The sequence below is a fragment of the Chenopodium album genome, chromosome 16 (assembly GCF_948465745.1).
Source record: "Chenopodium album chromosome 16, dcCheAlbu1.1, whole genome shotgun sequence".
Classification (NCBI taxonomy): domain Eukaryota; kingdom Viridiplantae; phylum Streptophyta; class Magnoliopsida; order Caryophyllales; family Amaranthaceae; genus Chenopodium; species Chenopodium album.
Genome location: NC_137849.1, coordinates 36,992,109 through 37,126,953, shown reverse-complemented (window position 1 = coordinate 37,126,953; position 134,845 = coordinate 36,992,109). Strand labels below are relative to the sequence as shown.

Below are 134,845 nucleotides of genomic sequence, written 5' to 3'. Positions count from 1 at the left end.
CAGCTCGTGTCGTCAAGCCTCTAGAAATGGAGTGGCGAAACTTAACCGTTTCGTCAGTTCGACCGGTATCATGCATGTACGTGGAGGAAGAAGGCTATGGTTGCGTGAGGAAATTCAGAAATAGCCAGACAAAGAAGGAATGTTGGTTCCTAGTGCTCAGGTGAAGAAGAATTGGGGATCGGATGTGGGCGAAATTCCCGCCAATGGCTGAGATGTTCAGTCGACTCCCTCCCCTTTTAGATCTGTTTCAGTGCTTATCAAATAAAAATAGAAGGAACAGCGCGCGCATCATCCAATTAATCGGCGCGGGCGTGCTGGCAAAAAATTATGAGCGCCGGAACGTCACTCGGCGAGCTGGGGTCCCCGCCAGCTTTGGGAAAGGGTCATACTACAGATGAATGTTACAGATTTCAAAATCTCATTCAAGACCTCATAGAAGCAAATAAAATCCCATTGCCTCTAGCTAGCAAGAAGACCGGGTGATGATCAAGCAAAAGACACAAGACGAGCTTCAACAACAAGATCTTGTGACCTCTTTTTCTATCTTTTTTGTTCCTCCTTTCCCCAAATAAGTCTAGTATAGGCACCTTTTATTTTCCTTAGATCTTATTTTGTAGGTTTTTCCTTTTGATAAAATGAGCATTTCTTTCCTTGCATATGATTATCGCATTGCATTGCATAAAAAAAATAATAAAATAAAATAAAATTAAATTAAAAAAAAAAACCATGTCGAACTAAGCACAAGGAATACTTATGATTATGGCACCCCTTGTAGCCATATCATATCACCTTTCACCCTTCAAATATATAATCCTTTCTTGACAAACCACTTTGAGTCTTGTCTAATGACAGATCTTTCTTTCATCGACCCACATCTACCTAACCTTAGGATAGGATGGTGTGCAACTTATGCAATTTTAAAAGAACAAAAGCTAGAGTTATTAAAAATAGCAAAAAATAGAAATAATAAAAAGTGTACAAAAAGGGCAAGTGTTCCAATGTCTTTGATACGAATATATCTTTGATAAGAACACATCTCAGATTGCATCTCTTATCGAGTGCTCAGTACCGTGCCTGAGAAACATGAATGCCAAGTGAGTGATAGACCGCATGATCGGGATTTCCCACACTTATCAAAATAAAAATGATAAAGCAAAAAAAAGAGAGAGAGCAAAAATAAAAAAAAGAAAGAGCTCAAAAGTGAGAAACCTCAAGCATAATAATATAAAGATTCAAAAGCAAGGTTGCACACCTTGGGGGTTTATCTAGGGTCTTGACCCTTTATCCCCTTCTTCTTCAACCTTTAGCCTAACCACGTTACAACCCTTCAAAGAACTCTTTGGGGTATACAAATACTTATGCGAGGTTCGGCTATAGCTACGTTCGGCCTGATTCCTAACGGATACGTAGGCAACCTCACATTGAGGTGCGGACGTAATAAAAATGCATTCATATTTACATTCATAATATGTCAAGAGCTCTCCTATGCTCATCCCTTTCCATTTAGAGCTAGACTTGGGGGCTTGATCCTTACATCGTTAGCTTACCCAGCGTGAGAGTCACCATCATTTGACTCTTCTCAAAATACTTTTTCCATATACTTAGCCTTTGCAGCCTAGCTTTAGTGTCACTTTCACACACATCACAGATACATAGACAAATAATCCTCCCCATAGGAACCCTTTGTCATGAAATCTTAACACAACGATGAAGCATGCCTTGTCATATCAAAATCGCTCATCAGTCATCATTGCATCACAAAGCATGAAGTACTTAGCCTCCGTGTCTAAGTTACCCAAATACTTTCATCATCGAGTCAACAATTGAGATATCCTAGGATGAACTAATCTTTGCACTATGAGATACAACGTCAACGCATGCATTTGACTAAACTCATTCAACATGCACCTCAAACACTTCACTTCTTCCCTTTTGCGTCTTTCTTTTTCGGGAGAAAGTCGGTACCCTCCACAAAAATGACGGAAATTTTTTGTTTTTCTGCATTTTGAGTCAAACACATCACAACACAATGCACACACGAGTCATGTTCACATTGAGTCATATCGTGTTATCTCATTGAGTTAAGTCTACGCACACGAGTCGATTTGAGTACATCGAGTTACACGTCGAGTCAGGTAATAGCATTAAGTCACACAAAGTCAACCCTAATTACATGAGCAAAGTCCTATAGTCCAAAATAATAAATGCAGGAACACTAAGTCCCAGAGGGATAGGTGATCTTTACAAAAATTTTGAAGCAAAAGGACGCAAATAACTTAGCAAATCAATTACAGTCAAATGGTCATATTGATTGATTGGGTTCCTTGGTACGCTAGTTAGCCCCTATAAGCAATTTGACATGATTAAGTAATCTGCTCGATTCACAGTAAGTGATCGACCTGACAAATGATTGTCTCACTTAGCTTAAAGCACCTAAGTATTGGCTGAAGCACCAAAGTAATGGTTCACAAAGAAGCACATCGCCAAAACCACAATATTTCTAAGAGTGAATTGTTGAGCATCATTCCTCAACGACAAATTTTCCAAGATTGGATTGTCCCCTTCAGCAATGTTTCCAAGCATGGATTGTCGTACTCCTTCTCTATTTGGCAAGTTTTTCCAAGTTCGGATTGTCATACGTGCATCAAATCTTTGACAATTTTTCCAAGATTGGATTGTCCCCTTCGGCAATGTTTCCAAGCATGGATTGTCGTACTCCTCTATTTGGCAAGTTTTTCCAAGTTCGGATTGTCATACGTGCATAAAATCTTCGACAATTTTTCCAAGATTGGATTGTCATATCAAACTGGCAATGTTTTCTAGCATGGATTATCGTGCTCCTTCTCTATTTGGCAAGTTTTTCCAAGTTCGGATTGTCATACATTCATCAAATCCTTGGCAATATTTCCGAGATTGGATTGTCATGCATTAAGTTCCCTATGGCAAAATTCCCAAAGGATTGTCGCAGGTCTCTATTCATCTTAACGTTTCGGCGAAGGTTCCCCAACGTGGATTGTCATTCATTTCAGTAGTGGAAAATTTTCCAAAAGGGATTGCCGATCGACTCTTTTTTTGCAAATGTTCCAAACGCGGATTGTCAATTGTGGCAATAAAAGGATTGTCGCATAATATTGGCAAATTTCCAAGGCGGATTGCTTTCAAGAGTTATATTCCAAGACGTGGATTGTCGACCGTAGCAAGGTTCTTATGACAGATTGTTACGAAGCATTGGCAACTTTTCCCAAATTGGATTTTGGCAAAATTTTCGAGATACGGATTGTCGCTTCATCGTGGCAACATTTCCTAGGATGGATTGTTACGTGGCATTGACAACTTTCCCTGAATCGGATTTTCGTACATCGATCAAGAGTTGTGTTGGCAACTATTCCTAAAGAAGAGAGGATTGTCATCACCCCCAAGGCATCAACACAGCAAATATCACAAGCAGCAAAATGCGCCGACATACTGGCACCGTGGTAATTTCAGCAAATATCATAGCAGCAAAGTTCAAGGGAGCTTTAAGGATCGACAAGCGTTGGTCTTCGATAATTTTCTTCGGAATATTATCGCAATAACTAAGGATGATTTGAAGCGTAGTTATTTTCGAAGGCGTTCCGTAGGATGTGGAAGGTTGTCAGAAACAGGAGGTGACTTCAAGCGAAGTTATCTTCGATCATATTCACTAGGATGTGGAAGATGGTCATAAAACAGCGGAAATTGAAGGCAGCTGCAAGCGGAGCAGTCTTTAGACGGTATCCCCTAGCTTGAGAAAGATCGTCAAACAAGGTCTGTTACTCTAGAGACGTGTGCTTGACGGTGCAAGATACGCGTTTCTTGACTCTTTTATCTATTTAACTAACGCTAGTTTGCAGGTATCGGCGTTACAAGAATGATTTAGGATCGCAGAACGTTCTGAATTATTCTCAGTCCCTATCGCTATTTTGACTTTCGTTTTCGAAACTTGCGTTTCTCCAAACTCAGTCAAAGTGGGGGCTTCTGTAGACACCCAAATATGTCTCCCCAAAACCAAACCCGGTAATGAATACCTTTCACGTCATTTGATTATCGAACGAAGTGAAAGTATGGAAAGTCTAGTGATGAGGATGTTTTTATTAAAATATTTCTCTTTTTGTGTTCAAAAATATTTCTTTTCTTAGTCTATTTATATAAAAATAGCCAGTCCAACTTGGTTTGGTCCATGATAGGGGTCCAATAATAGTGTAGTTGGATTGGGCTTGGAAATAGCTTTCTAATGATATATTATAAGCCCAATTCCGATGAATTATGAGGAAGTTATGGATTAAATTAAATTAGGCCCAATGATTTTAAAATGTGGCCCAATGATCAAGATGAGGGTCTATTAATTATTATTCCTAAAGTAATTAGGATTGATTTTGATCTTCTAGGAATATCTAGAAGGTTCTCTTTAATTCTAATAAGATTAGGATTGATAATTATATTTTTAAAAAGATGTTTTATTTTGAGTAAAATATATTGAATCTGATTTTAAATCTGCTTGGACGCAGAATTATCTGCAACCGGTTTAAAAAGTGATTTCACGTGTAAAAGCGCATTGTACTTTTGAACCAGCGCGAGACGACAGAGTCGTCGCCTGGCGCTGACCTTCGTCGCCTAGCGACGAGCTTGTCGTCTGGCGCTGAATCCTGTCGTTGGCGACAGGAGGTATTTTATTCCGAATATGATTTTCTTTGACCCCGTGCTATTTTTCCTATAAATAGGGGTCGAATTTTCCTATTTTCAATCAACAATCATCTATAATTCACCATCAATCTCTCTCTCTATTCTCTCTAAAAGCTAGAAGCCTTCTCTCTCTCTTCTTTTTCTAAACCTTTCCCTCTTACAAAATTCCACATTCACAAGTTCTAGACACACCTAGCCAAGTTCGGAGTTGCCTTCGCCCTAGACGTGAAAGGTTATAATTTCTGAGGGTTTGGTCCCAAATCTCTATTTCAATTATTTAATTTAATTGTTTTGTTTTATTATTTTCCTTGAAGTTACTAACGCGTGTATTTTGTTATTAGAAAGAGATACCAGGCATCGAAGTAAGTAATTTAATTGCTTTATTGTTCTTTTGATATAGAAATCATGCTTTGATTATTTTGATTCCTAGTATCATGTTAAGATGTTTTATTGCTTCCTAGTATCATGTTTAGGGTTAATTTAAATTTCTAATATCATGTATATTATTATGATGCTTTCTATTTCCTTCCTAATATCATGTTAGTGTCATGTTAGGGCTCATTGATCTTTAATGTTTAGTGACATGCTAGGGTTTGTTATTAATCTTGTTAGTATCATGCCTAGGATCTTGCTAATATTATTATTATTATTATTATGCTTTGATTATGATGATTATTGTCATTATTATGTTGCTTGATATATATTATTGTTATTGCTTGATCACGCCCTTTCTTGCAGGTTTAAAGGGAATTTGTACTTGTAATCACGCTTAATAAGATAATTAATAATCTTGTTTAGGTTAATTTGATTATAATTCAAGTGATCGCCAATAATAGATTTGCTTGTGCATTAATATTCAACCAACATAGATAAACAGGTTTAGGGTTAATCTATTGGTTGTATGTTAGTCAGAAAGCGCACATGAATACGAGAAGAATAAAGTAGAGGCCTATTTAGGGCAGGTTCAATCTCTTTTAGGTTGGATTTGTACCTTCATCCCCGAACTTCCAGTCATGGTTCCAGACCTATTGGAGTTAGCGATCTCCTGGATGGTTAAGGGGTGTAACCTTCACCCTGTTAACGGTTTACAAGTTCCTAAAACTTGTTAGCGACTCTTTTCCTCTAGCTTCCTTCCCTTTGGACACCACCATGCTTAAGTGTATGATCACAGTGAGGCTCAAGTGTAGGATTCTTGAAATATTCCTTACATCAGTGAAAACGCGTGGAGCCTCAAGCAAAATCTCCACGTCCTCATCCTCGTCCCCTCCCTCGGCCAGGGGTCTCAGCTTCTCAGATTCGACCTGAATTTCAGCTGAGAAAGAATTCGCGGCATGCCGAGGGGAAGGCACAATATTTGAACCTTCCCGAGCTTCAATAATTTTCCCAGGAGTTCACTGAGTAACTTTCTCCTCCCAAATTTCGTTTCGGGGAGGAGTCTTCTCGGCCCCACCTCTTTCGGCGAGAGTCTTAGGAGTTGGAGGGATGACCACCTGCGGGTCAGATGTGGCCACCTCCTTTGTTCGAGATTTCTTCGGCACGGGGGCTTCCTAGAATTGCCCAGGATTAATCACCGTTCTCTTTCGGTTCAGCATCAACCCTTCCGCGTCTGAAGGGAATTCCTTGTCAGACTGTTCTTTCTCCTCTTCTTCTTCCTCATCCTACATCAGAAGAGAACAAGGGGCAAAAAAATGGCATGAGACGAGCCAAAAAAAAAAATTCTAAGTCAATGTCTGAAGGGCTTACCGAGGTCTTCAACAAGTGTTCAACACTTCTGTCACAAAGGGGTGCAGGGGGAACCGAAGTCCGTATTGCAGTTGCCGAGTGTACACCCCCACATAGCCAAGGGGTGGACGATGTATTCTATCGGCTGCGGTGGGCATTCGGCACCAGTACCCATCTTCCTCCAGAATGCCGTAAAATAATTCAATTTGTTCGGCGAAGAGATAGGCTTCCCCATTCTTCACCCACCAAGAGTAGGGCATACAAGTCATCAGCCCCCAATTCTCATCGACGTTCACCCATTCAGTGGCCACAGGGGGCAAGTCCCATGGTGCAGTGGCCAAGTTCTCCTTCTAACCAGAAGTACTGGCCTCTCCTGTCCCTCGGGGAGGCACTGTAGATAGCGGTACAGCAGGAATTCCCTCCTCTTGAGCAGGTCGAGGATGTTCCTTGTTCCTAATTCTATCCCTAGGATGTCGAGTTCGGCCTCGAGCCATGGTTCAATAGCTTGAGAGTTCGAGAATAAAAATCGAAAAAGAGGGGTACTTTGAAACTCAAAGAAAACCGAAGAAGATTCGAAAAAAGTTACCTTTATCTGGAGCGAAATTTGCCGATTTACAAGTTCGGAGCAACAAATTCTGATTTCGGAGCCTTACTCTCGGGGAATAAGCGAAGTTTTAAATTGAAAATAAGGGTTTTGCACGAGTTTGAAATGTGAATTGGTAAAGAAATGAGGAGAAAGAGAGGAAGGACGGTTTAAATCTTTCAAGAAATGGGAATTGTGGGAGTCCGTGCCTTTAACTTCCCATTAACTCCTTGTTATATAGACGTTAAACACTCTCTCCAAATTAGCCATCCACTAATCTGCCTAGCACTTTTGAAATATGAGAATAAATATATATTACAACTTTGGTGAAGTTGTACATGCTACATACTATGACTATATGAGAATAAATGTAATGCGTGTATATATATATATATATATATATATATATATATATATATATATATATATATATATATATATATATATATATAAAAGCTATTAATGGTCAAAGCTGTATGTCTTTATTTTAACTTTTGCACTATTTACTTATTCTATTTTGACCAATATTGGTGCTTTATAGATAAGATTCAACATTTTTATATGAGTATTTGTTAGAATTGTTGCAATCTCATTCTTTTCATTTTAAGAATCCTAAAAAAGGTACATACTTAAGTAGCCGATTCATCAGAAGAGAACACATAAAATCTAAGTGAAGAGTTTTTTTTTTTTCTACAAAAATAACTAGACGAACCATGCTCCTTTTCAATCGATTTTAGTTTAAATATAGTCTGATATCTAAAGGTCTGGAATCTATGATTTGTAATTTGTTCTCTATGGGATTTTATCACATTGCTGAGCCCTGAGCATATGAGCCTGAACAAAATGATTCTCGTCCTTTCATCGTATTAACTTACGAATTGATTGAAATTTACACTTTGCAAAAAAATTTAGAAACTTACACTTAACCTACCAACTGAATTGGATCATCACATTTTATTAAGTAAGACTTGATGCCCAATAGCCCAAGTAATATACAATCCTACTTTAAATCTTGGATCTTACTTTGGTCATTTGGGCTTGTGAATGAATAGTGTCCTTGAAGCAGAGTTTAATTGGGGTAGTATGTTGGGTTAAAGCTAGATAGTTGCAAACATTATTCAAAAATTTTATAATTTTATTTCAAAAGCAAAACAATACTTATTTCAAACGATAATTTAAAGCTTTAAAATAGATTTTGAAACCATCTCTAATGGTGAGACTCAAGTTTTAGTATTGAAATACAAAATGAGTTGTTTTTTTACCTCAAATGGTGATACCATACCTACTTCTCAATTTATCAACTCATGTGAAGTCTAATTTCCCAATAGTGAGACTCTCTAAAAGTATACAAATATCACTTTTAATTTATAGCCCATCAAATCCATATCAAATATTATAAGATTTTAAAAAAAGGGTAAAACTTAAATTAATTACAAATTATATTAGAATATTGACAAGGGTCCCACACTTTTTGTCAAATGAGACTCAAAGTTGAGTATCTAAACTTAACAAATTTCTTTTGGAGTTGCTAAGTTTAGATACCAACTTATTGGTATACATTATAACAAAATACTCTCTCTCTCCTAAAAATACTCACTTGAGACTCACCATTGGAGAAGATCTGACATTCAACTAGTCAATTCTTTCAAAATAATCAGTAAAAACTTTGATAAATGCGGAGATTACATAGTGGGTCATTTAGATAAATTAAAATATTACGGAGTATTGATTTTGTTTCAATTTTTATAGCATGTCAAATTTTCAAAAATAATTGGAAAAAAGTGTCAATATTGCAAAACAGAGGGAGTAGAAAATATGAAGTATAATTAATGATTATTAGTAGTTGTAATAATTATTTATACTTTCCCATTTTACTTTTAATTGCAATACTTTTTGAAAGATTCAAATACTCTTACATCAACTGTGTTAACTAATTAATAAGTTGTTTATAAATGATAGAGTATATAACATATTTTGGGCCTAAACCATTAGCTTAGGGCTTGTTTGGCATTGTTTTTTTGTTTTCAATTTTCAGTTTTTTTTAAAAACAAGAAACAAGAAAAAGGTGTTTTCACTTTTTAGTTGTCAGTTTACAAAATTATCATGATTTAATAAGTTTGACTAATTTTGATTCATTATATGACATATATCATATGATTTTAAAAATTAAAAAACAGAAAACCACAGTGATGCCAAACGAACCCTTAAGTTTTTGGTTGAGTTGATCCTTTAACATGGTATCAAAGCTAACGTGACATAGAAGTCACAGGTTCGAATCTCATCTACCCTCTTTTCAAAAGTTGAATTTTTTACAATAAATTAGAAACAAACATTATTATATGCATTTAAGATACACAAATTGGTCTCTAATCTTCCAATACAGTTTTTTTGCAATGTAAACTTTTTAGAATTTTTGGTTGACAAAAATGAAAGTGCAATACAACTAGAAATGAAAGTATAATACAACTAGAAATTAATAAATTAAAGTGAAGGAAGTATAATCTTCACAAGTTAAAACCATTCCATACTTGAATTGGCAAAAGTCTTTAACAGTCTACCGACTCTTCTAGCTAGTAATCAATCATTATTCATTCAACACATCAAAGTATGATTGACCTGTTAAAGTATGATTCAACGCATACTTTCATCACCATCAAAACCAGAAATTTAACATCAACATAATATGCTAAACTCCACACAAATTACATGAACTCTGATCAATAAGACCGCCTTCTGGCTTCTTCGGTTCTTCATCAACAAGTATGAAGTAGATACATCTCAACCTCAGCAAAGTCCGAATTCGTAGTGAGATCAATGTGATCATACGTGACTGATCTTAGAAAAGTATTGTCTGTTTCCACGGACGATGATGATGTGATCAGACTAGAACTCCTTGTTGTCCAATCTTCGGATTCATCATTAGTTTCAAAAGGTGGCGTACAAGACGAATTTGGATGCCTTAGCCTTTCTAGTACCATTGTAACTTCTTTCATCGTCGGCCTTTCTAGTCCTTTAGGATTCAAGCATTGTGTTGCCAGATTAGCAAATTCCAAAACATCCTCTTTTTTACTACCCTTTAATACCAAAGGATCAACAATTTCGAACAGAGTGTTATCGTTCATTGATGAGACAAAATACTTAGCCAAGCTTGTTTCTTTTTCATGTTCTATTTCTTCATCTTCATCTATTGGTCTTAGTGCACGTATTGGTTTTTGTCCTGTTAGAAGCTCGACCAAAATTACTCCAAAGCTGTAAACATCACTCTTTTCAGAATATTGGTCCTTAAAGAAATATTCGGGATCCAAATAACCAAACGTTCCATGGACACGAGTAGTGACAAATTAATATCGGAAAATATATGTGTGATATATTTTCCGTATTGATCTTATTAGGAGAATAATATATTTTAGGTTTATTATATGTTAAGATATTATTTAAATATATCTTTTAGGAAAATTGTTTCCTATCTTATGTTCTTAGGTTTTGTATAAATACTCAACCTATTGATGAATAATAAACAAGCAATACAAAAGCCATTCTATTCACTCGTCTCTATTAATTTGTCATGGTATCAAGAGCAGGTTAGATCTTGGGATACTTCACAAAAATTCCCCCTGCCAGTGGGTTAGAAAATTAAACTCACCGGCGAGATTCATAAATTTTACCCAAAAATTCCGCTGTGCAATTTTTTTCTTTTTAGTGAGTTTATTCGAGCATGATTTTGCTCCTTTGGATATTTTGCTCCTTTGGATACGAGTTTGGTTTTACTCTAAAAAACCAATAAGAGATTTGAGTGTGGTTTACTCTGAAAGACCAATAAGAGATTTGAGTGTGGTTTACTCTGAAAAACCAATAAGAGATTTGAGTGTGGTTTACTCTAAAAGACCAATAAGAAATTTGAGTGTGGTTTACTCTGAAAAACCAATATTTGATTGGAGCTCGGTTTTGCTCTAGAAAAACCAAAAATTGTTATATTTGCAGGTTCGAAAAGAATGACGTTCCTGTTTGATTGATGACAGATGAGTTCGAAAAGATGAACGTTCTCATCATTGAAGAAGAAAAAAAATTGAAGGCGACATCACAAGAGTGTGCATCTCGGCTTCAACAATTTGAAGAATTTCCAATCGCAACGTTCGTGTTACTGCCGTTACGATTGCGGGAGGGTGTAAGGAGAAGATAATACCAAATAATATCAAACTAGGAAACTAACAATAATTTCCTAAGATAAGATAATACTACCATAAGATAATTAATTAGAGATTCTATCATATCTTTCCTAATACCCCCCCTCAAGTTGGAGCACTTGGGTCAAAGATGCCCAACTTGCTAAGAAGATAATCAAATTGTTGTTTACCCAAGGCCTTTGTAAAAACATCCGCTAGTTGCTCATTAGTACGCACATGAATAGGAGTAATTAGACCTTCTTGAATTGCATCCCGAACAAAATGACAATCAACTTCAATGTGTTTTGTTCGTTCATGGAACACCGGGTTTTGAGCTATATGAATCGCGGCTTGACTATCACAAAATATTGGAATAGCTTTAGGATGTTGAACCCCAAGGCTTAGAAGTAGACCCTTCAACCATTTCATTTCCATTGTTATAGCACACATTGAACGATACTCGGACTCACCAGACGAAGTGGCCACCGTGGGCTGCTTTTTACACTTCCAAGCAATCGGACTATGGCCAAGGAAAACCAGCCAGCCCGAGACTGACCTCCTCGTTAAAGGGCACGCGGCCCAGTCCGCATCACACCATCCTTCAAGAGTAAGATCTCTATCCGTCCTTAGCAATATACCATGACCCGGGGTACTCTTCAAATACCGTACTACACGTAAGGCTGCCTCCATATGAGCCTGTAGAGGGGCTTGCAGGAATTGAGAAAGAACATGCACAGAGTAGGTTAGATCGGGCCGAGTCACAGCTAAGTACACAAGACGGCCCACCAGCCTGCGGTACGGCTCTGGGTCAGCAAGAATAGGCCCAGTTGCACGGCCTAGGTGATGGTTTTGTTCCATAGGAGTCATTGCCGGCTTTGACCCCAAAAGACCTGTTTCGGAGATAATGTCAAGTGCATATTTTCGTTGACACAAAAACAACCCCGTACTGCTTCTTGCTACTTCAATGCCAAGAAAATATTTTAGAACGCCCAAGTCCTTCATATGAAAGCAAGTGTTCAAATAATTTTTGAACAATTTTAAAGCTGTAGAATTGTTCCCTGCAACAATCAAATCATCAACATACACAAGCACATTTAATTGAATTGATCCCTGTGTGTAAGTAAACAAGGAATAATCCGAATATGATTGTATAAAACCATATTTCTTCAAGGCCGTAGTCAACTTGGCAAACCAACATCTAGGAGCTTGCTTGAGCCCATATAAAGATTTTCGAAGGCGACAAACAAGGCCTGGTTCATCAGTGGTAAAACCCGGAGGAAGTTTCATGTACACTTCTTCTTCTAAATCACCATGAAGAAACGCATTGTGAACATCCATTTGATGCAACTCCCAATTTTTAGAAGCGGCAATGGCAAGAAAAGCACGAACTGTAGTCATCTTCACAACCGGGGCAAAAGTCTCATCATAATCAATGCCTTCGGTTTGATGGTTACCATAGACAACTAACCTTGCCTTCAATCTTTCAATACTTCCATCAGAGTTGTATTTGATTTTATACAACCATTGACTCCCAAGGGCTTTCTTCCCGGGAGGAAGCTTCTCTAAAGTCCACGTGCCATTGGCTTCTAAGGCACGCATTTCTTCTTTCATGGCCATCTTCCAACCATGGTCTTGCATTGCCTCTTTGAAGGATCGTGGTTCCTTCCCACCTGTAATTGCTGCAACAAAATTGCGGTGTTTCGCAGAAAACTTATCACAACTAACATAATGTGCTATAGGATACGGCATACCTGAGGGAGGTGTAGCAATTGGATTAGGTGAAGCTTTAGATGGACTATTTCGAGCCACATGAGTGTGAGTAATATAATCATCTTTATATCTAGTAGAAGGAATTTTAGTACGATGACCACGCCCCATTAAGGTAGGTGGCGTGGCCTCGTCCGTTTCATCCTCCCTTCCTGCTGCCGTGACTGTAGCTTCGGGTGGAGCTGTACGGGCCGGACTATGGTGGTCAGCTGCCACCTGTGGTGTCGGCACTGCCACAGGTGGTGGCTGCCGGGGCTGCACCTCATCACTTTGATCAAGGGTGTGAAAGTAATCCGTACTTTCACCCAAATTAATAGTGGCATTCATACCATCGGTAGTAACATCAATGTTTGTACTTTCGGCATTCAAATAAGGGTAAACATCCTCAAAAAATCGTACATCACGAGACACAAAAAATTCCCTTTTATCAAGATCAAATAAATACCATCCCTTCTTCCCAAAAGGGTACCCAACAAATATACATTTACGACTACGACTTGCAAATTTATCACCTTTTGCCCTTTGATTATGAGCAAAACATAATGACCCAAACACACGTAGTTCACTAAAAAGAGGCGGGGAGCCAAATAACATCTCATAAGGTGTTTTATTGTTTAGAAGGACAGAAGGAGTACGATTGATAATGTGAGCCGCCGCTAAAGCACATTCTCCCCAAAAATAAATTGGTAACCCCCCGGAAACGAAGGGCACGGGCAACATTAAGTATGTGTTGGTGTTTTCTCTCTACCCTCCCATTTTGTTGTGGGGTTCCAACACAAGAGGTTTGAAATAAAATCCCTTGGGCAAGGAAATAATTTTTTAAACAAAAAAACTCGGTGCCATTGTCACTCCGTACAATTTTTATTTTCTGAGAAAATTGCCTATCAATCATTGCAATAAAAGACATAAATATCTTAAAAACTTCTGTTTTATCAATTAATAAATAAACCCAAACTGCACGAGAGTAATCATCTACTAAAGTCAAAAAATAATGAGCACCACAAGAAGAGGGTTCGGCATATGGCCCCCATAAATCACAATGTACTATCTCAAAAATACGGGAAGCTTTATTTTCACTTAAAGGAAATTTGTCTCTAGTGTGCTTAGAACGATGACACACTTCACAATTTTTATTTAAATGACCACTAGTACTACTAAGAAAAGGAAGTAATTTTACGACCTTCTCGGAAGGATGCCCCAACCTCCTATGCCATAGTTTCAAGGTGTCTTCAACGGAAATAGCCGCAATTGATGCCTCCTCCCGAAGATAATATAGTCCATCCTTGAGATCACCCGTTCCAATCACCTCCCTCGTGCGTTGGTCCTGTATAGTACATATTGTAGAGTTAGTTATGACTTCACAATTATTAGTAGAGCACAATTGTGAAACCGAAATCAAGTTACAATTTAATTTAGGAACAAAAAGAACATTATGAAGAGTTATTTTGTCCGTTAAATTCACGACCCCTTCTTTCATAGCAATTACAGTTTGGCCATCCGGGAGGCCTACATTGCAAGATGCAACATCACGCACTTCCAACAAACAAGATAGATCGCCGGTTACATGATGGGAGCAACCGGTATCGATAATCCACTTACCATTCACACGATGGGGTGGTGGTGGTGGTGGGGTGTCCCCCATTGTTTAAGGTATGATTGTAAAAAAAATAAAAAATTTAGATAACCCGCTCTGATACCATGTTAAGATTGATACTCAATTGCTTACCCTTCTCATTGATTATGATCAAATATTTATACAAGAGGACTCCTTGGGCTACAAGGAGAAGATAATACCAAATAATATCAAACTAGGAAACTAACAATAATTTCCTAAGATAAGATAATACTACCATAAGATAATTAATTAGAGATTCTATCATATCTTTCCTAATAAGTAGTCAAATGAGTCTGTTCCACAGAAACTGCTCTAGAAATCCCAAAATCCGATAATTTTGCTCCAAACTTATCATCCGAAAGAACGTTGCTAGATGTAATGTCTCTATGGTAAATTGGTGTTGAAAACTCTGAATGCAAATAAGTGATTGCAGTAGCAGTTTCAAAAGCAATTCTCAAGCGCATTTCCCATGTGAATATGAACTCGTCAATGGACTTTTGGATGTGTTCTGAAAGAGTCCCATTAGATATGAATTCGTACACTAAAAGAGGTACGTTATCTTCCAAACAACACCCAAGAATCTTCACTACATGTCTATGTTTGATTTGAGATAATAAAATTACCTCGTTGATGAATTCTTTCCATTGGCTTTCATTGAGGGCCGTTGATCTTTTAACTGCAATAACTTGACCGTCTTTTAACATTCCTTTGTAGACAGTACCCTGACCTCCTTGTCCAAGCACGCGATCATTGCTAAAGTTGTCTGTGAATCTCTTTAATTCGGTTAATGAGAAGAGTTTAATTTTCTTACTAGCATCTATATTGGAAGACCCTTGTACTATAAGTTTTTTCTCGATGTACTTTTGTCTAAGTTTGATCTCCTTTCTTCTTTTTCTAGTTTTGCATCGCCAACACACCCAAGAGCCTCCAAAAATTACAAGAGCTGCGCCAACTGTATCCATTGTAACACTGAACATTAGATCATGGATTGCATTTGTGTACTGTTGACTACAATTTTTATATTTACTTTTATTTTATATTCGTCTTATTTTTTGCTAACAAAAACTGTCATTAATGTATGTAGATAATTATTTATACTCCTTCAACTGGTTACAAAAATGTATATTCCTTCCATTCCTAAATAAATGTATAACTTTTAACATACATTGACTAGCCAATCATTCCCATAAGCATTGTCTTTACTTTGAATCTCTTTTAATTGTTGACATCTTATTTGGGTCCTCCTCTTTGGGCAAAATAAAATCTTTTTTCATCAATTCAATGTGTATGACATTTTTCATTTTAACAAAGGAAAATTTGCAAATTGCAGCCATTTAAAGTTCGTATTTTGCAAATTGCAGCCATTTAAAAAAAAATTGCAAATTACAGCCCAAAAATTCGTAAAAATTGTAATTTGCAGCCCAATTCAACTTTTTCATCAGTTTACATGTCGAAAAACCTTCGGTTAAAGTTTTAGGAGTCATTTTAGTTCTTAGGGGTTCGAATTGAGCTCGTAATTAGCAAAAAACTAACGTAAGTGCCTCGTTTTGCGTAACAAAAATGTATCAATTTGTGGGAAACTATAAAAATGAGACACTTATGTTAATTTTTTGCTAATTCCGAGCTCAAAACGGTTCCTTAAGCCCAAAAATGGCCCCTAAAACCTTAATCGAAGATTTTTTGACATGTAAACCGATGAAAAAATTGAATCGGGCTGTAATTTACAATTTATATGAACTTTTGGGCTGCAATTCGCAAAATACGAACGTTAAATGGCTACAATTGGAAAATTTTCCTTTAACAAAGGTTGGGTTTAAAGTTGGTCTCATAGGTTAATATGTGACAAAACCCACCTTATTGTTGTTTGTAGTCAAGGCAGGCTTATTGTTGTGTGTGTTTTGAATTTTCCTTTTTCTTTTTCTTTTTTTTTTTTTCAAATTATGAAGTGTGATGTGAGAAATCTTTAGAGCTCCTACATAGATCCTTTATGTATTTGACAGATACAATGGGACGGAATGCAACCACTCTTAAGAGTGCTCTTTTGGTATGGGACTTGTTTCTCTAATATTTTTCCTAATATATGTATAGTTTAATGGTTTTTTGAAATGTTTGGAATTGAATTGGAGCAAGTCCCAGTTTCTCGGCTACAGAAATGTCGAATGTTTCTCTAGTGGCAAAAATATAATAGCAAAATGATTACGGATGATGTAATATTTTTGTGTTTTTTTTTTTTTTTTTTTTATTGCTAACAGGCCTAACACAACTTTCTCCTTCTGTCATCTCCTGTTTTCTTCAACCTTCCATCTTCCTCACTTATTCCTTTCTCATCAACAATGGGGAATTCACCCCTCCAAGTCCCCAACAATAAAACAAACATCATCATTTACACCACAACAAACCCAAATCCGAACACTACCATTTTTGGCGGCTTCGGTGCTAAATCAAAATAAAAACGCTAAGAAAAATATAGATTTTAAAGGCATTATTAACATTAAATGATATGGTAGGTATTTGCATTGTCGGATGTTTGTGAGCTTTCACTCCTTTGCTTTCCTCAACCTCCATTGTTGTAGTTCAATTGTTGAGGAAAGAGAGACTGATGGTTTAACGACCCCACCCGTTTAGTGACATTTACCTTCTGTTTATTTCTATTAGCCATCAAATGACAAAAATAACTCCAGCTTTTTCTTCAATATGACCAGTGTATCCCCTTCATAAACAATTAAACATACAACAATGTCTCTGAGGTTGAGAAACTTGTATTTTATCATTTTTATTGTGTTTTTATGTTAGTGAAAAGGAGCAATTATTAGAATAATGTATCATAGTTTTGATTTATTAACCACTTTTTTTTCAAATTTTTATTTTAATTATGCAAGTGCAAAATTGTATTTATTGTTTATTTCACTCGATTTATCAATCAATCCACCCAGTTCATCCATGGAGGATGAGTAGATTAGATATGGATGAAGGTAAAGTATAGGTAAAAGTAGAATCGAGTGACAGATAAATCGTTGGTGGATGGAGGCGGATGAAGCATCACTTGACCCACCTTCGATCCATTGCCACCCCTACAGCAAATTAAAGGCGTAAATGAAAGACATCAAATAAATTCCTGACAAATAATATTACCCAAAATAATAGCTAATTGTAGAAGTATCCCTAGCACTCTTAGGCCGATACCTGTAAAAAAAAAAAAAAAAAAAAAAAAATCAATATTGATTGATATCTATATACTCCCTCCTGTTTTTATTTTTTTATTTTTTATTTAATGCATTGTTTGGGTTGGACACAAATTAAGGTTTAAGAAAGAAATTAAAAAAATGTCCATGTGACTACAAACAAAGGAAAGAGAGTAAAAGTGAGGTAACAAGTATAAATATCAAATGCAATAATTACTAAGGGTAAAATAGAAATTTGGTATATGTGAATACAAACTAAAGTGTATAAAAGCATACCAATTATGGTAACCGTGCAATTAATATGCAGCTTTCCTAAAAGAAAAATAGTGAATTAAAAAAACACTAAGGAAATACTTTTTTTTTTGTTTTTTTTTTTTTGAAACCACACTAAGGAAATACTTGTCAGATAATATAAACTCCTCAATTAAAGTGATTTTCACTAATCAATATTTATAAGGTTGAGAAATCTAATCATATTAGATAACTATAAGATATGTAAAGATATCATTAAGATAATCTTATACAAAATATATCCTAAACCTAGATGAGAATATTCTATAAATATTCCACCCCTGCAGCCGGAGCGGGAGGAAATCAGATGCTCAGACTGGATCTGAATCATGCATCGAATGGTAAGATAGTATGGTAACCCATGATCAAAAGAGAAGTAGTAGACGTGTGTCGGTGATGACGATGAGAAGCAACAACCAAGATCTACGTACATAGAGATAAGCGATGTTAGGCCGGAGGAGAAGGAGAAGAGTCGCGCATAGACTTTGGTCAAGTTGCACATCCAGAGAAAAAGAAGCTAAGGGATCAAACCATCATCTGGGAGAAGACACTTATCTACTATGGGAAATCACAGTTGAAGAAAAACAAATAAAATTGCTCAAGAAGCTACTAAACCCCACCTTTAACCACTTGATACATTTACCTCTAAAAAATAACCCGCAAAAGGAGATAAATCCCACCAAAAATAACCAAAGTTGCGGCTATGCACTTGTGACAAAAATAGAAATAAATCTTTTTTAAAAAAAAAATTGTTGCTAGTGCAAAAATAATCCAACACATCCTCTTTAAATTGTTGTACTGTAGTTGAATAAGGCTCTAACCAAAGAATACGACCTCCGCTGGGGAAGGGGGCTCGGAGTGAGCGAGACGACAACTAATTAAGGTGGTGGAGGGCGACTTTGTTGGTGGTGTTGTTGTTGCTGAGGAAGATCCTGCCACTACAAGAAAATAATCTTTTCATAGCGATTATTTGAACCTTTAGTATCGATTGTAATTGCAACAAAAAGCTTTCCCAACGAATGGTCATTCGATACAATATACGCTGTTGCCTTAGCCTTTAGTAGTGGTTTTCAATATCGCTGGGGTTGGCCTCAATAATCGATATGAAAAACTACATCCTATCGTGGTGTTTATTGTAGGGATTATAATTGCTATAAATATTGAACTCATTTTCTTCAAAAAAAAAAAAAAAAAATCATACATATGATCTTTACGTGATTCGAACATGCAACCTCAAACTCTTTATTAAATGTTTTACCAATAAGCTATGACATATTTTATGTATTCTTTGTCAAACAATATTTATACATCTAGTGTAGAAAAGGCTTTTCGTATCGATTTTTGGGATTTAGTAGCGATTGTAAATGATACGATTTCTCATAATTTTATAAATGTGCAAAAATAGTGTGGATATGTATTATTATGATGTTTTTTGTATCGATTTATATGGGAAAACCATGGCGATCGTAAAAAGATACGATTTCCTTAATTACTTCACAAACATACTTGCATATTGTAGCGAATGTACAATCGCTACAAAATAATCGCTATGAGAAGATAATTTTCTTGTAGTGTGCCAACAATGACATCGAGAAAAAGACTAATAAAAGGGTGGTTCGTGAGTCTGGTTCAACCAAGACTACTATAAGTCATTGGAGACGGTAATACGTTATGCAAGCTTGCAATTCACTCACAGATTAGGCTACAGAATGAGGACTATGAGTGAGCAAGGTGGCGTATCAGGTGGAGAACCAAGAGGTAGATCGAGGTGGACAAATCTTTTGTGTGTGGCGGGAAGTCGGAGCACAAGAGAGGTTGCTAGGCTGGTCAACCATCGTACTCCATAATTAAATCGCAGAAGCAAAAAAAATATGTTTTGTATAATTGTTTGTGAATCCCGCCGGTGGGTTAGGTGGGTTTCATTTTTCTAACCCACCGGCAGGGGAAGAGAAATTTTTATATCTAAACAATCCCAAGATCTAACCTAAGCTATGATACCATGTCAGATAATATAAACTTTTCAATCAGAGTGATTTTCATTGATCAATATTTATAAGGTTGAGAAACCTAATCATATTAGATAACTATAAGATATGTAAAGATATCATTAAGAGAATCTTATACAAAATATATCCTAAACCTAGAGGAAAATATTCTATGAATATTCTTTATCAATACTTAGTATAGAATTATATGTTACGGAATAAAAAAAAATTATGTTTAAGTAATGTGACATTCTCTTCGCTTGCAATTGCTCATTTTTCATGCCAACTTACGAATTTAAAATTAAATATTGGCATTATTATTACAAGGTATCGAACATGTAATCCTTATGAAAAATGATATTTTACCACCGATCCCAACATTATATCAATATTCAATTGCTCAAAATGAAAATAACAAATTCTTATAAGGAAAATTCATTAAAAAAAAAACAAAAACAAAAATAAAGAAACCTTTGTGTGATTAGTTTAAAATAAGCAAACCTTTTAATTAACAAATGATAAGTCGATTTTTAATTATGGGGGTACTTCTCAAAATGAGTCATGACTTGTTGGTTTTAAGGGTAGCCAGTTGTTTGAGTCAATGATGCCATGCCTCATAATATATTATTGGAAAAATATATATGGGAGATTCTCTTTTAAAATTAATTAAAAATAAATTGTTAATGGACCAATTCAACCAAAAATTTTTAAATTGATGGTTGAATCCCAGAAATATGTTTTATACTATATCACGCACCTCACACGAGAGCCCATTGGACATGAAGTGAGGATGCAACATGGGTCATCTTCATACTTGACGCTTAATATTCCAATTTGAAAGGAGGAGTGGATGAGGTTCGAACCCGTAACCTTTGTTGTCATTACAAAATATTAGTTTGAAATTTTTCAGAGACCCGCACTAGAAATTGGAAGGGGGGAAATAAAATATTATTTTTAACGATGACAATGTCATTGCAAAATATACTTTTTGCAACCAAGAAATTGTCGTTGCTAAAACTTCGTTGCTAAAAATGAGTTTTCTTGTAGTGAAGGGGTGTATGAAAGGCTAGGGGTGTTGTGATCAAGGACGAGATGGGTGTTGTGAGGCTGGTTACAGCTTGGCGAGTGGAGTATGGATGGGATCCTAGTAGAATAGCTGAGGCTAAGGATCTTCTATGGGGTCTAAAAGCTAGTGTAGACTTCTGGTATCAGAGATTGGTCGTGGAGAGTGACTGCCTCAGACTTAGGGTTCAGCAAAACTATCCACTTATTCGAACCCATTTGAATAGATAATTTAGGATATCCGATTCAAATATTTAGGATGTCTAATAGGATATCAATTTTCGGATATCTAATATCTGAAAAATATCCAAAAGATTTTAGATTTCGGATATCAAATAACATATATTGTATCCAAATATAAAAAAAATTGGGAGTTATTTGGTATGTCCAATCCGAAAAATGTCGGATATCAAATATCAAAAACCCTTCGGATGGGATATCTCAAATTCGGATATCAAATATCCATCACCCTTCAAATCGGATTCGGATATCGGATATTCCAAATGTCGGACATTGGATCCAATTTGAAATCCATTTTGAATTGGACCTCCGATCCGTGCTCAATACCCCAAATAATTGGACCAGTGAATGTACTCAAATCACGAGATGGGATGTTATAGCTTTCACATTATTAATAATAAAAAGGGCAACATTTTCAGTGTCTCAGTAATACAAGACCATCACTGAGAATTTCCTTTCATTATATTGATCAAATTTAGGAAACTATTCAAAGCAAAATAAGATAATAATATCAGCATAATCCCAACGAAATTTGTGGTGTAAATAAATTCTATTTCAGATGAGGTAGATTATTGACCAAATTAAATAAGCAAAATTGAGATAATTTTACCTAAGTTCGGGTTTGATTCATTGTAGTATCCCCATTGAAGCACAACAGGTACGGCAGTTATCCCAGTTGACAACGGTGCATCAGCTTCTAAATAGTCCTTGCTAATCAAGAAGGCAGCCCTGCAATTTCCTGAGACATTGTTGGTGCCCACACTTGTACTGTATTGCTTCATCTATGTCTTAGGTTCATCATCAATGGATGGGGATGCCAATTGAGCCAGACAACAGCGGTAGCCATTGCATTTGTTTTCTCTTAAAACTGATGCAGGTGGATTCAGGGTACAAACAGAGGCGCATCCTGCAATGATTCCACCCGTCTCATTCAACAATAAAGCGTATCTATTGCATCCCACAAAAGCTAAAACATTATCGGAAACTGAATATCTGAAGGAGGAGTTGGTGAGGTTGTGGCTCCTCTCAGTAAGGCCATCACGACGGCAAGTTTTTGATGACGGAATTCTTACAGTCACCATACCCCATACTCCGCTGGGGACATAGAGATTAATTACTAGAATCTCAAGGTTGAGTTTTTTAAGAAATGGTTTTGGTGGTGATGAAGAGGATTGATATTAAAGGTCGGATTATTAAAAAATAATCAAAAGGTGGGATTATTTTGGGCGGATGAGGTAAAAGTGGGATTATTTTAGACAATTTTTCCTATGATGTAAGCGGTAATTACTTTACTATTAGTTATAGATTTTTTATTTATTTTTTCTTTACATGACACATGGCGCAAATTTATAGGTTAGAAAAAATTTAAAACAAAAAAAATAAAAAATCACTAGCCAAATCCTACGCCCAACCCAATCAACCACCAGAGCTTAGACGCCAGCCGGCCGACTGCCCCTACCCCTCTCTTTCCCTACGGCGCCACACTTTCCCTTCCCCTGAGTCGGATTCCCCTCTCCCTCAGCGCCCGTGATGCGGTCCCTCGATTTCCGACTCTCCCCCACCATTTAAAACCCCAAAGTTGCTTTCAGGTTACTCGGAAAATCTTCTCGCTGGAGATGTCGAAGACGGAAGTGTTGATGCAAGTGTTCCGCCGCTCTATTGGGGTGAGAATTGAGGCTGTTGCGGTTGCTGGGGTTCTTGAGATTGAGGGTGAGGATCTTGAGATTCAAGAAGACCGTCTTGCGGTTGCTGGGGCGGCATCAAAGACGGGAAATTGACGTTGAAGACGAAGGTTGAAGACGCCGGATATGAAGTTTCAGAGATGGGGAAATCGACAACTAAAGGGATGGAGGAGGGAGGCAAAATGGATAGGCAATTTAATTGACTTAAATAAAATTAGAGTTAAGTGGGGTACTTGAAGTATTAAAAAATTGTAAAATAAAGATAGTGGGGTTAATATATTATTGAAAAGTAATGAGTGTGAGAGGAAAGATATAATAAAAAATACAAATTTTTGTATGCGGCTGGCTACATGGAGCGACAGGAGTTACTTGTAGAGTGTTACTGGTTTTCTTAGAAGTTACTTGTATTTTGGGGTTACTTGTATGGGTATTACTGGTTTTGATCAGGGGTTACTTGTAGGGTGTTATTGGTTTTGTCAAGGGTTACTTGTAGGTGTTAATTGTATTCTGGGGTTACTTATATGGGTGTTACTGGTTTTGGTCAGGGGTTACTGGTTTGGTATGGAGTTTTGGTCTGGAGTTATTTGTAGGAGTTACTCAGAATACAAGTAACACCTACAAGTAACCCCACGATACAAGTAGCCCATACAAGTAACCTCATAATACAAGTAACATCTTACAAGTAACCCATACAAGTAACCCTAGAATACAAGTAACACTCTACAAGTAACCCCTGACGCACCATGTGGCTAGCCGCACTGAAAAACCTCTGAATAAAAAATGTAGTAGTGGGTTTGGGTGGGGACCATGGGAGAAGAGAGAAATAATATTTTAATGTAGCTTTTTACCAAAAAAGAAAGTGTAACACTTATTAAACACACGGAGGGAGTACTTGTAAAAGTTTACATAAGCTTATCTAATTAGTTCCTTATTAATTAAACAAATCTTCAACCTAGTTTTTTTTTTTTTTTTTTTTTTTTTTTTTTTTTTTTTTTGGTTTAGGCAAAGGCTAACGAGTGTCCCTTGGGTGTTAGATAAGAGAACTAAATATAAAAATATTAAAGAAAAATTAACATTAATTACACCGATCAACACGTGATTTTGTCATACATTTTGAACTTAATATTTTTTTAATTAAGTAATTATGTAACGTCAATGTCAAAATATAATTTTATTGAGCTCCCTCTTATTAAGTAATATATTAGGAAGATCCTTCCTATTAAGCTCTTTGATTATTGTGATTTGTTGTGCCAATAATTGTCAATGTCAAAATATAATTTAACTGGTGCCAAGGAGGAGAAACATAGAGATATGAACAATTTCATTGCCGGGCGCCGTCATATATATTGATGACGGTAGGAAGTTTAGAGAAAGGTTAAACAAGTAGTTGAGAAAAAATTAATGGCTATTTCACCAAATGGTACTGAGCACTTTAAAAATTCACCAAATGCCATCGAACTTTTCAGAATTCACCAAATGTCACCGAGTTTTTAAAAAATTAACAGAGTGCCATTAATGACTAACGGCAGTTAACTCCGTTAGTCATTAAGGCTAATTATGCCACGTGATGGCTTATAATTGGTTGCTTATTAAATTAGTAAATTAATTACTTAATAAAAAACTTAAAAAAAAAACCACCCACCGTGACCTAGCCCCGACCACTGCCTGTCACTGCCACCACCATATCCCCACCTCCAGCCAGTCCCCACCGCGGCGACGACCCAACCCTGAACAACCACGCTGGTGACCCAGCCTAGCCAGCCCGCGCCGACAACGCAACCCAGCTACCCTTCTTGTGATTCGCAAACTCTCTTTATCCCTCAAAAATCCCTCCCCCCCCCCCCACCGCTGAAGACCAAAGCCCCCCTCCCCACGCCACAGAACCAAAATCAATTCATCCCCTCCGAGCTCCGCCCTTTCAACCACCACGTCGGAACCCTAAATTAAAATCCCCAAAAATCGAAGAGGATGTTGGTCGCCGGTGGGGGTGGGGGCAAGGGGTTGGGCTGGCGTAGGGGCGGTGGGAAGAGTGGGAAGAGTGGTTGGGGTTTAGTTTTTTTTTATATTAATTTTTTTGATAAATAAAATAATAATAAAATGAACCAATTAGAATATGCCACGTGGCATAATTAGCCTTAATGACTAATAAAGTTAACTGCCGTTAGTCATTAATGACACTCGGTGAATTTTTTAAAAACTTGGTGGCATTTGGTGAATTCTGAAAAGTTCGATGGCATTTGGTGAATTTTTAAAGTGTTCAGTGGCATTTGGTGAAATAGTCGAAAAATTAAAGTGGAGATGCTTTTAATCTTGGAAGTAGCCAAGTTAATTAGGTTGAATTTTGTTTATATGAGCCTTCCGCAATTTCTAACATAATCCTGAGAAAATCCATGTTCATATCTGATATCAAGTTATAAGTATGTCATAATATTAACATTCCTTGTTGATATATGATATGAATGGGGATTGGCTCCATAATCCTAGAGTACCCATGTATCAAAACAACACCGTTTTCTAAAGGCCAAAATGAACCAAAACCTTAATAGACATTTTTCAACATTAAAAAATAAAAAAAAAAAAGGATTATTTGACTTTTATCACAAAAAAAAAATCAAAAAATTGTTTTTTTACCTCCAAAACTTCTAAAAATTTTATTTTACCATCAAATTAAAAATTAAAAATTATTTTTTACCACCTGTCGTAAAAAACCTAAGGGATTTTTTTAAATTCTTCGATTTTCGTGTCAAATACATTATCGTTAGGGGTTTTGGGGGGCATTTCGACTCTTTGGGTCCAATTTGAGGTCAAAATTGACAAAAAAAGATCAAAAATGCCTCGTTTGTGTGTTTCAAACACAAAACGAGGCATTTCAGATCATTTTTTGTCAATTCTGACCTTAAATTTGACCCAAAGCTTCAACATGCCCCCCTAAACCTATGAAGAACATGTGTTTGCGTATGAAATTCATAGAAATTTTTTTTAAACCGTTAGATTTAACAGTTTTCTTGACGTTAGATGGTTAAAAAAAATTCCAGAATTTTTTTGGTGGTAAAATAAAAGTTTTAGAAGTTTTGGTAAAAATAATTTTTTTGATTTTTTTTTTTGGTGATAAAAGTCAAAATTTCCTAAAAAATAGTTGGCTAGTAATGACACCCTAATGAAAAATGTTACGTAGTAACAAGATTTATTTTTTGGGTTCATTTTGGAAGTATAATAAAATAAAATTTTATATAAAAAATAAAAATCAAAGCGGTGTTTTTTTAGTGGTAATAAAAATTAACATTTTCAAATAATAATAAGGCAAAATTAGAAATAATAATCCCAACTTTCACGTATTTTGTTTTAATAATCTCAACTTTAGATTATTTTGAAATAATCCAAACTTTCTTCCATTAACCAGTCAACAAACAAAAGTCACAAAACCACCACTCAGCCTCCACTTCACCCACCGACCCACCCTAACCTCTACCACACTGCCAACCTGCCGCCCCTCGGCTTCGCCGTTTTCCTCTCTCCTCGAAACACCTTCCCATTCCCCCAGGAATTGAAACCACCAGTGAAATCCCTCCTTATTGCCAAAAACCCCTAATCTTTTCTCCCACCACCCCAAAACCATAGAGCCTAGAGTTTTCGATGGTGGTGGAGGGGTTTTTGAAGGTTTTCGGGATTGGGGGAGGTGGTTTTAAGGGATTTTCGAGTGGAGGGAGAGGTTGCAAGGGAGGTTGGGGGTTTTTGATTGAGAAATGTCGCTGGAAAACAGGAAAAGGAAATAAGGAGGGAAGGTGAGGGTTCGCAGCACATGCGTGGGGAGGGAGAAATTGGCGCAAAGGAAGGAGTTTTAGCGGTGTAGGGGGAAGGGGAATAGTAGCAGCTGAAAATTTGAGGTTAGGCTAGTGGTTTTGTGGTTTTGGGTGGTGGTTTTTGGGGTTTGGTTGGTGGCCGGAATTTGGGGTTATACTGGTGGTCGTAATTAGGTGTTAGGCTAGTGATTTTTTTTAAAAAAAAAATATTGTTTGTTTTTTTGTTTTTCCTTTTTTTAACCAATTAACTTGTGACGTGTCACTTAAAAATTGCCCTATTCAACTGGTAACCAATTGTTGGGACTGAAGAAAATCAATAGCCCCCAAAATTTGGATTATTCAAGAATAATCCAAAGTTGAGCTCAACAAGAAATGAGCCGAATACTGATGGTCAAAAACCATCTGTAAACATACCAAAAACCATCGGTATCAAGTTTGGATTGTTGTTTCTAAGTTTTCTTAAAAATAATTGAATTCAAATTCAAATTCAAATTCAAATCTACTTGCTTATTTTGATTCAATCTTCCTCATTGTGCATGATTTATTCCTTTTTTTCTAGGAAAAAATGATATTAATAAACCTAACTTTGCTTTATTATCTTTTAATAATTTCAAATTTGAATTATTCTAGAATAATCCAAACTTTGGAGGCTATTAGCTTTCTTTAATCCCAGTTACCGGTGATTGCTTTTTTTTTTATCACAAAATAATTGGTTAAAAAAATTAAAAACAAATAAAATTAAAAAAAAAAAAAAAAAGCATTAAGCCAAACCCGTGACTTTGGCTAGCTTGATCTGCCACCCCCTTAACGTCGTCTAGTAGCCCAAGTGCATCAATTTCCCCCCTCCTCCCTAAGTCGATACTACAACCTGCCCTTCTTATCTCCTTTTCTGACTATCTTTCTTGACCGAAAACCCCCAACCTCCCTCCTTATCTCCTTTTTCCCGTTTTTTTCTAGCTCTCTCAATCAAAAGCCCCTCAAAACTATCTCCCTCACACCTAAAAACCCGCAAATACCCACCCTCACCATCGAAAACCCTAGCCGCTAGGGTTTTAGGGTGGGTTGCGAGGAGTTTGGGGTTTTTAGGAGTGAGGGCAAGAGGGGTTTCCTTGGTGGTTTCGTGGAGGAATGTGAGGGTGTTTCAGGGGAGGGATGAAAACGGCGACACTAGGGGGTGGGGGAGGCACGGTGAGCCGGCGAGAGAGGGGCGGTAGGCTGGGCCGCAATAGGGTGGAGGTTAATTATGGTGGGGTGGCAGGGGAAGTGAGGTTGGCTGGTGTTTTGTGGGTTTTTTTGTATTTTTCGTTTTAAATTTTTGTAAATTTTTTGGACCAACAGAACTTGACACGTGTCAATAATATGGTATAATAGGTCAATGACTTTTGTTGATTAGTATAGGATTGAAGAAAGTAAATAGCCTTCAAAGTTGAGATTATTCCAAAATAATCCAAAGTTGGGTTTATTAAAAGAAAAAGGAGCAAACTTGAGATTATTAATATCAATTTTTCTTTTTTTTCAATAAATTTATAAATCAATCCAGTTTGATGTTGTGAAAGTTGAAATTGCAAATTCAATTGAATAGTTTTATGCTTGTTTGTAGTAATTAATGCAAATTTGAAAGAATTTTACTACTCCCTCCGTCCCCATTTGATAGTCACTTTTGGGTAATTTTCACGGGAATTAATAAACATATATAAGAAGTAGCAAAAGTACATTGAAAAAGTAAATTTACATTGGATATGCAAAAAAGTAGAGAGAGAAAGTAATTAAAGTACATGGGAAAGCAAAATTTACATGGAAAAGTTAAATTTGCACAAATATTTTTGCAAATTAAAGAGAATTTTGGTAAAAAATTAATATTAATTGTACTTGAAAAAAGCAAATGTGACTAACATTTTGCGGCACCAAAAATGGAATAACTGACTATCAAATAGGGACAGAGGGAGTAATAGTTTTTGTTGAAAAATTGACGGTTTCAAAATTTCAATGAAGTTATGATGAATGTTTAGAAAATTTGAGAAAGAGAAAAGGTGGAGAGAGAAATGAATTTAAAATTCTAATTTTCCGGGGTTTAATTTTATGACATAATCTCACTTGTTTATATTATTTTATTTTAAACATGTGTTATTTCACTTTGTTTTGTAATAAGAGCATGGTAGTATTATGGTACCCAAGGGGTACTTAAAACTAATGTTCAACCTTCAAATATAAAATATAAGGGATAACTCTATTTGAAGTAGCAGTTTTACCTTATATTTGAAACCTAGTAAATTTATTTTGTTTATTAGCCTTATCAACTTATATTTTCCCTTAATCTTGATTTAGATATCCTAGATCTAAGGGTTAAGGTTTCTTTTCAACCCTGCTCACGTAAGTTGTTATGTCATTATATCTCTATGATCCATCTTATTAGCTTGAGTTATGTATACTTTTGGAAAATTAATAGTAAGAGTATGCTATAAATTGTATGGTTATATTTGCAAGTAACTAAATTTCATGTGATTGACAGATAAAACAGCGACTATTAAAGTTTTCGTGTTCATCTTTTCATCAGGTAAGTTTTCCTTTTCTGTAATATACAAAGTTTAAGATGACATACAAAGTATTCAATCCCTGTCAGGTTGATTGAAACAATAAAAAGTGACATACATGTTTGTGCATTAGCTTGACTTTAGATTTAAACAATAAAATATTAGTTAAAAAATATAAAAAGGTTATTATATATGTAATTGACACAATATATGTAATTGTGTTAGTTGGTGATGTATTATATGATTTATACGACCTTGAAATATGCAGTTGTAGGTTCAATTACTTTGATGTGCTACTGTGTTGGGCAATGTTGGTGGTGCAAAACAAAAAGAAGAAGAAAGGAAACAAAGCTTAGAAAGAAATACTTCAAGGGAAGATTAGAAGAACAAAGGATAAACCAAGAAGAAGCTGAGAAAACAAAACTCTTTACAGAGAATGAGTTAAAGAAAGCAACAGACAACTTCAATGAAAATCGTGTAATTGGTAAAGGGGGGCAAGGTACTGTGTACAAAGGAATGTTAAACGACGGTAAACTTATTGCTGTCAAAAAATCAATCTCATTGAATGAAAGCCATTGGAAGGAGTTTATAAATGAGGTAATTATTCTTTCACAAATCAATCATAGAAATGTAGTCAAGTTTCTTGGAAGTTGCTTAGAAACTAAAGTTTTACATTTAGTTTACGAGTTCATCCCTAATGGAACTCTTTCGGAATTCATTCATAGTCCTAACAAAGAGTTTCAAGTAACTTGGGAATTCGACTAAGAATTGCATCTGAAGTTGCCGTGGCTATTGCTTATCTACATTCAACGAACCAGAACCGGAACCTACAGGTTCCTAAAATTTGGGAACCAGAACCGGAACCTACAGGTTTCAGTTCCCGAACAGAGTACCCTGTCTTTCAAAGTAAGCTTAATAGTTACTTGATAAATTGTTACAAATTTTTTTAAAAAAATGAATGTTCACAATAAAAGCTTAAAACATTAATATAGTACTACAAATATAACAAACCAACACTGGTTGTCTAGAATATTTAATACCCTATAGGTTTCGATTTCATGTACCCTATAGGAAACCTAAACTAACAGGTTACCCTACGTCCCTACAGGTTCCAGGTTCAAAATTTTATTATCCGGAACTGGAACCTATTGCAACAGGTTCCTAATTTTATCAATCAAATTCGAAACCTGATCTACATGTTTCGGGTTTGGAACCTGCGATTTCGAACAGATTTGGATTTCAGGTCGGAGTACCTTGAATTTTTGCTCACCCCTAGATTTAAGTCTAAGAGTTTTTTTTCCTACAAAAACACAACTTGACGAACCATGCTCCTTTTGAATTGATTTTAGTTTAAAGATAGTCTGATATCTAAAGGTGTGGAACCAATGAATTTATAATTTATAATTTGTAATTTGTTCTCTGTGGCTTTTTATCACATTGCTCAGCAGTGCCTGCACAATTTGATTCTCGTATTTTCATCGCATTAACTTACAAATTGAGTGGAAATTACACTTTGCAATACGAGTAAAAATTTTAGAAGCTTATTTTTAACCTACCAACTCAATTGGCATCATGACATTTTATAAAATAAGATTTGATGCCCAACAGCCCAAGTTTTTACAATCCTACTTGGATCATACTTTGGTCATTTGGGCTTATGAATTGAATAGTGTCTTTTGAAACAGAGTTAATTTAGGCTAGTATGTTGGGTTAAGGTTGATGGTTGCAAATATTATTTAAAAATTTTATTTATTTATTTATTATTTGACAAAGAGATAAATTTATTTTTTATGCTAAACAATACTTATTTCAAACGACAATTCTAAGCTTTAAAATAGATTTTGATATTGAATTAGTCAATTCTTTCAAAATAATTAGTAAAAAATTTGATAAAATACGGAGGTTACATTGTGCGTCATTTAGATAGATTAAAATATTATTAATTTTGTTTTATTTTTAAATGCGTTTAAAATTTTCAAAAATAAATGAAAAAAGTGTCTTTTTTCAAAAAAAAAAAAAAAAAAAAAAGTGTGTCAAGTATTGTGAAAATGGAGGGAGTTGAAAATACGAAGTATAATTAAAATTATATGTAGCTATAATAACTGTTTATACTTTCTTTGTTTACTTTTAATTGCATTTTTCTTTGAAATATTCACATACTCTTACATCAAACGTGTTGACTAATGACTTCAAAAATTAGAAACAAACATTACTATATGCATGTATGATATTCAAATTTGTCTCAAATCTCCCAATATAAGTTTATAGAAATTTAAACTTTTTAGAATTTTTGGTTGACAAAAATAAAAGTATAATACAACTAGAAATGAAAGTATAATACAAGTAGGAATAAATTAAAGTAAAAGAAGTATCATCATAAGTTAAAACTATTCCATAGCTGGATTGGCAAAAATCTTTATAAATAGTCTACTGAGTCTGCTAGTAATCAATACAACAAGAAACATACATAGTTTAATAGGGCAATCATTCAACACATCAAAGTATTATTAAAAAGATACATACATACCAAATTTCATCACCATCAAATCCAGAAATGTAACAACATTAAAATATTCCAAATTCCACAAAAATTACATAAAATAATAACAAGACCGCCTTCTTCAGTTCTTCATCAGCAAGTATGAAGTAAATGCATCTCAACCTCAGCAGAGTCCGAATTTGTAGTGAGATCAATATGGTCATAAGTGACCGATCTTGGAAAAGCATTGTCTGTTTCCGTGGATGATGTGATCATACTAGAACTCCTTGTTGTCCAATCTTCGGATTCATCATTAGGTTCAAAAGGTGGCTTACAAGATGAATTTGGATGACTTAGCCCTTGTAGACATTGTAATACCTTTGTAACTTCTTTTATCGCCGGCCTTTCTAATCCTGTAGGATTTAAGCATTGTGTTGCCAGATTAGCAAGTTCCATAATATCCTCTTTTTTACTACCCTTCAAAACCAAAGGATCAACAATTTCAAACAGAGTGTTATCGTTCATTGATGAGACAAAATACTTAGCCAAGCTTGTTTCTTTTTCATGTTCCATTTCTTCATCTTCGTCTATTGGTCCTTGTGCACGTATTGGTTTTTGTCCTGTTAAAAGCTCGACCAAAATTACTCCGAAGCTATAAACATCACTCTTTTCGGAGTAATGGCCCTTATAGATATATTCAGGATCCAAATAGCCAAACGTTCCTTGGACACAAGTTGTCAAATGAGTTTGCTCCACAGAAACTGCTCTAGAAATCCCAAAATCCGACAATTTTGCTCCAAACTTATCATCCAAGAGTATGTTGCTAGATTTAATGTCTTTGTGGTAAATTGGTGTTGAAAACTCTGAATGCAAATAAGCGATTGCAGTAGCAGTTTCAAAAGCAATTCTCAAGCGTGTTTCCCATGTGAATATGAACCCATCAATGGAATTTTGGATGTGCTCTGAAAGAGTCCCATTACAAATGAATTCGTACACTAAAAGAGGTATGCTATCTTCCAAACAACACCCAAGAATCTTCACTACATGTCTATGTTTGATTTGAGATAATAGAATTACCTTGTTGATGAATTCTTTCCATTGGCTTTCATTGAGGGCCGTTGATCTTTTAACTGCAATAACTTGACCGTCTTTTAACATTCCTTTGTAGACAGTACCTTGACCTCCTTGTCCAAGCACGCGATCATTGCTAAAGTTGTCTGTGAATCTCTTTAATTCTGTTAATGAGAAGAGTTTAATTTTCTTACTAGCATCTATATTGGAAGACCCTTGTACTATAAGTTTTTTCTCGATGTACTTTTGTCTAAGTTTGATCTCCTTTCTTCTTTTTCTAGTTTTGCATCGCCAACACACCCATGAGCCTCCAAAAATTACAAGAGCTGCGCCAACTGTATCCATTGTAACATTGAACGTTAGATCATGAATTGCATTTGTGTACTGTTGACTACAATTTTTTATATTTACTTTTATTTTATATTTATCTAATGTTTTGGATTTTTTAACAATTACCACCTACAATTATTGTTGTTTTAGTAATTACCACCCACGGTTTTTTTTTTTTTGAATTTTACCACTAACTATTTTTCAAAACATTAAAACTTCCCACCTACTTGGCTTTAAACTGAAATGTGATGTCATGTGGGGCCCATGAACTACCTTCTCACCATATTTCTTTCATTTTCTTTCTTTCTCTCTCAATTTCTCATTCCCCTATATTATACTCCTCTCAAAATAGGGGAAAAACTTCAAATTAAATCGAATAAGAAAGAAAAAAAGAAAGGGAGGGAAAAGGTGGTTAGTGCGCCCCACATGACGTCACATCTGAATTGAGAGCCAAGTAGATGGTAAGTTTTGATGTTTTAAAAAGTAGTTGGTGGTAAAATGCAAAAAATAAAAAAAAAAAATAAAAGTATAGGTGGCGGTAATTATTAAATTTTCTTATTTTTTTGCTAACAAAAACTGTCATTAATGAATGTAGATAATTATTTATACTCCTTCAATTGGTTACAAAAATGGATATTCCTTCAGTTCCTAAATAAATGTGTAACTCTTATCATATATTGACTAACCAATCATTCCCAACTTTGAATCTCTTTAATTATTGACATCTTATTTGGGTCCTCTTCTTTGGTAGGCAGGGGTGAGCATAGATCGGATATTTGATCCAAAAATTCTTACTCCGTATATTTGATATCCGTATCCGATTATCGCTAAATTTCGGATCGAGTAGCTCGGATATCCAATATTCTACCATTTTAATTTAAAAACATCATTTAAATATTAATTTAGTGGCAAAATTAATTTTTTGCTAATGCAAATTGATGTACGGGAGTACTTGTATATTGCAATTGAGATAAAAATTAATTCACTACAACAACAGAACAACCAGTAAACAAGGAGTAGATCAAATAGACAAGAAAATTTTAAGATCCAACAAGAGAAGTCCTCGCTGGTGAGAAGGCGCCTGTTGGTGGATGATATGCAATGATGGAATGACGATGGTGTTCCGGGTAAAGTAAGAAGCTGGAGGGAAGTCGTCGTTATTGCGAATGTTGATGGCGGTGGCTGGAGGAGGAGGGAGTGATGCCGCTGCTGTTTGCGTGGGTTGCTGGTGAAGTAGTGGTGAAGATCAAGGGCGAAAGCCGGGCAAGCCATTGGTGGTTGGTTGGTTACGGATGTTGATGGAGGTGAAGTGAAGGATCTGAAAGGATGAAATAGGTTATGAGATTCTAAGAGAGGAGAGAGGGAGGCGACGAACATGAGAGAGATTTTGTGGGAATATTAGGGTTTTCTGATTTGGGCCTTTTTGGCCTTCGTGAAGTATTCAAAGTAAGTCGTCAATAACAAAAGACTATAACTTAATTGTTTTTTTCAGATATCGGATATCCGAAATTCAAAATTTCGATATCCAAATTTTCGGACCGGACGATCTGATAATGTTTTCGGATCGGATAATTCGAAAATGTTTTCAGATCGATTATCCTAAATTTTCGGATTGGATGCGGATCGAATTTTCAGATTATCAGATAGTTTTGCGCAGCCTTACTCTTTAGGTAAAATAAAACCGTTTTTCATCAATGTGTATGACATTTTTCATTTTTACAAAGGTTGGATTTAAAGTTGGTCTCATAGGTTAATATGTGACAAAACCCACCGTATTGTTGTTTGAAGTCAAGGCCTTATTGTTGTTTGTAGCCAAGGCAGGCTTATTGTTGTGTGTGCTTTGAGTTTTTCTTTTTTTTTTTTCAAATTGTGAAGTGTGACATGAAATCTTTAGAGCTCCTACATAAATCCTTTATATATTTTAGAGATACAATGGGACTAATTGCAAACACTCTTAAGAGTGCTTTTTTGGTATGGGACTTGTTTCTCTAATATTTTGCCTAATATATGTATAGTTTAATGTTTTTTTGACATGTTTGGAATTGAATTAGAGCAAGTCCCAGTTTCTCATGTAGAGAAATGTTGAATGTTTCTCTAGTGGAAAAAATATAATAGCAAAAATAGGTTAGGTTCCGTGCCATGCACGATTATTTAAATAACTACTTTTCAAATTGATACTATTTCAAATTTTTTAACCTTCATACGGTATATTTATATCAATTGAATGCTGAAGAACGACCACAAAAATAGTTGGAAAAAGTTTTTTAATCAACATGTGTCGTTCTTGGCAATAGAATCCATAGAGTATTACTGGATTGAAATAATAATCATAAATTATTATTCATAAAATAACAAAAGCATCATTTGTTGATTTGATATTTGCATTTCATTATTTAAGTTTGTAGCTTCTATTACATAATTAAGAATAAATCTTGTTGTAATTAACGTATGTTGTACATAATAAGTTTTTCCTTAAAAAATAGTCCATATGTCATAAATTATGTTAAGAATATTATTTTTAATTTTTTTGCTTAAGTTTATAGTTGTCAATATGTTATTTTATGGAAAAATACACTGAATCTTCTATTATACTTTTTACGTAATTAGTACTTTATATATGTAAAATATTGTTTTTTGAATTTATTTTTTTTTCAAAAAAAAAAAAAAAAAAAAAAAACTAAGGACACACCAGGAGATGACACGTGTTATTGTTGGTGTGTCTTTTAATATATAGTTATTGATTGATGATTATTGATTATTACGGAGTATTATTTTTTTATTTGTTTTTTTATTGCTAACAGGCCTAACACAACTTTCTTCTTCTGTCACCCCCTGTTTACTTGAATCTTCCATCTTCCTCACTTACTCCTTTCTCATCAACAATGGGGAATTCACCCCTCCAAGTCCCCAACAATAAAACAAACATCATCACCAACACCACAACAAACCCCAATCCAAACACTACCATTTTTGGCAGCTTTGGCGATAAATCAAAATTAAAACCCTAAGAAAAATATAGATTTCAAGGGCATGGTTAACCCTAAATGATATAGTAGGTATTTGCATTGTCGTATGTTTGGGAGCTTTCACTTCTTTGATTTCCTCAACCTCCATTGTTGCAGTTCAATTGTTGAGGAAAGAGAGAATGATGGTTTAACTAGGGGTGTTCGTTCAGTTTTCGGTTTGGATTTACCCCAAATCCGATCCAATCCGAAATATAATTCGGTTTTTAATTTTCCGATCCGATCCGAATTTCTCTCAATCCAATCCGAATTAAAATTCGGTTATTTGGATCCGATCCGAAAATCTGATTTATAATACAACATTTTTTAGTGCCTAATACGATTATAAAAATAAAGCTTTAATATAAATACAAGTCTTCAAAATCATTATTAAAATAAATAGTTCAACATCAAGTCATTAATTAATCAATACAAACTCTCCCTAATATTTTATGTAGTAGTAAGTATTAGAGCTAAACTTCAAAAATTAAAGAAATACATATTTATACAAGCTTAATTCTACAATTCGGTTTTCGGTTTGGATTAGATCCAATTAGGGTCAATCCGATCCAATCCAAAAATCCAAATTTTCAAAAAAATTCATTCCGATCCGATCCGATTTAAATTTCGGATCCAATCCGAATTGATAATTCGGTTTGGATATCAATTCGGATTGGATCGGATTGGATTTCGGTTTTAATCCGAATAATGGACACCCCTAGGTTTAACTACCCCCACCCGTTTAGTGACATTTACCTTCTGTTTGTTTCCATTGGTCATCAAATGACAAAAATAACCCCAACTTTTTCTTCAATATGACCAGTGTGCCCCCTTCATAAACAATTAAACATACAACAATGTTTCTTGTATTTTATCATTTCTATTGTGTTTATATGTTAGTGGAAAGGAACAATTATTAAAATGATGTATCGTTTTGATTTATTAACCAGTAGGGGTGTTCTAAATTGGTCTGAACCGGACAATGGACCGGACCGGACCAAACTAATCGGTCCGATCTTTAGGTCGAGAAATTTATTTTCCCGTTTTTCGGTCCGGTCTGGTCCAAAACCCTATAAAAACCGGTCTTGGATCGGACTGATTTTTTGCTTAAAATTATATATAAAAATTTTAATAATAATTAAGATTATCCTTAATAAGTTTGAAAAAATTTGGTCGTATGAGATTTTTTGTACTAAATATAAAAAAAAGATGTTAAAATATTGTTTTTCCTTTTTTTTTCGAATTTTCCAAAAATTGTTTAAAATTTAGAAATATTTGTATAAAAATTCCAAAATCGGTCCAACCCGGTCCGGTCCGGGTTTTGGACCAAATTTTTTGGTCCGATCCGGGTTCGGTCCTAGCTTAATCGCTCCGATTTTCGATTCTTGAAATTCAATTTTTCGGTCTTCAGTCTGGTTCGGGTTGGTCCGGTCTGGTCTTGGACCAATGAACAGCTCCTATTAACCACTATTTTTTTAAATCTTTATTTTAATTATGCAAATGCAAAATTGTATTTATTAGTTTATTTCACTCGATTTATCAATCGATCCACCCAATTCATCCATGAATGATGAGTAGATCAGATGTGGATGAAGGTAAAGTATAGGTGATGGAAGAATCGGGTGACATATAGATCGTTGGTGGATGCAGGCAGATGAAGCATCACTTGACCCACCTTCAATCCATTGCCACCCCTATTGCAAATTAAAGGCGTAAACGAAGACATCAAATAAATTCCCGACAAATAGTCTTACCCAAAATAATAGCTAATTGTAGAAGTATCCGTAGCACGTTTTGGGCGCTGATACCTGTAAAAAAAAATTTTCATTGATATCTATATACTCCCTCCATTTTTTTAATTGCATTATTTGGGTTGGACACAAATTAAAGTTCAAGAACAAAATAAAAAAATTGTTCATGTGACTACAAACAAACAAAGGAAAAAGAGTAAAAGTGAGGTAACAAGTATATATATCAAATGCAAATATTAAGGGTAAAATAGAAATTTGGTATATGTGAATACAAACAAAAAGTGTATAAAAGTATACCAATTAGGCAATTATAGTAATGGTGCAATTAATATGTAGCTTTTCTAAAAGAAAAATAGTGATTAAAAGAACACTAAGGAAATTCTTAGTATAGAATTATATGTTACAGAATAAAAAAAAAAATATATGTTTAAGTTATCTGACATTCTCTTCTCTTGCAAATGCTCTTTTTTCATGCCAACTTACGAATTTAAAATTAAGTATTGGCATTATCATTACAAGGTATCGAACATGTAATCCTTATGGAAAATGATATTTTACCACCGATCCAACACTTATATCGTTATTGTGTAAAAAAAAAGAAAAAAGAAAAAAAAACACATTTATATCATTATTCAATTGCTCAAAATGAAAATAACAAATTCTTGTAAGGAAAATTCCACAAAAAAAAAAAAAAAAAAAAAAAAAGTAAATAAATCTTTGTGCGATTAGTTCAAAATAAGCAAACCTTTTAATTAACAAACGATAAGTCGATTTTTATGGGATACTTCTGAAAATGAATCATGACGTGTTGGTTTTAGGGGTAGCCAGTTGTTTGAGTCAATGATGCAACGCCTCATAATATGGGAGATTCACTTTTAAAATTAATTAAAAATAAATTGTTAATGGACCAACTCAACTAAAAACTTAAGCTGGTGGTTGAATCCCAGCCCATAACTATGTTCTATACTCTATCGCGCCCCTCACACGAGAGCCCATTGGACTTGAAGTGAGGATGCAACATGGGCCATCTTCATACCCGACGCTTTATATTCCAATTTGAAAGGAGGGGTGGATGAGATTAGAACATGTGACCTTTGTTGTCATTACAAAATACTTCGTATTAGTTTGAAATTTTCGAAGACCCACGCTAGGAATTGGAAGGAGGGAAATAAATAATTTTTAACAGTGACAATGTCATTGCAAAATATACTTTTTGTAACCAAAAAATTGTCGTTGCTAATACTTTGTTGCTAAAAATGAGTTTCCTTGTAGTGAAGGGGTGTATGAAAGGCTAGGGGTGTTAACTGGTGCTGTGATCAGGGACAAGATGGGTGGTTCGGGTTGCAGTTTGGCGAGTGGAGTATGGATGGGATCCTAGTAGAATAGCTGAGGCTAAGGCTCTTCTATGTGGTCTAAAAGTTGTTGTAGACTTCTGGTATCAATGATTGGTCGTGGAGAGTGATTATTGCCTCAGACTTAGGGTTCAGCAAAACTATCCGATAAGTCGAATATTCGAAAATTCGATCCCATTTGATTTGATAATTAGGATATCCGATTCAAATATTTAGGATATCTAATAGGATATCAATTTTCGGATATCTAATATCTTAAAAATATCCAAAAGATTTTAAATTTTGGATATTGAATAGCATATATTCTATCCAAGTATAAAAAAATTGGGAGTTATTTGGTATGTCCAATCCGAAAAATATCGGATATCAAATATCCAAAACCCTTCGGATGGAATATCCCAAATTCGGATATCAAATATCCAAAACCCTTCATTCCAAATGTCGGATATTGGATATTCGATTTGAAATCCAATTTGGAGTGGACATCCAATCCGTGCTCACCCCTAGTTGGACCAATGAATGCACTTAAATCACGAGATGGGGTGTAATAGCTTTCACATTAATAATAAAAAGGGCAACATTTTCAGTGTATCTGTAATACAAGACCATCATTGAGAATTTCCTTTCATTATATTGATCAAATTAAAAAAGCTGTGATTATATGTTAAGATTAACACAATAAGATCATATATCAACAAATCCTATAATTTAGGAAACTATTCAAAGCAAAATAAGATAATGATATCAGCATAATCCCAACGAAATCTGTGGTGTAAATAAAATCAATTTCAGATGAGGTAGAATATTGACCAAATTAAATAAGCAAAATTGAGATAATTTTACCTAACAGGTTTGATTCATTGTAGTCTCCCCATAATAGCACAACAGGTACGGCAGTTATCCCAGTTGACAATGGTGCATTATCACTTAAATAGTCCTTGCTAATCAAGAAGGCAGCCCTGCAATTTCCAGAGACATTGCTGGTGCTCACACTTGTACTGTATTGCTTGATATCTGTCTTTGGTTCATCATCAATGGATGCAGATGCCAATTTAGCCTGACAACAGCGATAGCCATTGCACCTGTTTCCTCTTAAGACTGATGCAGGTGGATTCAGGGTACAAACAGAGGCACATCCTGCGATGATTCCACCCGTCTCATTCAACAATAAAGCGTATCCATCGCATCCCAGTCTTGTGTGTGGCTGGTCATATTGTGTGAACACTTATTAAAAGAACAAAGTTATCCCAATAACACGGATCAAATAACCCCTTTAATACTGAACGAGTAACTCATATAACACTGATCGAGTAACCCTTATAATATTGACGAAGTAATCCCTTTAACAATGACCAAATAACCCCTATCACACTAACGAAGTAACTCCATAATGATTGGTCATATGGTGTGGTCAGTGTCATATAAGAATTTGTGTTATATTTAATACGGAATATGAAGTCAAGAGATTGTTAGCTCAATATTTTAATTATTGTTTAGACCATCAAGGCATCAACACTGGCCGATAAGTTAGATCAATAAAATTTTATACCATCCCTCTTTGCTTACCACTTTTTTTACAATATACATCATGTATACCACAATACAAAATATTTCTTGTATATTTTCTCTAGAAATTATCCCATTGATATTAAAAAAAATAAAGTTTAATTACTACCACGTGTTTTCATTCATGAGTTTTATCTTAAATTTACCAGTTGCCGAATGTCCAAATAGATTTGTCCAAATATATATTTTAGTATACGTAATTTTACAAATTAATTATAATTTGTGGTCACTTTTAGAGTAGCAACTAGTTGTTGGCCCGAGTGATATCTCGGGTCATCTAATGTAATATGAGATTAAAGATAAAATCACAATCATTTCAATTTCATTACAACTAATTTTGATACATTAAATATTTTGCAAAGAGTCACGTTAGCCTCTAATTAGTGATTTGGATGATCCTACAAATTTTGTAAGACGTAAGTTTAAATCTATTGGATTGACCCGACCTTGACATCTATTTTTTGGATTTTACATGTTTGAGACGATATTTTTTCATATATCATAAATGAATAATCAATTAATTAATACTAAAAGCGAACCTAAAGTGACACTTGTCACGATGTCATTAAAAATTTTCCCGCCTTTTCAATTCTTTTTTTCTTTTTTTTTTTTTTTTTGCCAAATTTGAATGACTTCTATTTCATTTTATAATCTACTCATAATACTTATTTCCATTTAGACAACACATTTAATCCAATAATACTCCATTAGTTTTTTTATTATTATTTTTTAACATATATTTATATAATAAGAATCTTTTAGTTACAAATATACTAACATAGATTAAAATCAAGTATTGAAATATATCAATATCCAAGATTATTATAATACTATCAATTTTTTTTTTCCTCCAAATTAAAATATTATAGGTTAAAATTGAAAAAATTATTTTGGTAGCCTACGTTGAAAATTATACATAATGTTTATAAGAACAACTAAACAAAATCATTTTATTATATTATACTCTTCCGTTTTTTTATAAGTTATAGTTGGATTTGTACAGTTGTTGAGACACAACTTTGACCATCAATATCTTTAACTAGAGACTATTATTTTGTTACAAATATTGTTTTTGGTTAAATTATTGTTGAATTAATACCCTTCTTTACAATTTTTGTTGTAAAATTTAATTATTACCGTGCATGGCACGGGACTTAACCTAGTTATAATCTAATTGTGTTACAATTAGTGATTGTGGTTTTTCAGCCATATTAATAATCAATTTCATACGGAGTATTAGTTACGGAGTATTACCAAAACTAAAATAATTTTTAAATTAATAGTTATGACCATTTAAAATGGGAATTGAAAAGAACATGAATCACGTTGAAACATTTTGTATAGTTTAAAAGCTAAAATTAACGTTTTCTCTCATCTTAAAGTTCTTATTTAAGCATTAACTTAAGTTGTTTTGATATTTAAGAATATAGATAGATATATGTGACTATACATATGATTTGGCGCCATGTTATTGGTTAAGAAAAGGAGACACGTGGTACAACATATACTTCCTCCGTTACATTTTAGTTGACATGTTTCTTTAGTCACGTTTGCCAATGCACAAATTAAATCATTAATATCTTTAATTATCGATAAGCAAAAATTATAAAAGTTGATATTATAAAAATATGCATTGTAACGAATCTAACAAGATCCTACTTGACTTTATTTTTCCTTACATATAAATCATAAAACATGGTCAAAGGGAGGTGTATAAATAGTGCTAAATTCAATTCAAAACGTGTCAACTAGTAAAAAACGGAGGTAGTATTGACATTGACCTATGACAACATGGTATGTATTGCCATGAGTTTTAATAATAATATAGATAGATTATATTTAAGTACTTATTGTTCGCACCCAACAAAAGACTTGGTCACGTCATGTCGGCCATACACAATGCAATTTGACTAGATTTTTCTATATTTGTTAGATATAAGATTAATTATCAAGCTACCTCTCAAATATCATCAATGATGTGGCTAAGCTTTTGGCTAAAGATTGGAGTGTTACTATTCTACATGTTAAACACTCAGCTAACCAAATTGCCCATGGGTTGGCAGAGATGGGATGACTTCAAGGACATGACGAAGATGACACTGTCTACCACTTTTACTCTCCTCCATCTTTGACGGCCACCTACACCAAAGAGCTGGCCAATGGTATGGCATGCACAATGCCTATGACTGAACGCTGCTTTGATGCTATTCTTGGGCTATCTTCATGCTCCACCCTTTACAATGCTTTTGTAGCCTTCCTTATTTTAGTCACTTTATTTCTTTTATGCTTTATGTAATTTCCTTGTTTATGGCTTTATTAAGGTTCTTGATTGCCAATTTTCTTTTCTCTGGCATCATGAACCTTGCTTTTGGGTACAAACTTTGGATTTCCTAGATGCTCTTAATCATCTAGTGCTAATATAATATGCTCTTTTCTTTGTTAAACAAAAAATTAATTATCAAGTTGTCCCAGTTAAAAAAAAAAAAAAAAGAATTATCAAGCTGAGCCACATCAAGTCAATAATTCATTAGAAAAGTAAATGAAATTAAACACGGCACTTACTAGTTGATTATTCAAAGTTCTTTTTAAAAGAAGTTGATTATTCAAAGTTTAGCTGCGTGGTTTTAAGAATATTAGTTTTAAATCCCGTTCACTTTACCTTATTTTTAATGAAATGAAATTGTTTTTATTGAATTGTAATTATTATTGCAGAACTTAAATTATTTTTACTGAGCTGAAATTAATTTAACTAATCTGAAATTATTTTTACTGATTATTTACTATATTTCTTCTTTATAATTACTGATTTTACTGAACTAAAATTATTTATACTGATTTAACTTATTTTTACTGAACTGAAATTATTCTACCGAATATTATTTTTCTTAAGGTGAAGTGAACATGACCTTAGTTTTTTTAATTAAGTCTATTGGAGGTTTGAAGTACTGGATCATATAATATATTTAGTTTAACCGAATATACAAGTTAATTATTGTGTCAAAAAAAAAAGTAAATTTATTGTAAAATAAGTTAAAGTTACCATTATATATTATAAAAGCTACTATATTTTTAACATAATTTTTACCCAAAAAACACTCATAATCTATTTGAATAATCATTTAGCATTTATAACATGTATTTATTAGAAAATACTCATTAAATAGTATACAATCAAATTTATTATAAATTAAACAACATGTCTTGTGTGCGGCTGACTATAGCATGTGAACACTTATAAAAGAACAAAGTAACCCCTATAATACTGGCAACGTAACTTTTATAACCCTAACCGAGTAATTCCTATTATATTGATGAAGTAAACCCGATAACAATAACCGATTAACCCCTATAACACTAATAAAGCAACCCTAGCCACATATAAGAATTTTTGCAAATCAAAAGTTGCCTTTAAATAAGTTAAAAATATCATAAAAATTGTTTAAGTCGCCTCAAACTGACGGTCTTTCAAAAACTTTAATAAAAGTTATTGTGATCGTATTAGAACTTATTCAGTTTATTAATGATATTCGAAAGATATTTAGGGTTATAGTAAAGTCTTAGAATGTGACTAGCAGCAAACTAGAAAAATGAAAACTCTGAACTCCTCCCCACTATTTGTTATCCTAGCATTCATATCATCTTGTTTATGTAGACCATCTGAGCTAGATTGCATACACCACTGTGGAAACATAAAAATCCCATACCCATTTGGTATTGGCCCAAACCACTGTTTCTCCGACCCCAACTTTGCCGTTTCTTGTAATTCATCCTCCTCAAACCAATCAATACCGTATCTAAAAAAACTCGACCTTGAGATTATTGAGGTGCGAAATTCAAGCAAAACAGTAATAGTTAAGCTACCATCGGCCACTGTCTGTAATGGTACTGAGATACATTGGAGCAGTCCTGATATCATTACAACTACTGGCTTTTCATTTGCAGATTCTAATGTTTTCGCATCAGTCGGGTGCCATGGATATGCAATATTCTATAGTTATTATTTTGGTGAAGTGACAATGGAAGGATGCACTTCAATTTGTGCTACTGATCATCAGAAATTGATTCCGACATCACCAGCAGATATGACCATGAAAAAATGTTATGGCTTTAATAATTGTTGTCAAGCAGTCAACCCTCTATTTTATAATGGATATGGTATAAGTGTCAGTGCCAAAGATGGGTCGGCACATTGCAGGTCGGCCTTTTTGATAAGTCGGGAATATTTTCCAACCGTTGCATCCATTGCTACACCGATGTCTACTTTTCCGGTGATGCTTCATTGGCCTATTTATGCAGGTAGTGTGAACTTTATCTATTAAGTGGTACTTTGGTTTTTTGAATTATTTAATCTTATTTTAATTTAGATTATTAAAAATAACCATTTCATACAAATTAATACTTGTATAAAGTTTACATAAGCTTATCTAATCAGTCTCTTATTAATTTAAAAGAAATTTGTAAAAAAGGACCTTTTAAGTGGTCAACTTTGTTTAAAATGACCTTTTAACTGAAAAGTTGTGAAAAAAGATTTTTTAAGGCCCTGTTCTTTAGAGCTGCTCTATTTTGCTGAAATCTGCTCTACTTAAAAAAAATACTTAATATTGAATTATTATAATAATAATTAATATTTAATAATAATAAAAATAAATAATTAATATTTAATAATAATAATAATAACTAATATGGAATTATTATTATAATAATAATATTATTAAAAATTAATATTTAATAATAAAAATAATAAATAATTAATATTTAATAATAATAATATTATTAAAAATTAATATTTAATAATAAAAACAATAAATAATTAATATTTAATAATAATAATATTATTAAAAATTAATATTTTTAATAGTAATAAATAATAAAGAATAAATAAATAAAATTTAATCATAATAATATTATTAAAAATTAATATTTAATAATAATAATAAACAATAAATATTTAATAATTGAAATAATAATTAATATTGAATAATAATAATAATAATAATAAATAATTAATATTTAAAAATAATAATATTAATAATAATAATTAATATTTAATAATAATAATAAATAAATAAATAAATCAATAATAATAATAATAGTAAAAATAATAATGATAATAATATTTTCTCAAAAAAAATAGTAATAATAATACTTATTATTATTAAAAATAATTGATTTTTTATAATAAAAATTAATAGTTAAAGATAATAAATAATATTTAAATATAATACTAATTATTAATTTTTAATAATAAAATTAAAAAAAATAATTATTAATTTTTAATAATAATAATAATAATTAAATAATTAAATAATAATTTTTAATGATAATAATAATAATTAATATTTAATAATTATAATAATAATGCGATAATATTAATAATAGTAATATTAGTAGTAGTAGTAGTAGTAGTAGTAGTAGTAGTAGTAGTAGTAGTAATAATAATAATAATAATAATAATAATAATAATAATAATAATAATAATAATAATAATAATAATAGTAATAATTATAGTAATAATAGTAATAATAATAGTAATAATAATGAAATCTTTTCTGCTCTGCTCGGCTCGGCTCTGCTCTGCTCTGCCCAAAAGCTCAAAAGAACAGGGCCTAAGTTGTATTATGTTCTGAGAGGGTACTTGGCAGAGTTTTCGGGGTGGTTAACGATGAAGCTCTAGCATTGAAACTGACATAAGAGTTACGTTACTTATTAAAAAAAAAAGGACTTTTTGTCATAAACTACCTAATACAACATAAAATTTGTGAGAAACTACCTAATAAAAAAAAATGTTGTAAGAAACTACCTTATAAAAGGTAAAATGTTGAAAAGTACTACCTTTAGCCGAATTTTCACCGTTAATCTAATTTTAAGGCGTTGACATACCTCAAAATACCCCCGAAACCACCACAGAGGTTGCTTTTCAAGGTGGTAAGGTTATTTTTGGGGTGGTTAGAAGATATTCCGAGTTGGTGATGGTAGTTTAATTTCGTGATTCGGGATGTTGATTTTTGGGATTAGAGGTGGTGGTTTTTGGATTGGAGGGTGGTTTCGGCTTGGTGAAGGCAATTTTAAGCAGGTTGTGTTGGTTTTAGGGTGAAAGCGGTGGTTTTGGGGGTGTTTTTTGGTGGGTTAATGGCGGATTTCCGACAGAGGTAGTATTTAACAACAATTAACATTTTGTTGAGTAGAGCCTTACAACATTTTACCTTTTATTATGTAGTTTTTTACAACATTTTTTTATTAGATAGTTTCTCACAAAATCTGGGCTTTATTAGGTATTTTTTTGACAAAAAATCCAAAAAAAAAAATCCCTTTTTTTCCCAATTTCCCTCCTTTTCGAACTACCCCTTTCATCTTTCCCCTTTCTCTTTCTATCGAAAAGGAGAGAAATTTGGAGAAAAGGGATTTTTTTTTTAAAAAAAGTCACGTGAAAGTCAACGTTAGAGCTCCATCGTTGACCACCCCAAAACTCAGCTAAGTACCCCCTTACAACATAATACTCCCTCCGTCCCCTTTTGTTTGTCACTATTGAAGGAAAATCACGGGAATTAAGGTGGAAAATGTGAAGTAATAAAAGTATTTGGGAAAATAAAATTTTCAATTAATAAAGTAATAAAAGTACATGAGAAAGAGACATTTCCAATAAAAAAAATAATTAAAATACATGAGAAAGATAAATTAATAGATTCAAGAGTAAAACAATTAAATTAGTAAAAGTTGGAGTGCTTTCCTTCAATAATGCTCCAATTACTTCTAATTCCATAAATACAGCTAAACTTTTACAATTACCCAATCTATTGTCCACATCACCATTTAACATATTAAATTTTTTTTTTTTAAAAAAAAAAATTTACACAAAATCGTCACTTGAGGGCTTGTTTAGTATCATTTTTGGTTTTCAATTTCCTGTTTTTTTTTAAAACCAAAAACCAAAAACAGGAAACAAGAAAAAGGTGTTTCCACTTTTTTGTCAGTTTTTAAATTTATCATGATTTTAATAAATTTAAATGATTTTTATTCATTATGGGACATATATCATATACTTTTAAAAAACAAAAAACCAAAAAACAGAACAGCAACACCAAACGAACCTTGAGTTAGCGGTTTTCAATTGGGGGAAAACCGCCAACTCGAGTGGCGGCTTCTATTTTATGTAAAAAGAAATTCTCTATAAAAATTCTACATTAATCCAGGCAAGAATTCATCGTAAAATTAATTATACACCTCCCGTTAAAAAAAAATCAAATCTTAATTTGATAGTGAAAAAAAATCAGAGTAATCTAAATTTAGAGAGAGAAGGGGAAGAACAATAGAGAGAAATTGTCATATGTTTCATTAATATGGAAAATATTACAATGAGGAATATATATAATATAGATAAGGAAAAATTGATAAAAATAATCTCAACTTTAATCCATTCGCTTTTAATAATCCCAACTTTAGATTATTATTGAATAATCCTAACTTTAGGGGGTATTCGCTTTTATTGGTCCCAACAAATCTCATAACCAATTATAATAAGTTGTTGGACATGTGTCATTACCTAAGTGGTCCAAAAAAATCAAATAAATAATACAAAAAAAATTAAAAAAAAAAAACCAATCCTAACACTCAGCCCCTACCACTGCCGGCAGCGAGCAACCCCTTTTCCCCAGTCCCTACCTTCTCCGACACCCCTTAACCCCCAACCCTACTGCCCGCAACCCACTTTCCCAGCCCCACCTTCTCCGACACTCCCTAACCCCCTCGAAACCACTACTCTACTCATCCAACCGCCCCGAAATCACCCCTACCCACCACCGCAAATTCGACTATCTCTCCTTCCTTAGCCCCGAAACATCATCCCATCACCTTCCCTAGTCCCGAAACCCCATCTTATCCCCTTCCCCAACCCTGAAACCCTCCTAAAGAGGAGTTTTGGGCCTGAAATGGGGACAATGGTGGTTTTTGTAGTGGGGGAAAAGGGAGGAGGGGGTGATTTTTAGTGTCTGGGGGTGGGAATTGGGTTGATACATGGTGGGTTGGGAAGGAGGGGCGATTTTCGGACAATTTCGGGCTTGGTCGAGGTAGGGGAGGGGTGGGGAAGGTGGAGCTACCGTAGGTGGGGAGGAGAGGAGGTGGTGCCTTTTTTTATTATTATTTTTCCTTTTTTTAAAATTTTAATTTTATAAATTTTATTTTTGAACCATTTAGGTGCTTCCACGTGTCAATTGAAATTAAAAAAAATAATAAATTAATAAACCTATTTAATCGGCTACCGGTCACTCGGGACCAATAAAAGCGAATACCCCCTAAAGTTGGGATCATTCAATAATAATCCAAAGTTAGGATTATTAAAAGCGAATGAGTTAAAGTTGGAATTATTTTTATCAATTTTTCCTATAGATAATCATAATAGAAAGAAGAAAACTAATACAATTTAATACGGAGTAGTTAGATCTAAACTACATAATTACTAAAATGACAAGTTTCATGAACCTTGCTGGCTGCTATACCTTTATGTGATGATGAAGGCAGTGATTCTAGTGGTGAAGTGGGCAAAGGAAGCAGCGCAAACTCCACACTAAACTTAACAGTATATACTTCGTATAGATCGTATATAATGATGAAAAAAATTAGGATTAAGAGAATTGCAAGATAATTCCATGAAACTACCCAGGACCAATTGAATTAAAAAAATAAATATCAAATTCCCAAACTTAATCGAAAAATCCCCTTACCAATTAAATTTGAGAATGAAAATTTGAAAAATTAATGAGAGAAGTAGAGAGATGAGATGATTGAGATTTGGAATTTGAGTGAGGTAGAATGGATGATGGGCAATGGAGAATTGGGGACTTTGTTTTTATCGAAAAAAAGTGATTAGTTTGAGAGTGAGAGAACAAAGAGAAGAGGATGGAGTTTTGATAGTGACTAATGAGTGGAAACTGCTAATTGATGTAGCGGTGTTCCCACTTAAATCGCCATATGAGATAGCAGTTTTGCTAAAAAATAGAAAAAAAAATTAAATTCATTAATAGCTGACATAGACAGTAATTTGGGAATATTTAAAAAAGTAGCAGTATATATGGAATTGTCAATCTTCCCAACAATATTAAGGGAAAGCATTCCAAAAGTTGACACAATTTTATGGCAAATGTTAAGGTAAAATAGGAATATGACTTAATAAGGACAAAAAAATGAGGGTTTAAAAGTCTTTTTATATATCTTAATAATTATGAAAATGTGAAATGTGACAAACATCTAGGGGCACCCAAAATGACAAAAGTGACAATCAAATAGGGACGGAGGGAGTACAACTTAAAAAATCCTTTTTAACAACTTTTCACTTAGAATGTCCCTTAAACAAAGTTGATCATTTATAAGGTCATTTTTCACAAATTTCTCTTAATTTAATAAATCTCCAACCTAGATTTTTTTTCCCCTATCTTATCTTATTAGGCAAAACCTAACGAGCGTCCTTGGGGCGTTAGATAAGAAAACTAAATGTGAAAATATTAAAGAAAAATTATCATTAATTACACCAATCGACGAGTGGTTTTGTCATGCATTCCGAACTTAATATTATTTTAAGTAATATATTAAGTAATTATCCAAGGTCAATGTCAAAATATAATTTTATTGAGCTCCCTCTTATTAAGTAATATGTTAGCAAGATCCCTCTCATCAAGCTCTTTAATTATTGTGATTTGTTGTGCCAATTATTGTCAATGTCAAAATATAATTTTAAGTAATATGTTAGCAAGATCCCTCTCATCAAGCTCTTTAATTATTGTGATTTGTTGTGCCAATTATTGTCAATGTCAAAATATAATTTTAAGTAATATGTTAGCCAGATCCCTCTTATTAAGCTCTTTGATTATTGTGATTTGTTGTGCCAATTATTGTCAATGTTAAAATATAATATTAACTAGGAATGAGCAAAAATTCAGCGTACCCTTACCAGGAATCAAAACTTGCTCGGAACCCAGGTTTTAGAATCGGAACCTGTAGATCAGGTTCTGGTTCCGGGTAATAAAATTTTAGACTTTGAACCTGTAGGGTACCCTGTTAGTATTCCCTGTAGGTTATACGAAATTGGAACATATCATTTAAGCCTTATATCAAAATTATATAATTAAGTAAGCCTCAAAATAAACTTGACCCTAAGCTTATACATCATTTCTCAGTTCCTACACCAGCTATCACCTACCTCTCTCCTTCCTCTTATTCATTTTTCATCTTACTCTTAAATATTTAATTAATGGTATTAATATAAGTATTTGCATCAAATATACTAGACAATTAGTGTTGGTTTGTTATATTTGTATTAAAGTTGTAAGCTTTTATTGCGAACATCTATTTTTTTTATCAAGTTACTATATATTATGCTTATTTTGAAAGATAGGGTACCCTGTTCGGGAACTGGAACCTGCAAGTTTTGGTTCCGATCTCTATTTTCAAGAACCTGTTGCAACAGGTTCCGGTTCCAGGTCTTGAGATTTTTACAAGGTATCCTGCTTCGCTCACCTTTAATTTTAACTGATGCCAAGGAGGAGAAACATAGAAATACGAACGAATTTCAATGTCAATTTCATTGCCACGGGCTGTTGTATTGATGATGGTAGGAAGTTTAGAGAAAGGATGAAGAAGTAGTTGAGAAAAAATTTAAGTGGAGATGCTTTTAATCTTGGAAGTACCCAAGTTAATTAGGCTGAATTTTGTCTATGATCCTTCCGCAATTTCTGATGAATTTCAGAGAAGCCATTGTGGCTTCAAAAATTGGTTCTGCTTCTAAAAGTTACCACCACCTTGTGACCTATAATTCTTATTCCTTCCTGAATCATGGTAAAACCTTTTGTCAGCAGCAAATGCCATTGATTCATGCTGAGAAGATAATCCTGAGATCTCCTTATGTTTTTCCTCCCGAGCAAACATCCTATAGGCCTATGTAACCTTATATAAAGATTGCATCATCAACAAATTCCCCCTAACTGCTGCAAACTGGTCAGTCAACTTCATCATAAACTGAATCACCATTTTTTGTTGATGTTGCTCAAAAACTCTCTTGGTAAGATTACATGTACAATTATTGCAAGTACAGTATGGCAATGGCTGAGCCTCATCAATTGCATCCCAAATAGACTTGATTCCAGTGAAAAACTCAGAAACAGAATGAGAACCTTGAGTAGTTTCAGCTAGCTTCTGTTCAAGTGCATAGATTTGAGCAAGAGAAGTGTATCCAAAACGTTCCTCAAGATCTAACCAGATTTCTCTAGAAGACTTCATGAACATAACACTGCTAGCTATGCTCTCTTCCAGATTAAACAAAATCCAGGAACACACCAAATCATTACACCTTTCCCAAGCCTTGTATTCATCACTAAGAACATCATTAGGTTTAGTGTAAGTTCCATTAACAAATCCTACTTTGTTCTTGGCTAAAAGAGTCAATAGCATAGCTTTTTTCCAACTGGTGAAACCATCACCACCAAACTTGAAGGATACTAACTGAATCGAGTTAGCATTTAATTTGAAGGATGAATGTAGTATATACTAGCAGGGTTTTGATTCCAAGGAAGAACAACATGTACATTGTTTTGATTTCCAGCCATAATCATCAAGAAACTAAGCAAATTTAGGTATAATTTGTGAAATCTAGGTGTATTAGATGAACAGAAACAATTTGAACGAAAAAATGCAGCAAAATTCTCAACAAAACCTCAAGAACAGAATGAATTCTCAACAGAAACACAAACAACAGTATTTGAACAAACGATCAAAATTTGAAGTAGAACTTACTTCAACAGAATCTGAAGCAAAATCAGACAAAGAATGTTGCGGAAAATCAGGAACTACTAGCAAGATCTCTGCTCTGATACCATGATGAATTTCAGAGAAGCCATTAAAATCAGCTCAAGCTTGAAAGATGAACTCAGAGCTAAATAAACTTTTAGAGAAACTTTTATTGATTTTTGTATGAGTGAATGAATAATACAATTTGGGTTAAAAACCCATATATATAACAGAAAATATGAGTTTGTTATTTGTAACAACTTTTGCCACGTCATAATCCTACATGGCAGGGATGATAACAAACTAGCTAGTTCTAGAACTTTCTAGAAACTAATCTCTGATCTGAGCCTTTTGAGGTGTGCAGCTGCTGCTTGCTTGAGTTGCTTGTATGCTAACTGCTACTGTCTCCAATAATTTCTAACATAATCCTATAGTACCCATGTATCAAAGCAACAACGTTTTCTAAAGGCCAAATGAACCAAAACCTTAACTGACATTTTTCAACACGCAATTTTAAAAAAAAAAGTAATAGTTGGCTAATAACGACACCCTAACGAAAAATGTTAAGTGGTAGCAAGATTTATTTTGGTAGTGTAATAAAATAAAATTTTATATAAAACATAAAAATCAAAGTGGTGTTTTTTAAGTGGTAATAAAAGTTAGGAAAAATACACTTTAATAATCCCAATTATTGCCGATTTACCTACCATAATTCTAACTAAGGTTTATTTTTTAATAATCCTAATTATGCACTCAGTTTTCCTAGAGCAGACCCAACCGATCATCAACCTAATATAACAGGTTGCTTTGACATGTGACATCACGTGAGTGGTTAAAAAAAATTAAAAATAAAAATAAATAAAAACTAAAAACTGAAAAAATAAAAAAAAATAAAAAAAAACCCTCTCCTCCGTACCAGCCACCCCCATCCCCCTAACCTAACCGGATCCTGCCACCACCTTGCCGGGAACCTCCCCTTTTCCCTTTCACAGCCCCACCCCCGAAACTGCCCCTTTACCTCCCCCCCCCCACCCCCGAAATTGCCTTAAACTAATCCCAGCCATCCGTTGATTATTATCTTCAAGCTCAGCAGTAGTTTATTTATTAATTCTTGTTACATATGTTGTGAATTTTTGAATTGGTAAAGTAATTTAGGGTTTATGTTTTGTAAATTTTTTGTGGGTTGATTGAAATTCGAATGAAACGATGTAGTTAACGCCAAATGCTAGAACGAAAGTTTGGCGAAATTGATACAAAGTCGTCGTTGATGCCAATGAAGGTCGCTGAGAAGAGAAGCTTGCTCAAGAAGCATCGTGAAGGTCTTCAAGCTCAGCAGTAGTTTGGGGTTGTGATGGGCTGGAGTGTGGTTTTGGGTGTATGGGTGGCAGAGGACGCCCAACTATTTTCGGTGGTTAAGGGTGGTTGGTAGGCCATTTTCCAGCGAGGTTAGGTGGTGGGGAAAGGGAAACGGCGACCTAGTGGCTAGGAATCTGGGATGGTTTTTGTAATTTTTTTATTAAGCCAATCATGTGCTGACATGTGGCGTTAAAAAAAAGTTTATCCTTTCAGCAAGTAACCGGTTTTTGGGTCTACTCTAAGAAACCTGAGTGCGTGCATAGTTAGGATTATTAAAAAATAAACCTTAGTTGAGATTATTGTAGGTAAATTGGCAATAGTTGGGATTATTAAAGTGTATTTTTCCTAAAAGTTAACATTTTCAAATAATAATAAGGAAAAATTAGAAATAATAATCCTAACTTTCATGTACTACCTCCGTTTCATATTTTTTGCAACGATTTAACATAAAGTAGACAGAAAAAATGTCTAATCGTTGCAAATAATATGAAACAGAGGTAGCATTTTGTTTCAACAATCCCAAATTTAGATTATTCTGGAATAATCTAAAATTTCTTCCATTAACCGGTCAACAAAAGTCAATGACCTATTATATCAGGTCACTTGAGACGTGTCAAGTCTTGATTGGTCCAAAAAAAATTTAAAAATAAAAAACAAAAAACAAAAAAAATCCCAAAAATCATAAAAGTCACAGAACCACCACTCAGCCTCCCCTTCACCGACCGACCCACCCTAACCTCTACCACACTTCCAAACTGCTGGCCTAGTCGCCAACCCGCCGCGCTTTCCTGAACCCCCCGGCTTCGCCATTTTCCACTCTCCCCAAAACACCTTCCCATTCCCCCACGAAACCACCAACAAAACCCCTCCTCACTGCCCGAAATCCCAAATATTTCCTCCCACCACCCCAAAACCATAGAGCGAGGCTAGAGTTTTCGATGGTGGGGGAGGGGTTTTGTGGTTTTTGGGTGTGGGGGAAGTGGTTTGAAGGGATATTCGAATGGAGGGAGAGGTTCCAAGGGAGGTTGGGGGTTTTTGATTGAGAAATGTCATCGGAAAATTGGAAAAGGAGATAACCAGGGGGGAGGGGGAAACCGATGCAAGGGGAGGGGAGTTAGCGACATAGGAGAGGGGAATAGTAGCAGCCAAAATTTGGGGTGAGGCTGGTGGTTTTTGGGGTTTGGTTGGTGGCCGGAATTTGGGGTTAGGCTGGTGGCCGGAATTAGATGCTTGGCTAGTGATTTTTTTTTTTTTTTTTTTTGTAAAAAAATTGTTTGTTTTCTTTTTTGTTTTATATTTTTGTAGCCAATTAACTTGTGACACGCGCCACTTAAAAAAATAGTCTATTCAATCGGTCACCGATTTTTGAGATTGAAGAAAATCAACAGCCCTCAAAGTTCGGATTATTCAAGAATAATCCAAAGTTGGGATTATTGAAACAAAATTCGTAAAAGTTGGGATTATTGTTTCTAAGTTTTCTTAATAATAATTTGATTTAAATTCAAATCTACTTGCTTATTTTGATTCAATCTTCTTCATTCTGCATGATTTATTCCTTTTTTTCTAGGAAAATGATATTAATAAATCTAACTTTGTTTTGTTTTCTTTTAATAATCCCAACTTTGGATTATTCTAACTTTGGATTATTCTAGAATAATCCAAACTTTGGGGGCTATTTACTTTCTTCAATTCCAGTAACCGGTGATTGGTTGAATGAGTTTTTTGTTTTTTATTTGTGAAAAACTACCTTTTAAACTCCGGATTTTGCGAAAAACTACCCTAAAAACAAAATGTTGTAATTAACTACCTTATAAAGTATAAAATGTTGTAACTGACTACCCTCTACCCTAATGACACATTTGACTTTTATTTCCTGACGTTGACCATGTCACGTGTGGGTCACGTGGCCTTTTGATGGCTTAATTCCCCCTTTTCCGCCCAAATTTTCCCACTTTACACCAATTCAGCCCATATAATTATCAAAGGGGTTGCAAATAAGCAGTATAAAATATGATTAATTGTATTGTTAAGGAAAAGATTTGGTGTAAAGCGGGAAAAGTTGGGGGAGGGGGGGGGGGATTAAGTCATGCTACAAAATTATGTCAATATAGCATCACCAAAAATTCGTTGCTATTCACCAAAAATTCATTGCCAACTCTATTTAGCAATGGGTTGGAAACGAAAATTTGTTGTTGCTAAAAGACTTGTTGCCATGGGATTTTGGCTACCAGTTGCAAATCAATTTTGTTGCAATATTGCATCCATTTAAATATAGTTTCCATGATGGTTGCTGTTTTTGGTGCATTCGTTGCCAACTTTGGCAACAGATTACCATTGGTTGTTGCTAAAATTAGCAACAAATTATTAATGTTAGTTCCTAAGATAGAAACAAATTATTAATGTTGGTTCCTAAAAATAGCAACAAATTATTAAAGTTCGGTTCAACCCGATCCCTGCCTTTACCAATCTGAAACCTCACTCGGGTCAACTCAACTTGACTTTGCATGTAAGGCTCTTTAAATCACCAGTCTCAAGAATCGCAGTTGGTAGGAGTCGAACTTGTGACCTTAAAGTCACAGGGTGAATCTCTTACCAACTATACCAAGTACTATTTGTTTAGTTCTATGCATATAATTTATAATAAGTGAACGAAATATTAGAGACGAAATTGAAAAATTTGTCTCTAAATTAGGGACGAAATCAAAAATCCGTGTCTAAATTAGAGATGAAATTGAAATCTGTCTCTATTTGATGTCATTATAGTAACATTTAAAAAGAAGAGTGTATTCCAATAATTTTATACATAATAGCAAAAACTAGCCTACATATAAACTAACAACAACATGTAACACAATTTGTTTCCAATGGCAACAAATAAAAAAATACGTTATCATCTAGAAATAATAGTTTAGACGACTTGTTTCTAATGGCAACAATTTAAAAATTCATTGTCTTTGTTTGATTCTAAATCAATACAAATAAAATATTTGTTGCCATAGTTTGTTACTATATGGCAACGAGAGAAAAATATGATGCCATCTAGTAACAACTAGTAAGACAATTTGTTTTAAATAGCAACAAATCAAAAACATGTAGCCATTAATTATTAAAAAACTAAACCATAAAATGTCGATTTTAATTAGGCAATGAAAAAATTATATTCGTTGCTATTTAGCAACGTTTTAAAAATTTGTTGCCAAACTTAGTTGCTAAAAAGCTTTTACTTTTGTAGTATCATTACATGGTCACGTGACCCTCAAGTGACATGGTCAACGCCGGAAAATAAAAGTCAAATGTGTTATTCTGGTGGGAGGTAGTCAATTACAACATTTTATACTTTCTAAGGTAGTTAATTACAACATTTTGTTTTTAAGCTAGTTTTTCGCAAAATCCGGAGTTTAAAAGGTTGTTTTTTACAAAAAATCCCATTTTGGAATAATCCCAACTTTGAGGGTTGTTTACTTTCTTCAATCCCATATTATTCAAAAAAAGTCAATAACCTGTTATTTCAGATTACTTGACACGTTTCAAGTCCTGATCGGTCCAAAACATTATAAAAAGTTAAAACGGAAAAAAAAAACAAAAGATACAAAAAAATCCCATAAAACACCAGCCCACCCTAACCTCTACCCTACTGCCCAGCCTGCGCCCCTATCTCGTCGGCTCGCGGCGCCTCCCCCATCCCCTGGTGTCGTCGTTTTCATCCTTCCCTGCGACACCCTAACATTCCTCCACGAAACCACCAAGGAAACCCCTCCTGTGCGCCTTCACTCCTAAAAACCCCAAACTCCTCGGAATCCACCCCAAACCCCTAACAACTAGGGTTTTCGATGGTGGGGGAGCGGTATTTGAGGGTTTTCAGGCGTGGGGGAGGTGGTTTTTAGAGGCTTCCAATTGAGAGAGCTATCCAGAATATGGGAAAAAGGAGATAAGGAGGGAGGTTGGGGGTTTCCGGTGGAGAAAGCTAGCCGAAAAAGGAGATAAGAAGGGCGGGTCGTGGAACCGGCGCGGGGAAAGGGGGAAATCGGCGCAGTCGGGCTACTAGAAGGCGTTAAGGGGGTGGCAGATCAAGTAGCTTAGGCCGGTGCTAAGGGTTTTGGCTTGATGCTTTTTTATTTTTTTTATTTTGTTTGTTTTTAATTTTTTTTTAAGTTTTTAACCAATTATTTTGTGATATACTTTTTTATTTTTTTTTATTTTTTTTTTTTTTTTTTGAATTTTACCACCTACTATTTTTTAAAACATCAAAACTCCCCACCTACTTGGCTCTTAACTCAAATGTGATGTCATGTGGGGCCCACTAGGGGTGAAATTTCGGTTTGCGGTGTGGTTTATAGCCCAAACCGAAACCAAACCACATTAATTCGGTTTTGGGATTTTTTAAACCACACCGCACTATATTACTATTGAAACCAAACAAAACCACATCGTTTTAAATTCATTTTTTCACACTACAAGAAAATTGTCTTTTCGTAGCAATTATTTTGTAGCGATTGTACATTCGCTACAATATGCAAGTATGTTTGTGAAATAATTAAGATAATGGTATCATTTTACAATCGCCATGGTTTTCCCATATAAAATCGATACGGAAAACAAAATAATACATATCCACACTATTTTTGCACATTTATATAATTATGAGAAATCGTATCATTTACAATCGCCACTAAATCCTAAAAATCGATACGAAAAGCCTTTTCTACAATAGATGTATAAATATTGTTTGACAAAGAATACATAAAATATGTCATAGCTTATTGGTGAAATATTTAATATAAGAGTTTGAGGTTGCATGTTCGAATCACGTAAAGATCATATGTATGATTTTTTTTTTTTTAAGAAAATGAGTTCAACATTTATAGAAATTATAATCGGTACAATAATCACCACGATTGGATGTAGTTTTTCGTATCGATTATTGAGGCCAACCCCAGCGATACTGAAAACCACTACTAAAGGTTAAGGCAAGGCGGATATTGTATCGAATGACCATTCGTTGGGAAAACTTTTTGTTGCAATTACAATTGATACAAAAGGTTAAAATAATCGCTACGAAAAGGTTATTTTTTTGTAGTGTCAAAAGAAAATCGAACCACACCGAAATTTTTCATCCTCTTCCTTCTTGCTCCATCTAATTGGTCATTCACTGTATCCGCCCACATTGGTTGACATTCTAGGTCATAAAAAAACACAAGTTATATTATTATTTTTATGTTTATGTATATGTAGGGTTAAAATTAAATTAGTATTGGGCTAGACTATAATTAAAATATGGGCCATAATACGGTTTGGATTTCGGATTTTTGTTTTTCAAATCTTAAAATCGAAACCAAACTATATTAATTCGATTTTGGGATTCCTCAAACCGCACTGAACCAAATTAGAAAAAAGACCGAACCATATTTCTAATTTAATTCGATTTTGTTTGTGGTTTGGTTCGGTTTGAAATCACATTAGTTTCACCCCTAGGGCCCACTAACTACTTCCCCCCCCCCTTTTCCTTCCCCTTCTTTCTATCTCATATTGTACTCCTCTCTATGTTAGGGAAAAACTTCAATTCGTGAAAAAATTAACATGAATATTTGTAATTTAATTTGAAATTTTTCCCCAACTTTGAGAAGAGTAAAATATAGGAGAATGAGAAATCGAAAGAGAAAGAAAAAAAAAGGAGGGGAATAGGATAAGAAGGTAGTTAGTGAGCCTAACATGACATCACACTTCAGTTCAGAGCCAAGTAGGTGGTAAAATTCAAAAAAAAAAAAAATTATAGGTGGTAATTGCTAAAACAACAACAATTGTAGGAGATAATTGTAAAAAAATCCTCCAAAATAATCCAAACTTGAGATTATTAAAAGAAAAAGGAGCAAAGTTGGAATTATTAATATTAAATTTTCCTTTTTTCTATAAATTTCTAAATCAATCCAGTTTGATGTTGTGAAAGTTGAAATTGCAAATTCAATTGAATAGTTTTATGCTTGTTTGTAGTAATTAATGCAAAATTTGAAAGAATTTTATTAGTTTTGTTGAAAAATTGAAGGTTGTAATGAAGTTAAGATGAATGTTTTGAAAATTAGAGATAAAGAAAAGGTGGAGAGAGAAATGAATTTGAAATTCTGATTTTTTTTTTTTTTTTTTTTTTTTTTTTTTTTTTTTTGGGGTTCATTTTTAATTCATAATCTCACTTGTTTATATTTCTTTATTTTAACTGTGTGTTATTTCACTTTGATTTTCAATAAGAGCATGGTAGTATTATGGTACCCAATTAAGGGGTACTTAAAACTAATGTTTAACCTTCAAATATAAGGGATAACTGCTATTTGAAGTAACGATTTTAACTTATATTTGAAAGCTAGTAAATATATTGTCCTTAAGGGATTATTAGCCTTAAAAGTATATCGCTAAATACGCTAAATACACTTTAATTGGCGATTTACTTTTACCTTTTATTAAAGTGTATTTGGTGATTTACTTTTATCTTTTATTAGCCTTATCAACTTATAATTTCCCGTAATCTCGATTGAGATATCCTGGCCTAGATCTAAGGGTTAAGGTTTCTTTTCAATTCTTACCCTGCTAATGTAAGTTGTTATGTCTTTATATCTCTATGATCCATCTTATTAGCTTGAGTAATATATGCTTTTGGAAAATTAATAGTAAGAGTATGCTATAAATTTGTATGGTTATATTTGCAAGTAACTAAATTTTGTGTGATTGACAGATAAAACGACGACTATTAGATTTTTCATATTCATCTTTTCATCAGGTAAGTTTTCCTTTTTTCTAATATACGAAGTGTAAGATAACATACCAAGTGCCTTCAAAAAAAAAAAGATAACATACCAAGTGTAAAAAACTTCACGTGTTAATTATTCTTGGACGAAAAGAGCACTAATAAATATTTAATTTATTGTATTGGAAATGAATATGAAGGGTAAAATAAAGCTAACCATCTTTTAAATAAGAACTTTAGACAAACAGATCAAACCTATTGATTTGAGTGATGACATGAAGTGTATTTTAATTAATGTTTTAGTTGGATAAGAAAGAAGGAAAGAAAGGAAGTAGATGGAAGAGAAAGACAAGCAAAAGTTGAATTCCATTTCTCCCCAAATTCTCTCCAATCATTGTTGCCTAAAGCCACCCCAAATGCTGATCCCTCACCACTCACTGGCATCCCAATTTCATCCACCAGGATTGATGAAATAAAATTGTGTGCGCCGGTGTATATCATGACTAGCACCTTCCTCTCCTTCACTTTCCACCTTAACTTCATAGTTTTGGGTTCTAGAGTCCGACCACCAACCAAAGGGAGACCTCAATGGATGCCCCTCCTGTGTCGGCCTCGTACTCCTCGGCTTCTCTCTGATCTTCCGGTTTCGTACCTTCACAACTGTTGGCCACCAAAAGCACGTTAGTTCTTTCGTCTTACACAGGTTGCTGTCTAGCCGAATGCCCCACCTCTTATCACAATGAAAGCACAAGCCTTTTGTTCTCCTCTCTTGCAGTGTCCAAACTCTATGAGCCTTTGTGTCTCTTTAATGGGCTTGTTTGACACCATATAGCTAGTTCGGGCTATGGGCAAAGCTTTAGAAATGCCTTAAACATTGGGACTTCAAATTAAGGTTTGAATTAACACACCACTGCCACATTTTCTCATTTGGACCAATTAGTTGTTGGTGTAGTGGTGATTGAGACTACACTTGGTAAGAAAAAACCTGTGTTCGATCCCCCGCAACAATGATTGGGAGGGGATTGGAACCTAGCCACTCAGAACTGATCCCGAATCCGAATTAGCCCAAAGGGTGAATCGGGTGAAACACAAAAAAAACATTTTCTCGTTTGGGTCATGTAACGAACTCTGCCGAACTGACCTAGATGCGCGTTTCTATAACCAAGGTTCGCCTCTTTGGTGTCACTGAGCGGTTCCTCTCTTCAATATATCCTACCATATCTATTGACAGAATGACAGATCTAAGTTATAAGGGTCAAGATGCCTCATTTCAGCCTTAATGTCCTCCTTAAATAATAATATTATGAAGGAAATTTTGACATTTGCTATCAGGGAAAACACCTCGCTTTACATTTGCTACCGGTTAAATTTTTTTTTTTATTTTATTTTGCTACCGCCTAAATCAGAGTTTGTTAAAAATCACTATCACTTAACGGAATCCGTTATTCAAAAAAAAAAAGCCACCATTAACAAAACCTCAGCCCCTCCCGTCAGCCACCCTCCCCCTTCCCCTGCCGGTAGCCGGCGCTGGCGACCCCACCTGAATCGAACCCCTCCCCTTCCCCCATCAAAAAACCGACACCTCTAACCTTAAACCACCAGCCCGAACCACCCTAAATGGGTTTTAGGGTTTCACTTATGGTGGTTTTGGGTGGTTGGGGAACTCCTTCGCGCGGCTGATTGGTGCTCTATTACGGTGAAGAGAGGTGCGGGTTGAAATTGTGGTGTTATGGTGGGCGTTTTGCTGCTAATTTGCGGTAGACGGTTTTTCCAACATGGTTGGGTGTCGGTTTGGGGGAAGGGAGAGAATAGGGGTGGCTGATTAGTGGGCGTGAGATTGTTGGGCGGTTCGGGTTGTCAGTTTGGTCGTTTCCGGCATGGTTGGGTGTTGATTTGGGGGAAGAGAGGGGGGGAGGGGGGTGGTGGATGTAGTGGCTGCCGGCAGCCACAAGTGGAGACGGCGTTGGGCAGCGTTGATGGGGATAAGGGAGGTGGCTGGAGGTGGCTTGGGACGAAGTGGTGGCTGGACGGTGGTTGGGAGCCACTAACGGAAATAGTAACGGTGTTAGACAATAGGTAGTGATTTTTAAAAACTCTAATTTAGGCGGTAGCAAAGTAAAAAAAAAAAAATTTAACCGGTAGCAAATGTGAAGCGAGGTGTTTTTCATGGTAGTAAAATGTCAAAATTTTTTATTATTAAATTATATTTCCCTAACATCAAACTTTTAGGGACATCCTCCTATGGAAAAGCCATCTCTATATATACTTTCGATGGTTATCGGGGTCCTTCCCTTCCGAGATTGACATTTTCAACTTTTGATGGCGTCGATCGATGACCCCCACCACCATCTCCTCTTCTTACATATGTTGGTTAATACTCCTGTTATATATCCTCCTCACTTCTGTGTTATTTTCATGCACCTGGCTGACCGAAACCTTTGTTCAGTTGAATGACTGGTGGTGGTTGACCTCCTAGCTTACTTCCCACCAACACCTTCATACTAATAATTAATTAATTATTGTCTATGTAGCGTGATACTTGATGAAAAGTTAACGCGCTAAGCGTTGCTGGCTTGTTGCCTCGTGACATAGCTAAAAATTTATATCAATTATATAATATGACATGGGCTAGCCAAAAAACAATAAAGGGTAGTGTAAACAAATAAGAAATAAGTTTTTTTTTTCCAAAGATTATCTCATATTGTGAATATATAATCGCAAACTTACAATTGAAAAAATAAGAAAAGAAATTGATGGAGTATTTGTTAATGCATTTTATATGAATATGGTGTACTATTGAGTTGGTATGTAATTTAAGCTTGTATAAAATGCATAAAATAAAACAAGGGCAACATATAAGCGTAGCATAAAATAGATTTTCTTATTTGATATTAGTTTATAAATGGATAACAAAATTACGCGCAAATGAGTGTAATTGATAAATATATTTCATTAAAACAATATATCTATGTAATTGTGTTAGTTGGCCATGTATTTATATGATGTATACGACCTTGAAATATGCAGTTGTAGGTTCAATTACTTTGATGTGCTATTGTGTTGGGCAATGTTGGTGGTGCAAAACAAAACGAAGAAGAAAGGAAACAAAGCTCAGAAAGAAATACTTCAAGGGAAGATTAGAAGAACAAAGGATAAACCAAGAAGAAGCTCAGAAAACTAAACTCTTTACAGAGAATGAGTTAAAGAAAGCAACTGACAACTTCAATGAAAATCGCGTAATTGGTAAAGGGGGACAGGGTACGGTGTATAAAGGAATGCTAAGTGACGGGAAACTAATCGCTGTCAAAACATCAATCTCATTGAGTGAAAGCCATTGGAAGGAGTTCATAAATGAGGTGATTATTCTTTCACATATCAACCATAGAAATGTAGTAAAGTTGCTTGGATGTTGCTTGGAAACTAAAACTTTACATTTAGTTTACGAGTTCATCCCAAATGGCACTCTTTCGAAACACATTCATAGTCCTCATGAAGAGTTTCGAGTAACATGGGAAATTCGTCTAAGAATTGCATCTGAAGTTGCTGGGGCTATTGCTTATCTACATTCATCGTCTTCAACTCCTATCTATCATAGAGACATTAAATCATGTAATATACTCTTGGATCACAAGTACACGGCCAAAGTTTGTGATTTTGGAATTTCGAGATCAATTAGTATGGATCAAACCCACTTAACAACTTGTGTACGTGGGACATTTGGTTATCTCGATCCTCAATACTTCCGTTCAAGGCAGTTCACCGAAAAGAGTGACGTTTATAGTTTCGGAGTGGTTTTGGTTGAAGTATTAACAGGACAGAAGCCAATACGTGTGACTTCAGACTATGCAACGAGTTTGGTGATGCAATTTGTTGAAACTAAGGATTCTTCTCTATATAATCTGTTGGATCCTATGATCTTAGAAAGTAGCAACATGACTGCAGAGATAATGGTAGTTGTAAGTCTTGCAAAGTGTTGTCTGCACCCCGAAGGAGCTTTAAGGCCAACAATGATGCAAGTCGCCATGGAACTAGCGTGTTTGAGCAAAAAGGTACATGCAAAAGTTGCTATATCATCAGAAGGAAACACATCAGATCTAAGTTAAGAGTGTTTTTCTACAAAAATACAACTAAACGAACCATGCTCCTTTTGAATCCATTACAATTAAAATGTACTCCTTCCGTTTCAAAAAACTGGCTCCACTTTTCGTTTCCGGCTATTTTTAAATACTTGCTCAATTTTCTTATTAAAAAGCTTTCACAATATTTAATTTAATTATCTCAACTAGTGGGACCCAATAGTATTATATATTATCACCTTTAGATTCTCTCTCCTCACATTTACTTTTCATTAACCGACTATCGGCATATTTTATTACTTTATCTAATTTCTCTTAAAACTCTATGAATGGAGAAATGGAGTAATAATTTAAAAACGGAGGGAGTAGTCTAATATCCAAAGGTGTGGATTGTGGAACTTTGATTTGTAATTTGTTGTCAATGGTATGTATCTCATTGTTGAGCATATGTGCTTGAATTTTTTTTTTTTTTTTTTTTTTGAAAGAATGTGCTTGAAAATTTTGATTCTCATCTTTTCGTCGTATTAACTTACAAACCGATTTCCTTTTTTAAAAAAAATAAAAAAAATAAAAAAAAAATCACAAAGTGAATGAAATTTACACTTAGCATTACCAATAGAAATAAGATTTAGAAGCTTATACTTGACAATTGGCATCATGACATTTTATAAAATAAGACTTGAAGCCCAACAACCGAAGTATTTACAATCCTACTTGGATCATACTTTCGTCGTTTACTTTTAATTGTAACACTTTTTGATATATTCATATACTCTTACATCAAGCATATTAATTAATAAGTTGTTTATAAATTATAAACAAACATAACTTACTATATGCATGTAAGATATTCAAATTGATCTCAGATCTTCCAATACAATATTTTTGAAATGCAAACTTTTTAGAATTTTTATTCGAAGCTATCTATTATTACATATTACTAAAGGCAAAACTATGAGGGACACTTGGCAGCATTACATTAAAAAAAATTTCCCTCCAAAAGTATTTGGAAAAAAGAAGAAAAAAAAACAATGAAAATAAAAGATATTCGTATTCTTTCAATGGATTGTACTTCGTATTTAAATTATTATATTTTCCTTACATAAAATTTAAACTAAACTTTCTAATATACTTGTAGTAAACTATTTATAACTATTATCAGTGGTTATTTTTTAAACATACTTCATACTCTTTAGTAATTGGTATGTTGAGTCTTTATATTTTATATTATTTTTATAATTTTATTGCCATTAAAATTATTTAACAATCATGCATCTATTGCACGGGATTTAACCTAGTATCTTTCGTTACAAAGTAAAGTATAATACAACTAGAATAAATTAAAGTACACAATGTATCATCATATCATCAATCTTCATCATACTTAAAAAACCACTTTATGCTTGTATTGGGCAAAATTCTTTAATACTCTACCGGCTCTGCTATTAATCAACACAACAAGAAACATAACTTATAAAATTAACAGGTCAATCATTCAACACTTCAAAGTATTATTGAAAAGGTACATACATATTTTCACCACCATCAAACAAGAAATGTAACATCAACTATATAATTTTAATATGCCAAATTCCACACAAATTACATAGATTTTGCTCAACAAGACCACCTTCTTCGATTCTTCACTAGCAAGAATGAAGTAAATGAATCTCAATGTCAGCAGAATCCGAATTCATAGTGACGTCAATGTGAGCATACGTGACCGGTCTTAGACTAGCATTGTCTGTTTCCATAGATGGAGTGACCATACTAGAACTCCTTTTTGTCCAATATTCGGATTCGTTGTGTTCAAACGGTTGCACACAATATAAATTTGGATGCCTTAGCCCTTCTAGTACCTTTGTAACTTCTTTCATCGTCGGCCTTTCTAGTCCAGTTGGATTCAAACATTGTTTTGCAAGATTAGCAAATTCCATAATTTCCTCTTTTTTGCTACCTTCTGTAACCAAAGGATCAAGAATTTCGAATTGGGTGTTATCATTCATTGATGAGACAAAATACATAGCCAAGCTTCTTTCTTCTTCATCTTCGATTTCTTCATCTTCGTCTATTGGTCTTAGTGCACGGATTGGTTTTTGTCCTGTTAGAAGTTCGACCAAAATTACTCCGAAGCTGTAAACATCACTCTTTTCAGAATATTGGCCCGATTAGAAATACTCAGGATCCAAATAACCAAACGTTCCTTGGACACAAGTTATCAAATGAGTTTGTTCCACAGAAACTGCTCTAGAAATCCCAAAATCCGACAATTTTGCTCCAAACTTGTCATCCAATAGAATGTTGCTAGATTTAATGTCTTTGTGGTAAATTGGTGTTGAAAACTCTGAATGCAAATAAGTAATTGCAGTAGCAGTTTCAAAAGCAATTCTCAAGCGCATTTCCCATGTGAATATGAGCTCGGCAATGGGTTTTTGGATGTGTTCCGAAAGAGTCCCATTTGTTGGAGATTTTAGAGTATTTAGTTGATTATTATTCATGTTATGTTAAGTTTAAGTCATTTGGTTAAGGTGTCATGACTTAGACAACATATGATTAAGGTGGTAGTGTTTAACTAATCAAGAGAAAGGAAAATAGTGGCTTATTCGTCACTAATTATGTTGCAACCGCTACATAAGGATTTGATATCTCTTGTATTAGTGTGGCAATTACGTTACTTAATGCATAATAGCTTATGTTTCAATTGATGACTAATGCATTGTTTAATGCATGTCTTAATACATTGTTTAAGACATGTATTGATACATTGTTTCAGTTTAATATCTCTTGATAACATTTGGAAGTCAATGCATTGTTACATTATGCATGTCTTAATGCATTACTTAATGTACTTAATACATTATTTAATGCATAACTTTATGCATTGCTACGTTTGGAAAAAGTAGTGACATACTACTATTTTATATATATGAGAAACTACTCATATGATGGATGAAGGTTGTGAGATGAAATATAATTTCTATCTTATCACTTTGGCATAGGGAGTTATTATCAGTTGTTCATTTTCACAAAATCACAAACACTTTTATACATTGAATTGCTATCATCCTACAAGTGATAGTAATTGTTCTTCGTTGTATCTCCTGAGTAATTTCCGTGATACCCGGTTGTAGTATAGGGTCGGAATTATACTTTTGGGAAAGTGATCCCGTTTACGCCTCGAAGGTTTTACCAATAATTTCATTTCCATTTCTTTGTGACCCTTGTTTATTAGAAAATCCCCAACAGTCCAAAAGTATAATCTCTACAAAGATGGCAAATGTGAAAACAATAATGACGAATTTTCAGAAATTGGACAAGTTCGAGGGTGTAGATCTTGTATGGAGATGGAAACGAAGATGGTGTTTCTTGAGGGACTACAAGAAAGAGAGTTTGATGGAAGAATTTCTCTAGTGAGTTATATCATGAAAGTCACTCCATTCAAGTAAGAGGTTTCTTATTTGTGTTTTATATATCTGATTATTTATCTCTATGGTTAATTCTTGACATGTTTATTCTAAGTTTATTGTTTGTGTCTTGATTAGTATTAGAGATAAGTTGTCATGTAATTATGCCCATTAAAGATGGTTGGTTAAAACCATGTAATTTAACATTGTTAATGAATGAACTAATTATTATATTTCATGAAATGGGTGTGAATTGAATCACTGTTTGTTTTACATTGGTATTTATAGTTTATGAAGCATAATAGTTTAGATGTTTTTCTGGGTATAGTTAATACATTTGCTAGATGGTTAATGCTTGCTATGTATGGATTGTTTAATAGCCATGATTATTTGTTATACAAAGTATGTATTATCTCATCTTGTTACATGCGCTTATAGTTGATAGCTTGTTCTTTAATTTGTACGGCCTAATTATTGATGTCGTTTCATGTATGGCGATTACTCATGTATGATGATTATGTTCCTTTAAGCGATGTGGCTATAAGGCTATTGGATGTATTATAATGTCATACTCCAATTTGTAGTACTTATCCATGAAAGGTTGAATGGCCTTGTTTTCGTTTTTGGGATTGTAAGTTTATATGCATGAATTAATTCAAGTAGTCAGTTATTTTTGACAAAGGTGTATGTGCATGTATGCCGACAGTTGTTATATGTCACTTTGTGGTTTGACGGTATTGTTTTTCATGGCAAAGTATAATCTTTTGATTAATATGTGTGTAGAATATTCAGCCTTGTTATAATTATCAGGTTTATTAATGCCTTGTTGTCTTGATATAAAGTAATGTTGACATATGTTAATGATTAATTTGATTCAATTTATTATTCTATGGTAAAATAGAATAATAAAATTGCAAGAACAAATTGTGTTGCAGTTATAGTGAATTAATTATGAATATATAATTCCTTGGTTTAGAGGTTTATGAGTTATATGTCAAGAATTGGTGTTTAATTTACAATAATGAATTTTCTACGGTTTTATAGAGTGAAGGTATGCAATGAGTGTCATGGTCTATGACATAAGGATTTTGTATTGAAATTATTATTATAATGAATTACGTCAATGTTTAATTTAATTATTGATGTTATTCTATGCCTCTTTGGTATAGTGTAATGAAGTGTTTGTTGATATTGTTCGTGAAATTTATTCAAGTTATTTGAATGTGATAATTGTGATTATGAGTTTATACTCTTGGTTATAAAAGGGTATGCATGTATTAGACAAAAGTTATGTATTCTTAAGACAAGGACTTTGTGACGTACATTTTCATGATGTAGTCTAAAGTTATACATGACAAGTTAAAGATTTAAACTTTAATGGTAGTGAGTACTATGAACCAAGAAATTTCCAATCTATAGAATTTATACATGAAATGTTTAAAGCTTGTATATGCTATGTCACAATGGTATAGCTGAAAGTTTGAAGAATAGAAATTTCTAAGAGTGGTTAAATCCATGATACTCTATTTAGGTTGAAGTAATGAATTTGGGGAAGAGTTGTTTTAACAACTTGATTTATTCTAATATAATTTCAACTAAGTTGGAATGATGACCTCATGTTTATGGTACTAAAGAAAATCAAACTTGAGTTTTCTCAAGGTTTGGGGAAGGTAAGGCAATAGTTGAAATGCCAAAACCCGATTGTGAAGTTGGGTAAAAGGGAAGTTGAATGCATCTATATAGGATATGTGGTTCATAACAAATCCTATAGGTTTTAAGCCATAAAACACAAAAGTATTGGTTGGTTGATGCAATAAGTGATGAGAATATACACTCATGAGTTTCTAGATCAAGGAATGTAACTCCAAGTACCATTGTTTGCATAATTGGTCAAAGTATATTTGATCAAGGCCTAGATGCTGAATCTCAATTAGAGAAAAGTTTTCATATCGTCACAACCTAGGAAAACTGGAGCTGGTGAACAAATGTTGGCTCGAATGATCATGTATGTTTGATTAAAGGATCAAATAACTGTATGACTGTGTTTCCACATGTGTTCACTGTGGAGGATGATTCTTTGAGTTTGATTGAGGACTTAAGTTATTAATGTGTTCCAATTGGAATGTGGAAATTTATAATAAGAAATTTATCATGCGGAAATTATTTTGGTTTATAGTTAACTTACCTCTTGAGTGTACATTAATTAAGCATGAATGAATTTTCAAGAAACTTGAAAATGGTTAATATATAGCCTGGTTAATGGCATGCACTTAATGATATAATCTCCATTATAAATTATATGTGGCTATTGTAGCTATTTATAATCTTATGATTCATGTTTTGGATGTCAAGACAACGTTCTTGAATTGAGATATAGGGGAAGAGGTTTCCATGCAACAACCGGGAGGGTTTGTTGTGAAATGTCTAGAAGAAAAAAAAAATTTGCAAGTTGATTAAATCTTTGTATGGGCTAAAACAAGCACCTAAGCAATGTCATCAAAAGTTTGATGAGGTTGTGTTGTCTAATGATTTCAAGTTGAACAACTCAGACAAGTGTATGTATAGCTTATTTTATGACAACGGTTAAGCTGTCATAATTTGTTTATATGTAGATGACATGTAGATCTTTGGATGGAATGGATTTGTCACAAGTTATAATGACAAAATCCTTCCTTAGTTCACAGTTTTCCATGAAAGACATGGGAGAATTAGATGTCATCTTGGGCTTTAGAATAAAGAAAGAAAAAGAGAAGTTCATCTTGTCACAATCTCATTATATTGAGAAAGTGCTCAAGAAGTTCAATGTTAATAAAAAGTTCGACCTTTCTTTATTCAACACCTATGGATACTAGCATAAAGTTATTACCTAGTAATGTTAATGCAGTTTTCACAACTAGAATTTGCTAGAATTATAGGATGTTTTGTTGTATGCCATGACGAGTACTAGGCCAGATATCGCTTATGTGATTGGTCAAATGAGTAGGTTTACTAGTAATCCTAGAATGCAACATTAAATGGTTCATTATTTGTACAAGTACTTGAAGGAAACCATGGGTTATGGTGTGTTTTATAGTGGGTATTCTTTGATTGTTGAAGGATATTTGGATGCAAGTTGGATCTCGAATAGAGATCATTCCTCCACAAGTAGATGTGTATTCTCACATGGGGGAGGTGCGATTTCATGGGTATCTAAGAAGAAAGTTAACTTGCATTGCGGATTCTATAAGACATTGGAGTTCATTGCATAACATTCCGCTAGTAAAAAGCAGAGTGGTTAAGGGTTTTAATGCATGATGTGATTCCTTTGTTGTAAAAGCCAATATCACTAATAATGATGAATTGGGATAACAATGTAATTTTGGCTAAGGCATATAGCCAAGTGTAAGATTGTAAGATGATGAGTTAAGGTATATTGGTGTAAGGTATAGTTACATCCAATGACTTAACAAGGATAGTGTAAATCTATTGTTTATTTTCGTACGAAGTTTGATCTCACCGGTTGCTTCAAAAGCATGGGTAAGAGAAGTTAGTAAAAGGATGGCAATCATTTAAGATTGGAGCCCTATTGTATTCACAATTAGGAGAATCTCAACTTAACGCCTAATAAGACGTTGGGTCTTAAGTTCAATGAGATCAATTCTCTTATTTGATGATTGGGAACTTGTTTAATCATCCAAGATTAAGTTTCGATTTTACTGTGATGAAAAGAGGTTTTTTTAACTTAATAAAATTTCTGATATAGTGCTCGGTCACAAGAGCATGTTATGGAAGTCTACCTATATAAGTACGAAGTTTAGCCGCTTCAAGAAGCTATTGGGGCATAGCTTTGATGTACTTATGAATAGATATGGACACATGGCTTAAGTGTTAAGTTAATATGTATTTAAGTAATTAATCTTGTGTGTGTAATATATTCAAGTATCCAATATGTATTGCTTTTGGTTCAAACGTTTTACGATACCAAATGGATACGGATTCTTGGATTGTATGTTGCACTAAGTGGAAGTTCAAGTCTTTGTACACTTTCATGTATGCATAAGATTGTTTTTGTGATGATGATGTTTTTATGCAATAAATCGTTGTTAATACTCTAAATGGGGGAGGATTGTTGGAGATTTTAGAGTATTTAGTTGATTATTATTCATGTTATGTTAAGTTTAAGTCATTTGGTTAAGGTGTCATGACTTAGACAACATATGATTAAGGTGGTAGTGTTTAACTAATCAAAAGAAAGGAAAATAGTGGCTTATTCGTCACTAATTATGTTGCAACCGCTACATAAGGATTTGATATCTCTTGTATTAGTGTGGCAATTACGTTACTTAATGCATAATAGCTTATGTTTCAATTGATGACTAATGCATTGTTTAATGCATGTCTTAATACATTGTTTAAGACATGTATTGATACATTGTTTCAGTTTAATATCTCTTGATAACATTTGGAAGTCAATGCATTGTTACATTATGCATGTCTTAATGCATTACTTAATGTACTTAATACATTGTTTAATGCATAACTTTATGCATTGCTACGTTTGGAAAAAGTAGTGACATACTACTATTTTATATATATGAGAAACTACTCATATGATGGATGAAGGTTGTGAGATGAAATATAATTTCTATCTTATCACTTTGGCATAGGGAGTTATTATCAGTTGTTCATTTTCACAAAATCACAAACACTTTTATACATTGAATTGCTATCATCCTACAAGTGATAGTAATTGTTTTTCGTTGTATCTCCTGAGTAATTTCTGTGATACCCGGTTGTAGTATAGGGTCGGAATTATACTTTTGGGAAAGTGATCCCGTTCACGCCTCGAAGGTTTTACCAATAATTTCATTTCCATTTCTTTGTGACCCTTGTTTATTAGAAAATCCCCAACACCATTACAAATGTATTCGTAAACCACAAGAGGTATGTCATCTTCTAAACAACATCCAAGAATCTTCACTACATGCCTATGTTTGATTTGAGATAATAGAATTACCTCGTTGATGAATTGTTTCCATTGGCTTTTGTCAAGGGGTTTTGATCTTTTGACTGCGATAACTTGACCATCTTTTAACATTCATTTGTAGACAGTACCTTGTCCTCCTCGTCCAAGCACACGATCCTTGCTAAAGTTGTCTGTATATCTCTTAAGTTCCGTTAGTGTGAAGAGTTTAGTCTTCTCTGTAACGTCGCTATTTGAAGATCCTTTTACCTCTACTTTGTCCTTGAAGTATTTTGCTCTAAGTCTGATCTCCTTTCTTCTCTTTTTAGTTTTAAACCGCCAGCACCCCCAACAACTTCCACATATTATTAGTGATATGCCAACAGCTGCATTCATCATAAATAATTATGTTGGGTTTATAACTAAGGCTAACAAAAAAATTATCATTTGATTACAAAAATTATGAGTGTAGACCATGAGTAATTAAGTTCGAGCTCAATCCCAAATCCGACAAAATAAAGAAATTGTATGAAGTATGAGTTATTAATTGTTCTTGAGCTTCCGCTTTGCAAACAAGTACTTTCTTCATGTTTTTTAATGTTCGACTCAATTACATACTAGTCTTGTTTCAATGAAAATTTGCAAAGAGTGAACGAATGTAATGGATAAAGTAGAGAGCAATTATCTTACCTGGACAAATGAGGAGCAGAAGGTAGCGAACTACGGGTGCTGTGACAAAAATAGCAGTCAATACAAATTAGTGAAATTATATTTTAATTAATCTTATATATTTGAGTAGCTAATACTACTCCGTATTTTTTTTTATTAAAAATTAAAATTTTTCTAGGATCAAAGAGAAGTCAATCTTTTAACTGCAATCAAATGGATGACATCTTCAAGACTGCTACATATTCATAGATATTAGATCCCTTGTTATAGAATCGAAGCCTTCTTGAAAAGAAGAATTTTATTTACTGATTCATTGTTACTCCTTTCGTATTTTAACAACTGTTACACTTTTCTCCCTTCTTTGGCAAATAATTACTCTTACGACTCCGTATGATGATACTTTACTCGATATCTATCTACTCTGTAATTCTTACACATATAACATACCTAAAACAATGTTTTCACATCCCTTACTTTTCAATAAACTAACGTTCCAATGCTGTCACATACATTTTTTTACATTTAAGATAATCACATTACCTATAATTATTACAGTAATTATGGCTGGTCAAACTGTCAAAGTGTAATACATAGTACTTAAAAAAAAAGGGAGTATGTAAATAGTTGTTAGAAAAAATAACTTACCATAGTTAAAAGTAGTATATCTAGCTTTCCATTAAAGAACAACAGGTATGTCTGCTATCCCGGACGATAACGATGCGTTAGCTTCTAAATATTCCTTGCTAATCAAGAAGGCAGACCTGCAATTTCCAGATATGTTGTTGGTGCTCGCACTTATTCTGTATTTCTTGATCTCTGGATCTGGTTCAAAAGTTGTTGTTCTTGTATATTTTCCCATATTATATGATTCTTTTACAAGAATGGATGTGGGTTCAAATTGAGCCTGGCAGCAGCGATAGCCAATGCATCTATTTTTTCTAACGAATGCTGCAGGTGGATTCAGGGTACAAACCGAGGCGCATCCAGCAATGACTCCACCCGTCTCATTCAACAATAAGGCATATCCATCGCATCCCATTGACACTAAAATATTCTTTCTAACTGAATATTTGAAGGGAGAGTTGGCGAGGTTGTAGCTTGTCACAATACGTTCATTACGACTACTACAAGTAGTAACTGATGGAATTTTAACTGTTACCGAATCCCCTAGTCCAAGGAAATTATCGGATATAACCTCAAGAATCTCGAGGTTGAGTTTCTTTAGAATTGGTTTTGGTTGTGATGAGGAGGAAGAATTACAAGAGACCTCAAAGTTGGGGTCTAAAAAACAGTGATTCGCAGTCTCAGGGCCAATACCAAACGGGTAAGGAATTTCAATATTTCCACACTGGTGTTTACAATCTGTATCTTTATGTAGCTCACATGGTCTCCATAAACAAGATGATATGATTATTGACGCGAGAAATAATGGGTACAAGGTTAATATTTTCATTTGGTCGGGCCAAATAATGTACCTTGAACCCTCACAAACTCATACAGAAGAGTAGAAGACTACTTTTTTCTTCAAAAAAATACTCTGTACTCTCTCCTTTGTCAAATATTCTTTATCACATATATTATCACCATTTATTACGTAACAGTATATATTTCTCCTAATTCTTGTTGCACATGACTCATTCTCTCCAACTCGTTTCAATTATTATGCAAATTTGAATGTAATCAATTCAAAGACACAAATTAAAGGGAGGAAATCCAGTGTAAATTGCTATCAAGATTTCAAAGGTTGATGGGTCTTTTGTCGTTTCAATTACAAGTGCGACAATTGAGTGTGAATAGCTATAAACTTGATTGTTCGACGTACTGTGAATACTAATAAACTTGAGTGTGAATAGCTATAAACTTTACTATTCAACGTAGAATTGTATCAACTTGACTATTCGACATATTGTGAATAGTTATCAACTTGACTGTTCTTCGTACAATTGATTGTGGTTAGCTATTAATTTGCCTGTTCCACAATTGATTTCCAAATACTCCGTAATAATTACATCCACGGAATCAAGCTCGACCACTAGCTGATTTATTTTGGCTTACGAACCCTAGATTGGATATATAGCGCAGCAGATAATTACCGGCCTTAAACTTTGCTGTCCTTACACGGAATCTAACAATGAACTCTAAATATCGTTACAAACCGTGTCTCATCAATGTCATTGTCAATTCGTCATCCAAGTGTAGGATAAAATGAAAGGGAAAAAAAAAAATCTTAACAGTGAATTTACATAATGAAAATCCTCAAATCAAACTCGTCATCATTTTTTCTTACATCAACAATTATATCACTATGTTGTTCATTGTGTTGTTTATATGAACAACATAGTGATATAGATTATTGTTTACATCAATGTGGGAACATTGAAATCCCTTACCCATTTGGTATTGGTCCAGAAACCGCGAACCAATGTTTCCGTGACCAAAACTTGCCGTCTCTAGTAATTCATCCTCCTCTAACCAATCAATACCATACCTAAACAAACTCAACTTCGAGATTGTTGAGATACGACTGCCAAGTAACACAATAATACTTAAGCTTCCATTAGTCACAGCCTGTAATGGAGCTGAGTTACATTGGAGTAGTCCTGAATTGGATAAGGCCGGCTTTTTTCCTACAATGTCAAATGTTTATGCATCTGTGGGGTGCCATGGATATGCTTTATTCGATAATCATATGGATGATATGGAAGGATGCACCTCAATTTGTGGTGTTGATCATCATCAAAGATCGACGTTATCAGCTGACCCGATGAATCAATGTTACGGGATTAACCACTGCCGTACAGTAAGAATAGATATAGGTCGGAGTTATAGTATAACTGTGATTGCCAAAAATGGATCTGAGCATTGCAGGTCAGCCTTTTTGGTAAGTAAAGAATATTTAGCAAATGTTTCATCCAACGTAAAGTCGATGCCTACCTTTCCGGTGAATCATTATTGGAATAACAAAGTAACCGAACATCACTCCGGTATGAGTTCCGTTTGCTTTTTCTTATTTTGTTATAATTTATCTTTAGACTTTCTCTGTTCTCTTGTAACGTTCTCGTTTACCAGACATAGCTTCAACCCTTTATATCTCTAATTATAGATAATTAAAAAATATACTTTCTCCGTCCCAAATTAACGGACATAGTTTTCATTTTCATCTGTCCTAAAATAATTAACATGCTACTAAATATAGTATGAGATAGAAGTGATTAAAAATTGGGTTGGGTTGGGCCGGGCCATAACATAATTCCTTGTGCCCAAACCCGCAAAAAAAAATAACGAACTTGTTGGGCCAAAGCGGGCTTTCGGGTTCTTTTCGGGTCGAGTTAAGATTTTTAACTAAAAACTACGCTAGGTCTCGTACCATGCACGGTAATTTTCAATAATTGTTTTTAAAATTAACACTATATTAAATTTTTTGAATTTCGTATATGTTATATTCATATCAATTGAATGCCAAATAATAACAAAAATGACATGGAAAAATTACACTAAGAATAATCAACATGTGTTGTTCTCGGAAAATCTTTTTGAAGTATGCATAGAGTATTAATTGATTGAAATTCTAATCATAAAATTATTCAAGAAAATGACAAAAGTATTACTTGTTGATTTGATATTCGCATTTCATTATTTAAACCTGTAGCTTCTATTACGTAATTTTTATTAAAAAAAAACTCAAAAAAAAATATATAATCTTGTTGTAATAAACGTATGTAGTACATATATAATATGTCTTTCCTAAAAAAATAATTCATATGTCACAAATTATGTTAAAAATATATATACTTCCTCTATTTTTTTTTAGTTGCTACACTTTTATTTTCACGGTCTCCTAAGCATTTTTTAAGAGGTGAGAGATAAAGAGAAAAATAAGAGGGACCCATGTGGGTAGGAGAGATATAGAGAGAAAGAAATGTTATATCAAATCATTTTCCTAAAAAAAATGTTGTATCGAATCTTCTATTATACTTTTTATGTAATTATTTCTTATATGTAGAAAGATTTAATTTGTTTCTTAAATTGATTTTTTCAAAAAAAAATTAAGGGCACACCAAAAGATGACACGTGTTATTGCTGGTGTGTATTTTATTATATAATATAGTTATAGTTATTGAGTGATATGTTTTATGCTTGCCCAAACCCGTCCTATTTTCGTTCCGGGCCAATGTTGATAACCTCTAATATGAGACTACTAATTAAAAACTATTTTCCTGTACTCTTCCATGACCCACTGATTTTTGGGAATAAAATTTCTATCATGTGAAAATTTCAAAACGAATCTTTTTACATTAAATAAGTGCACTAAATGGTCACACTCAATGACTCAAAGTATTCTTGAACTATTTACCCATCCTAATGTCCCAGCAAATATTCTTGGATGGAGGGAGTATTAAAATGAAATTAGGATGAAAAAATAAATTTAGACAAATCTTACAACATCGATCATGAATTCATGACTGTACTTTATTCTAGGAATAACAAAAACACACACAAATATTTATTTCTCCGTTTTTCCAAAATGCACCAATCTTTAAATCTGCCCAAAATAAGTTTAAGTTTGTATTTTTTTTCTCTCTTAGGGCTTGTTCTCTTCAGCTTAATTTCAGTTTAGTTCAGTTTAATTCAACTCCATTCAGTTTAGTTTAATACAGTTCCTAATTTTGTTCTCTCGTAAACAATTCATTTCAGCTCTATTCAGTTCATTTCAGTTCTGTTCAGCTCACTTTAGTAAATCAAAACAGACCCTTAGTAAACCCAAATGACTTGGGACTAAAACATCCGGTCATTTTTTTTTATTTCCCTTGAATTAATTTTTTAAATTAACAAAAATAAATAAAAAAAAATTAAAAAAAAAAACTTAGACCACTCCCACCCACTACTAGCCCCTTCTCCCCCCACCCACTGCCAGAGTGCCACCTACTCCCTCCTCCTTCTCCCTACCGACGGCGGCCGGCGCAAAACCCAACCCTCGGCGCCAACGACCCCACCCCTTACCTTTCCCTTCATGCGGTTGCCACCCCTCCCCTTTTCCGTTCCCGTTGCCCCCACCCCCACCCTTGCCCCCGCCCTTTCCTTGGCCCATACCGAAAACAACCCTCCTCTTCGTTCCTCAATCTTCCCCCACCCAAAATTGCTGCCTCAAGCCCTAAACCACGTACCTTAAGGAAACTACCATAAACGAGTAAAAACCAAACTCTAAAATCTATTTTGATGGTTTTTAGGGTGGTTATTTAGGTCTAGAGGCAGTGTTTTTGGATGGGGGAACGAGAGGGGGGTTGATTCACTATAAGAAAAAAATCCAATTTCCTATGGCTTAAATTCATCAGAAATTGCTTAAAATTTGTCGGAAATACCCTTGTCGGTAATCTGCACTTTTTTGATGGAAAAGCCATCGGAAATTACTTTTTCGATGGTTTTTAATGAAAATTTTGTCTTCTGATGGAAAAAATTTCATTTATCGCAAACTTTCAATGGCCAAACCGTCATCTGATGGTCAAGTAAGCCGTCGGAAAATTCCAACGACCAAGTCATCGAAAATGACTGAATAAAAAAAATAATAAAAAGTTCCCCTACTTCCGCCACTCTAACCCTAAACCACCCCTTTAGCCGCCTGACCCGCCCATATTCCTACCCCAAACTTGCAACACACTACCAAAAAACTAAACCCACCCACCCTAAACCACCACAATAACCCTACCGTACCCATCATCGTCTTGCCCCTCCATCGAGCCCGCCCATCTAACCCCCAGCCCCTCCTCTATGCCATCTAACCTACACAACCACCCTCTAGAAATACATACACACCTAAACACCCTCCCCAACACTACCTTACGGACCACCACTGAACACCAGAAAACAATCACAAAGCCCTACCCTGCTGTACACCACCACCATCGAACACCACCATTAAAAAAAAGTAAAATACCAAAAAATTAGAAATTCAGAAAACAACATAAATAGAAACAAAAACCATCCTTTGAAAACCACACCCACCATTCACTTACACCAAACCACCACCCAAAATCCTACCAAAAAACCAAGAAAAAACTAGTCAAAGGTAAAATAAAAAATAAAAAGAAAAAGAAAAACGTACCTTTGCAAATTTTAATTATCTCATAGGAATTTGACCATAAAACCAAGAATTTTGTAAATAATTGCTTAGTAGAAGTGCGAATTCCCATATTTTGATTTATTTGCTCCAAAAAAAAGTGATGAACTTCAGATTTGTTAATGAGTGACATAGAGGAGAAAGAGAAGAAGAGAGGTGAGAAGAAAAGGAGAGAGAAATTGAGAGAAGGGGGGCGCATAAAGGAAGGGTCTAGGGTTAGGAAATAAGAAGAAGAGGAAGAGGAAATGAGAGGAGAGAGAAGGGAAAATGTGCGTTACGGTAAGAAGGGAGCGGGTATCTGATAGATTTAAGTTTTTTAATTCTTTTTTTAACAGAATTTCCGACTATTTATCAATAAAAGCCATCGAAAATTTCCGATAGCTTTTAAAACCGTAGGAAATTATGTTTTTCTAATGGTTTTTCGCCATCGAAAATTTCATATGGCTTTAAAAGCCATCGAAAATTTCCTATGGCTTTAAAAACCACCAAAAATTTCCTATGGCTTTTAAATCCATCGGAAAATATGTTTTTCGATGGTCTTAATGGCCATTGAAAATTCTTTTTTGCTTTTATCATAGGAAATTGTTTAAAACTGGTAGAGGAATAATCGGTCGTTGGACAATCACCCTAAAACCAAACAATAATTCTACCTAAACCAACCTAAGAAAAGTCTAGGGTAAGTCGAGGATCGTATCCACAGGAGATGGGTCAAGAACACCAAGAGTATGAAACGGTTGTAAGCTAGTTCGGTCACAAATTGGAGGTTTTGATTAAATAACTACTATGGAGACAAACACTAGGGGGAAATGGGAACTGACACCAACAAAACCAACGGATCAAAACAATAGGCAAGCATGAACACAAATTGGGTGATAGAAAGGGCACTCAAAATTGCCTTCTTTCGAAGCCATAACACTAAGCATTTCTAAACCAAACTCAACTAACAAGATAGGCCAACCAAGTCTTAACTATGAAAAGTAGACTACTAACTCGGATTTGTCTTTCGATCGGTCCAAGAAAGCATTATGGCACAGGTAATCGGGATTTCTCACCTAATTATTGCAACTAAAACTACTACTTTATCCAAACAAGGAACCATAATCAAGAGGAATTTAGCATAATCATATAAGAAAAGTCTCACAACTAGACTCCATCTCTCAATGCAAGCATAGAAATGAATACATGAGCAATAAGTGGCCATCTAATAACACATGCAATTAACCAATCCTTTAACAATCAATCATCAACCAAAAATGAACATGCAAGCACAAACATCAATCAACCCATGGCTTGGTTAAGTCTTCACCAAACCCCTAGCTAATTAACTACTCACTAAACATGCTGAAGAATATCATAACAATAAATTCTAATTCTATTAACAATGAATTCTAATTCTAGCATTAGTGTTTTGAGAAAAGTAGTGAGAGCAAGGTAGATTGAACATGCAACAACAATTAAGCAAGATTAAGGAAGAAATTAGCAGTTCAAAGTAAATAAAAACAGAAAATAAAGAACAAGAGATAGAGGAAAGAGATTACTAATGAAGCTTCAAAGTTGAGAAAGTGTTGAATTCAAGAGAAAAATCTTCAAATAACAATTACAATGATTGAGTTTGAGAAGATCTAAGCTAATTAATGAGAGTTTAGAGAAACTAAGGGCCTAAAAACACTAAAGGGAAGAAGATCCCAAAAACTGAAGTCGAGGGTCGTATTTATACGCCCTAAAAATTACTTTGTAAAATCCGTAAAAAATCGAGCTTAAGAACAGGAGGAGCGCCCGCTCTAGTAAGTAGGAGCGCCCGCTCCAGTAAGTAGGAGCGCCCTCTCTTCTCTCAGGAGCGCTCGCTCTTGGGCTCTCTGCACGCCCGCTCCTAGTAAGGCAAGGGGTAGGCAGATTGTGGTGCTGGGATGAGGAGCGGCTGCTCCTATCAAGGTGCACGCCCGCTCCTGATTGGTAAATGCTCCCTTGAGAAAGTCTTCAAGCACATGCTACTTAATCACATTCCCATTGCATCTACAAACACGAGCACACACATAAAAAGAAACGGGGAAGCCAAAAGATGCAATTTAGCACAAAAGGAATTAGAAAAAGGGATTAAAGTAGGAGAAATAGTACAAAATTGTGTTTAAAAGGCCATGATAAGTGGACAAATAAAACACTTATCAAAAACCATCGAAAATTTCCAACGAATTATCAAACCATCGGAAAATATATGTTTTCGAAGGTTTTAGATGACCATCAGAAGATATCCATCGAAAATTGCGTGTTTTTCTTGTAGTGATTCGAGGTGGGGGAAGGGGAAGGGGCCATTTTCGATTACAGGAAAGAGGGGAGGGGTGGTGTTAGGGTAGCAGGAATGAGGAAAAGAGAGGGTTGGCCTAGGATGTCGTGGGTTGGGGGAAGGGAGAGTGCGTGGGTGAGGTCGCCGTCACCGGGGGAATGGGTTTCGGGTGCCGTTCGTCAGCATGGGATGGGGTGGATGGTGGGGGTAAAGACGGGCTAGCAGTGATGGGGAAAGGGAGGGTGTTTTTTTCTTTAATTATCAGATTTTAAAAATAAAAATAAATAAAAAAAAATTAACCAATGATGAGGACATGAGACGTAGATTGCAACCTGGTATAACATGTTAAGTTACCTTCTAGGGTTTCTACGGGAGAAAAATTACAAACTTAGGTTTATTTTGGACAGATTTAAAGGTTGTTGCATTATGGGAGAACAGAACAAAGGTTAGTGTGTTCTTGTTTAATTTTCTTTTATTCAATATATAAATAAACAGTGACCAAATAAAATAATGTGAATAAAATAAATTTCTAAATACTCCATATGTTTTAAAATAATTAACACAGTCAACTTTGCACACATGTCAATGCATTAGTTTGACTTATTTTATATAATTAAATATTAATGAAAATTGTTTTAAACATTATATTATGAAACTTTATAATAAAACCTATTTAACGAAATATTTTATAATAAAATATGTTTTTATTAAGTCAGCAAAAAATTATGGTTAAAGCTAATACCTGAACATTGAAAAAATTCCAATGGTCATTAATTATTTTTATAACTAGGATAAATAGGTAATCTTAGGTTATTTTGCGGGCGTTAATTGGAGATACGAGGGCGACGTTAAGCGTTCCACTCATATACTCCCTCCATCCCATAATAACTGTGTCGTTGAACATTTTTTTTCACTTTGCATATGCTCTCTCAGTATTTTATTACTTGGTCAATTTCTCTATGTGTGGAGTTTTAGTAGAATCAGTAAAAAGTATTAAAATATAATGGAAAAATAAAAAAACAAAAGTGAGTATAAGTAGGGAGAACAGTGAATATGAAAAATATTAAAATATGATATGAGGAGACCATTAGTGGGTAGGAAAATAGTAAAATATTGTTAAAAGTTTCCACAAAAGGAAATGAAGCAAATAATAAAATACGATCACAAAGGAAAAGTAGAGCAAGTAATAAAATACGGAAGGAGTATTAACTTTGACTAAAATTTCGTACAACATAATAAAAAGATATTTTATCATAAAAAATGTTGTTAGATAGGTATTAATATAAAGTTTCTTTATATAACTTTAATTATAATTTTCATTAGTTTTAATTATGTAAAAATAACGTCAAACTAATGCATCAGCATGTGTGCAAAGGTTGATCGTGTCAATTATTATTGGACAGATGAAGTATTTTGTTCAAATTAGGTTTCATAATTTTTACACATATATATGGAGATGTATATTTTTTAACAAGCATCTCAAAGATGGTGAATAGTTAAATAGGGAAAAAAATAGGGACAAAGGAAGTATATGTTTTGGAAACACGTAAAGAGTAAAAGTGTAATTAAATTGACATCTAAAAAAGTAATTTTTAGGATTACAATTGTATTTTATTGTATACTAATATGCTTGTATATAATATCATTAGAGTAATGGCTGTCTAATTAATTAGTACTATTATATCTCATAACATTATAATATTTGATGTACCATTTAAATATTTACTTGTACTATTAGAAAAAAAAAATATATATACCATTTAGTGGTACTATATACGTGTTTATTGGTACTTTGTACATATACGTTAATAATTACAACTTTATCATCCTTTTGTTGCAAAATATATAGGGCTTGCACATCAATAATTCTCCTAATGTTTGCATCAAATAAAAATAATTCTCCTAATGCGATTGGTTAATATATATAAGGAGAGATTTAAGTACCTAATCAGGATTCTAGCATTAATGAGCCGTGCATATCTAGGGTTTGGGCTGGGGGTAAAACTGTAAAATCCAATTTCACTTTGATATTAGGAAAATTTGTTAGAAAAAATCTTTTAAAAGCATCATTTTGCAAAAATTTTTTTGTTAAAAAGAATCACCTCCTTTATTTTTTTTTTCTGAGAGGAAACCTATCTACTTAATTAATACCCACTAATTTACTTAATTATTCTCTAACTTTCAACCATTTATTCTAATTAACCTCTAACCCACCTAATTACTTTTTTTTTAAGACAAGCAAAGCATCAATTAATTAATGACCAAAGCATCTGAAATCACATAAGGAGCAACAACATGGGGACATTGACTTTCCCATATTTGTTCCTCACCAAAAGGAATAAGCTTTGTTAAAGCATGAACTACATAATTACCATCTCTCTTAACATAGTGTCAACCTCATCAGAGTATCTCGACCTTCTTTCCAGCAGATCAACCAACAGCTTGCAATCAGATTCCAGGATAATGTCTTGCATACCGTACCTTCTGCCCAGCTTCAGAGCCATTAATATTGCTTTGGCTTCTGCGATCTCAGGCTGCCACCAGGCTCCGTATCTTCTCGTCGCTGCAAACATCACTTTCCCCTCTTTATCTCTAGCAGCTACACCCAAACCCACCCAACATTCCTCTGACAAAGAAGCATTTGAGTTCAGCTTTATAAAGTGCGCAGGAGGAGCAATCCAAGAGTAGGGGCTACGAGAGGTTCTATTTAACTTGGTATAGTGTATACGAGTAGAGTAGCTCCCATATGCATGAACAGACCTTAGAACTCGCTCAACCAAAACCTGGTTGGGTGTAGACTTGTTCTGGAAGACTTTGAGGTTTCTTTCATTCCATATGCTCCAAGCAAGAAACATTCCTCGCCGAACAACTTTTCTGTCAAGAGAACTCCAGCTAGTAATCATATCACATAGGGAGATATGCTCACCCCACCTCAACAATTTCTCACAATTGTAATCCTCCCAAAGTTATTTAACACGAGTGCAGCCCACAAAAGCATGCTCCACTGACTCCTCATCAGTGAGACACCACGGGTAGGTGGCATTATTAACCATATGGCGTCTCAGTTTCAAAGCCCGAACAGGTAGGGTACCTGTGCAAAGCCTCCAGAGGTAGTGTCTAGCTTTAGGAGAAATGTCCGCCTTCCATATTTCAACCTACGCTCTGTGAAAATTGTCAAGCTCACACCCTTTCCCTAACATGTAAGAGGACGTAACAGTATAGTCCCCTGTCTTAGAGAAAGCCCAGATTAGTTCTTCTTTCTACCCACTTTCACTCAAAGGAATGGCTAGGATGCACTTGCTATCACGGTCATTGAAGACATCTTCGATCACATCATCTCTCCACCTCCCATTTTTTGCGTCAATAAGGTCAGCTACGGTACAAAGATTGGAGCTTTCTTCACTTAAGATAAAAACGCCCCCTCTATCCGCTACCCACGGGTCGGTCCAGATATTAATCTTCGTTCCATCCCCTACTCTCCAAATAACGCCTTCGCTAATTAGAGCCTTAGAGGACCAAACACTACGCCATGAGTAACTACCACCAAGTCCTAATTGAGCATTCATGAAATCAGAATTGGGGTGATACTTTACTTAGATAACCCGACTAAGTAACGAATTTGGGTGTTTAACAAGCCTCCAAGCTTGTCTCCCAAGGAGAGCATCATTAAAGACCGATAAATTCCGAAAATCCATGCCTCCTAGAAACTTTGGAGTACATAATGTCTCCCAACTCCTCTAGTGAGGTAAACGCTCATAGACAAAGTCCACCCGGAGTTCCTTTCCCCTACGGTCTTTGATCAATTGAAATCGCCGAAGAGGTCGGGATGTATCAAGCATTAATCTGACTCTCTTATATTGCCCTTTACCCAGAACGTCCTCTTCAATGTCCAAAATCTCACCCATGCCCTGAACTATGGCCCTAACATGTTCATCGGATCTATAGTTGAAAGGGAGATTCTTGATACGAACCCAAAAGGGTGAATGAGTGAGAATTACCTTCTCTGGCTGTTCATCACCGTTAATTTCCTTCAGAATCACCAACATGTTGTCAAAACACCACGGTTTGCCCTTCAGAACCTTTTCCAAATCCTTGCAATGGAAGAATTGGAAAGCAAAGAGATTAGGGCTAAGAATCGTAATGTTTATGCCATGTACGGGCACCCATACATTCGTGATCGTTTTTTTGAACGCTTCAACATTATACGTCCTCTCCGTCAGAATTCTGCCCACCAAAATTAATTCCAAATTATTGTCATCATTGCTGGGGTTGATTGAACTTAAATCAATCACCTTTCCTTCCTCCTCATGAATTTGGAGTTGGGAATACAACTTAACAATGTCCCCAGCCATCAGAAAAAGGGGTTTGCCAATGAGGAGGATGACCGGAATCCGGTAGAAAAAACTATCTAAACGATAGGGTGCACCCTTTTTTCCGAGAGGGAGAGCCCTTTCTTTCAATGAACCCACCTAATTACTTAATAATTAAAATTAATCATTAAAAAAAAAACCACCAACCCCAACTAGGAAACCATCTCCTCCCTTCCCCCTCCCTTGGAAACAACCCTTTTCCCCATTGAACTCACCGCCCAAATCCCCCCAGCCCTGGCGACCGACCTCCTCCACCAGCTGACCCCCCCCCCCTTTCCCCCTTATCCCCACCGGCGACCACCATCTCCTTTCAAATTGGCTCTAATTTACTAAAACATGCTCAAATCAAGTTCAAATTAATTGTAATTTGCTTCTAAATCACCCTAGCATCACATACATACATAATCAAAGCCAAAACAAACATCAACTGCAAGCAAAATGCACAAAATAAAAAAAACCTCGATTTAATTTTCTAGGGTTTTTCAAAATCAAGGAGGTGGCGGTCGCCAGCGGGGACAAAAAGGAAAGGGAGGGTAGGTCGGCTAGTGCAGGTAGGTCGTCGGGGGTGGGGGATCTGGGCGTCGGGTCCAATGGGGGAGGGAATTACTGCCATAGGAGAGTGAAAGGGATGGGAAAGGATAGGGGGAGGGGGAGGGGGAGGGGATGGTATTGGCTGGTAGTTGAGGGTGGTGGTTTTTTTTTTTATAAACTAAGTTTTATTATTAAGTAATTAGGTGGGTTAAAGGTTAATTAGAAGAAATAGGAGAAAATTAGAGTATAACTAGGTTAGATCCCATGCCATGTATGGAAATATTTAATAAGTATTTTTAAATTAAACTTGTAAGTAAATTTACATAAATATTATATTAAATTTATTATAAAAGAACCTGTTTTCCAAACAAATATTTTAAAATACACATTTGACTATATATACAAGTATTTTTAAATTAAACTTGCAAGTAAATTTACATAAATATTATAACAAATTTATTATAAAAGAACCTATTTGCCAAACAAATATTTTAAAACCACATTTGACTATATACAATATTGTAGAAGGACAAATCAAATGTTTTATTTAAGTTAATAAGAAATTTTTTTTGTACATAAGTTTATAGTTGACAATATATATAAGGACATATCAAATCTTTTATTTATGTATAAATTGCATTTTTCTACTAGTGTACCAAAACAACACATGACATTTCTAGTGTGTCTTTTAGTATAAAGTTATTGTTTTAGTAATTAGTGGGTAATTAAGTAAACAGGTTTCCTCTCACACAAAAATTAAAGGTGGTGGTTTTTTTTAACCAAAAAGCTTTTAAAAGATTTTTTTCGCAAAATGGTACTTTTTAAAAGATTCTAATAAATTTCCCTTAATATTATAATCCAATTTAGTGTAATTTTTTGTGACAATAAATTGGTTCAAATTATCATATTAATATACTTCCTCCGTTTCTTTTTAATTGCTACACTTTCCTATTTTGGAAATTGTTAATTAGTTGCAACACTTTTCACTTTTTACATTCTTTTCTCTTTCTTTCTCCTACCCACATGGTCCATCTTATTTATCTCTCTATCTCTCTCCTCTTAAAAAATTGTCTAGGAAACCGTGAAAGTAAAAGTGTAGCAACTAAAAAAAAAAACAGATGAAGTATATAATAATATATCTATACTATATACTAAAGTAATCCCCATAAGTATCCCTAAAGTACACTTGGCATTACCTCATAAAAAAATTTTCCGCTAAAAAGTTTGTTACTTTTTTTTTTAAAAAAAAAGAAGTTTGTTAAGTTTAGCCTTATATTTAGGGAAGGGAATAATATACAACCATAATAATTTAAATATGAAAGTGTAGTAGTAAAGTATATAAAAAATTTTCTGTAATTATATAATACTACTTAATTGAGAATAAGATTAAGCTTCAATATGACGAATACTAAAAATCTTATTACTCCGTATTTCTTCCTTTTCACATTACTTGTATATCACAATATAATGTTTATTATAAATTTTTTTATGTTTTCTTATAGACAATGATTTCGTTTTACACGTTTTAAAATAAATGAATAATGAAAGTATTATTATACTTTAAAAACCGTGCATAGCACGGGTTCTAAACTAGTTATAAAAATAAAATAGACACCAGGAATGACACGCGTCATTTCCTAGTGCTGTTTTTTCCCTCCGAAATCCCCTCCCCGTTTTTCCTTTTTTTTTTTTTTTTTTTCCTTTTTTAAGCCAATGACACTAATTACCTATTATAAGTTATACACAATAATCACCAAATCATATAATATAATTGTGATTATATTGATTCATATACTTTTCATTTTGGTAATTAATATTTTTCATTCTATGTAATTCTAGACTACATATCTAATGTAATATTAAATAAATATATAGTTTTCAAATTTTTACTATACAAACCTAACGTAAAATTAAATTAACTTAGATAATAGAAATATACATCTAAAAGTTAAAAAATAAATTTATGCTAAGTTTAATAATAATAATAATAATAATAATAATAATAATAATAATAATAATAATAATAATAGTGATTAAAGATTTTTGTGAATACAATAGGTAAAACACGTAATTCGTATTAGATTGTAACTTTTGAAGCAGAAGGTATGACAAAAAAAATTTAGTTTTTTTCTCTACGGTAGATAGGAAATGAATGAGTCAACTTCTCTTACATGGTTATGTGGAGCAATATTCATTTATTTTTCAATTAATAAAATGAATTCATTAAAAAAATACAAATAACTTAAGATACTATTCATATTATGTTCCTTCATTTTTGTATCGACCACTAGTAAATGAGCCCTTTATTACTAATTGAATTATATTTATTTTTTTCCTACGGAATTAGTAATTTAATTTATAAACCGTGCATCGCACGGGCACTATACTAGTTGTACAATATTTTGGCCAATTTTCAAAACATAATTTAGTTATCTTAGGTGAAACTTTTTCCTTAACCAATGGGTCTCAGTGTCTCAGCACTATCTAATTATTCCATTCCACCAAGAAATCCCCTTTTCACCCAAACATGTATAATTGGTGTGGCTCGAATAATTGATCTCAAGTTTCCCACCAATTCCACCTAACAATTTAGTTAAAAACAAAACAAGTTCTTATCTTTTTCTCCCTTTGTCGCCTTATTTTTTTTATCCCAATTTCTTTTAGTCCATCCTTTACTAAGTGAATGAGCAAAGATATAATGTGCTCTAAATTCGAGAGTATACACTATGTTAACAAAACTTTCGTTTTTGATTGACAGAAGAACTACTACTTTTCATTGTCTTGCGCATACTCTTGCCAAGTAAGTTTTAATTAGTTATTATTCTTAAAAGTACGGTCCATATATAAATAGTGAATGATGAAAGTATCCGAAGATTTCTCCGCCTCTAATAATTAAATTGAGTTATGAATGACTAATAATACGGCATTGGTATTAAATTATGTTTAGATGGTATCATCTAAATACCAACAAACTAGGAATTATGATGATACCAACAAAACATTTTGGTATGCATTGGAACTACTAAATAAACATTATGCTGGTATCATAATAATATCATCTAAAGTAAAGTTTACTACCAACGTGCCTTATTAGAGTAATTCATTATTCAAATAATTATAGACAAAGAATTCCTCGAAGACATCCATATATTTTAGTGCAACATTTTGCTTTTTTGCACTTAAAAGACACTAGTACTCTTTTTTAGTAGTGTTTGGCAATTGTTATATGAGTCGTCACACAACATTGAAAATTGCAGTTGTAGGTTCAATTATACTGACGTGCTACTTTATTGGCCAATGTTGGTGGTGCAAAACCAAAAAAAATAAGAAAGGAAACAAAGCTTAAAAAGAAATACTTCAAGGGAAGATTAGAAGAACAAAGGTCAAAACATGAAGAAGCAGAGAGAACCAGACTCTTCACAAAAAATGAGTTAAAGAAAGCAACAGACAACTTCAACGAAAACCTCGTGATTGGTAAAGGAGGGCAAGGTACGGTGTACAAGGGAATGCTAAGTGACGGTAAACTTATTGCCGTCAAAAGATCAAGCTCATTGAGTGAGAGCCATTGGAAGGAGTTCATAAATGAGGTAATTATTCTCTCACAAGTCAACCATAGAAATGTAGTTAAGTTGCTTGGATGTTGCTTGGAAACTAAAATTTTACATTTAGTTTACGAGTTCATACCGAATGGTACTCTTTCGGAACTCATTCATAGTCCTCATGAAGAGTTTCGAGTAACATGGGAAATTCGACTAAGAATTGCTTCTGAAGTAGCTGGTGCGATTGCTTATCTTCATTCATCGTCTTCAACTCCTATCTATCATAGAGACATAAAATCCTGTAATATACTCTTGGATCACAAGTACACTGCCAAAGTTTGTGATTTTGGCATTTCAAGATCTATAAGTGTGGATCAAACTCACTTATCGACTAATGTACAAGGGACATTTGGCTATCTTGATCCACAATACTTCCGTTCAAAGCAGTTCACTGAAAAGAGTGATGTTTTTAGCTTTGGAGTGGTTTTATTTGAAATTTTAACAGGACGAAAGCCAGTTTGTCAGATTTCAGACTATGCAGAGAATTTGGCAATAAAATTTGCCGCAACAGAGGAATCTGCTTTGTATGAGATGATGGATCCTATAATCTTAGACAATGGCAATATGACAGAAGACATAATGGTAGCTGCAAGTCTTGCAAAGCATTGTCTGCACCCCAAAGGAGCTTTAAGGCCAACAATGATACAAGTCGCCATGGAACTAGCGTGTTTGAGCAAAAAGGTACATGCTAATGTTGCTGCTTCATGAGAAGGAAACACATCAAATCTTAGCCAAGAGTTGTTTTCTACAAAAACCCACTTAGACGAATCATGCTCCTTTTGAATGTATTCTAGCTTCCATGAAGTCTGATAGCTAAAGGAGTGGAACTTATGATTTGTTATTTGTTCTCTATGGGTGTGTGATTCAGCATATGTGCCTACAACAGTTGTTTCTTGTATCATCTTGTATTGCAACTTAAATGAGATCTATGCTTTGTAATAAAATTTAGAAGCGTAAATGCTTACTGAACCTATCAACTCAATTAACATTACCATGAACCGTTAAATTCATGAATGCTTTATAATACGTATTCGCTGTCAGACATTTATCACAGTTTGATATGCTATTATGCCTGTATAGTTGTATTGCAAAATGAGGGGATCTTATACTTTTTAAATATTGTAACAATCCGAACGTATACTGAAAGGGAACAATACTGGTTCTTACTCCATCAAACTTAATTCATTTAATTTGTTGATTAACCTAAAAACTATTCTGACTAGTAGAAAAGCAAACTACAAGAAAGTACTATGCGTAGTTTAACTCAATCAAAGTATCAAACTAATTAAACAATTATTGATCAACTAATTCCCATTACAAAATGCATAAACTAATAAATAACTTTTTGAATCTTAAACTACTTTGTTTAACAATACTAGATATGGATGGAGTATTAGAAAAATAAATAAATAAAAAATATCGTAATTTCATAATAATAATTAAACTGTTTTCACATACTTGATTAAAATATTAAAAAAAAAAAAAAAAAATTCATTGTCACATTTTGTTTTGGAATTTTTTGAAAATAATACCATAAATTTCTCAAAAAATGGACTATAACACCATGTATTTTCAAATTTTTATTATAACACTACATAAAAACCCAGAAATTGGATTTCACCACCGTTTAACGGATTCTTGGTTGAAATCCGTTAAGTGGGGGCCATGCTGCCACATATCACCATATTATTGGTTTTAAAAAAGAAAATTTTAAAAAAATAAAAATAAAAATAAAAACCCCAAAAATACACCCAGCCACCCCCATCCCCACCACCGGTACCCCTTCCACGCTAGACCCCCCCTCCGACACACCTATAACCATCGAAATCCATCACATCCATGGCCATCGAAACCCAGAGCACTTCCGACAACCACCACCACATTTTTCAGACTCCCAGAGAGTAAAACAGCAGCTAGCGGTCAAAATCGACCGGTTAGGGTCAAATTAGACCATTCAAGCCCTAAACCGACCGATTTCAACCCACTAGTGGCCGTTTTGATGGTGGACTGTGAGTCGTGTGCGATTTTGGTTGTCTAGGGTTTAGGGAATTGGGGGTTGGGGTTCGATTCTTGTAGTGGTTGGGGTTCGATTCTTGCGGTGGCTAGGGTTTAGGGAATAGGGGGTTGGGGTTCGATTCTTGCGGTGGTTAGCAACCCACAAATCAACAATTGCAGCCTCGATTAAGGGGCGAGGGAAAGGGGTGGTTTTTGAGGAGGGGGAAGGGGGGTAGGGGTAGTTAGGTTGGTTTCGTCGGTTTTTGTGGGGGAAGAGGGTGCCGGTGGTGGAGCTGGCTGGGTTAAGGTTTTGTTTTGTTTTGTTTTGTTTTTTTTTTTTAATTTTTGATTGAAATTCTTCTTAACCAATAGATTTATGACACATGTCTGTTAAAGGTCCATTAACGGATTCCATCAAAGAATCCGTTAAACGGTGGTGAAATCCAATTTCCTGGGTTTTTATGTGGTGTTATAATAAAAATTTAAAAATGTACGGTATTATAATCCATTTTTTGAGATTTTTGTGGTGTTATTTTCAAAAAATTTCTTTTTTTTTTTAATGGAAACCAGTTTATTTTTATTTAGAGTCTTCCACACACTTTTAAAATTCGACCTCTATGCTAACTTGGTGATTGTTTTATATCAAATCGAATTAATTTCAATCTCTAAGGATTTTTAAGTAACCACATCTTATCACACCAAGCTACAATCTCATATTACCTCCGTTACATATTAATTTCAACCTTGGAATATTTTATGCCTCACTAATAGTACCCAAAGTTGCAACTAATATATAACGGATCGAAGGTAGTAATTAGAACAATGTGAACATAACATAGATCAAGAGCTTCCAATATATCAAGTATTATTTTCCAATCATCGCGTGATCAATTTGGTGGATGAGGCAAACAATATGAGTTCTTATACCTTAGTTTTTCTAAAATCATTGCGACTTCTTTCATTGTTGGCCTTTCAAGTCCTTTATGATTCAAGCATTGTTTGGCAAGATTGGCAAATTCGATGATATCCTTTTTCTTGCCATCCTTTATGATCATAGGATCAACTATGTCAAACAAAGTAGAATCCTTCATTGATGAGACAAAATACATCACCAAACTTAACTCTTCATCATCTTCGGTATCTTCTTCTTTATCTACTAGTATTGGTGTACGGAATGGTTTTTCTCCCGTCAATAGCTCAACCAAAATTACGTCGAAGCTATAAACATCACTCTTTTCAGAAAATTGGCTCGAATAGCAATATTCAGGATCCAAATACCCAAACGTCCCTTGAACACAAGTTGTCAAATGAGTTTGTTTCACGGAAACTGCTCTAGAAATCCAAAAATCCGACAATTTTTCTCCAAAATTATCATGCAAAAGTACGTTGCTAGATTTAATATCTCTATGATAAATTGGTGTTGAAAACCCTGAACGCAAATAAGCAATAGCAGAAACAGTTTCGAAAGCAATTCTCAAGCGCATTTCCCATGTGAATATGGACTTTTGGATATGTTCCGAAAGAGTTCCATTACAAATGAACTCATATAGTACAAGAGGTGTGTCATCTTCCAAACAACATCCAAGAATCTTCACTACATATCTATGTTTGATTTGTGATAAAAGAATTACCTCATTGATTAATTGTTTCCATTGGCTTTCCTCGAGGTCTCTTGATCTTTTAACAGCTATAACTCGACCGTCTTTTAACATTTCTTTATAAACGGTACCCTGACCTCCTTGTCCAAGTACGCGATCCTTGTTAAAGTTGTTTGTGAATCTCTTTTGTTCTGTTAGTGCGAAGAGTTTAGTCCTCTCGGCGGTGTCTATGTTGGAAGCCCCTAGTATCTCTAGTTTATCCTTGAAATACATTGCTCTGAGTTTGATCTCCTTTCTTCTCTTTTTAATTTTAAATCGCCACTACCCCCAACATCCTCCATATATTATAATTGGTATGCCAACAACTAGAATCATGGTACAAAAATAAAAATTAATATCATAATTGCAGATAATTTTAGTTGCATATATAACCAAATTTATAATGAGAATTAAGAACAAAATACTATACAATCCATCAAAATTTAAGGGGCCGGGTATATATATAACGCACACTATTGGGTGCGTCCACCCGCACCCTACAGTTTGTGCGTCTCGACTATTTTGTCTTTTCTATATCTCTCCTTCTTTCTCTTCCCTACTATTTGCTTTCATTGATGATTGGGTTCGGTGGTTCGGTGGTTGCAAAGGAGGCTACAATAGAGGAAGAAGAAAGATTATCAAATTAAAAGAAGCAACACCAGAAATCATACTAGGAACAGCGGGATTCCCCTGTAATTTAAACTCGTTATCGAGGAATTGAAACTCAGTTATGGTGGTTCGAGAGGAAGAGGTGGCGAATCGACGGAGGAATTTTGAAGATTAGTGGGGCAATTACCACTGCCATTGAGGAAATCCTGTAAGATGAAACCCTTGTAATGGGAAGTAGTGTTGGTTGAAGTAGAGTGATGAATTGAGTGAATGTGAGAAATTGGGGTGTTTGGGAGTGAATTAATGGTGATATCTTTCCGAACTTCCTCCATCGTTTTCTGGGTTTGAGTTGTTGATTGAGAATTTTGGTGGTTGGTGGTTGATGGTGTGATGGGATCAGTGGCGTGGATTTGTGGGTTCTTTGAGACTTTGAGAAAGAAAGAGAGGAAGAAGGGGAAAGAGGAGACAGAGAGAGAAATGGTTATGGGTATGTTGTTAATATTAGCCAATAAAAGATGTATATTATGCATTAGAATGAACATATAAACCAATTAATGTCTTATATCAGTCAACATTAGGGATATATAAGACATTAGTAAAAACATATCATCTAATAAAAGATACATATAAGCCAACAAGAGGAGTATATCAGTCAACAAAAGATACATATAAGCCAACAAGAGAATTATATAAGCCAACAAATGATACATATAAGCCAACTCGAGGAGTATATCAGCTAACAAATAAAGCGTATCAGCTAACAAAACCAACAGGTAAGCCAACAAAATAAACATATCAGCCAAAAAAAATAAAACATATAAGTCAACAATTAAAATACACATATCAACCAACTAAAGAAACATATGAAGTACAATTTGTTAATTTATTAATAGTGACTTTTTTTAACTTTCTTTTTCTCGCATTTAAGTTCTAGTTTGTTCATAATGGTCACTAATGTATTAACTCATATGAAGTACAATTTGTTAATATATACGTATCTCTAATTTTTTATTTCTCTTTGAATATGTGTGCTTAAATTCTTTTTTTGTTCATTTATTAATTGAGTGGTTACCATTAATTGATTGTTCTTAACTAATAAAACACGGAGGAAATACTATTTTTACCGTCCTAACTTTACGTCATCTGCTAAACACAGTCCCACCTTTTGATTATCTAACAATGGACTCAATTTTAGAGAGACTTCATCCCAATACAGTCTTTAACCTCAAATGACTAGGTCAACTAGGGATGGCAATAGGGTAGGTCGGATGCAGATGATGGTACCTCCATATATATACCTGCCTAAAATTTTTTATAGCCATTCCCGCCCCACCATATGTGGCGGGTACAATATCCACATCCACACCCACCCCGCCGGGTAAAAGATAGGACCCATCCCCGCCCCATCACCCACTTGGATATCCATACCCACCTCATACCCGCCCAAAACCATCCCAAACCCATTGCCATGATTCTGTGTTTTTATTGTATCACATTAATGATAACTTTATCAAATTAGGTTAAAAAAATTGAGACTTTTACTATTCAAGCTTATTTGGCCTTAGGGGTACCAAGTTTCATAAATTCTAAACTATTCTACAAGAAATATGGTGTGGGTATAAGGCGGGTACGAGGCGGGGCGGATATGGGGCGGGTCTAATCTAACCAAGATTGTTTAAGTTGGAATGCAAATTAAGCTAACCATGATTAAATTACCATAACCCTGTAGGGTGCAAAGTCCTTCTCGCAACGGGGGTAGCTACCTCACCTATGGGAGAGTTACCGTCTTGCGTCTCAAGGACCCGTTCCTCAGTAGATGTCCCAGGACCATCTACATGTGACTCTGGGGATGGGGTAACTTCTGGAGAATTTTTCGTATTTGCATGGCTTGTCGATAGAAACAATTCTCTCGGGGTGGCATGTCCTAGCATCCGACGACCACCACCAACCATGACAACCTACAACAAGAAAAATATTATGAACAACATTAAAAGTCATGTTATCGCGATTTATAAGGTAATGTCACACATAACCTTGGCTTTACAAAATAACAACAATAACATATCAATAGTACACAAGAATATCAAATTAAAACCAGGATGGTCTTTTAAAATAAATTGAAATCCATTATGATTACATAATTAAAAAAGTTAAAACAAAGTTACAACGAATCTCCTAAATCTCAGTTGAATCACCCTCCCCCTCGGTACTAAGATCATCATCATCAGTATCGTCATCCCAAAATCCGTCATCCTCATCCTTACTATCAGTAGATTTGAAACTGGACTCATCTGGAGGGGCATTGGGCAGCACTTCATTATCAGTATCCGAATCTCCAAATCCATCTTCATCACCTTCATAGTCTGGAATATCATCCGGAGCACAGAGAGTTGGAATGTCAGCAGTGGTTTCTTGTAGAAAGTCTTCGCCAATTGGTGCATCAACAACAGACCTTGCCTATGTCTTGAACACTGCCCATCATTGAGCCTTATCTCTTTTCAGACTTGGGTAAGGTGCGTAGTAGACTTGGTTAGCTTGGTAAGAAAGCACAAATGGATCGTACTTGGGGTATTTTTTGGTATGATTGACTTCAACAAGCTTGTATTGATCAATGTTCATACCCCTAGTGGAATCCATCCAATTGCACTTGAAGAGAACAGTCTTATAAGTCCTTAGGGCACTAGTGAACTCCAACTCGATGATATCCTCTAAAATACCAAAATAATATCTACCATCTTCATTGGATACGCTTACTCCATAATTCATGGTTGACTTCTATTTTCCATGGCCATAAGTTTGGAATTTGTATCCGTTCATATAGAATTGGCTCTAAGTACGCACTCGCTTAGATGGGTCCATTGCCAAAGCAAACAATATTTCATCATTTGGCTTGTCTTGAATCACCTGCTCATATGGAATATATTAAATTGATATATGTCGTGAAATTATAGCAACAAAGTAAGAAAACGTGTTGATTTCAAATGCATAACACACTCACTTTCAACCTAAACCACTCGAGGAATTTAGCTTCATGTTTAATCCACACATCTTCTTTGTGAATAGTAGGTTGCATTAGAACAATGTGGTCCTCAAACCCCCTTACATATAACCAGAGGAAGAATATTAATGATGGTGGTCGACATTAGATACGTTGTAAAATTCAATGAAATCTTAGTGAGTGTGATAAAGACAAAGTTAATACCTCTCATATGGTTCCAAAATGCCGCTATTTCCCAAAACATATAAATGAGCACGTTGTAGTTCATTCTCATCCAAAAAGTGGCAACTCCACCAGTAGAAGCATGTCCATGATCAACCCTAAACAGTTTCGGAACACTATCATCCAAAGTGCTTTCAACATCATCATGAACATTACGACCTAAGTCACGTGTTTTAGTATCCACTCCTTGTTGGAAGTAGTTAGAGTAAAAGTATCCTATCTCTTCCATTAGATATGCATTGCAGATTGAACCTTCAACACGAGCCTTATTGCCAATTTTACGTTTCAAATGATTAAGGAACCTATAATTTAAATTATTGAATAAGTTATATGTTATACAAACAACTATATGTGTATAAATGAATATGGCAATTATGAGTTTGTAGGAAATAAAACCTTTCAAACGAATACATCCAAAGATATTGGACAGGACCATATAACCTAGCTTCATATGGCAGGTGAACAGGTAAGTGTTCCATAGAGTTGAAGAACGCTGGTGGAAATATCTTCTCGAGCTTACAAAGAATTTCTGCAATGTTGTGTTCCAATCTTTCCATATCACTCAATTTGATGGTGGAACAACAAAGGTCATCGAAGAAAAGACTAATCTCTGTAATAGCTTCCCAAACATGGACCGGGAGCAATTCCTTCAAAGCAACTGGCAACAATCTCTCCATGAAGACATGACAGTCGTGGCTCTTTAAACCATGAAGCTTGCATGTTTATAAATCTACACATCTAGTCAAATTAGAAGCATAACCATCGGGAAATTTCAAGTTCCTAACCCACTCGTATAACACTTTATTTTGAGCCTTGTCTAGTGAGAATGGGGCTTTAGGAAAAGTTTCTTTCCCTCTCACATCCTCCGTCACATGAAATTGTGGTCATTTGTAATATTTGGCAATGTCATTTCTAGATGCAATTGTGTCTGAAGTATGTTTTTCACATCCATCACTGTGTGAATTAGTTGGTCAAAGAAATTCTTTTCAATATGCATGACATCGAGTTTGTGGCGGAGGAGAAGAGTCTTCCAGTACGGTAGCTCCCAAAGAACGCTTTGTTTAAACCACCCTAGTTTCTTCTTTTTCAAGCTTGCGAGTGCTTTAGGTCCATCTGTTGCCTTAGCCAAGTGTTAAACTTGTTGTCATAGCTCGTCTCCAGACATTATGTGAGGCGGTGACCCATTTTAAACCTTATTCTTACAAAAAGCAAATTTGTTGTTTCGAAAAGGATGTTTGGGAGGAAAAAATTGGCGGTGACAATCAAACCATGACATTTATCACCATGTTCAAGCCAAAAAGCTTTTAATTTGTCCAAGAAATATGGACATGCTTTTTTACCCGCCGTTGCCCATCCAGAAAGCATACCATAGGCTGGGAAATATAGTCTACAAGATTGCTGCACGCAAATTGAAGTTTTTTCTTTGCGAAAGGTCGTAAGTTGTTGCACCAACATCCCACAGTTGTTTCAATTCGTCAATTAACGATTGATATACACATCCAAGTTCCCCTTCGGATTTTTAGGACCAGGAACGAGCAAAGAAAAGAACATAAATGGTTTTTTCATGCAGATCGATGGTGGCAAGTTATAAGGGGTCAGAATGACTGGCCAACATGAGTACTGACCCCCAAACTTGCCATTAGGAGAAAACCTATTGGTACACATACCAAGTCTCATATTTATAGGTTCAGATGCAAAATCGGGGAAGGATCTATCCAAGTGCTTCCAAGCTTCACTATCAATAGGATGCGCCATTGTGCCTTGGACTCTTGGATTTTTAGAATGCCAAGTCATTTCCTCCGCAACGTTCTTTGTTGCAAACAACCGTTGCAGCCTTGGAGTGATGGGAAAATAGATGAGTTCTTTTATTGGAACCAATGACCCCTTTGAAGTCCTCTTGTATCTATCCCTTTTGCACACTCTACCGTTATCCAACTCAGCATCAGCTTTCCAAAATAACATACAACTTTGGGCATGTGTGAATCTTCTCGTACGAAAGCTCAAGTTCGTTAAGAATCTTCTTTGTCCAATAGAATGTTTTCCCCATCTTATTATTGTCGGGAATCACTTCGTTCAGTAATTAAGCAAACCCATCAACACACCTATGGGGCAAATTGTATTCCGACTTCAAAGATACAATTCGAGATGCCATTTCTAGCACAGACATGGAGCTACCTTCGTACAGTGGTTGCTCGGCAGCCTTTAAAAGCTCTTGAAATGCTTTTACTTGAGCATTTGGCTCTTCATCAGAACCACTAGTACTATCGTCACCCGATGGTTCATGATTACTCCCAAGAGCATCGAGAACCATTTCACAGTAAGTATTTGGTTGCTCTACACTTGATGTAGGGAACCCTTCACCATGAGAAACCCACTCATAGTAATCAAGTATAAACCCCTTTTTGTACAAATGAAGTTTTACTGTGTTTGCATCATGAAGACGTCTATTCTTACATAACAGACAAGGGCATCTTACTTCATCTATGTCCGGGCTCTCAGGATGAGCTTCACAAAGCCGTATGCATTGTCCAACACCATCTACAAACTCTTGCCTAAGTTTACGACCATCGTATCTATCATACATCCACAAACGCTCTTTCCTTTTCATGGTGACAAATTCTACAACACTATGAAAAATAAATCACATTAATCATTCACACTGAACTTGTATTCATTACAATCATGGCATAAGATACAATTAGAATAAAAATGATATCTGAAGGTCCTTATCATGACTTGAATGGGAAAGTTGATTTCACAAGTACTATTCTTTATTAAGAGATTTAAACATATGTTGATTTCACAAGCTTCTAAGTTTTTACTCATCAAAATTAATGTTGGTCTCACAAGTAATGTTGACCATTAACTATAAAAACTAGTATTTATCCCGCTCAATGCATGGGTGAAGTTTTTACCAAATTACTTGAGAAATACTTATAATTTTTATAATGTTTTCTTAAATACTTATTATAATTTACAATATTGCTTAACTTATTTATAACTTAAACTAATAAATTATATTTTTCGTTCCAATTTAAAAGTAAATTGATGTAACATTAATAAAATTAAAAAAGCATTATGATTTGTATAGTTAACAACGATGGGAGTTTGATAACAAAAATAAAAATAAAAAAATAAAAAAAAAAACTTAATGTAACCCTTCATGAAAAAACAAAACTTATAATTTACAAATTATATTATGGAACCATAATACAAATTAATGTTCAAAAGATTATCACAACCCCTCATATAAACATACATATTTAAAAAAATTAAAAACAAAAAAAAGAACCATAAATATTAAAATATAAACGGTTCTTAATTAAATATTATGAACAAATAAAGTTATGACAAGCGGCATAAGAAGACAAAATCTTCCATTTTTTAAATATTAGTATAGATTTGTCCCCACTTCACATTTCTCCATTTTAATCAAGGTTTATCAGCATGAAATTAATTTCGATAAGCTAAAACAATTCTATAAGAATATTTTTTTTTTAAACGGAAACGAAAATTATCCTACACATGAGTTCATACCAACCAATAGGGGCAAATTCTATTCCAATCAAAACACATCCAAGTTCAAGCCTACGCAAAACAAAGCGTAAAAAATCCAACAATGAACCAAGCTATTATTAGCAAACCTCTTGATAATGGAAACAGACCATTTAAGAATCACTTTAGGAAAACCCGCTTAAAGAAGTAGCACATTCACAAAGTAAAGCAATGCTAATAAACTGAAATCAAAATGCAACTAATAAAGATGTTATTTTTCAAAATATAGATCACAACTCCATGAACAAATAACATAAATATGAATCAAATTGCATAAGTATAGGAAGTAGTTATATAAGAAGGGGAGAAAACACATAGTGGAGGAGTTGACCGGAAAAGCAGAGGCGACGACAAAGGTGGTCCTGGTATACGGTGGTGTTACACCTTTAGTTAGGGTATTTAGAAATTTAAAATTAAAAAAATAAATAACTACACACAACTTACCTGGTAGCGGCGACGGAAAAAGGAGAAGGGACGGGCAAAAGAGGAATCCGGCGACGGTGGTGCTGCAAAGGGGTTGATTTGTGACCCAAATTTAGGGTTTTCTCCCAAATTAACTAAATATAGATTGAATTCAAACATAATTGCTGAGAGAAAAGCAGACTATGACAAGAAGTTTAGAAGAAGGAAGCAAAGTGTTTTGTAAGACGTAAATGCATTAATTTAGCTCATTGAGCAAAAGCAAAGAAGTAAAATTTCTCTTTGTTTACTACTTCGTACCTTATATTAGGGTAGCAGTACAAAGTGAAAGCGAAAATGTAGAAATTGAAGAATAATAATAAAAAAATAGCAAAGACTAGAAAAAGAGAAAATACAAGTTGATCTTTGAGATTAACATTTATTGAGGAAAAAGAGAAAAATAATATAAATAATGACTTCAAAATTAAATGTGAAAAAATGTTGTCGTTAACCGAAAAAAAATTTCACCCACAATTTTAATGTGGAAAAATGCTTAACTACATACCTAAAAATCTATACTATTACTCCCTACATTCATAAATAATTAAGAAAATTATATTAGCTCTCTGGTGACTATGGAAAACGCTCTCAACATCGCTCCTTCGTCGGAAATTCGTGATCAATTTGCTAAATCAACCAAGAAAACTAAACGAAAAATAACCCATCTAATCTTCACCAATGAAGATACTACCAATAATCAGGAAGGTTCAGTCCCTATCCCACCTTCCTCAAAATCACATGTTTCGATGAAGGAAGTTAATGCAGGGGTTTTCTTCAGAGATATGGTGAATACCAATTCCAGCTTGCAGCCTCGACCCTTTCCCCCAATGCTGGATGATGATGATGATGTTTCGGATGACGATGAAGCCCCTGATAACATTCCTGATGATCCTAAATGTCTTGTCATATTACTGTTCAAGGAAGAGAAGCAGATGATCCGTAAGCCATGGAAGCATACTCTTATTATCAAAATGTTTGATAATAAAATTGGCTACATGTCGCTAATGAAACGTTTGAAGAAGAAATGGGAGCTTTCAGGTAGACTAATCCTAACAGACATAGGGCATGATTACTTTATTGCTCGATTCTCCAATCTAAGGGATTATAACCATGTTCTTACCCAAGGACCATGGATGCTCGATGACAATTATCTCACCGTTCGGAAATGGCTCCCTAATTTCATACCAGATGATAAACCATTGAGGTTTTTGACTGCTTGGGTCCGTATCCCTAATCTTGCTGTAGAATATTTTGACAAGGAGTTTCTACACAAGATTAGAAACAGAATTGGCAAGGTGGTTTGTATTTATAACAATACCGCTATGGCACAAAGGGGGCAGTTCACTAGACTAACTGTTGAACTCGATTTATCGAAACCCTTTTTATCCAAATTCTGGTTAAAAGGGAGAGTGTGGAGAATCCAATATGAAGGGTTGCGCATGATATGTTTTTATTGTGGGAAAATTGGCCATAATGGAGATGCATGTCCTCTAAAAATTCAAACTCCAATTGAAGCTGAAGGAATAATGGCTGATGATCCTATTGAACAACCCAAGGCCCCCTCCACTGTTGAAATTCAGGATTATGGCTCTTGGATGCAGGTTAAAAAACCTCCTCCAAGGAAACATCCACCACGGCCAGAAAAACCTGTTCCGGTGGCCGGAAAAGAAGGATTGAATAAAAATTCAAATAATGGCCAAGTCAAAGCAGTCATTGGTCATGGTGTTAATTCTGGAGGTTCTAGATTCAATATTTTGATGAATAAGTCAAATAAGGAGAATATCGTCCCAATTCAAAATAATCAATCAACTGTGGAGCCTGGAGAGAATGAGATATCCAAGAATAATGTGCAAATGGTTGACTTAGCTCAAGATTCTCAGGGGGCCAGTTTTGCTGCTAGTCAATTGTTATTTAATGCGGGGAAGTCAACAGCAAAGCCTATGTCTAAGGGACAATTTTTAGGAGGTTCGAAACAGTGGCAAGAAATTAGGAAACCAAATAAATCTCCTTCAAATTCTATCCTAAAAGATATAACCAACCAAGCCCCACAAAATATGCCAGCAAATCAAAAAATTCCTACCCCAAACGAAAATTATGGTAAAGAAAATAATGATAGTATTTTCCAAGCTATTCCTGATGCTAGCCTAACCAATCCATCACCAAGCTCACATATTCAACCCACATCAAGCCAAACTCAGATATCCCTTACCCATGTCTCGCCTACTCCCACACCCGATATTCCTTCAAATCCCCCCGGAGAAAATAATTTATGCAACCTCGGCCATGGAGAATCCGTACCTAGGGGAGGCAGACCCCCTGACTCACAAGATGGAGGTGGAGATACATTCATGGGTTCCGCCGATGCCGGCAACGCTGGAATTAGTGGTGACCATGAGGTTGCCATTGAAAATTAAGCATGCTTTAAGTCTTATCACTGAAGCTATCCAAGCCAATTTTCCCCCTCTGATGGATTTATGACTAGTGCTCAGAACATAGCCAATTCCTTCCCCATAACGTGTATGGTTTGGAATGTGCAAGGTGCTGGTAGTAGGGACTTCTTGAATGTGTTGCGTGAAACTATTCGAGTTAACAAGCCCTGTGTCTTTGCGTTGATTGAAACCCATATGGGTGGTGATCAAGCAGAAAGAATTGCCACTATGCTAGCTTATGGTGGTCATACTAGGGTCGATGCTCAAGGATTTAGTGGCGGAATATGGGTGTATTGGAAACCAGAACTTGTAAGCGTTGACCCTATTGAAAAATCGAGTCAATACATTACCATGACTATAACTAGAAATGGAGAGGAGCCTTGGTACTTATCCACGGTGTATGCTAGTCCTCACCCTACCAATAGGCAGGACCTTTGGAGAGATCTTTCGGAGTTTGCTCGCACTAATAACAAACCGTGGATTCTTGCGGGTGACTTTAATGAAACGATATTTGGTTGGGAAAGGAGTTCCAGTTGCAATGAAACTTTGCGAAGGAGTGCTAAGTTTAATCAATGGGTTAATGATAATCAACTCATTAAGGTGAAGTTTTCAGGTCCTGCTCATACATGGGCGTGTGGCACCACCCCTGAAACTAGACGTAGTGCAAGGCTAGATTGTTTGTTGTGTAATTCGGAATGAAGTATGCGGTTTGAACAAGCAAGCGTTAAACATCTCCCCGCTCTGCAGTCAGATCATTGCCCTTTGTTCATCTCATCTAATGGATTTGCCCTATTAGACTCCCTTGACAGACCCTTTCGTTTTCAAGCTGCTTGGCTTGCACACGAAAAATTTTCTGAATTTCTTGGTGAAAAATGGAATCCTGAAGCTCCTCTCATTCCTCTGCTCTCTTCTTTCTCTAAAGAATTCCAGGATTGGAACAAAGAAGTGTTCCATAACATATTCAGAGAGAAAAGAACTTTGATGGCTCGGATAAAGGGTATTCAATCCTCCCTTTCGACGAATAAACAGTCAGGTTTGATCAAATTGGAGGCTAAACTTCGTAGAGATCTTGATGATGTTCTTAGACAGGAGGAATTATTATGGTATCAAAAAGCGAGGGTTGATTGGATTGAGCATGGAGACCGCAACATAACGTTTTTCCACCTAAGCACAGTTATTCGAAGGTGGAGAAATAGGATTGTAGCAATCAAGAACACTGATGGGGAATGGGAACATGACAAGGCAGTGGTTAAGAATCTGGTGGTCAGTTATTTTTCATCCTTATTCAGGGATGAAAGAGGACCTACTGTTTCTAATATTTCAACAGGAGTATGCAATTCGATTTTTGTTGAAGACTAGACCAAATTGAATAGGCCGTATGTAATTAGTGATATCAATTTCGTGGTAAAAAATAAGGGTGCCTTGAAGGCCCCCGGACCAGACGGTTTCCAGGCTCTTTTTTACCAAAAAAAACTGGAGTGTGGTTGCACCAAATGTTTATGCCATGGCTCTCATTGAGTTGGAAGGGAAGGGAATTCCAGATTTGGTCAATGAGATTTTCATCGTTTTGCTTCCAAAAATTGACTGCCCTGAATCTCCCTCTCAATTCCGTCCAATAGGTTTATGTAATGTAACCTATAAAATAATCACCAAAGCTATTGTCAACTGTTTGAAACCCCTGTTACCGAAAATCATTTCTAATGCTTAATCGAGTTTTGTTTCGGGGCGTCAAATTACAGACAACATTGTTATAGTCCAAGAGGTTATTCACACGATGAAGCAGAAACAAAGTGGTAAAGGGTACATGAAGATTAAAATTGATTTTGAAAAGGCATACGATCGTCTCAAATGGTCCTTTATCCGTGACACTTTAACGGAGATGAATCTCCCGATCCGAATGATCGAGGTTATTATGGAGTGTGTTTCATCTTCATCCTTGCGTGTGTTATAGAATGGCAAAAAAACATAAGCTTTTAATCCTTCCCGTGGGATTAGACAAGGCGACCCTTTATCACCGTATTTATTTGTGTTGTGTATGGAAAGGCTCAACCAAGCAATTGAAGAAGCAATTGTTGCAAATCGTTGGAGGCCCATCTATGCAAGCCGTGGAGGGCCAATGCTATCCAATTTGCTATTCGCAGATGACTTAATTATTTTTGCCGAAGCCTCAATTCAGCAAGCAGAGGCAGTGAAGGACTGTTTGGATAGGTTCTGTTGTGCTTCTGGGCAAAAAATCAGCCTACCGAAGTCCCAGGTTTATTACTCCAAGAATGTGAGCATGGAAGAGCAATTGCAGATCAATGAAGCTTTGGGAATGGAGTCGACGGAGGATCTTGGATTATATCTTGGAATGCCAACTCTAACAAGGCGGGTGACTAGAGAAACATATGCTCATCTTTGTGAGAAGATCGATTGACGACTTACGGGTTGGAAAACCAAGTATCTTTCCTTAGCGGGAAGGATCACTCTTGCAAAATCGACACTCACTACCATGGCTAACTACTCAATGCAAACAGCCAAGATTCCCCGTATAACTTGTGATGAGATTGATAAAAAAGCCCGAAGGTTCATATGGGGAGGAAATGAGGAGAAAAACCGAATTCACCTCCTTTCTTGGGATACTTTGCAATTACCTAAGGAGAAAGAAGGGATGGGAATTCATACTGCTAGGCAACCTAATTCTGATTTCTTGGCAAAGCTAGGGTGGAGGGTTTTAGCTGAACCAAACTCACTATGGTCAAGGGTGCTAAGATTCAAATATTGCAAGGGTAGGTGTGACATAGATATGTTTGCTCCTACTAACAATATGTCGAATGTATGGAGGGGAATTACTGAGAACGCAAAGTGGATTGCTAAAGGTTCGGCTGTTGCTGTTGGTAATGGTCGAAGCACGCTGTTCTGGGATCATTGTTGGGCTACTGCCCAACCTTTGCGTGATATGGCTATTGCACCTATTCCAGATCATGTTGATGGTGCTATAATTGAAGAAATGTGTACTGTAGGGGTAGGATGGAATTGGGACCTATTTGTAAACCTCATACCTTTGAACATCCTGAAGCAGATAGCTGCACATAAAGTCATTGAAGACCCTGAAGTTGCTGATGTCTGTTACTGGAGGGGGTCTAAAACAGGCAATTTTTCTGTGAAGCAGGCTTTCAAAATTATAAAAGATGATGATCATATTCCAAAGGACCCAAAATGGGACTTAGCGTGGTCTGCTCAAGTTTAGCAAAGAGTGAAAGTCTTCTTATGGCTTATTCTTCATGATAGGGTGCTCTGCAATAGACTCAAGCGCCACTTGACAAATGACCCAAGGTGTCATAGGTGCAACATGGATGCTGATGAAAATTTATTACATATGTTGCGTGATTGTTGTGCTGCTAAAGAGATATGGAGAGAAGTGGGGAGTGCAGCTAATTACCCTTCATTTTTCACAGGTGATCTGCAATCTTGGATGACAATAAATCTAAAGGCTAATGGGCTCATTTACTCTGATAAGTGGCCTGTTTGCTTTGCTCTTACACTTTGGTAGAATTGGAAGTGGCGCAACTGTGAAGCTTTTGGTAGAAGCAATGAAATTCCTCCAAATAAGGGGGAATTTATTCGTGCCAAGGCTGATGAAACTTGGAAGGTCATGATGGGTGAGTGTGCTGATGCATTTTCAAGCACTAATAGCCTAGCAAGGAAGTATCAGGTTCTTGTTCGTTGGCTAGCACCCCCAGTTGGTTGGTTGGTATTAAATTCTGATGGGGCTGCTCGTGGTTCCCCTGGCTTAGCTGGTGGTGGTGGGGTATTAAGGGACTGTTATGGCAATTTATTCGTGGTTTTGCAGCAAACTTTGGTGTTTGTCAGGCTTATAGGGAAGAATTGATGGCTGTGGAAATAGGACTCAAGATGGCAGTGGACTTAGGGGTATCAAAACTTGAAGTTCAAATGGACAACAAAGCTTGTATCAAGGCTCTGAAAAATGAACAACTCCATGCAGGGGAAGGCATCCATATGCTCCGAATTTGTCGGGATATCATTAGTTCTTTTGGTTGTAATTTTCGTATTTTTCATTATTTTCGTGAGGGGAATAAGGTAGTTGATAGGCTAGCTAACCTTGGAGTCGTTCAAGAGCAAGGGACCCTTTATTTCGATGTTCCTCCGATCGAAATAAAGGAGCTGCTCAAGGAGGACGTCTTAGGAGTTACGACCCCTCGTTTTATTGCTTAGTCTTTTTGTTTGTGTAGGGCTTGTTAGCCTCCTTTTGCACCAAAAAAAAAAAAAACATTCATAAATAATTGACATATTTGAGTTTAATTCTCAATTTTGACCATGTTTTATTGCTATTGTATTGTTGACACCGAAATTTTGTTAATTATTAGGTGTCAGATATATGTAAATAATGAGATAATATCAAAAAATATAAGATATTTATCTTCATGATCTCGTAGAACATATGATTATTATCTTGTAAACTACTCTACGACTCTCTATATAAAGAGGGTCGAATCTAGATTTTAATGAGGCTCAGATGGAACAAGTCACAAAGACCCATCTCCTCCCTAAAACCAAACATTGTAGGTCCATAGTATGGAATAAGCCGACAAGGCCCCGTACTCTAAACATATCAAAACCCTAGCCCTTCAGAAAGAGGAATCAAAAGATCTACGAGAGTTGTATTCCCATAAATTATCAATGAAATAATTGTTCCCGTATATTTTCTACCTCTTTATTGGTATATTGCAGGTTTAAATTTTTATGGTTTACAAGAAAGTACTTTGAATCAAGAAAGTACTTTGAAGTACAACTACAAGAAAGTACTTTGCATAGTATTTTCTACTTTATCAAAGTATCAAACTAATAATTGATTAACTTCTTCCCATTACAAAATGCATAAACTAATAAAATAGCTTTTTGAATCTTAAACTACTTTGTTTAACTATACTAAATACGGATATATGGAGTATTAGAGAAAAAAATTATCATAATTTCGTAATAATAATATAGCTGTTTTCACATATATCTATATCTATCTATAAATAAAGTAAAACAACAACCGCTGACATCATCATTTTTCAAATTGTACACATTTCAAGTTGTGGTTGAAAATTTTCCCGCCTAAATTAATTGCTGACATCATATTTTTATTTTTATTTTTTACCTTAAATTATTACAATGGTATTTTTTTTTTAAAAAAAAACAATTATTACTTCCTCCGTTCTTTTTTTATTGCACCATAAGGGATTTCACGCTTGCCAATGCATTACTTTAGCTATCAATATCTTAAATTATACTTTTGTAAAAATTATAAAAATTTGATATTTGAAAAGTAGAGTTCAATACGAATCTAGATCCCACTGACTATATTTTTCCTAATGTATAAATCACAAATGATGGTCAAAGAAGATTAAGTGAATAGTGTAAAAGTCCTAATGGTGCAATAAAATAAAAACGGAGGAAGTATATTTTATTATATTATATTCCATATATTATATTATGATGAATTTGAGTTACTATTTGGCTTCAAAATATAATAACTTCCGGTTAAAGACTACTTCGTATTGTATAACTTACTTAAATTTATACTCTTCTTCAAAATTAGTTAGATCTAAATAGCATTGCAATTAATGGTTAGGTTTTTATAATTTATCTCATACGAGGGACATATGTAAAATAAATATTTATTCAAAGAAATTTTTTATGTCTTGCATCGCACGAGGTTTATCTAATATATACTAAAATAACAACCGCTGATGTCATCATTGCCTATGTGTCACCTTTTTAGTTAATTTTTTCCCTCGAAAATGCAAAAATGATGTCATATTTTTTTCCTTTTTAAACTACCCTATTTAACATAGCTTTGAAAATATATTCCATTTGAATTTTTAAATTTTAAACTTTGGGTTTTCTACAAATGCTATTTAGTTATTTACGAGTTGATAACAATAGTTAATAATATAACTTAAATGAAATTTCTTAATTAAATATGAAAATTATGCACTTTCGGGAATTGTATATTCAAATTTAATTAGAAATTAGTTAAGGAAAAGTCTATAATTCAATTCTTATTTTAAAACCGTACATTGCACGGGGTTAATCTAGTACTATACTGAAACAGGGTACACTAGCTCCATGGATGACACGTGTCCCTGTTTTAGTTTATTTTAGTGTTTTTTTTTTTTGGTTAATAAATATTTTGGTGTATATTTATAAAAAAAAATCTTATTCATATATATTATGGCATTTATAGAATATTTCTCATAATTATAAAATCTTATTTTACTAAAGTATTTAGTTTTAAGGAGTTCTATATAATCTTGGTCACCTATAAACATGTATAAAATTTTTGTCAAATAAATATACTACGTAATATTTTATGGAGTAACAAAAAGTTTTAAAGTGAAAAACATTACTTTGTTTTGTAAAGAATCTCTATGATCAATTTATATGATCTGATCTATATAAATGATTTAATTTGTATATAATATTGGTTTTTTTTTTCGATTTTTCTAATAAATATTTGTTAATGAGAAATATTTACAAGCTTGAAAAAGAAAGGTCTAATATATCATTTGGAAAATTACAAAGCCTTTATTATTTCTTCTATTACAAGATTTACCACATTTTTTTCCCAAATATCTCTCAATTTATTAAAGTAATACTTTTGAAGATTATATATATATATATATATTAGGAATTCTTTTTTTATTATGTATCCATGGACACACGTTAGAAAAACCATTTTTTTATATAAGATATAATAATGAGAAAATGATCTCAAAATTTTTACTAAATTATAATTAATTTCTTTTCTCAGTAGTTGATTACCCATAACTGATAGTTTGTAAAGTTGGCTAAGATACATATTTGCTATTTGTTTATATAATTTATATGAAAGTACAATATTGAATTTTATTATTTTCATATGACACATTCCCTTTTGAAAAAAAATACACTTAATGAAATTATATTGTCAGATAATTTCTGTAATTTTATTCGTTTAGTGGTCAGGCCACACATGCTTTTACATAAATTGTTTAAGTATGTATTTGATGTAAATGTTAGTTTTCAAATATATGAAATTGCATTACCACAATAATCGATTGCAAAATCAATAGATATATTAATACTAAAATTAAAGTCCATATATAGTTATACTGTAGTATTTTTTTATTTTTTTTTATTACATTCATTAAGTAATTTTTTGTTGTTTAGATAACCACAAGAACATGTGATGAGAATTGATCTTAGGATCCCCTGAAAATAGGAGATAAACTTAAACTAACCGAGCAGTTAAGGGTACTAATAACTATCATTTTGTGTTAATGTATTATTTTTTTATATAAAAAAACTTGAAAGCTATTGAAAAAATGTATTAAGTCCAATTCAAAAGTTGTTGATCAAATAAGGACTAAGAAGGTGATGAGATATGTATTATAAGTGGATATAATTACCTTGAAAATAAATTGTAGGGGCAAGGATTGTACAGGTATACTAGGTGATAGGCGGGTGATTGCGTATTAACTGGGTATGGATACCAGGTAAATGAGGACAAAACTATTGTACTAAATTTTAAGTTAAACACACATTTTCATATGTGGCTGATCACACGGGGTGGCCACGGTTTTTTGGTCAAGGGTTACTTGGTCGGTTAGGGGTTATTCGGTCAATTAGACGACTTGGTTAGGGTTTACTTAGCCGGTTAGGCGTAACTTGGTCATAATCGGTCATTAAAGGATTACTCGATCGATCGGTCAGAGTTTACTCAGTTGGTCAGGGGCTATTCGATAAGTCAGGGGTTACTCGGTCAGTGTTTTGGTGTGTGTCAGCTTGTCGCACGTTGTGGCTAGCCACACTAAAAAAACACTAAAAAAGCAATATAAGTTTAAGTTGTTGCATTTAATTTGAATCCTTTAAACATAAGAGTTAAAAATTGTTTTAATAAGTACTGGCCATACATCATTTAATTTTATCCTTCTGAGAGGTTCGTATCTTGATTTATTATGATTAACATTGAAAATAATTATGATTAATGTACTAATTTATAGAAATTAATTGTTATTCATTCTAATATTCAATTAATTTAAGGTTTTACGCAAGATAAAATGAAGATTATTAATAAACCGTGCATCGCACGGGTGCTATACTAGTACTAGATTAAAAAATTCAACATTTTATCCATTGTTACATTGTAATGAAAGCCAGTTTATTTTTGTTTGGAGTCTTCCTCACACTTTTAAAAATCGATCTCTGACTTGGTAATTGTTTATCAGAAATAATTTCAATCTTTAAGGATTTGTAAATAATTTCGTAACGAGAACTATGAGAACATAGATCAAGTGCTTCCAATATAGCAAGTACTATTTTCTAATCATCGCGTTATCATTTGGTGGATGAGGCAAACAAGATGAGTTCTTGTACCTTAGTCCTTCTAAAACCATTGCGACTTCTTTCATTGTTGGCCTTTCAAGTCCTTTATGGTTCAAGCATTGTTTGGCAAGATTGGCAAATTCCATGATATCCTTTTTCTTGCCATCCTTTATGATCATAGGATTAACTATGTCAAACAAAGTAGAATCCCTCATTGATGAGACAAAATACATCACCAAACTTAATTCTTCATCATCTTCGGTATCTTCTTCTTTATCTACTAGTATTGGTGTACGAATTGGTTTTTCTCCCGTCAAAAGTTCAACCAAAATTACTCCGAAGCTATAAACATCACTCTTTCAGAATATTGACTTGAATAGAAATATTCAGGATCCAAATAACCAAATGTCCCTTGAACACAGGTTGTCACGTGAGTTTGTTCCACAGATACTGCTCTAGAAATCCCAAAATCCGACAATTTTGCTCCAAACTTATCATCCAAAAGTACGTTGCTAGATTTAATATCTCTATGATAAATTGGTGTTGAAAACTCTGAATGCAAGTAAGCAATTGCAGAAGCAATTTCGAAAGCAATTCTCAGGCGCATTTCCCATGTGAATATGGACTTTTGGATATGTTCCGAAAGAGTACCATTACAAATGAATTCATACACTACAAGAGGTGTGTCGTATTCCAAACAACATCCAAGAATCTTTACTACATGTCTATGTTTGATTTGTGATAAAAGAATTACCTCGTTGATGAATTGTTTCCATTGGCTTTCCTCGAGGGCTCTTGATCTTTTAACAGCTATAACTTGACCGTCTTTTAACATTCCTTTATAAACAGTACCCTGACCTCCTTCTCCAAGTACACGATCCTTGCTAAAGTTGTTCGTGAATCTCTTTAGTTCTGTAAGTGTGAAGAGTTTAGTCCTCTCGGCTATGTCTACGTTGGAAGTCCCTAGTATCTCTAGTTTATCCTTGAAATACATTGCTCTGAGTTTGATCTCCTTTCTTCTCTTTTTAGTTTTAAATCGCCACCATCCCCAACATCCTCCATATATTATAATTGGTATGCCAACAACTATAATCATGGTACAAAAATATAAACAAACATCATTAATAACCAAATTTATAATGAGATTTAAGAATCAAATACTACACAATAATCCATAAAGTTTAGTAAAAAAAGACTATCAAAATATTGACTTTATAAACTAACAATCTTTTTAAGAAAAAGATGATTTGCTATTTAAAGTGTTTCTTTTTTCATAAATGTTCATCATCACACAACATTAAAAATAAATAAAAATAAATTGTCATGAAAATTTTGAAAAAGTGAATAATTTGGGTTTGATCTATCATTTCCATTGACATTGATTTTTATACCATAAGTTGTATGCAAATTCATTCTCCAAAATCACAATTTAAAACCAAGAATATCATGCCAACTATAGTAATTAAACTACTGCGTACATTAAACATGCGTGGCACATAAAGAAAACAATTATCTTACTTGGAATAACAGAGCTGAGAATGAGAACTTTTGAAGTAAGAGCTGTAACAGAAATTTAAGCAATTATCAAAAAACGATTAAAGGAATGATAAAGAAGTATACAATTTACAAATAACACACACTCATATAATGGTACAATAGGATTATAGTGCACAATTAATCTTATTACTTACATAGATTGTTATTTTGTAGCTATTTATCTAACAATATTCCTTCTGTTTATTAAAGCAGTCTTTTTTTTTTTTTTTTTTTTTTTTGAGGGATTATTAAAGCAGTGTTTATTCTGGTTAGAATTTTATTTTATTTTATTTTATTTTTTTTTGAAAATTAAAAGTGAGATTTGACTACATCCTTCCTTATTCCAATTTATTTTCCACATTGGTTTATGTCAGTTTATTTTATTAATAACACTATATAATTCCAGAGTCATGCTCGGTTTTTAATGATGGTAATTGAAATTAAATATAGAAGTCTCATGAAAAATGTGATCTAAAAGTCTATGATAATAATAAATAATTAAAATATAAAGTTTTTAGATACATTAATAATTCTACAAAAATCTAAACGAAAAAAAAATAGAATTTAGGAGGGAAAATTCTCTCCAAAAAAACTCTAACTAATACTACTCCCTCGGTCCCTCCGTTTCATAATTAGAAACTTATTTATCTTTATTATGTGAGTAATAAATGTTAGAAATAGATTTCTAATTATGAAACTGAGGGAAATAAGAATTACCGCTGACATCATAACTATCCACGTGACAGCTTCTTATAAAAAAATTTCCCTCCAAAACAATTGTTGACATTATTTTTTTTAAAAGTTTTTATTTTTTACTTTTTCAAGGTAAAGCTAACATTTTTAAAATTTTATTATAGCTTTGAAACTAATTAGAATACTTATTTCCTTCATTTTAGCTTAATAAATTTAATGAGAAGGATCAGATTTACTAGATTCTGCTTAAAAAAATTTGGTTGTACAATTATAAGTGAATTTTTTATTATTAAAATTATGCATTGCGCGGGGCTAAACCTAATTTAAGTTTAAATATAAAAGAGAGAATTTTAATGGACCCACAAACTTCTTTTTTTTTTCTCTTGACAATAGATTATTTGTGAGTTTTGTTTTTTTTTTTTTTTTTTTTTTGAGAGCTATAAAGGTGAGTAATGAAAATCGATTTCAGAATCACCTAGAACCGAGAGGGGAGTTCTAACCACTTGATGAACTATCCCTCACTCTCATTATTTGTGAGAGTTAAGTAGTGGTATACTGGTATATTAGGCAATTTAAGATTAGGAACAAGCATAAAAGAACAAAAATGCAAGGATAAGCTTGTTTGTATTATTAGTCATCAATTATTTTATTATTTTGATGAACAAAAGTTCATTGAAGTATTAAATTTAAAATTCAATTCTGACATTTTACTATCTTAACCCCTTATCCCACCGCACTTACATTTTTTATTCATTATTCTGAAGAAATCCAAAAAACAAGGTATGAATAAAAAAAAAATAAAAAAGAGCAATTGATTAGTTGAAAGCCTAATACTCCATCCGGGTTATTTTAAGTGTTATATTTTGATCGGCACATAATGTTAGGCAATTTAATTGACTTAAATAAAATAAGAGGTAAGTGGGATAATTGGAGTATTAAAAAATTATAAAAGAAAGATAGTGAAGTTAATAGTTTATTGAAAAGTAATGAATGTGAGAGGAGAGATATAATAAAAAAAAATAGTTGTGAGTTTGGGTGGGAATCATGAAAGTAGAGAAATATAATATTTTAATGTAATTTTTTGCCAAAAAACGAAGTGTAACACTTATTAAAACACGGCCGGATTTAATAAGTGTAACACTTAAAAAAAAACACGGAGATAGTATAATTTTCGTTCCATTTTTTTAAAAAGACTGTTTAATTGAACATTTAAATAATTTAGTCAATGGAATGGACTTTTTTTTTTTTTTTTTTTTTTGATGCAATCTTAAATAGCACTATACATATAAAGTATAAACAACTACAATTAAAATATTACCATGGTACAAAAATGTTACAAGTGACCATCGCAAGAGTTATTCAATCTATTGACCATTGAATTTAAATAATTTAAATTTAAAATCAATCAGATGAGATAAGCATGCTTACGAAACCATGTGGGAGCCTGTCCCCATTTAAGCACAACCGGTACCGCAGTGATCTCCGGCGCTAACGGCGGTCCAGCCTCTAAATATTTCTTTCCGATCAAAAACGCAGTTCTACAAAGTCCTGATGTATTAGTTGTTCTTACACTTATTCCGTATTGTTTAAGCTCCAGGAAAAGTCTATGCACAGAAGTCAACTGAACTTGACAGCAAAGGTAGCCGTAACATTTGCTTCTGCTTATTGTTACAGCTGCTACAGATGGACTATTATCAGGGCTGCAAACTGAGGTGCATCCTGCTATAATTCCACCAGTCTCGTTGTAGAACACGGCGTATCCGTCGCATCCAACTGATGCAAACACATTTCCATCTACTGCATCTCCTGAAAATCTGAAGGGTGAATCATTAAGGTTTTTGCTCATCCATTGTGCTTCTGTACTGTTGTTATTTCTGCTACACACAGATAATGTTGGGATTTTTACGATTAGAGAACCTCGAGATCCTTTCCGACCAGAACGTTGGACCTCAACGATCTCTAGATTGAATTTGCTTAAAATTGGTATAGGTGATGGAGTGGAGGAATTACAAGAGACGGCGAAGTTGGGGTTTGAGTAGCAGCCCTTGCCGTCTGGCGGCCCGATTCCAAAGGGATAGGGAATGTTAATACTGCCACACCGGTGTAAGCAATCTGTATCTTGCCTTTGTTCACATGGTTTCCATGTACAAGACAAGATGATTATCGACACAAGCAAAGTGTATGAATTCAACATTTTTTCTATTCGTTGCCAATGGTATTGACACGGCTCGGTTCATATGAGTTATAAATAGTTTGCTTTGTGTTGTTCATTAACGATAATTAATACAGTATTAGTCAAATTGAATTGTTTCAAAAAAATAAAAAAAGTCAAATTAAAGGATGACTTTTGAATGGTTACAATATAATTGTGGTCATTATATTAAATCAAATCTCAGCCTTTTATCTATTTTGACTAATATAAACCGTTGATTTAGATGACTGTTTAGATTTTTTTTTTTTTAAAAAAAAAAAAAAGAAAAAGGATAATTGACAAAAAAAAAAAAAAAACGTTTTAGATTCAGTTTATCCACCGTAATTTGATCCATAATCCTATCTCTTTTGGAATCTTTCTTTCTTGGTTTAGATGTTAAAGGATTATGCTAAATTAATATGCAATGGTGATAAATGTTGCAGCAGTTTTTAACGAAAAAAAAAAACTTAAATATATTACTGAATATCTGAATTGGAATAACAACTTCGATGGCGTATATTATATTGTAAGCTTTGCCCCATAAAAGCAAAATGAGGAGGAAAGATTGCATATGAAATAGTATAAAGAACCTTTTTTTTTGTAATCAGTTTTTTAAAAAGTCACCTTAAATCCTCAATCAATGGTTTGTATTAGTTAAAATAAATGAAGAGTTGAGATTTAATCTAATATAATGACTACTCCCTCCGTTCCCTAATTTTTTTACGTTTGGAATTATGCGCGGTTATTAAGAAATTGTGTAAAGTTGAGGTATATTAAAATATTTCAATGATTGAAAGTACAATTTTATTGAAAAATACAATGTTGAGCATGTGGGGTGAAGAAATTAGAGGAGAGAGGAAAGAGAAAGTAATAATAAGTGTTGAAATACTATTAAAATAGTATAAAAAGTACAATAGCACATGGAAAAATAAGGACTTTAGAGTAAAAAAATTGTAAAACAAGGGTAATTTTGTCTAAAATTTATGACCAAAATAGGAAAGATACTTAATGTAAAGAATAAAAAAGAACACCCTAAATGGAAACGTAAAAAACATTTAGGAACGGAGGGAGTACAATATTATTATAGCCATTTGAAAACTGTCCCAAATTAAATTAAGTGAATAATATATAATAACAAAATGAGACACTTAAATAAACCAAATTGAAGAGAGAGTATAAGTTTGATTTAAAATTGTTTGGAGTATATAAATGTGGAACAAGCAGAATAGAGCTCTGTTTTGTGGAACAGCTTTTTTTTTTTTTTTTTTTTTGGAAGAATGTTTTGTGGAACATGTAGACAGAATGTCCAACACTCCAACATAGATATTACGGAGTATAATTTGAAAATATTACAATTAAAAAAATACTTCCTGTATAAATTAGAGCTACTAGCTCTGTTTCATTGAGTAATAGTTTAATTATTATGTATAAATTTGTATAATAATGTGTAATGAAACATTCAATGAAATTTGTCTTTGTCATCTTTTACCGGATCATCTCTTCATAAATCCTAGCTTTCAATACACATAAGATTACTCAACTTTAATTAGTCTAATATAACTTCAATAATATGAATGAAAAGGATGTATGAGGTAGATAGAGTAATACTAAATCACCCAAAGGACAAGAGACTCATCACAAGTCACAACTCACCACAATATAATTGTTACTTCAACTACTCGAATGCCTAAGAAGCTAAAACAAAGCAAAAACAAATGCCAAACTCAAACGCGTTGTTGTTGTCAATAATCTTCTTCTCTTGTTTATGGAGACCATGTCAACAACACCAACATCCAGATTGCATACACCGTTGCGGTAACATTGACATTCCGTACCCGTTTGGAATCGGGCCGCCTGAGCACGGCTGCTACTCCAATGACAACTTTGCTGTCTCTTGTAACAATTCATCACGTAAACCAATCTTGCAGAAATTCAATCTTGAAATTCTTGAGGTGCTAAGTAACCCACCAGATGAATACGGACAATATGGAGGAGTAACTGTTAAGATCCCATCAGTCTCTACTTGTACTGGTACTACAATACACTGGAATAGTCCGAATTTAAAGGGGTCTCCATTTCACTTTGGAGAGTTCATTGGGCCGCCCTTCTCCTATTATGGTCCAAATATATTTGCATCAGTGGGATGTCATGGATACGCCTCTTTCGATGATGGTCGAAATCGTAATATAGAAGGATGCACTTCAATATGTCCTGATATTCAAGAAACAAATACGAGTACTTTGTTAGAGTTGGACCAATGCTATGGTTATAACAATTGTTGCCAAATTCACGTTCCTTTGGCTAAAAAATACAGTATTAGTGTGAGTGTCAACAATGCATCAGGGCATTATTGCAGGTCAGCCTTCTTGATAAGTCGGGAATATTTGGCAAGTCATGCACTACGCCAGTCGACCGTGCCTTCGATGGCTGCCGTTCCGGTCGTGCTTCTCTGGTATATAGAGAACCTAAATGAAGGTACTTAATCTTTTTTTCTTTTTTTTTTTTTGATGAAATGAAGGTACTTAATCTGATTCTTGTATATTAAGACTTTTAAGAGTTTATTCATTGTTATTTGTTTTTGTTCTTTTCTTAAGTAACTCCAGCCACACAAAAAAAAAAAAAAAAAAAAAAAAAAAAAAAAAAAAAAAAACATTTCTCTTTTATTATCAACAGGTTTTTACATACTCTATCTTACTTCAATCACCTTTTTCTTAAACCTAACCACTCCCTCAATAATTATTTTATTATCAAGTATTTGTGCAAAAAAAAGAAAAAAAAAATTAGATCATGTAGCTGATGAAAATATTTGATTTTAAAATTGTAGATGTTTTTATAATACTTTGTATAATTCTAATTTTATGAACAGTGAAAGTAACAAAAATTTGTTATTTAATTGACAGCATATGAACGATTTATGTTTGCCGTTCGCTTCGTCTTGCCAAGTAAGTCTGACTGACCTAATTATTTGAGAATTTGAGATACGTACTCCCTCTTTTTTTTTAAGTGTTCTCTTGGAACTTTTTGAATTTTTCCTGACCCACTTTAATTAATGTTTGTTAATTATGCATAAGAAAAAATATAATCTTACTCATACTTGTTATAGTCATCTTAATGAATAATATTGGTGAATTAGGTGGGATACCAAAAAAAAAGTTGTATTTATATTTAACGGTAATACTAAAGATATAATTGGTCAAAATTCTGTATTGACATGTGTGCCAAGCTCCAATGAGACATTTTATAAACACATAGGGAGTAATATTACTTGTGATATCCTACAAAAGAAAAGATTTTTTTTTTTTTTTTTGACGGAAGAAAAGATAATTTAAATAAATACTTTAGTGACAAAATATATGATGGATAGTTTTTTTTTTTTTTTTTTTTTTTTTTTTTTTGAAATAAATATATGATGGATAAATTGATAACTATGATAGATTCACCAATTACACGGACAATGTAAAAAAACCCTAAATCTTTTATCTCACTTACATTCATACTACTTCCTGTTCCTATGTTTTAAATTACAACGTTGAAGTTTTAAGTTTGTCAATGTATTATTATTATTATTATTTTTTTATTTTTTTTTTTATTTTTTTTTTTTTTGACAGAGTCAATGTACATTAACTTTTAATACTTCTATTTTATTTTTTTTTTCTGAAACAATTTAATACTTGTATCTTGAATTATGCTATAGTAAAATTTATCAAAACTTAATAACATGAAATTCTTGTCAAAAAAAATAAGCATGAATTTATATATTGAAACAAATCAACCAAGTAAAGATGGCTTTGTACAAGGCCCAATCGAGCCCCCTAACCCTTACAAGCCCGTTCCGACCCGGGTAAGTCTTATATGTAGTCAGCCACACGGTGTGACCACATTAGTTTATAAGAGTAATCTTTATTTATGTGTATGAGTAATCTCAATTTTTCATAAGAGTAACCTCATATTGTTCATAAAAGTAACCCAAATAATTATACGAGTGAATTCAAGTAATTTAGAATTAAGTAACTCCATTTGTTCATTCGAGTAACCCCTATTCTTTTGTTTTAAAAAATGAAAGAATAATTTCACTTATTTAAGAGAGTAACCCTATTTCTCATTTAAGTAACCTACATTGGCTACATACATGTTAAGGTAACCCTATTTGTTCATCACCGTAACCCCTTATTACTTAATTAATTATCTTGTATGTGATTATGTAAAGTGGTCACACCATATGGCTAAGACTTTGTGAATAGTAGTTTATATGGGTGGAGTAGACTGCTGAACATTACATTTTTTTTTTCCAAAAACAAATAGTTTATATTGGTTTTATATATATATATATATATATATATATATATATATATATATAAACACGTGGAATTGCTTCTTGATATATCTGCCTCATGAGTTTACAATATATTGTTGACTCTATAGGAGTATGAATAATGCAGCTGTAGGTTCATTAATTTTGGCATGCTGTTGTGTTGCACAATGTTGGTGGCGTAAAACAAAAGATAGAAGAAAGGAGATTAAGCTTAGAAAGAAATACTTCAGGGGTAAATTAAAAGAACAAAAGTTCAATCAAGAACAAGCTGAGAACACTAGACTCTTCACAGAAAAGCAATTAAAGGATGCAACAGACAATTTCGATGAAGACCGAGCAATTGGTAAAGGGGGGCAAGGCACGGTGTATAAAGGAATGCTAAGTGATGGAAAACTTGTTGCTGTTAAAAGATCGAGTTCATTGGATGAAAATCAATGGAAAGAGTTCATAAATGAGGTGATTATTCTTTCACATGTCAACCATAGAAATGTAGTGAAGTTGCTTGGATGTTGCTTAGAAACAAAAACTCTACATTTAGTTTACGAGTTTATTCCCAATGGAACTCTTTCGGATCTCATTCATAGTCCTAACAAAGAGTTTCGAGTTACTTGGGAAATTCGACTAAGAATTGCATCTGAAGTTGCCGGGGCTATTGCTTATCTACATTCGTCGTCTTCAGCTCCTATCTACCACAGAGACATAAAATCAAGTAATATACTTTTGGATCATAAGTATGTGGCTAAGGTTTGTGATTTTGGAATTTCGAGATCAACTAGTATTGACCAGACTCACATAACGACTTGTGTAAGAGGCACATTTGGTTATCTCGATCCTGAATATTTCTTGTCAAACCAATTTTCAGAAAAGAGTGATGTTTATAGTTTTGGCGTAGTTCTTGTTGAAATTTTAACAGGACAAAAGCCAACTCGCGTTACTTTAGATGATGCAACAAGTTTGGTGATGCAATTTATCAATATAACGGATAATTCTGCTTTATATGAGATGGTGGATCCTACACTGTTAGGAAGTAACCATATGATTGAAGATATAATGGTAGTTGTAAATCTTGCAAAGCGTTGTCTGCACCCTGAAGGAGCGGTAAGGCCAACCATGATGCAAGTCGCCATGGAGCTAGCGTGTTTGAGCAAAAAGATACATGCTAATGTAGCTGCTGCTTCATCAGAAGAAAACATATCAGATCCAAGTATTGACTTCTTTTCTACAAAGACCAACATAGACGAAACGTGCTCCTTTTGAATACATTTTAGTTTCTATGTAACGTATTACAGTCTGATGTTTAAAAGAGTGGAACTTGTAATTTGTAATTTCATCACCAAATGTAAATGGTAAACACTAAACAGTATAGATTAGATTCAATTTCTTTGAAAGAGTATTTTTGTTTTGTTATATGTATGTCATATATTTCTAATTATAGGTGGTTTGGGTAACAATGTGACAACTAATTCTAAACAGACGACTAGATTCTTTTTCCTTTCTATTCTTTTATCATTGCATTTGTGTACCGTCTTGCTACATTTCCATAGAAATCTCACATCCAAAATGAGACTCGCTTTTCTATCATAATCTTGTTACAGATTACTTATGGCTTCCAGGCCACCAATTTTCAAAAGATGATGGTACCTTCTTTCCTTGTGCTAATTGTTGATGGCGTCCTAGATTTGCTCTAGAGTTTTTCCCTTTGTTTCAGGCACAATCGTGATAACAAAGAGGAATCCTAGTGCATTAATCGTGGCAAATATAAAGAAGGTACCTAGAAACACACAAAATTACTCTGATATCATGTTATTATGTTAATTTTCCATGAAATTAATGTAATGACAGAGTGCCATATACGGAATTTAATTTGCATACCGTATGTACTCCAATTCATCAGAAACTGGAACTTATACGAGACTAACCAAGCACAAAACCAATTGACGAGTGTGGCTAAGCTTCCGGCTAGTCCTTTTATATTTATAGGGAAAATCTGCATCATAAAAAAACATTCATTAGTGATTTAGTCCATTTATACTAGTATATGTGTTTAACTGTCTAATCATTACCTCTGACATTATAACCCATGGAACTGGTCCTAATCCAATAGAAAAGAATGCTACATATACCTATAAAATGAATTTAACATTATTAAGACTCTGAAAGTGTGAAATCTCATAACATTGACAAGTAATCAATTTGTTTATTCATTTTTCAATTTGCTGATTTTAACTCCTGCATACCAGTATGCCTGTCGCGGCAAGTATTCCTGCTGTCTCTGTGGATTTGTCATGTGCCTGGTTTAGTAAACAGAGATACAAGATTAACTGGTGTTATGATTTATGCAATAAGGTTTTGATATTAACACTTTTTGGATTGCTTTACCTGTAGGTAGAACGCTACTGCCACCAATATGCAACCTACAAATGCTCCTGCTGCGGAAACCTGTGTAGAGGAAGGTAAGCTTCTACATAGACAGAAGAAGTATAGCCTGCATTATATCTGATTATAGTATTAAAATGTACCAATTGCAGTGGCTTTCTTCCTAATTTGTCAATCAAAGTTGCTCCAATGCATGTAATCACAACCTGTAATATGAAAGTTTATGATAATTATGGTGCCAAATGTGTTATTAGTGGAATCATGACTTTTGGCTGATCACAATTCATGAACCTGAAGAAAAGCGTATATAATGGTGCCAATTCTTGGTGAAAATCCTACAAAAAATAATGCAAATGGTGAGTTTTGCACTTTGAGCTCAGTAGTACCAATTATTTGTACTTTGTATTAATTTTTTTTCTATGAAAAATTAAATGAATATATTCACCTGCCATTTTGAAGATGTTGCTTGCATAGAAGAAAATTCCATTAATTCCTCCAAATTGTTGGAAGATCATTAATCCGACTCCTATCTGGTGCCAGAGCAATTATCTTAGCATTAATTTTAATTTGCAACTAATTGGAAATATGCAATGGCCAATGGATGTTCAACTGAATATGTAAAGAGCATACAACCCATTCCATTGGTAATGTAGCTAGTAACAAACGGCGGTACTAGCTAGCAAGGGTGGTTCTAACTTCTAAGCATGTGCAGGGTAGTCGATCACACAGGGCCTCTAAGTAAAACTTCTATAGAAGGACCCCTGTTTTTGAAATTTACTTATACAAATTAAAGAGAAAATTTGTTAATTAATAATGTATTATTCAATTTTATCACAAAATTTATGATTTCATAAAATATTTTTCATTAAAAAAATAATTTTAGGGCCTAATTTAACAAAATTGCACCAGGCCATTTCTAATGTTAGTATTTGTAGCCCCGGCTCTTCTAGCTAGTGATGAATGTGTATAATTGTCTATGACAACTCATCAATGTTGTCAAAGCAATCATTCATTTTAAATTATAATGAAAATTTAAATCCCAACTTATTTGTAATATTACACAACACACAAAAGCTCATTATATTATCATTTCTCTCTAGATGTCAAATGAAAACACTGACTCATAATTATATAAATAGAGCTATGAACACACTCACAATGACAGATTTTAGATATTTCTTTCTGAACAGATCATAGATTTTAGCTTTTGGCAGCAGTTTGAGTTCCTCCACACAACTCTGTCAAAAAAAAAAAAAAAACATATGCACACGCGTATTAGTAGTCTAGCTCATAAGTCCAATTCTTCAGAACAAAAAGGTTGATGAATTTTAGTACTTCGATCTCAGCTGTCTCAAGGGTAAGGTCTGTCTTTTTCCCACGAAGTTTCTGAAGGGAAACTTTAAACTTATCTGTTCTTCCTTCTCTTGCCTGCAGTCACATTGCACTCATTTTATATTGCTTAGAATAATATATATAAAGAAAAAAAATGGCTTTAGCAATTTTTTAGGAAGGTAACTACAATTAAGAGTTTATTTATAGATTAGTTGGTTACTTTGTCAGAATATGATTGTCTTTTGATCGACATACATTGCATTGTAGTACAATACATTCTCCAAATATCCATTAAATAATATTATTCAGATGACATAATGTATGAGAGGTACAATACAGTATTCTTACAAGCCATCTTGGAGACTCTGGAGTGAGTAATAAACCCAAAAGCATAATACCACAGGGGATTAATCCTGCAAAATATTTCCGAACTTATTAGTCCCTTGTTGTAGTATCATCTGATTACGAACAATTAGCTTGCTTTACTAAATCCTTACCCATTAACGCTAATACTCTCCATGATAATGGTATCCCAACGAGAAAAGCAACTGAAATACCAGTAGAGATCATGACCTGTATAAGAAACAGAAGCAAATTGGTACAGATATTGGATAGATGTGTTCTTGATGATTATAACTCAACTACTCAAGTACTATGGAAATTTGCCTGGTTTAACGTTGTAAGTGCTCCTCGAAGGCTTACAGGTGATATTTCAGCAATGTAAATAGGTACCTGTTAATTTATTATTTATCTCAGTAAGCCTTTATGTGCAGCATACATACAGTTAAAAATACTTCAAATCAATGTTATTGTCATCATTTGCATTATCTTACAGAAACTGAGCTTATCATACTTATCTTTACAGTACAATGATAAATAAAGAACAGGTCCAAAGACTCATACATACCACATAGGAGAAGGCGCCCATTCCATATCCACCAGCGAGTCTTCCTAGATGCAAAGCTAAAGAACTCTGGTTTGTTAAAGAAGAATTCTCATGATGTTTGTTTCTCTGAAGTTGAACATACTTCGAACAATAATGTTAAACAAAAGTATCAAGAATCAACCTTTGAGAAATATATTGCAAGCCACTCTCCTGTGCAGAAAAGTGCATACAATTTCATTGCCTGCAGTTTGTCACATTTGACAAGAGTTCAAAAAGACTCCATGAAAGTTGGATTAATTTATCACCAAAATTTATCACTTGAGATATCATACCATTATTCTACCTAAATAACCAGCTATAAATCCACTTGTTATAGCACCAAACATCGCACCAAAAGTTAGTATATAGAACCAAAAAGTGAGAACTGCATGAAAAAGAAGAAAAATAATAGAAACATTAGGAGCTTCAAACACAATAAAAAAGGCATTTCAACTATGTCATAGCAGAAGAAAGTTATCAAACCTCGGCTTCAGACAGTTGAAGTTCTTCTGTAATCGCGGACTTAGTGGGAGAGGAGTAGCCTGCCTAAATCAAGCCATAACATAGCTAATTAGCTATACCTCATCATGTGTTTAAATGAAAAGTACTATTATTATGTCTTGTTAATAAACATGTTAGGACCTTACATATTGCTAACTTAATTTATCAACTACTCTAATTTTTGTTAACTTAATTAAACTGATTGTTACTGATTAGTGATCACAATATTAGCTCAATATTATGAAAGCTACATAGTACTCTTAGCAATATTCCCCTGCATACCAATGTAAAATAAACTAGTGAGTGTGTAGACGCGGTGTAAATATGGTAAATGGCTCATACACAAGCACCGAATTGATAGGAACCACAAACTGCAATGAAGGTACAAAAGTAAACCATCCATGGATGCCCTGTACTTTCTCCGACATTATTTTCTTCTGATTGTATTTGAAGCTGTACTCTTGCTTCCGCGAAGCTGTCTCCTCTCTCCACATCCGCGCTAGAAGACATTTTTCAGATTGTTTTATTTGTAGATGTTTGTTTCCTAGTAATTACTACAAATACAATAATCAATTGTTCAGGCTTAAGGAAATAGGCTATAATGTAGCATATCAAACCATTTTATAGTACAACAGAATAAGGTAAGTTGAAAAAAAAAAAAAAAAAAAAAAAAAAAAAAAAAAAAAAAAAAAAAAGACAGACTAGAAGATATGTGGTGAATCTGTTTTGTGGTTAATTAATTTTGTGTTCTTCATGAAGAAATTTATATTTAAGCATTCATTGGGTTGCTTGGCTGCTTGCTAAGACCAGTCTAGGCCATTTTTTGCCAGAATACATGAAGCGGCTTAGAAAATCAAGGCCTTTCTTTAAAAAAAAAAAAAGAAAAAAGAAAATCAAGGCCCAATCATATGGTATACCTACTTTATATTTTACTACTTGATTAGCCTAGGCCCGATCTCATATAAAAACCATATTACTAACATGAGAATGTAACAACTAAATCTATAAAAGTGCGATGAAAACTTAGACCTACTAATGTAACTAGTGCTGTCAAATTTCAAACCGAAACCGTTTAACTGCCCGAAACCAACCGACCCAAATGAGAACCGAACCGATTAAAAGCCGATTTTTTTGAAACCGAAACCGACCCGAACCGTATTTTAGTAAATCTGAAACTGAATCGACCCGAATAATGTTAAACCGTATAAAAACCGAACCCGTTAACAAACCGAACCAAATATAAATCGAACCGAAAGAAAACCGAACCGAAAAAGAACCGAACCGTATCTAACCCGAAACCGTTTAAACTGGCAAAAAAACCGCTTACACCGAACTGTTAGCAAACTGCTACCAGTTTGCACCGAACCATTTAAAAACCGAACTGATTGTAAACCGAACTGGTTATAAACCGAACCGTTTATGAACCAAACAGCTTCTAAATCGAACCATTTACAAACTTTTTTATATAATTAAATGGATTTTTTTTATTTTTGACGGGAATATAATTAAATCGAACCGTTTACAAACTTTTTTTTTTGACGGGAATATAACTAGTAAGATCAGTATAACTAAATTTGAAACAAAACATAATATGTATTTATAAAATCAATGAGAATTTGTTTATAATATGATGCCTACATATGAAATTATTCGCGACTTTATATAAAACTTGTGAATGCAAAAGGTTAGCAAGTACTATCAAATTTCAAACCAAAACCATTTAACTGCCCGAATCCAAACAACTCGATAAACAATTTATTTTTTGAAACCGAAAACCGACCCGAACCGTAATTTAGTAAACTTGAAATGGAACCGATATGAATAACGTTAAAGTGGTTAAGCCATCGAAGAACCGAACCAGTTATAAACTGAAAAAGAACCGAACCAGTTAAAAACTGAATCGAAAAAGAACCGAACCAGTTATAAACTGAACCAAAAAAGAATCGAACTGTTTCTAACCCGAAACCGTTTCCAACCCGAAACTGTGTGAACCGGGATAAAAATCGTTTACACCGCACCGTTAACAAACCGCAACCCGTCTGCACCGAACCGTTTACTACCCGGACTATTTACAACCCGAACCGAATTAAAACCTCTTAAGAATAAACCGAAACCGAATCGAACCAATAACTATTTAAACCGAACCAAAACCGACCCGTGAGACAATTAAACTGATTCCAAACCGACCCGATTAAATACAGAACCGATTTCAAACCGAAACCGTTTTGACAGTGCTAAATGTAACCGCTAAATATGTACATATGGAGTAAATAAATAGTCGAGATATATATTTTCAGAAGGTGTCAACTTGAAACTCCCTTCATAAACATCAACTAAAATGCGTATGACGAGAACTAAAGAAAAAAAAAAAAAACTAAAATCTTAGAGGCACGAGAGGTCAAAGCTAAAGATCATGAAAGGAAAAGAAATATATATAGGTAGAATTATAAATAGAGAATGAAATTTACCCCATTGTAGCGTGAACTTTAGCTAATAGATGACATCCCCTTCATATTCTAAAGTAATTGAGCTCTTCTCTTTAAAATTCAAATAATTAACAGTCATCTAATGAAGATGATAGCTTGTTTGGTAATGGCTGAACACTTGAACTAGGTTTTAATTAGAATGATTAGTTGAAACTAAGATAACTAAATGATTTTTTTTGGTAAGAATTAGACTTCTTCATTAAAAAAAAAAAAAAAAAAAAAAAAAAAAAAAAAAAAAAAAAAAAAAAAAAATCTTGCATTCAACAACAAACCATCCCTTAATCAATTTTTTTTTTTTTTAAATGCACCAAAAACCCTAATGGACACATGGTATTTTTTTTTTATGCAACACCCAATTTTTACTCATAAAATGAAACAAACCGACAATAAAGGAGGGTAAACATGGTTAGAACCTCAAACTCTCCAAATCAAAAGACCATACGTAGAATATGATTCCGAAAAATATGGCTTAAAACTCAACCTTTTAGAAAATACTCCTTGTTTGATTTGTTATACTACATGCATAATTGCATATTACCACTATGCTTTTATTTTATTATTTGGACGTATGAATTAAATCAATACCATCAATTATCAATAATTGTATGACAAATTAGGTAGAAAATAGAATTGAATAGCTTGTATTGCTTGATTACTATTCATCAATAAGTTGAGTATTTATACAAAACCTAAATTTATAAGATAGAAAACAATCTTCCTAAAAGATATACTAGCCTAACCATAAATCTTAAACATATATTCTCAAAATAATATCTCAACATAAATATCCTAAATATATTATTCACTTAAGGATATCTACGGAAAATATATCACACACATATTTTCCGATATCTCATATCTCTAACACCCTCCCGCAGTCGTAACAGTAGTAACACGAATGTTGCGATTGGAAATTCTTCACTTTGTTGAAGTCGATCGAGTTGCACTACTCAGTTGATGTCGCCTTCAATTTTTTTTTTCACTTGTTGAATGATGAGAACGTTTATCTTTTTTAACCCATCAATCATCGATCAAGCAAGAACGACACTCTTTTCGAACCTACAAATATAAAAAATTTGGTTTTTCTAGAGCAAAACCGAGCTCCCATCAAATGTTGGTTTTTCAGAGTAAACCACACTCAAATCTAGCTCTTATTGGTCTTTTATAGTAAACCACACTCAAATCTCTAACTGGTTTTTAGAGTAAACCACACTCAAATATCTTATTGGTCTTTCAGAGCAAACCACACACAAATCTCTTATTGGTATTATTTTGGAGCAAAACCAAACTCATATCCAAATGAGCAAAATCATGCTCGAATCAACTCACAAAAAAGAAAAAAAAAATTGCACAACGGAATTATTGGGTAAAATTTATGAATCCCGCCTGTGAGTTCAAGTTTCTAACCCACCGGCAGGGAGAAATTTTTGTGAACGGTGAACGGTCCCAATATTTAACCTGCTCTTGATACCATGATAAACGGGTCTGGGCCACACTCGCCACAACTGTCCATTTTACACGACCAAGGAGATTACACCTCAAAACCATATGGCAATAAGGGGAGTAACCCCTTAGCCTTATAAAGTGGACACAACTTTCTTATTCTTCAATGTGGCATACACTTCTCAACACTTTCTACACTCTTCAATGTGAGACAACACACCACTCGCATGTGGATTTTCTCATGCGCTTAACACTCCCCTTCACATGTGAGTTGTTCATAATATTGGCCCATATCACAACATAGCTCAACTTGGCTTTGATACCATGACAAATTAAGTAGAAAATAAAATTGAAAGCTTGTATTTCTTGATTACTATTCATCAATAGGTTGAGTATTTATACAAAACCTTGTTTGGTTGAACAAAAAAAATGGGGGAATTGAAAAATCTTGGGAATTTAGAAATTGGGGGTTTGTTTGGTTGGCTATAAAAAGTGAAATATGTAGGAATTGCAAATTCATGGGAATTACTAATTCCTACAAAATGTGGGAAATAAATTACCAAGGCCCCCTTGGTAACTCAAAATTCCCATGAATTGCAATTTCCTTTATAGCAACCAAACAAATTTATGCAATTCCTAGGAAATTGAATGTGGGAATTTAATTCCAATGAAATGCAATTGCTTATGGGAAATAAAATCCCATATCAACCAAACAATACCTCATAAGATAGGAAACAATCTTCCTAAAAGATATACTATGCTAACCATAAATCTTAAAGATATATTCTCAAAATAATATTTCAACATAAATATCCTAAATATATTATTCTCTTAATGATATCTACGGAAAATATATCACACACATATTTTCCGATATCTCATATCTCTAACATTGTAATTTATTTATTTTTATTTTGGTGTACATCAATAATCGTATTTTATGTATTGGTAAAACGTAAAATTATAAAATGAATCCACATACTACAATTGACCACAACATCACTCCGACAAAAAACACATCGAACTTGACACTTAGACGCGCAACTAGTTTAGGACCTCTGCAATGATATAATTAAAAGATTAAATTATGTTTAGTTTTGACTATACTTAATACGAGTATATACACTAGACCTATTGTAACACCCCGTCCTTTTGGAACTGGAAGCGTTAGCGGAATTTTCCGCTAACGCTTCCAGTTCCAAAAGGACGGGGTGTTACAGTTGGTATCAGAGAAAACGGTCCAAAAACTCTCACAGAGTTGCTACAATTTCTTGAGAAATATGTAGTTGAGAAATATGTAGGAAGAAAGGGTGCGTCTCTATTTGTTGAATGTTAGGTAGATAATGTCGTCTATCTTAATTTGTGTACTTGTTAGGGTGTCTATCTGGGGTTTTCTAGGTTGTTTCCAAGTTTCAAGGACGAAACTTTTATAAGGAGGGGTGATTGTAACACCCCATATTTTCGAACCATTACTTTATGTGTGTTTCAACATATATAGCCAACTTTCTAATTTAAATCTCAGTTTCTAAATCAAAATGTTAATTTAATTATTCAGATTGTTCTTTATTTTAAAGGTCATCCCAACCTTTTTAGACTCTAATTATAGTATTTTGACAAAACGTTTGAAAGGTATTATTTAAAAGGATTCTATATTTGAGTTTTAATCATTTCAAACTGTATTTGACTTATCTGAATTAATATTAGCTTTAAAGGGTGATTCCTTAAGTTTAAGTGTCAATTTAGATATTTAACTTATTAAAATTGATACAGGTCATCATGGGTGATTCCTTGACTAAAGTGTCAATTCTATATGTATAAAATGATTTTTAGAGTTTTAAGACGTTTTACGTTCAATTGTATCAATATCGATAAATAAAGTGGTATTGGGTGATTCCGTCAACTCGTTTATCGAATTGATATTGTTTATAAACTATTCTTTAATTTATATTTATAAAACTTATTATAATGTCCTTTTATTAATTAGGTCATTATAAATATTATTGGTTTCGCATCTTGCCTTTTTATATTACTTTTCTATAAAATACGAACTTTATATATATATTTGTATTGTAATTTAAAATTATTGTTTTCATTATTACTATTGTTGTTATTATTGAGATATCAATAATATAATATTTATATATTATCGTTTTAAAACATGATTCAATTCGCCTCCGTTACATTTCTTTCCTAGTTTAGTTTCGGGCCAACTAGACTTTGTTTATTAGTTGGGTTTCGCCTTACAACTTCCATGACTAAATAGATTAAGATATGCTTGTTTATTAGCTTCCTTATCCCATTCTAACGCCTAAATTAATTATTTAGTCAAGCCCAAAAGAGAAGCCTTGAATCCTAGCTTTGTGTGGCCTTTTTGTGAGCCTCATTTGAGCCCATTCTAGGCTGTTTTACACAGCATCTTTGAGGGATTAGAAGCTTCCCATATTCCACCTATGTAACCCCCCATATTCAATTTCATTAATTCTAATAAAACCTATTAATTTGCTGCCCAAACCCTTTCTCTTCCTCTTCTCATTTCACGTACAAAGAAGGCAAAAATACATCAGTTTTTCTCCACCAAAAGATGCAGCAAATCACTCCTCTTCTCCCCATCTTTCTCGTGGAATTCAAGGTGGGAATCAAGGGGAAATCAAAGCTTAACTTGCTGCCATAATCTCTGCCAAAATCGTGCTCTATCTCTCCTCTAGAACAAGCAAAAACGAGGCAAGGGAACAAGACTGCTTGGGTGGGTGTTGTGCGTGTGGTTGCTGCTGTTTGTGTGCGGTGTTGCTGTCCTTTTCTTTGGGTTTTGGTGGCCTATATATCAAGGTAACTAGCCTTTCTTCCCTTAGATTAGAAATGCTAGGTTTTAGGGTTAGATTATAGGATTGAATTCATGTTGGGTTAGGGTTAGTTTCAATTTTCGTATGTGGTGATTATGTCAGTTTTTCGGATGGATTTTGCCTTGTTTTATGTGTTTAAAACATGAAATTCATGCCTATATTGGGTTACTATCAATCCCTAATTGTTTTATGATGTTTTTGATGTGTTTTAATCAAGTTATAACATGATTTCGGGGCTTACAAGTATGCTGTACGTGACTGCTGTGTGTGTGTGAGACCGCTGTTTCTGTAGTACTTTCTGGTTGTGGTTAAGCCATAATTTCAATGATTTTATTTTACATTATTGTAGAGGATTGTTTTACGATCGATTTGATATATTATGGGTAAAATTCGGAGGTGTTTAAGGCCTCCAAATGACTGATTTTGTGAGACAAGTTGTGCTGCCAACATGAATTAAGAACGTGATGTTAGATTGAGTTTATGAGCATGTATATATCTTATATTTGTGACCAATTGAATATATCTTCTAGATTATCATGTAAGGATTATATAGGAGTTTGTATCTTAGTCAAAATATGTGTGTTTGAGGCAAAATTCTCTTTTTTATATGCAAGTACTTTCGAATTAGTGTGCTGTAATGACAGCTTGTGTTTCACCTGTTCTCAGGCTTTGAGTTAATTATTTGTGTTGATTTTATTGCCTAATTTGAATTAGCATCATGTTAGGGTATTCCCTATATTGATATAGCATGATTTTATATAATTTAAGATAGTTTAAAGTGCCTAAATTAGTGCAACATAGCTGCTGCCCCTAATCTGCTAGGCGTGTGAAGGATGGTGATTTTCAATTGTGTATTCCTTGATTTCTAAGCGCAAATGCATGTTTAATATGACCTATTGTGTTTTTAGAGTGTGCACTAAAGTGGGCTAAGCATAGATTCATGTTTAAGGTGGGTTTTTGGGTGATTTGGTATAATTGGTACTGCTGTACATTAGTGTAGGGGCTGCTGTAAATATGATTTTATTTTGGCATGTTCTCTTTTGAATTTTAAGTCCAGAATGGTTTTATATGATGCCTAATGAGTGTATGTATATGCCCTAATTTTTATTTCGCATTTAAAGCATGTTTGGTTGGGTTTTTATGATGATTATTAGACTTGTATGTTGCTGTCCCGTTTTGGTTGTTTTATGAAATGATAGTTTGGATATTTGATTTAATTAAATGATTT

General features: G+C 34.0%; 6 protein-coding genes and 7 pseudogenes across 6 annotated transcripts; 5 read left to right on the top strand and 8 right to left on the bottom strand.

Moving 5' to 3' along the window:
• Nucleotides 1-9,759: 9,759 nt before the first annotated feature.
• LOC145584198 (putative wall-associated receptor kinase-like 16) lies at nucleotides 9,760-22,483 on the bottom strand (annotated as a pseudogene).
• Nucleotides 22,484-31,956: 9,473 nt separating this feature from the next.
• LOC145584196 (putative wall-associated receptor kinase-like 16 pseudogene) lies at nucleotides 31,957-43,001 on the bottom strand (annotated as a pseudogene).
• Nucleotides 43,002-44,462: 1,461 nt separating this feature from the next.
• Nucleotides 44,463-64,839, top strand: LOC145584195 (wall-associated receptor kinase-like 1). The gene is made up of 4 exons (XM_081641097.1): nucleotides 44,463-45,171; nucleotides 54,612-54,645; nucleotides 59,517-59,545; nucleotides 63,770-64,839. The coding sequence occupies exons 1-4, from the start codon at nucleotides 44,463-44,465 to the stop codon at nucleotides 64,837-64,839; spliced, it is 1,842 nt and encodes a 613-aa protein (XP_081497223.1).
• Nucleotides 64,840-66,458: 1,619 nt separating this feature from the next.
• Nucleotides 66,459-75,280, bottom strand: LOC145584194 (wall-associated receptor kinase-like 1; annotated as a pseudogene).
• Nucleotides 75,281-84,583: 9,303 nt separating this feature from the next.
• Nucleotides 84,584-85,789, bottom strand: LOC145584192 (uncharacterized). The gene is made up of 3 exons (XM_081641096.1): nucleotides 85,492-85,789; nucleotides 85,315-85,385; nucleotides 84,584-85,180 (listed from the first exon to the last, which is right to left on the bottom strand). The coding sequence occupies exons 1-3, from the start codon at nucleotides 85,787-85,789 to the stop codon at nucleotides 84,584-84,586; spliced, it is 966 nt and encodes a 321-aa protein (XP_081497222.1).
• Nucleotides 85,790-85,960: 171 nt separating this feature from the next.
• On the bottom strand, nucleotides 85,961-86,575 carry LOC145584191 (uncharacterized protein At4g02000-like). Its single transcript, XM_081641095.1, has one exon. The coding sequence runs from the start codon at nucleotides 86,573-86,575 to the stop codon at nucleotides 85,961-85,963; it is 615 nt and encodes a 204-aa protein (XP_081497221.1).
• A 3,457-nt stretch (nucleotides 86,576-90,032) lies between these two features.
• Nucleotides 90,033-91,431, top strand: LOC145584190 (wall-associated receptor kinase-like 2 pseudogene; annotated as a pseudogene).
• Nucleotides 91,432-93,605: 2,174 nt separating this feature from the next.
• LOC145584189 (wall-associated receptor kinase-like 3 pseudogene) lies at nucleotides 93,606-94,589 on the bottom strand (annotated as a pseudogene).
• Nucleotides 94,590-104,717: 10,128 nt separating this feature from the next.
• On the top strand, nucleotides 104,718-105,326 carry LOC145584188 (uncharacterized). The gene has a single exon (XM_081641094.1). The coding sequence runs from the start codon at nucleotides 104,718-104,720 to the stop codon at nucleotides 105,324-105,326; it is 609 nt and encodes a 202-aa protein (XP_081497220.1).
• Nucleotides 105,327-105,329: 3 nt separating this feature from the next.
• Nucleotides 105,330-105,986, top strand: LOC145584187 (uncharacterized). Its single transcript, XM_081641093.1, has one exon. The coding sequence runs from the start codon at nucleotides 105,330-105,332 to the stop codon at nucleotides 105,984-105,986; it is 657 nt and encodes a 218-aa protein (XP_081497219.1).
• A 6,986-nt stretch (nucleotides 105,987-112,972) lies between these two features.
• On the bottom strand, nucleotides 112,973-117,405 carry LOC145584186 (putative wall-associated receptor kinase-like 16 pseudogene; annotated as a pseudogene).
• Nucleotides 117,406-119,007: 1,602 nt separating this feature from the next.
• LOC145584185 (wall-associated receptor kinase-like 1) lies at nucleotides 119,008-122,971 on the top strand. The gene is made up of 2 exons (XM_081641091.1): nucleotides 119,008-119,877; nucleotides 121,842-122,971. The coding sequence occupies exons 1-2, from the start codon at nucleotides 119,118-119,120 to the stop codon at nucleotides 122,969-122,971; spliced, it is 1,890 nt and encodes a 629-aa protein (XP_081497217.1). The 5' UTR covers nucleotides 119,008-119,117.
• A 307-nt stretch (nucleotides 122,972-123,278) lies between these two features.
• Nucleotides 123,279-127,983, bottom strand: LOC145585209 (sugar transporter ERD6-like 7; annotated as a pseudogene).
• Nucleotides 127,984-134,845: the final 6,862 nt, after the last annotated feature.

Coding starts and splice junctions, on each gene's coding strand:
- LOC145584195 (XM_081641097.1), top strand. CDS start 44,463: ATGAAAACTCTGAACTCCTCCCCACTATTTGTTATCCTAGCATTCATA. Junction 45,172..54,611: donor TCATTGGCCTATTTATGCAG/GTAGTGTGAACT, acceptor AGGTCACTTGAG/ACGTGTCAAGTCTTGATTGG. Junction 54,646..59,516: donor GATTGGTCCAAAAAAAATTT/AAAAATAAAAAA, acceptor TCCTTCCCCTTC/TTTCTATCTCATATTGTACT.
- LOC145584187 (XM_081641093.1), top strand. CDS start 105,330: ATGCGGTTTGAACAAGCAAGCGTTAAACATCTCCCCGCTCTGCAGTCA.
- LOC145584191 (XM_081641095.1), bottom strand. CDS start 86,575: ATGGCTGGGGACATTGTTAAGTTGTATTCCCAACTCCAAATTCATGAG.
- LOC145584185 (XM_081641091.1), top strand. CDS start 119,118: ATGCCAAACTCAAACGCGTTGTTGTTGTCAATAATCTTCTTCTCTTGT. Junction 119,878..121,841: donor TATAGAGAACCTAAATGAAG/GTACTTAATCTT, acceptor TGAATAATGCAG/CTGTAGGTTCATTAATTTTG.
- LOC145584192 (XM_081641096.1), bottom strand. CDS start 85,789: ATGAATGCTCAATTAGGACTTGGTGGTAGTTACTCATGGCGTAGTGTT. Junction 85,386..85,491: donor AGCCATTCCTTTGAGTGAAA/GTGGGTAGAAAG, acceptor CAATTTTCACAG/AGCGTAGGTTGAAATATGGA. Junction 85,181..85,314: donor CCTCTGGAGGCTTTGCACAG/GTACCCTACCTG, acceptor TAACTTTGGGAG/GATTACAATTGTGAGAAATT.
- LOC145584188 (XM_081641094.1), top strand. CDS start 104,718: ATGGTTTGGAATGTGCAAGGTGCTGGTAGTAGGGACTTCTTGAATGTG.